The following is a 138274-nucleotide window of genomic DNA, read 5'->3' on the forward strand; positions in this document are numbered from 1 at the left end:
GCCCCAGTTTTCTCTGATTTCTACTCTTGCAAGTGTCTAAAAATTGCCACTTCAGCCCCCAAGGATAAATAAACCTTAGTCCTATTTCCCAGAGAAGCTGTCAGATTTTCAGAGTCTCAAATTTGACATCCCTTGAGTAGAAATCAGATTGGCACGGTTCATTTTTGACTGCCAGACCAAGGACTGCTAATCCTTTGAAAACTCTTTTTTTTTTCCAGCGTTAAAACCATGTTTATATAATTCAGTAGCAGATAAAAGCTGATGCATTCGTCTATCAGTGTACTTATATAACAGTGATTTCAATCTAGTGTCAATACATTAACCTATTCTCTCAGACATGTATAGCTTAACCCATTAATTTGTAAGTGTAGACTGTTTGAAACTTTTGTGTGAAGATATCTCAGGCATCAGTAATTTGTCCTGCAGGATGATGGGAAGTGGTGTATTCAGTAGAAGACAAATCAAACTGTAACACAGCATTGTCTTAAAAGTGACCTGATGTTGTCCTAGTGCATGTCTGGATCCAGAAGAGTCAACTTCGAATCTCTCACCGAAGGTGGGGCTTGCCTAGTCAGGTGCTGGCGTCTTATGCCCACAAGTGTTTAGAGGCTGAGAGGAACCCACCTGTGACTCCTGGGACTCAGCCCTTCCCTCTAGGCAGAGGGCAATTCAGCAAGTTTACACATCTTCCGAGGAAGGTCAGAATCCAATATCAGGTAGGCTGTCTTCTCCAAAATGGCAGTTTCCCTTAGAAGGGGCCATAGACCTCTTTGGTATATAGATTCTCAGGCCACCAGAGTCTGGCACTTAGTCTTCATGTGACAGTGAGATCTTCTTGTCTTTGTAGGCCTAAAACAGATGTAGTTTTATTTCTATTTTCCACCCAGGTGGCTCACATTAACACTCATACTCTTTTTTTTTTTTTTAATGTTTATTATTTTTGAGAGAGACAGACGGAGAGCAAGCAGGGAAGGGGCAGAGAGAGAGAGGGAGACACAGAATCGGAAGCAGGCTCCAGGATTTGAGCTGTCAGCACAGAGCCCGACGCGGGCCTGAACTCACAGACCGCAAGATCAGGACCTGAGCTCGGCCGCCCAACTGACCGAACCACCCAAGCGCCCCAACACTAACATTCTTAAACAACTCCATGCCACACTGTTTGCCCATGTAAGCATAATTAATTAATCTTTTTTTCTCCACATCCTGCACCTATTTTATTGACAATTTTATAACTATTGATAAATTTTGTCTCAGAAATTACTTTAAAATTTTTTTAATTTTTTTTTTTTTTGAGAGAGAAAGAGTGTGAGCACATGTGTGCAAGAGGGGTTGAGGCAGAGAGCGGGAGACAGAGGATCCAAAGCAGATTCTGTGCTGACAGCAAAGAGCTCAATGGGGGGCTCAGACTCACAAACCATGAGATCATGACCTGAGCTGAAGTTGGGCCCTTAACCACCTGAGCCACCCAGGTGCCCCTTATCTCAGAAATTACTTATCAGAGAAAAATGCATTGAGTTATTTATACTCACTGATAATTTATTTAATACATAAATTTTTTCCATGTATTTGTTTTCATTTTTATTTCACTGATATTTTCTTTGGGATGGGGTATTTGTTTTCTTTCTTTAAATCATATTTAATCTGTTCTACTGCCTCATGCTACCAATATGGAAGCACCTGCTGGGAGGCTGTATGAGTCAAGGTTCTGACTGGCGAAATATGGCCCACTCAGCTGGGATATTTTCCTGCTTAGTTTAAGAGACTGCTGACATAGCTTGTATTAAATATTATTCAAAAAAAAAAAAACAAACTAAAGCTATGCATCATTATTTGCATTCCATATGGATTTGACCATTGGTTCATAATCCAATGAGCAACCCTCATATCAAATCACTGTCCTTGAAGAATCCAGGATTAAATTAATAAATCCAGTACTTGTTGCCATTGATGGTGACGGTGGATTTTTGTTTGTGGGAGTTTTGACCATGTTAGGATCCTTACACAAAGAGACATTCAGTAGTGCAGATGTCATGTTACTTTAGTTGAGGTTATTAGATGCTCCTTCTTTTCCTGAAATTACATTTGCTTTCTTAAAGAAGCTGTAATGGAATTTATTTTTCAACACTTGCTACAGGCCGGAATGTTTTCTAATAAAAACAATTTCTTTCTGTTTATTACACTATTCATCTTAGCTATTTGCACAGAAATATTGAGTTTATTTTAGGTGTCAGAATGAATGTGCTACGTACAGTGGAGAAAAGAACTAATGCCGCATTTAATTTTTTTTATTGTAGCAAAATACATATAACATAAAATTTACCATCTTAACCATTTTCAAGTGCACAGTTAGCAGTATTAAATAAATTCACATTGTGCAACCCTCACCACCATCCAATCCCATGACTCGTTTCCTATCGTAAAGCTGAAGTTGTATAACCATTAAACGATAACTCCCCCATTTTTGCCACCTCAGGCAACCATCGTTATGCTTTCTGTCTTTATGATTTTGACTACTCTAAGTAATGCATATAGTGAATGCATTCACTATAGTGAAACTATACAGCATTATTTGTCTTCTTGTGACTGGCTATTTCACTTGGAATAATGCCCTCAAGTACATCCATGTTGTAGTATACTGCAGAATTTTCTTCCTTTTTAAGGCTGAATAGTATTCCATTATACCTATGTACCACACGTTGCTTATCCATTCATCCATCAGTGGAAACTTAGGTTACTTCTCCAATTTAGCTATTGTGAATAATGCTGCTGTGAACATGGGTGTACAAATATTTGAGGCCCTGCTGTCAATGTTTTTGACTATACATCCAGAAGGAGAATTCTTCTATGATAACTCTATTTTTAATTTTTTAATGAAATGCCACAGTGTTTTTCACAGCAACTGTACCATTTTACATTACTAATAACAGGGATCAGGGCTCCAACTTCTCTATATTCTTGCCAACATTTGTTGTTTTGGGGTTTTGTTTTGATAGTAGCCATCCTAGTGGGTGTAGGGATATATCTCATTACAGTTTTCATTTGCATTTTCCTAATGATTAGTGTATCCATGTGTTTACTGGACATTCAGAAGTACCTATGAAAGTCCTTTGCCCATTGTTTTTAGTTGTTTGCTCTGTTGTTTGCTGAGTTTAAGAGTTCTCTATATATTCTGGATATGAATTTCTTATTATATAAATGATTCATAGATTTTGTCTCCTATTTCATGGGTTGCCTTTTTATTCTACTGTCAGTGTCTTCTGATGTACTATTTTTTTCATTTTCATGAAGTCAGTTTTGTCTGTTTTGTTTTTTAATTACCTATGCCTTTTGTCATATCCAAAAAATTATTGACAAATCTAATGTTTTAAAGCCTTTCCCTCTTTTCTTCTCAGAGTTTTATAGTTTTAAGCCTTACATTTGGGTTTTAGATTCATTTTGCATTAATTTTTGTGTATGGTGTTAGGAAAGGATCCAACTTCATTATTTTGAATGGGGATATCCAGTTTTCCCAACAAAATTTGTTGAAAAGACCATCCTTTCCCCATTGAATGGTCTTGGCACCTTTGTCAAAAATCATTTGACCATATACGTAAGGGTTTATTTCTGTGATCTCTATTCCATTACATTAGTTTATATGTCTGCCTTTATGCCAATACCATACTGTTTTAATTACTGTAGCTTTGTAGTAACTTTTGCAATCAGGAAGTGTGAGTCCTCTGACATCTTTTTCAGGATTGTATTGGCTATGCAAGATCTCTTGAGATTCCATATGAATTTTAGGATAGGTTTTTGTATTTCTGCAAAAAATGTCATTGGAATGTTAATAGAGATTTCACTGAATCTGTAGATGAGTTTCTTAGTTTTTTTCTTTTTTAGTTTGACATGTTAACAATATAGTCTTGAACTTGGGATCTGTTTCTATTTATTTATGTCTTCATTCATTTCTTTCAGCCATGTTGTGAATTGTATGTCTTTCATCTCTTTGGTTAAGTTAATTCCTAAGTATTTTATTATTTTTGTTTGTATTATAAATGGAATTGTTTTCTTAATTCTCTTTTCAAATTGCTCATTGTTAGCATATAGAAATACAAGTGATATTTTGCATGTTGACTTTGTATACCGCTAATTTGCTGAATTTATTTATTAGTTCTAACAGGTTTTTTTGGTAGAAACTTCATGATTTTCTGCATATAAGACCATATCTGCAAACATAGATAATTTTACTTCTTCTCTTTTTGGATGCCATTATCCTATCTATCCATCTATCTATCCATCCATCCATCTATCATCTATCCACCTATCATTTATCTGTCTGAATATCTATCTATGCATGCCTATGTTGAATACAAATAGTGAAAGCAAACATCCTTGTCTTGCTCCTGAGAAGAGAAGGAAAGTTTTCAGCTTCTCACTTTTGAGTATGATGTTAACTGTATGCTTGTCATATATAGCCTCTATTATGTTTAGGTATGTTCTTTCTATACCCACTTTGCTGAGAGTTTTTAATCACATATGGATGTTAAATTTTGTCAAATGCCTTTCTGCACATATTGCTATAAGATTTTTATCTTTTACTTTCTTAAGGTAGTGTAACATATCAATTAATTTGTAGTTGTTGAATAATCCTTGTATCCCTGAAGTAAATCCCACTTGATTGTAGTGTATTATCCTTAAATGTATTGTTGAATATGGTTTGCTAATTTTTTTTTTTTAAGGATTTCTGCATCTATGTTAATCAGGGGTATTGGCTTCTAATTTTCTTTTCTTAGGGCATCTTTGTCTGGTTTTGGAAGAATTTGAGAAAGATTGGTAATAGTTTTTCTTTAAATGTTTGGTAGAATTCATCTGGATAGTCATTTTTCCTGGACTTTTTTTTTTCTTAAAAAGTTTTTTTTACTGATTCAATCTCCCTTCAAATTATTAGTCTTTCAGATTTTCTCTTTGTGATTCAGTCTTGGCAGTTGTATGTTATCAGTAATTTATGTTTCTTCTAGGTTGTCCATTTTGTGACATATGATTGTTTATAATAGTCTCTTATGATCCTTTGTAGTTCTGTGGTATCAGTTTAATGTTTCACTTTTCATTTCTGATTTTATTTATTTGAATTCTCTCTTTTTCTTGGTGAGTCTAGCGAAAGATTTGTCAATTTTTCAAAAAAAAATTTTTTAACAACTCTAAGGGCATCTGGGTGGCTCAACTGAGTGTCTGGCTCTTGATTTCGACTCAGGTCATGATCCCAGTGTCATGGGATTGAGCCCCACATCAGGCTCTGCAGTGAGCAGGGAGCCTGCTTGAGATTCTCTCTCTTTCCCTCTAAAAATAAAAATAAAAATAAATAACTTTAAGGATTTTTTAAAATGTTTATTTATTTTGAGAGGGAGAGAGAGCAAGCAGGGGAGGGGCAGAGAGAGAATCCCAAGTAGGCTATGTGTTGTCAGCACAGAGCCTGATTCAGGGCTTGAACTCACCAACCATGAGATCATGACCTGAGCTGAAATCAAAAGTCGTACACTTAACTGACTGAGCCACCCAGGCACCCCGTATATAAACAATTTTTAAAAAGCTTTAGTTTCACTGATCTTTTCTTTTGACCTTTTAGTCTCTATTTCATTTGTTTCTACATTAATCTTTGTAATTCCATTCCTTCTACTAAATTTGATCTTCATTTGTTCTTCTCTTTTCTAATTCCTCAGATGTAAGTATTTGAGATTTTTCTTGTTTCTGGTGTAAGGATTTATTGCAATAAACTTCCTTCTTAGAACTGCTTGTGCTGCATCTCATAAGTTCTGGCATGTTCTACTTCCATTTTCACTTGTCTCAAGGTATTTTTAAATTTCTTTTGATTTCTTTTGATTTTTTCTTTGATCCATTGATTATTCAGTAGCATGTTATTAATCACCACATATTTCTAAATTTTCCAGTTTTCTTCCATTAATTGGTCTCTAGCTTCATACTCTTGTGGTCAGAAGAAATGCTTGATATGATATCAATTTTCTTAAATTTATTAAGACTTATTTCGTGCCCTAACATATAATCTATCTTGGAGAATTTTCCATGTTTCCTTGAGAAGAATGTGTATTCTGTTACTTTTGAATGGAATGTTCTGTATGTATCTGTTAGGTCCCTGTAGTCTAATGTGTTATTTAAGACTGATTTTTCCATATTGGTTTTTTGTCTAGATGATATATCTATTGTTGAAAGTGTTGTATTAAAGCCACCTACTGTTACTGTATTATCTATTTCTTCCTTTAGGTCTTTTAATATTTGCTTTATAATATTTGTCTTAATGCACATTTTATCTGATAAAATGATAGATACCCCAGCTTTCTTTTCCATTTGCATGGAATATCTTTTTCCATCCCTGTACTTTCAGTCTGTGTGTGTCCTTAATCTGAAGTGAGTTCTTTGTAGGAAATATATAGATTAGTCTCTTTTTTTATTCACTCAGCCACTTTCTTTCTCTCTTGCTCTCTTTCTTTTTAAAAAAAAAAAATGTGTATTTATTTTTGAGAGAGATGGTGTGTGTGCAAGGGAGTGGGGGAGGGGCAGAGAGAGAGAAGGAGTTGCAGAATCAGTAGCAGGCTACAGGCTCTGAGCTGTTTGCACAGAACTTGACATGGGGCCCGAACTCACAAACAGTGAGATCATGACCTGAGCCGAAGTCAGACTCTTAACTCACTGAGCCATCCAGGTGCCCCTCTTGCTCTCTTTCCTCATGATTTGATGATTTACTGTATTGGGATGCTTAGATTACTGTCTCTTTAACTTTTGTATACCTACTATAGGTTTTTGCTTTATGGTTGCCATGAGTCTTACATAAAACATCATATATTTATTACAGTCCATTTTAAGTTGATGACAATTTAAGTTTGAACACATTCTAAAGTGTTGAACAAGTTATTATTTCCCTACCACCATGTTTTATGTCTTTGATGCCACATTTTACATCTTTTTATCCTGTATATTCCTAACAAACTATTGTAGTTACGTTTTTTACTACTTTTGTCTTTTGACCTTCACACTAGTATTTTAAGTGATTCACCCACCACCAACATTAGATTATTCTGTATTGAACTACATATTTACATTTACCAGTGAGATTTATACTTTCCTGTGGTTTTCTGTTACTACTTTGCACCCTTTTGTTCAGCTTTAAAAAGTCCCTTTAACATTTCTCATAGGGTCAGTTTGGTGGTAATAAACTCCTTTAACTTTTGTTTGTCTAGAAAACTCTTTATCTCTTCTTAAATTTTGAGGGACAGTATTTCCTGGTAGAGTATTCTTTACTGGCAGGGGATTTTTTCTTTCAGCACTTTGGATATTGTCCCACTCCCTTCTGGCCTACAAGGTTTCTTCTGAAAAATGTGCTGATGGTTCTTATGGGCATTGCCCTATATGTAACAAGTTATTTTTTTCTTCCTGTGTTTAAGAATGTCTCCTTATTTTAATTTTTGACACTTTATTGGTATGGCTTTTTCTGGGTCCATGTTTTTTAGAACTCTTTGGGCTTCCTGGATCTGGATGTCTGTTTCCTATCCCAGGTTAAGGAATTTTCCTGTCATTATTTCTTCAAATAAGTTTCTGTCCCTCTCTCTTTTCCTTCTGGGACTCTTATAATGCAAATATTGTCCCATAATTTTCTTATATTATCTTCACTCTTTTTACTCTTTTTTTTTTTCTGCCCTGATGGAGTGAGTTTTACTGCTCTGTATTCAAGTTTATTGATCCTTTTCTCTGTTTCATTTAGATCCTTCCTCTGCTGTTGAACCCTTCTCTCTTATTTTTCAGTTTTGTTATTATATGCATCAACTGTGGAACTTCTGTTACTTTTTAATATTTTCTATAGTCCTCACTATGTTTGTTATCTTCTCCCTAGCTCAGTGAGTGTCTTTATGACCATTATTTGGAAATCTTTATCAGGTAAATGACTTACCTGCATTTCATTAAGGTCTTTTTCTGAGTTTTCACCTTATTCTTTTGCTTGAAACATATTGCTATGTTTTTTGTTAAATTTTTCTTGACTCTCTGTGTTGGGTTTTAAGCAGTACATAAAATAGCCTCCTCATCCAATCTTGAGGGAGTGGCCTTGTTTAGAAGATGAACTTTATTGCTCAACCCTGCCCTAATTTGTGGTTGTACAAACCTTTGTGATTGTACAAACAGCCTACTTTACTTATTTACCTTTAAATGTTTATGTATTTATTTTGAGAGGGAGAGAGAACATGCAGGGAAGCAGCAGAGAGAGAGGGAGAATGAGAATCCCAAACAGGCTCCACACTGCCAGTGCAGAGCCCAATGCAGGGCTCAAACTCAAACCACGAGACCATGACCTGAGCTGAAATCAAGAGTCGGATGCTTAACCAACTGAGCCACCCAACTGCAGCCTACTTTAGTTTTTTTATTTTATTCATTTTTGAGAGACAGAGACAGAGTGTGAGTGGGGGAGGGACAGAGAGAGAGGGAGACACAGAATCCAAAGCAGGCTTCAGACTCTGAGCTGTCAGCACAGACCCTGATGCAGGACTCGAACTCACGAACCATGAGATCATGACCTGAGCTGAAGTCAGACTCTTAACCAACTGAGCCACTCAGGCACCCCTAGCCTACTTTATTTTTAATGAACCCCAGTAGATAAGGGTATGCAAGATTTGTGAGTATCTCAAAACAGAGGATTTCAGTCAGCATCTAGACTCAGGCTGATTGGAAGCTAGATTCTCACACAGTGGTTTTTTTAAGCATGCAAATATATAGAGTCCTATGGGACAGCAAGCATAAGTTCTACTGGCCATTAGAGCCACGTGATCTAGAGATGTACGCTTCACATCAGCACAAAGATCAAGGTGACAGATGAGTATACAAACTGCTTTCTGGGACATAATAGCAACCTGGAGTGAGGTAGAGGCCAAGTACAAAGATGGCCTGCACTGGCCTGTGGCCCCAGAGAGCCCATCTATCCTCCTAGATGTGGGCTAAACTGGAAGACTTTTGTTCTTCTGCCAAAGATCCAGGACAAGAAAATAATCCCTTTTTCACAGAACGACTGGGGTTGTTTTTTGGTCTGTGCACCGTCTCAATGGTAATGGTTTCTCAGGAACTGCCTCCCAAAGTGGGACAGTCGCATGGGATCCAGAAACGCAAGCCCTGTTGATCACCGAAGCCAGCCATAGTGCCCCCTAGGTGTCAGCTACAAAAATTGGTGCACTGGACATAAAAAAAGAACATAGTACCAGATGCATGTAGAGCTCCTACGGAAGATACAAATGCTCTGGAGCACAGCAGAGGGAGAGTATGAAGATAACACTCATTAGCCAAGGTCTCTGGAGAGGATCACAGTCAATTCCTAGATGTGTGTTAAAGAGAAGCCTGGTTCTAAAACCCATAGCCATGAAGATGAGCTAGGAAGCTCCTTTCACAGAAGGACTGGGCTCTTTTGTCTGTTGCCTCCTGTGTGTCCTGGGAGTGGTAGCCAATTAAAGAACTCTTTCTCCATATGTTACAGCCTTGCTGGACAGCAGAGCCAGGTGATCCAGAGATGACTGCTGGGTGGCAGCTGCAAAATTCAGGGTGTCAAAGAAGGGTACAAGTTCCTTCTTGGGAGATATCAGCAAACTAGAGTGAGGCAGGGAGAGAGCACAAAGATGGTAATGACCAACCCCCACCTCCGAGAGTATTTCAGTAGGCCCCTAGGTGTGTGTTAAATTAAATGCCTGCCCCTCGGGTTGATGCTTTAAGCTAAGCAAATAAGCGTCTCTCACAATTTCCTCTTCCCTGGGGGTGGTGGAGTCTGTGTGCACAGGCCCCGTGAGAACTGTCACTCAGTTTTATATGGCCTTATGGGTCTCATGAACACAAGCCCTCTGGATTTCAAAGCTAGTTGTTTGGGGCCCTGTCTCTCAATTGCAGGTCTTAGATTTTGGAGTGCTCAGTATGGGGTTCAAACCCTTCACTCCTCACTTGGAGTTTTGAGTTCCCTGCCGGTTGTGAGTTGTTGCAGCAGGCATGAGGTTTACGGCAAGATTTTGCCTCAGTTTCTCCTACCCACTAGTATGTGCATTTTTCTCTCATTTGCCTGATGTGTAGGAGTTGTTCAGCTAGTTTTTGTTGGTGTTGTTATTTTTCTTGACCTTTTTCAGAGAATTTTTTTTTACATGTAACTGTAGATTCAGGCTGTCTGTGGCAGGAAGTGAGTCCAGGATCCTTTTACATTTCTATCTTGACCCAGACCATTCTTGTTTTTTCATCTAAGTAATTTAATCTAATCTAATTTCCCCCTTAGCACCAATTTTTCTATGTCCCTAGGTTCTGATGTGTTGTCTTTTTGTGTTCATTCATCTCTAAGTGTTTTCTGACTTCCCTTGTGACTTGTTCATTGATCCATTTGTTGTTTAAAAGTGTATTGCTTGAAGGAGTTAAGATGGTGAAGGAGTGGGAGGACCCTAAGCTTGCCTCCCACCTGGAACACAGCTATATACACATCAAATCATTCTGAACACCCAATAAATCAATCTGAGGATGGAGAGAATAAAACTGCAAGTCTTCAAGTAGAATCGTGAAAGGTAGGAGCAGCAGAGAGTTGATTTTGGAGAAAATAAGAACTGCAGGTACTGCAGGTGCTGTGGAGGAGAGGGAACCTGCTTATGGAGACTACTACAAGGTATCATAAGCAGCAGATCACAAAATCTGAAGTCAGACAAGTGCACCACCACTTGTCATTCCTGGCTTAGCGGTGTTCCTGTGGGGAAGGAGGGTGCAGACCCAAGATTAGACAGTGTGGTCTGAGGATCCCCTGGGTCCTAGTTGGAGAAACCGTTCCCCTGCTTGGAGTGCATTTGGGAGGGGCACCAAGGCCTCTCCAGGGACAAAAGAACAGGGATGACAATATGTTTCAGTGTTTCCAGGCATAGGAGTATGGAGGCTGGTGGAGGGCAGTGAGACTTGGTACCAGATTTCTGCTCCATTTTGCCATAAACTCCAAACTGCTACATTGGTTGTGTGAACACTTTTCTGGGACTGGCCAACAAACGGCAAATGTGTGGCAAGACCATCCCCCAGACGACCAGTATGGGGCCATGCCCAGTGAGTCCCTAAAATTTGGAGTTTAAAAACCCAACCACACACCTGAGATATGCCACCTGGCAGGTGGACAGCTTGGACACAGACAGGGTGAAGGCAGGAATCTGATGGAAGCTGGGGACACAAGAGGAGTGACTGTTTACCTTTCCGTGAGGGCTCCCTAAAGAGTGCCAGTCGCAGGCTCTTGGCTCCAGGGACAAGAGAGCAGGGCAAAGCCATTTTGACCCTGCCCATCAGCACTGACCATCCTCAGTGAGCTAAACAGCACCACCAAGTGGAGACTAGAGCCGCTTATACCAAGTGGAGATGAGAGCCGCTTACACCAAGCACCACCCCCTCTGCCCCCTACAGGTACATTTCTATGGGGGCAAGACAGCCCAAGAATCAGCACAACAGGCCCTCCCCCCCCCAGAAGACCAGTATAAATCTCTCACACACACTAAGTCTACTGATCATAGAGTGCTACACAACTCCAACTCCAAGGGAAAAAGGATCTAGACTCCTGTTTGTTGTTTTAATTGTATATATATATGTGTGTGTGTGTGTGTGTGTGTGTGTGTGTGTGTGTATTTTATTTTGGATCTACCTTCTTTTAGCAAGCAGACCAAAACACACCTAGGAGGTCTAGCTTTTTCTTTCTTTCTTCCTTCCTTCCTTCCTTCCTTTCTTTCTTTCTTTCTTCTTTCTTTCTTTCTTTCTTTCTTTCTTTCTTTCTTTCTTTTCGACAATATGACAAATGGAGGAATTCACCCCAAAAGAAAGAACAGGAAGTAGAAGTAATGGCAGGGAATTAATCAATACAGATATAAGTAACATGTCTGAACTAGAGTTTAAAACAACAACTATAAGGATACTAGCTGGACTTGAAAAAGCATAGAAGACACTACAAAATCCCTTCCTGCAGAGATAAAATAACTGAAATCTAGTCAGGCTGAAATTAAAAATGCAAACCCCGAATGGTTGCCATGACAACGAAGATGAATGAATCAGGGGAACTAATCAGTGATACAGAAGATAAAATTATGGAAAATAATAAATTGAAAAGAAGAGGAAAAAGAAAGGTATTGGATCATGAAGGTAAACTTAGAGCACTCAGTGACTTCTTAAAATGTAGTAACATTTGTAACTCCTATTATAGGAGTCCCAGAAGATGAAGAAAGAGAAAAAGGGGAGGAAGGTTTATTTGAGCAATCATAGCTGAAAACTTTCCTAACCTGGGGAAGGATGCAGACATTGAAATCCTAAGAGCACAGACAACTCACATTAAATTGAACAAAATCAGGCCCTGACGTAGACATATAGTAAAATTCACAAAATACACAGACAAGGAAAGAATCCTGAAAACACCAAGGGAAAAGAAAGTCCTTAACCTACAAGGGAAGACAGATCAGGTTTAAAGCAGCTCTGTCCATAGAAACATAGCAGGCTAGAAGAGAATGGCAGGATATATTCAACATGCTGAATAGGGAAAATATGCAGCCAAAAAGGCTTTATCCAACAAGGCTGCCATTCAGAATAGAAGGAGAAACAAAAAGTTTCCCACACAAACAAAAATTAAAGGAGTTCATGACCACTAAATCAGCCCTGCAAGAAATATTAAAGGGAATACTTAATAGGGAATAAAACTTAGTAGGGAATAAAATGCCAAAAGCAACAAACACTAGACAAGAATAGAGAGTATCATCAGAAACATCAGCTTTACAGGTAACACAATGGCACAGAATTCATATTTTTAAATAATCACTCTGAATGTAAATGGACTAAATGCTCCAATCAAAAGATATAGTGTATCAGAATGGATAAAAAAACAAGATCCATCTACATGCTGTCTACAAGAGATTCACTTTAGACCTAAAGACACCTGAAGATTGAAAGTGAGGGAATGTAGAAATATCTATCATGCTAATAGACTTCAAAACAAAGCTGGAGGCACCTGGGTGGCTCAGCCAGTTTAGCTGACTCTAGATTTCAGCTCAGGTCATGATCTCACAGTTGTGTGATTGGGTCCCACGGTGGGCTCTGCAATGGGCATGAAGCCTGCCTAAGATTCTCTCTCACCCTCTCTCTCTCCCTCTGCTCCCCTCTAGCTTGTGCACTTGCTCCTTCTTTCTCTCTCTCTCAAAAAAAAAAAAAAAAAAAAACCTTCAAATTCTAAAAAAAGAAAGAAAACAAAGCCAGGGTAGCCATGCTTATATAAGACAAACTAGATTTTAAACCAAAGACTGTAACAAGAGATGAAGAAGTGCATTATATCATAATTAAGGGGTCTAACGATTCTACCATGAAACTCATTGGTAATAATACAATAATAATAGGGAATTTTTAACACCCCACTTACAGCAAGCATCTAAGCTTACATATAAGCAGAAAAATCAACACGGAAACAGGTGGCTTTGAAGAACACACTGGACCAGATGGACATAACAGATGTATTCAGAACACATGGAACATTGTCCAGAATAGATCACATACTGGGTCACAAAACAGGCCTCAACTACTACAAAAATATTGAGATCATACTATGCATATTTTAAGACCATAATGCTATGAAACAGGAAGTCAACCACAAGAGAAATTTGGAAAGACCACGAATACTTGGAGGTTAAAGAACCTTCTACTAAAGAATGAATGGGTTAACCAGGAATTTAAAAAAGAAATTAAAAAATACATGGAAGCAAATGAAAATGAGAACATGATAGTCCACAACCTTTGGGATGCAGCAAAGGCAGTCCTAAGAAGGAAGGATATTGCAATATAGGACTATCTCAAGAAGCAATAAAAGTTTCAAATATACAATCTAACCTTACACCTAAAGGAGCTAGAAAAGGAACAGCCAATAAAACCTAAAGCCAGCAGTGGAAAGGAAATAACAAAGATTACAGCTGAAATAAATAACACAGAAATAAAAAAAAAGAGAAAAGATCAAGAAATTACGAGGTGGTTTTTGAAAGAATTAATAAAATTGATAAATCCCTAGCCAGAGTTATCAAAAAGAAAAAAGAAAGGATGCAAATAAATAAAATCATAAATGGAAGAGGAGATATCACAACCAACACCACAGAAATACAAACATTTGTGAGAGAATTTTATGAAAAATTATATACCAACAAACTGGGAAATCTGGAAGGAATGAATAAATTCCTAGAAATATACAAACTGCCAAACTGAAACAAGAAGGAATAGAAAATTTGAACAGACCTATAACCAGTAAAGAAATTGAATCAGTCATCAAAAATCTCCCAACAAACAAGAGTCCTGGGCCAGATGGCTTCCCAGGGGAATTTTATCAGACATTTAAAGAAGAGTTAATCCCTATTCTTTTCAAATTGTTCCATAAAACAGAAATGGAAGGAAAACATCCAAGCTCCTTCTACAAGGCTAACATGACTTTAATTCCAAAACCAAAGACCCCATTAAAAAGGAGACTCACAGGCCAATATCCCTGATGAACATCAATGCAAAAATTCTCAACAAGATACTAGCAAATTGAATCCAACTATATATTGAAAGAATCATCCACCACAATCAAGTGGGACTTATTCCTGGGCTGCAAGGCTAGTTCAATATTCACAAATCAATCAACATGATACACCACATTAATAAAAGAAAGGATAAGAATCAAATGATCCTCTTAATAGATGCAGAAAAATCATCTGACAAAATACAGCGTCTATTCTTGATAAAAATTCTCAACAAAATAGGGGCGAATGGAACATAGCTCAACATCATAAAGGCCTATATGAAAGACCCACAGCTAATATCCTCAATGGGGAAAAACTGAGAACTTTTTCTCTACAGTCAGGAACCAGGCAAGAATGTCCACTCTCACCATTACTACTTAGCATGGTACTGGAAGTCCTAGACTCAGCAATCAGGCAACAACAAAGAAAGAAAGGTATCCAAATCAGCAAGGAAGAAGCCAAACTTTCTCTATTTGCACATGACATGACACTGTATGTAGAAAATCTGAAAGACTCCACCAAAAAATTGCTAGAACTGATACATGAATTCAGCAAAACCACAAGACACAAAATCAACGTACAGGAATCTATTGCCTTTCTATACACCAATAATGAAGCAGCAGAAAAAGAAATCAAGGAATTGATCCATTTACAATTACACCAAAACCCATAAGATATCTAGGAATAAATCTAACCAAAGAAGTACAAAGATCTATACTCTGAAAACTATATAAAGCTTACAAAGGAAATTGAAGAGGACACAAAGAAATGGAAAAACCAAAAAAACAAACAAAAAGAAATGGAAAACATCTCATGCTCATGGAGTGGAAGAGCAAACGTTGTGAAAATGTCTACACTACTCAAAGCAATCTACACATTAAATGCAATATCTATCAAAATACCACCAGCATTTTTCATAGAGCTAGAACAAACAACCCTAAAATTTGTATGGAACCACAGAAGACCCCAAATAGCCAAAACAATCCTGAAAAAGAAAACCAAAGCTGGAGGCATCACAATTCTGACTTCAAGCTATATTACAAAACTGTAGTCATCAAGACAGTATGGTACTGGGAAAAAAAACAGACACATAGATCAATGGAACAGAAGAGAAACCCAGAAATGGACACACGACTGTATTGCCAACTAATCTTTGATAAACTAGAAAAGAATATCCAATGGGAAAAAACACAGTGTCTTCAACAAATGGTGTTGGGAAAGCTGGACAGTAACATGCAGAAAAATGAGGCTGGGCCACTCTTTTGCACCATACCCAAAAATAAATTCAAAATGAATGAAAAACCTAAATGTAGATACAGGAAGTCATCAAAATCCTAGAGAACACAGGCAGCAACCTCTTTGGCCAGAACAACTTCTTACTAGGCATGTTTCTAGAGGCAAGGGAAGCAAAAGCAAACATGAACTATTAGGACTTCCTCAAACCTCTGCACAGTGAAGGAAACAATCAACAATTTGATATTTGCAAATGATATATCTGATAAAAGGTTAGTATTCAAAATCTATAATGAACTTATCAAATTCAACATCCAAAAACCAAATAATCCAGTGAAGAAATGGGCAGAAGACATGAATAAATACTTTTCAAAGGAAGACATCTAGATGGTTAATAGACACATGAAAAGATGCTCAACATCACTTGTCATCAGGGAAATACGAATCAACCTGTCAGAATGGCTAAAATTAACAACACAAGAAACAATTGGTGTTGGCAAGGAGGCAGAGAAAAGGGAACCCTCTCACACGGTTGGTGGGAATGCCATGGGGCAGTCACTCTGGAAAACAGTATGGAGATTCCTCAAAAAGTTACAAATAGAACTACCCTATGATCCAGAAATTGCATTACTAGGTATTTACCCAAGGAATACAAAATCATAGGTTCAAAGGGTACATGTATCCCAATGTTATAGCAGCATTACTAATGATACCTTATAGAAAGAGCTCAAATGTCCATTGACTGATGAATGGATAAAGAAGATGTGGTACACACACACACACACACACACACACACACACACACTCACTGGAATATTACTTACTCATCAAGAAGAATGAAATTTTGGGGTGTGTCAGTTGTTTAAGCATCCAACTCTTGATTTTGGCTCAGGTCACGATCTCATTGTTCATGGGTTCGAGCCCCTCCTCAGGCTCTGCCTGTCACTGAGGTGCCTGCTTGGGATTCTTTCTCTCCTCTCTCTCTACCTCACCACTCCCCCAACATAAATAAACAAACAAACAAAAAAGAATGAAATCTTGCCATTTGCAAAGACATGGATGGAAGTAGAAGGTATTATGCAAGCTAAAGAAGTCAGTAAGAAAAAGACAAATACCTTATGACTTCACTCATATTTGGAATTTAACAAACCAATAGAGGAACATAAGGGAAGGGGGGAAGAGCGAGAGAAACAGACCATAAGAGATTCTTTATGATAGAGAACAAACTGAGGGTTGATGGAAGGAAAGGGTAGGGAATGGGCTAGATGGATGATGGGTACTAAGAAGGGCACTTGTTTTCATGAGCACTGGGTGGCATATGTAAGTGATGAATCACCGAATTCTACTTATGAAACCAACATTGCACTGTATGTTAACTAACTAGAATTTAAATAAAAATTTTGGGAGCAAAAGTCCATTGTTTAATTTGCACAATTGTGTGAATTTTTCAGTTCTTCTGTTGATTTCTATCTTGATATTGTTGTAATCAGAGCATACACTTTGTATAATACCTACTTTTTAAAAATATATTAAGGCTTGGGGCACTTGGATATCTCAGTCAGTTGAGCTTCTGACTTTGGCCTAGGTCATGATCTCACAGTTCACGAGTTCAAGTCCCACATCAGGCTCTGTGCTGACAGCTCAGAGCCTGGACCCTGCTTCAGATTCTGTGTATTCTTCTCTCTCTGCCCCTCCCCAGCTCATTCTCTCTCTCTCAAAAATAAATAAAAACATTAATATATATGTATTAAGGCTTCACTTGGGACCTGACATATGGTGGATCCTGGAAAATATCCTATATGCCCTTGGGAAGAATGTTTATGCTATTGTTGTTGAGTCTGTGTTCTACTACAAACACTGGTTTATCATGTTGTTCAAGTTCTCCATTTCCTCACTTATATCTCTATGGTTATTCTATTCATTATTGTAAGTAGAGTATTAAATCTTACACTATTATTGTAGAACTATTATTTTTTCCTTTTTATTCTGTCAGTTTTTGCTTCATATATTTTCATGGTCTGTCATTGAGCACATAACTGTTTATAATGGTTATATCCTCTTGCTGTATTAAACCTTTTATTAATATGTAATGTCTTTCTTTGTCTCATAAACTTTTAAAATTTAAATTCTATTTTGTCTGATATCAGCAGAACTACCCCTGCCTTCCTTTGGTTACTATTTATGTGGAATATTTCTTTTCATTCTTTCATTTTCAAACTGTTTATGCCTTTGGAGAAAAAGTAAATAAATCTCTTGTAGACGACTTGTAGTTGAATTGTGTTTTTACCCACAAAAACACAATTAGAAAGTTTAGTCCATTTACATACAAAGAATTTCTGGTAGAGACGTATTTAATTTCTGTCATTTTGCTCATTGTTTTCTTTTCTTTTTTAATTTTTTTTTAACGTTTATTTATTTTTGAGACAGAGAGAGACAGAGCATGAGCAAGGGAGGGTCAGAGAGAGAGGGAGACACAGAATCTGAAACGGGCTCCAGGCCCTGAGCTGTCAGCACAGAGCCCGACGCGGGGCTCGAACTCACGGACCGTGAGATCATGACCTGAGCCGAAGTCGGCCGCTTAACAGACTGAGCCACCCAGGCGCCCCTGCTCATTGTTTTCTATGTGCCTTACAGCTTTTTTTGTCTCTCATTTCCTACCTTACTATCTTCTTTTGTGTTCAGTTGATTTTTTTGTTGTGAAATGTTTAAATTTCTTTTTCACTTTCTTTTATGAATATTCTACAGCTATTTTCTTTGTGGTTACCATGGAAACTACATTTAATAGCCTAACATTACAGCACTGATTGAAATCATACCAGCTTAACTCCAAAAACAAAAAATCTGCTCCTTTACAGCTCTGTTTCCACTTATTTTGGTTGCTGATGTCACAAAATCATGTCTTTATACATTGTGTGCCCCAAAACATAAGCTAATAATTCTTTCAAATGCATTAGTCTCTTAAAGTATGTAGAAAACAAGATTAGTTGTTGTAAACAAATGTTACAGTAATGCTAGCTTTTATACTGTTTTTTTCTAATGTATGAGTCTCTTAAATCGTGTAGAAAACAAAAAGTAAAGTTATAAACCGTTGTTACAATAATGTTAGCTTTATAATTGCCATGGCATTTACCTTTGTTGAGAGGTTTATTCCTCTATATGGCTTCAGGTTACTGTCTAGTGTGCTTTCACTTCACCTTGCAGGACTCCTTTGAGCACTTCCTGTAGGGCAATTCTACTGGTGATGGACTCCTTCAGCTTCTGTTTATCTGGGAATGCCTTAATTTCTCCCTCACCTCTAATGGATAGTTTTGTCAGATATAGAATTCGTGGTTAATAGTTCTTCTCTTTTAGCACTTTGAATATATTGGCCCACTGAGTTCTGGCCTCCAAAGTTTCTGATGAGAAATCCGCTTTTGATCTTTTTGAGGGACACTTGTATGTGATGACTCACTTTTCTCATGCTGTTTTCAAGATTTATCCCACAAAACTGTTAGACCCTGTTTACCTTTTAAAAATCTTTTTTTAAATTATCTGTTCCTCAATGTGAGAAGTAAGAGAGATGATTCATTTTCAGAAATACCAAATAAAAGCTGTGCTGTCCCCTTAATAGTAGGTTTACAGCCTACTGGAATATGTTTGAACCCTTCCCACAATGGAGTCCCAAACCCTTAGACACTTCACTTCCTGGTTCTTCTTCCTCTCTCTGTTTCATGGGCTTATTTTTGCAGACTTAGTTTCACAGGCTTAGTTTCATGGGCTTTGCAATAGGCATGTCCCATAGAATAAAGGGAGGGACTGAAAGTCTTGGTGTCACCTCAGGGAATGTATGTTTGCTCCATCCAGACCACTTTTTGCCTTATGTGGACTTAGGCGACGTCTGGGTAAGGCTGTAACCTCGGTAGTACTTAGCCAATGAGGAACCAGGGGAGAAAATTGCATGCTAGGAGATAAATTGCCTGCTGTGACTGCCCTGGGCGTGCCTGTCCATCAGACACCTGCTCTTGAATGAACGTCGATTAAAGCTTCTCTTCACTGTGCTCCAGTCTCCAAGTCCCTCCTTTGATTGGGTCAGTGGACTCATTTCTCACACTCAGACTAGATAATCTCCATTGTTTTATCTTCAAGTTTGCCGATCCTTTTTTCAAATGCTCAAATCTACCTTTGAATCCATGAAGTGAACTTTTCATTTCAGCTATTGTACTTCCTAGCTCCAGAATTCTTTTGTTTCCTTTAAAGTTTCCTAATCCTTGGGGCGCCTGCGTGGCTCGGTCAGTTGCATGTCCAACGCTTGATTTCGGCTTGGGTCATGATCCCAGGGTTGTGGACTGAGCCTCAGCATGGAACCTACTTAGGATTCTTTCTCTCTCTCCCTCTGCCCCTCCCTCACGCAAGCTCCCTCTCTATCAAATAAAAAAAAATAATTAAAATTTTCCATTCCTTTATTGATATTTCCCATTTTTTCACACTGTTTTTTGTTTTTGTTTGTTTACTTTCCCCATTTTATTTCTCTGAGCATGTTAAAGACAACTATTTTTATATCTTTGTCTAGTGTGTTCATCATTAGATATTTTTCAGGGACAATTTCTATGGATTTAGTTTTTCCTTTGAGTGGCCCATACATTCCTGTTTCTTCATGTGTCTTGTGATATTTTTGTTGAACAGTGGGCATTTTACTCTAACAATGTGGTAACTCTTAAAATCATATTCTTCCTATTCCCCTGGTTTGCTGTTTTTTGTTATCATTCATTGTTTTGTTTATATATTTATTATAAGCTTTCTCTGTACCAACTATGGTCTTAAACATACACTTAACATCTCAGATCTTTTCTGAACTAATTAATTTTATCTACATTTCTTTTTGCCTTTGTTCTCCACATCATATCCCATTACATATCTGTTCTTAAGATAAATGATAACTAGTCTTCAAGTAAGAGGACTTACAGAATCATTTGTCACACACAGTTCATCCTACTTTCACCTGGTAATTTGTGGTGGCCACCTGTGTTTGCAAATTGCTTTTATCCAAAGGAAAAATAACACTTCTCATATTTTTACAACAGGAGATAGGTTTATAACTTGGAGCAGGTGGCCTCCCACAAAATCTTTCTTAACATTTAGGTTTCAAGGAGCTCCTAAGCCTTTGACAAAAACATCCCTGGGTTGTAAAACTGGCAAAAAGATTATTTAAATTTTGTTTACATATATCTTAAAGGGACAGAGAAAGAAATCACAAGTTTCCTAAAGTAAATGTTCTAAGGGAAGTGGAGGTAGGGGGAGTCTTCACTTCTTTCACAAAGAAAAATTCCTTTTTTTTTTGTTAAGATTTGTATTTATCCTTATGCCAGCATCCAAGTAGGCTCCCTCTGGCTCTGTTTTGGGGAGCCTATCACCACTCACTGATTACATGTTTCTCTGCAAGGACTCAACTGACTCAAATATTCATAGCTGAAGTTTATTATAGCAAAAGTCCCAGTGCAAGAAATCTAGAGGTCAGGCACAGGCTTCCCAATCCTCTCTTTGCTGCTTGCTCTCCAGCTGCAGACCACAGACACAGGACTCCTTTACTGCCCAGGCAACCTTACTTGAATTTTGCAGTCTGGAGTCCTTAATAGGAAGCTAGTCACATGGACACGTGCCTGCTACATGACCAACTGTGATAGAAACTGAGGGGCTCAGACCAGATACCAGAAGCTGTCAGGGAGGAAGATCTTCCTCTGCCCATGGTCCTCCTAGCTGGACTTAGAATCAAATTGACAGGAGACAGATTAGCAGGAGAAAATCAAATTCAGTAGGTGTACCTACTGAGAATGCACACAGATACGAGATCCCAAAGATAATGAGGCAACACAAAAGCTTATATGAGAGTAGAGGAGTAGATTTGAGGGTACAAAGGGGAGAACGTTCATTAGCAAGAAGGTGAAAGAAGATATTTGGAAAAACAAGGTTGCCCTATCATGCAGATGAATTCTTCAGGTAAAGGAGGGTCCCCGTTAATGCTCTCCTCCTGTTACAGGATCTCCTTTCCAATGAAAATTTAGGCAGTTGGGAGGGAGGCAGAGAAATTTTCCTGCATCTGCTGGGTTTTCATTACTTTTAACTCAAAATCATCTTTTTGCCAAAGTGGTCCATCTTGGGGCAGCCCGCCCTGGACCCCTACAGTGCACCCCATGAAACGTGGTGTTTATGTTACACACTACTGACAGCTGGAACATTCTTCCCTCACTGCCTTCGGCATACAAGATGACATCACTAAGCAGTGATTGTTGTGACCATTCCAGAAGCTTGATTTTGGCCAAGGCCCATTATCAGGATTCAAGGTGTCCTCAGAGAGAAGAACTGAGTGCAGAAGACCTGCTGTGTCCCATCTCCTCACACCCTGACATGCAAAAACCTCCAGAGGGAATTACTCCTCTAGCCTCTAGCAGAATTTCTTTGACTTATTTTGAAGTCATGTTTACCAGTATTTTATTTCTTCTTTTTGCTGAGTAGTGTTCTATTGTGTGTATAAACCACAACTTATTGACTCATTCTCCTGTTGATGGATATTTGGGTTGTTTCCAGTCTTGAGGTCATATGAATGCAGCTGCTATACACATTCTTGTGTTGGCACTGTAAGTCTGACTCCTAATTCCTGTTTAAGTGCTCTGGATAGCCATTCTTCAGCTTCCTCGTGTGAGAGGCAGTGGGACAACAGCAGCAGGAGGAGGGGCTTCCTTATGGCATAGCCTTAGTGATAGTCTATGAAGTAACATCCTTCATAGTGGTAAGGACTCATATTTCCTGCCATCATTCCGGGAGGCCTTGAATCTGCTTCTTCCCAACAACCTTCCAAGTACCTAATTCCTGAATTAAATCTATGACTCATTAAAGTACTTGGAGTGATTTCTGTCTCCTGTTCCAAATCCTGAATGATACAAGCAGTAATTTCAAATTTGCCCTTCAATGGGCAAAATGTTCGGTTATTTAAATATTTCTAGTAATTAGCCCTGCTTCTTAGGACTGAGTCTAGTCTGAAAGCAGGAGGATGGTTGAAAGCACTGATGGTTTGCAAAATTGTGGGTGTGGATCTTTGCAGATTGTTTTGTATTTAGGAAATTATTATCTTCTCTAATATCAATAAAGTCTCTGAAAATTAATGTTTATCCTCAGAAGATTATGTAATGTGTGTGTGTGTGTGTGTGCGCGCGCGCGCGCGTGCGTGTGTGTGTGTGTGTGTGTGTGTGTATTTAAGCAAATTGATGTAGAGATGTTGGGGTTCAGAGTGAATGGACAAGAAGGAATTTTTGAGATGTCTTTGGTCCCAAAAGGTGTTTTTATTAAAGTACAGGGACAAGACCAGTGGACAGAAAGAGCTGCACTGGGGTTGTGACAGGTGACTGATTATATACTTTCAAGTTGGGAGGGGGTTAGGGATAGCATACGTTTCTAAGGAATTTTGAAAGCAAAGTTTCCAGGTCCTCGAGAGGGCTAGCTCTTGTTAGGAAAGGGTCATTTACTACTGTCTAGTAAAACCTTAGTCATGAGACCCTGCAGATGTACATCAGTGGGCCATATGCTTGGAGAATGATTGCTAATATATATTTGGGGCGGGGAGATAAAGGAAGTTTCCAAAGGAATTTTTATATGTTAAAGAAGATTTACAGGATCTTGGAGGCTGGGATAATGTTAAGATTGCCTTTTGCCCATAGTAAAGTATTAACATCGAGGCAGTTGAGTTCCTAGAAGAAGGTCACTCTACCTGTCTCAAGGAATTGTCAATAGGTTGTAAGTTGTAAGGAGATTTAGTTTTTTTTTCTTTTGCCTTTGTTCTCCACATCACACACCATTTTGTATTAGTTGACTGAGCAATGTTCTGCTGAAAGTTCCTCCCTTACAACTTGATATTGCTATAGTTTGATTAAATCAGATTTAGGAAGCATACTGATGTGGTTATCACACTATAGGAATATACTTGTGGGTGAGGAAATAGATCCCAGGGTGACATTAATTCCTGGAGTAGATAACTTAGTCTGGATTCCCCCACATACATTAGATGCAGTTAGTTTATTTGGAAAGAGGATCTCAGGAAACAGTAGAAACAGGAAAGGGAGAAAAGTCAATAAAGGGTGTATTTTTGAGCTGTAATTACTGTAGGCAAGTGGGGCTCAACCCATCTGGCAGGTCTTTGAGAAACTAAGTAGTAGACATGTCTAAAAAATGCCTCAGGATGACTGGGGCATGTGTCCATGGGTTTCCATCTTTCGTGAGCTGAGGGTCACCCCCAGGGGCTTTAAATCTTTTGCTCGGGAGCATGGGCTGAGTGTCCTTCTAGGCCTTCACAGAAAGCCATGAGGCAGAAAGCCTGTGAGACACTGCTGGTGGAAATCTGATGAGCCCAAGACATAAGCAAATTGTAGAGTTAGGGATGGAGTTTCCCTAGAAGTGGAGATTCATGCTGAAGATGTTTTGGGGAAGGAAGCCAAGTCCTCAGGACAAGGAGCTAGGCTGGGAACTGGGAAGTATCCTAAGAGAATCTCTTATAAAAGTTTATCATATACTTTATTTTCCCAAGAACAAGAGACTAATTGTATTTCCCAGTAGTGCTCAACATTTAAATATTCTCTAGATAGCATGAAACATCTACATAACAGTTATCTAAATTCATCTACTGTTCATATTTTGTCACATTTTCATTAGCTGTATGTATTATATCTATTTGTATGTGTGCAAAGTGTATGTTTTATATAACATAAATATATTAATAACAGAAATATATTTTTATATAGTTTATATATAATTTTTATAATTTATATAATAAAATATATAGAGATATAAAACGGATGACTTAAAAGTAAGCTATAGACATTATGTCATTTCAGTCAGCATGCTTCTCTTAAGAATGACATTCTCCTACAAAACCGTTCCCATAGCTACAAAGATAATTCAAGAATATCATCTAAGAGAGAAACTATATTCAAATTACCCAATTGTCTCAAAAATGTCATTTAAAGCTTTTGTTTTCCTGGATCCAATTAAGTTCACACATTGTAACCTATTAAATGTTAGTTTCTGGGGTGCCTGGGTGGCTCAGTAGGTTAAGCCTCCAACTCTTGATTTCAGCTCAGGTCATGATCTCAGTTTGTGAGTTCAAACGCCACGACATGTGGGGATTCTCTTGAGCTTAAGATTCTCTTTCCCTTTCCCTCTGTCCCTCCCCCACTCTTGCTCACTTTCTCTCTCAAAATAAATAATTTTTTTTTTAAATGTTAGTTTCTTCTAGTCTAGAACTTTCCCCATGATTTTCCTTTTTTTTTTTTAAATGAAATTGACTGTTTTCAAAGAATTCAGGTCAGCTGTCAAGTAAATTTGTCTGACAGTTTCCTTATAAGGTTCAAGCTAAATACTTTGGAGGACAGTACTACCCAGAAGATATTATATATTTTTTATTACATCACATCATGAATTCCTCCAAGTTAGATTTTCCCACTATTGGTAGTATTAAATTGGATCATTTGGGTAAGGAACCAACCAATTCCTCAATTCTGAAATTACATTTTCCCTGTTATAATTAGTAATTAATTTATATATCTGTGGGATGATTTTTTTGTGTATAATATCCTGTCCCCACAACATTTTTTCCTATAGTTTTATCGTCTAGCTAATAATTATTGTTTAACTCAATTACCACTTTTCAGTGTTGCTTAAGATTCTATCATTCTTTTGCTGGTATTTGTTAATAAGAGTTTTCCCTCTTCTACTTTTTCTCCTTCTTTCTCTATTTGAATATTATATGTATGCATGTAATATTGTACTTTGTTATAACTCATTATTGTCATTATTCTTTTTGACAAACTGACCAATGTTTGGACAGTGGGAGCCTCTTCCAGACCATTTAAAAAAATTTTTAATGTTTATTTATTTTTGAGAGATAGAGACAGAGCCTGAGCAGAGAAGGGGCAGAGTGAGTGGAAGACACAGAATCCGAAGCAGGCTCCAGGCTCTGAGCCATCAGCACAGAGCCTGACGCAGGACTTGAACTCACAAAACATGAGATCATGACCTGAGCCAAAGTAGGACGCTTAACCGACTGAGCCACCCAGGTACCCCAACCAATTTTTTTTTATTTATTAAAAAAAAAATGTTTAACATTTATTTATTATTGAGAGACAGATAGAGACAGAGCATGAGCAGGGGAGGGGCCGAGAGACGGGGAGACACAGAATCCAAAGCAGGCTCCAGGCTCTGAGCTGTCAGCACAGCCCAACGCGAGGCTCAAAACTTACAAACCGCGAGATCATGACCTGAGCCGAAGTTGGACGCTCAACCGACGGAGCCACCCAGGCACCCCCCCCAACCATTTTTTTTAATTATTGTAAATGTTATTGAGAAATACAATAAAAACAGAAAAGTAAATCCTGTGTCCTTTTGGCCTGATCCATCCGTCTTTGAAAATTTGCTTGATTTCTGATAAAACAAGATGATATCTAGGCTTCAGATCAGACTCCCTAGACCCACTGTCAGACATCTCTTCAAGGAGTCTTGCTTCCCTTTTGGGAGAAATGGGATTTAGGAACTAAGATCAGGGTCTTACATGTGCTCATTGCTTCTAGGCCATTTCATTGTATATACCTTAAAAAGGGAATATATAGTATTTTTAAATGGTGACATGGCATTAGAGAAAAAAATAAAATCAGAAACAGAGGGCAAGGATAACAATTTTAAAAGAAAATAAAGGAATAGGGAATAGGGAATGAGAACAAATGGAAGAGTAGAGCATGAAGGTGAGCACAGTCTTCCCCATGGCCACCCTCCAGATGAGGCTGGAAAGAGGGCAGAGGTAGTGTTGAGTTTGGAGGAAACCAGCAGATTGGCAGGAAGTAGTGGGAGGAGCATGTTGCATGGAGAGGCCATGACAGCTGAGAGGACAACTCAGGAACAAACTCAGAACTAACCCTTTCTCCCAACCATACTGGAGAGAAGTGGGGACCTGTGCTGAAGGAGTGGGGTGAACAAGGTATGGCGTGAGAATCTGAAAGGATTACATAACCACGGCCATTTTGAAGAGGGATGATCATTTTGCATCACAGATACATTCATTTGTTCACCTAGAACATAGGCCAGTTTTTCACCAATATACTACAACAAGGCAGATTTTGGCATAGCTACTCACTTCACTGTTGAAAGTGTCTTAATCTTTGATCATTTCTTCAGGAAAATCTTTAGGAATAAAGTTATCTTAAGGGTTTTTTGATACATCTTGGGGCTTTGATTCTGTGAACAGGAATTGGTTATGGAGTAAGTCACCCTGTTTCAAATTCTATTAAAGGACCTACATTTCTATTTTACTGAGAAATTCAAGATATAAAGCAATGGTCTTCTGATAGATCATATAATTTTCTTTGATGAAAATCATATTTTTTTAAATTTAATTCACACTAAAATGATTCTATACAATTGTTTTCTTGCCCATTTAAGTGCCAAGCTCATTAAGTTTGAGATTTTCTTCTATTTAAATGTGTATAATTTTCCTCTAAACATTGCTTTAGCTGCGTTTCACAAGTTTTTATATGTGGTATTTTCATTACCATTCAGGTCAAGCTATCATCTAATTTTCATTATGATTTTAGACCTACGAGATTTTGGAGTTATCTTTTTGTTATTAATTTATTGACTGTTTTTGACCACATTGTGGTCAGATAATGAAATCTGTTTTATTCCAATTGTTTGAAATCACACACACACGCGCACACACACACACACACACACACACACACACACAAACTTTATATATATATACTTTACACTAAGAGTGGAGGCATTGGAAGTCCAGCATTGTGGGAAAGGATCAGGCTCTGGGCTTTCTTTTTTCCTTTCTATGATGTGACTGAAGTTGTATGGTGTGTGGATGAAAAACAAACCTCAAGCTCTCCAGGTTTGGCAAATACTCTTGCTACGTAAACAGGGTACAGTGATGCCTGTCCTTAATCTAGAAACTGGCCTGACAATGCCTACCTCTCCATCATGTCAAAAAAAGTTTTTAAGGAGGGTAAACACAAATTTATACAGGAGTTTTAGTGGTTTTCAAGCAAACGGGTTCATGTGCGTATCTAGCTTATGATTTTACTAAAAATGGATGCCCTTGAAGCTGTGTTTTGCAGTGACCTTGAGGCTCTTAATTATAGATAAATGAGCAGAGAAACCACGAGGTTCAGGGTTCAGTGGAGGACGAAGGAAAACTTGGTCGAGAAAGTAGTTTAAAGGAGTGGAAGGACTCTAAAATAAAGCCATTTTATGGAGAATGGCTCTGTTTGATGTAATGTTTACATTGGTTTTTATTTTAATGGTTCAATTGAGCCTTTCCTTGTACCAGCTGTAAACATTTTTCAGGGTACAAATATTGTATTACCTACTATTCTATGATGTACCAGATTCAATGTTTTTTACTTCTTTTCTCTGTGTTTGAGCAAAACCACAATCCAAATCATTTCTTGGAAAAAAATGTTTTGGGAAAATAATTCAAGAGGTTTTAAATTTCTTAAAATTTCATTTGATCCACTGATTGTACTTCCAGGAATAGTTATGGTGAAATAATTCAATATATGAAGAGATACAAATAAAAGTATTTCCCAAATGTTAGTAATAACATAGAGAAACTGAATATACATTAGAGTTCAAAAATAGGGGACTACTTAAAAAGTTAGGGTGTTTGGGGGCACCTGGCTAACTTAGTCACGTTAGCCTCTGACTCTTGATTTTGGCTCAGGTCATGAATTTATGGTTGGTGGGTCAAGCCCTGCATCAGGATCCATGCTAACAGTGCAGAGCCTGCTTAGGATTCTCTCTCTCTCCCTCTCTCTCTGCTCCTCCCTACTCTCTCTTTCTCAAAATAAATAAATAGACTTTAAAAAAAGTCAGGATATTTTCATTAGATGAAACATTACACAACCACTAAGATTATATTTTGGCAAACTGCAGCATAGCTTGGGAAAATGCTAATGACAAAATGTTTATGGTAAAAGTCAGGATATATATCTATATGTAGCTATATATTTATTTGAAAAGTATATAAATATATTTATATATTTATATGGCTCAGTCAGTTAAGCATTGGACTTCAGCTCAGGTCATGATCTCACACTTCATGAGTTCGAGGGTCATGATCTCACAGTTTGTGGGTTTGAGCCCTGCGTGGGGCTCTGTGCCGACAGCTGGGAGCCTGGAGCCTGCTTCACATTCTGTGCCTCCCTCTTTCTCTGCCCCTCCCCCATTTGCGCACACGCTCTCTCTCTCTCAAAAGTAAACATTAAAAAAAAGATAACAGCAGATAAATGATGGTGAAAGCTTTCACATAATTGCTAAACATTTGATGATGGAACAAAAGATATATTTGATGAAACAGTTAAGCATTTAGGCCCCTGACATGTTTTTGGATGGATAATTAGAATATTACCAGAAAAAGGGAGGGATGAGAACATGTAAAAACTGAATTAGTAAAATATTAGACTAATCATCAAAAATATTGCAGTACTGAAATTCTTTTTTTTAATGTTTATTTTTGAGAGAGAAAGAGACAGCTCAAGTGCCCGCTCACAAGTGGGGGAGGGGCAGCGAAGGGGGACAGAGGATCTGAAATGGGCTCCACGCTGAGAGCAGCAAGTCTGATGTGGGGCTCAAAGTCACAAACCTTGAGATCATGACCTGAGCCAAGGTTGGACGCTCAACCAACTGAGCCACCCAGGTGCCCCTGCAGTTCTGAAATTCTTGGGCAAAATTGTACACCTTTCTTACAGATTATTAAATAAATGCAAAGTCTCAGTCTTTCATCCAAATTATAATTAATATCACCAGCAGAAACAATCAATACAAAATACTGGCAACAATATACTGCACACAGAAAAATGTTTGTTAGATATTTTATAAACCTGACAGAAGAATCATGTTAAAATCTAGAACTCTTGACTTGGTAGAATTAACAACAAAAAAATAAACTCTGAATTTCTAGATTTTTGTCACGAGAAATCAATTGCTTTAAAAGTGTAGTAAATAAATTTTCCATGATCAATTTTATTGAAAGTTTATTCCCAGACTAACTGAGAAGGATAGATAGTTTCATTTAATTTGTAGACCCTCAAATAGCAGGACCAGTCTTCCTGGAAAGTCAGCAGGAGCTCAGAAAGGAGCAGTCATAGGGTGAAGGTGGGGAGAATGGAACGGGCGTCACTGTTGAGGTGGTCAAGAACCTATGCGAGAACCCCACAGCACAGAATGAAGCAGAGGAAAGCCCCACCTGCAAGGAACCAAAAGACCTTGAACAAAGGGCAAATTGACAGTGACTAGTGTGATCTACAAAATGATGGGCTTTTCTTCAGTGATCTGGATCCTTTGTGCTATTCTTGTAGAAGAGACAACATCTGTGCTGGTTATATTCTGTTCTTCTCTAGCCCTAACCCCTTAATTCTACACCTTCTTCTATTCTGCTTTGTGCTTACCCTCTGGCTTTCTGAATGGTTTAGCCAATGAGAGGCGCTGACTGAAGTTCAGAAAGGGAGGAGAGAGAGAGGCCAAAGACACATTTTCTTTCTCCTTGCTTTGTCATGTTCCTGGAAGGGAATGCATCATTCTATGAATAGATTTTCTTCCAAAACTCTAGTTTTCATGCAGGCTCTCATAACACCATTCCCATTGCCACTTTGGATGTTGGCCTGATAGTTTCCCATTAGTATTAGTCTCTGGGTACCTCAGCACACAGTATGTGTCCCTTAATCCTGCTTAATCTCTATAAATGTTTCCTCCATTTAAAAGTCTCTTGAAACATTCCAGCCAACTGTGAACTATTGCCATAAACTCCATATGGGTTCTATCTCAAAAGCACAAGAGGATACCAAACCCAAGTGGACTAATCAGGACTGTTGGTACAACTACCATATTAGAAAGGAAGTCAAGGTCACTTGCTCAGGGGAGAGAACAAATTCTTCAAATCATAATCATTTTCTATATGCTTAGCTGTACCTGCCTTTTTTTGATTCAAAATTGAAGGAGGCTCTGGGTATCTGTGGGAACTGTAAATACAAGACAACTCATTCTAAATTGCCACCCTCTTGTGCATTCTTTAGAAACCAGCACACACACCACCTCCCTTTTTCATCTAGAGGTAATAGAACTTCCCCATAACATAATGTGTTCTTCTCAACTGAAGAATAATGAAAGTAATGTTCTCAAACATAGGGCATTTTGACAGGATTCTAGGAAGATGGTAGAATAGGGACCACCAGAAAATGCCTAGAATAGTCAAAAGTATAGAGACAGAAAGCAGAATTGTAGTTTCCAGCAGATAGGGAGGGGGGATGGAGAAAGGGAGAATTTATTGTTTAATGAGTTTCAGTTTTGTAAGATAAAGAGTTCTGGTGATGGGTGGTGGTGATTGATGGTTGCACATCGATATCAATGTACATAATACCTCTGAACTGTACACTTAAGAATAGTTAAGATAGGGGCGCCTGGGTGGCTCAGTCGGTTAAGCGACCAACTTCGGCTCAGGTCACGATCTCGCGGTCTGTGAGTTCGAGCCCCGCGTCGGGCTCTGGGTTGATGGCTCAGAGCCTGGAGCCTGCTTCCGATTCTGTGTGTCTCTCTCTCTCTGCCCCTCCCCCGTTCATGCTCTGTCTCTCTCTGTCTCAAAAATAATAAAATAAACATTAAAAATAATAATAATAATAATAAAAGAATAGTTAAGATAGTAAACTTTGTTATATGTATTTTACAACCATAAAAGTTTGGGGAAAAAAGAAAAAGTGCCGGTTCAGTGACCACCTTTAGTCTTCTCAAAAGCTCAAGGAGGAAAACAGGGATGTGGCTGCCCAGAAACCTCACATTTCCAATCTTGTTTGCCAGTAGCAATGGCCAAGACCTGAAAAAGGGGGGGGGGGGGAGGTCTCCACCAAATTTCCTTCCATCCAAATCTCATGCTACTGTATCACATTGGCATAATTCAATTCTTATCCAGAAGAGTTTGAAAAATGTAATTTTAGCTTTGCAATTATTTCAAATAGAAGGAAGATCCAACAGAGGTTGAGAAAATTAATCCAAGTATCTTCTGCAATGATTTTCTATATCTTAGGATAAATAACAATGTTAAGCAGCATGTTGAGTTGAGTGAATTCCAGCAAACCATAGAATTAGTGGATAATGATGGGGCATCATATACTTGATTAGAGACAAGGAAGTTTTGGCATAAAAAAAATCACTGGAAAAATGGCAGAGCAGGAGGATCCTAAGTTCACCTCATGTTAGGGACACATCTAGATAATAGCCACATCAGTGCACCCAACCTGAAAAATGACCCAAAGACTAGCAGGCAATTATAGAAAGGAGGTCCCATCAAAAATGGCAAGAGTGGTGGAGATGTGATCTGGAATCAAACTACCAATGAGACAAACCACAAACGGGAGTGACATCACAAGCACAAAGAAAGGGAGAAGCAGACCTCACACCAGACATCCCAGGCACAGGTGTTCTGCACCGGGAAGATGAATCCCCATAACATTAGGCTTTGAAAACCAGAGGGGTTTAACTTTGTGTGTTTTTATAACCATCAGGGCTTATCTCCAAATACTTTAAAAATCAGGAGGCTTGGCTCTGGAAGATGGGGACCTGAGTCCCCACCCTTTAAAGAGAAAGCATAACAAATAACCCGCTGAGATACAGCATACACGCAGCAGTTTGAAAAGTGTGTGGAGTATACTTGAAGGAGATATATTTATTAATCTCAGAATAGGGGTTGGAGATACAAGGATCTTTAGGAGACTTCAAGAATAAAATATCTAGTGGGCACCATTTCCCTCCTCCTGTCCCCATCCTAGACAACAGGACACCTGTGGGGACCAGTGCAAACACTCTCCACCTGTCTTGTTAACACATATGGCCCAGTACTGCTTTGTCCTGTGGATCCACCCTATCCAACCAGCCCCACCCAGCTCTGGAGTACCTCCAGAGCAGCTCCTTCCCTTCTCATCCCACAAGTAGTAATAGTAGGGACCAGCACCACTCCAAAGCGACTTCTTCTCTGGGGAGAGAAAGATAACTACACACACTAATTTGATTGCATCCCTTCAGGAAAACCCTACAACTGGCAGTACAGAGAGTGCCCTACTGATCAGTATGTCTGAAGCAGCAGACTGCAGGGGCAGGTATCTGATCTGACTGTCAGCCTTGCCCATCAACAAAAACCTCTCAGGGGTAGCACAGGGAGGGAACTCTGAAGTTCAGGGTCACCGCAGTCTGGGCAGATGGATTGGAGGCAATTATCTGGTTTGTGTGCAGACTTTAACCACCAACTAAAGCTTCTCAGGGGACCACACAGGGAGAGTGACCTCAGCAAAGGGACTGAGGACAGGAATCTGGTCTGACTGCTGAAAATGCTCAACTACAAGCCCATGATGGCTCCAGACTGGCCCCTTCACAGCATAGGAAGCAAAACTTTCCTACAACAGGCAAAATGGGTCATTGTAGCTGACTGAACTAAAAACAAATGAGGCCCAGCCACAACATTATGTAACCTACACAGGAGACACCCCTGAAATGTCTAGTTCTGGAGAACAGGGGACACTGTGCTACAGGGAACAAGCCTCTTCATAAGGTCGCTACTTTCAAGATTAGGAAACATAAGTGACTTTCTGAATACATAACAACAAACACAAAGAGTTATACAAAATAAGGAGACAGAGGAGTAAGTCTCAAATGAAAGAAAAGGACAAGGCCCCAGCAAATGGGCTAAATGAAATGGAGAAAAGCAATATGTCTTATAGATCATAAATCTATCTGTGCCTTATAGTATAGATCCATACTTACTGAACTTGAGAAAAAATGGAGAATCCCAGTGAGACCTTGAAAAGAGAGATAGAAAATATTTTAAAAGAACCAATCAGAGATGAAGAACTCAACATCTGAAATTAAAAATACACTAGAAGCGTGGTGCCTGGGTGGTTCAGTCGGTTAAGTATCCGACCTCAGCTCAGGTCATGATCTCACGGTTCGTGAGTTTGAGCCCCGCATTGGGCTCTGTGCTGACAGCTCAGAGCCTGGAGCCTGCTTCCAATTCTGTGTCTCCCTCTTTCTCAGTCCCTCTCCCCCTCATGCTCTGTCTCTTTCTCTCAAAAATAAAAATAAAACGTTAAAAAAAACTTAAAAAAATATACTAGAAGGAATCATTAATAGACTAGAGAAGGCAAAAGAATGGATCAGAAAACTGAAGACTGAGTAATGGGAAACAACCAAGACCTCCTCCCCACAAAAAAAGAACAGCAAAAACAAAAAAAAGAATAAAAATAATTGAGGATAGGTTAAGGAAACTCAGCAACATCATCAAGCATAATAACATTCACATCATAGGAATCCCAGAAGGAGAAGGAGGAGTAAAGGGAGAGAAAAAAATTATTTGAAGAAATAATAGCTGCAAACTTCCTTAATTTGGGCAAGAAAACAGACTTCTAGATCCAAGAGGCACAGAGAGCGTCCAACAAAATCAACCTAAGGAGGTCCACACCAACACACATAATAATTAAAATGGCAAAAGATAGTGATAAAGAGTAAAATTTTTAAGCAGCTAGAGAAAAGAAAACAGTTCCATACAAGAGAAAAAACCATAAAGCTATCTGCTGGTATTTCAACAGAAACTTTGCAAGCCAGAGGGGAGTGGCATGACATATTCAAAGCTGAAAGACAAAAACCGGCAACCAAGAATACTCTATCCAGCAAAGTTATCATTAAGAATAGAGAGAGAGAAAAGCATTCCTAGGCAAACAAAAGTTAAGAGTTCATCTCTCCTAAACCAGCCTTACAAGAAATGCTAAAGGAAATTCACTGAGTGAAAAGGAGGGCCCATAATCAGGAATAAGAAAATTAGGAAAGAAAAAAATTTCACAGGTAAATATGAATATAACAAAAGTAGTCGATTATTCACTTAAAACTAGTATGGAGGTTAAAGCACAGAAAGAGTAAAATCAATTTTATCTTTAAATCAGCCAAGGGATTCACAAAATAAAAGGATTTAAAGTGTGACATTATATGCACACACACAAAAAAGGGATTAAGATTTAGTGCTTTTAGAATGGGTTCAAACTTATATGACCACCAATTTAATATAGACTGCCATGTGCATAAGATGTTATATACGAGCCTAATGGTAACTACAAATCAAAAACTTCTAACAGATATGCAATAAATACAGAGAAAGAAATTCAAGCATATTACTTAGGCAAGCCATAAAACCATAAAAGAAGTGAACAAGAGAAGAAAGAAACAAAGGCCTACAAAAGCACCATAGATGAAGTAACAAAATGTCAATAAGTACACACCAACAACAATTACTTCAAATGTAAGTAGACTAAATGGTCCATTCAAAAGACATAGAATGAATAAATGTATAAAAATAACAATGACAACAACAACATCCATCTACATGTTGCATACAGGAGACTCACTTCAGACATGCAGGTTAAAAGCAAAGGGATGGAGAAACATTTACTATGAAATGGAAGCAAAAAGAAAACTGGGATATCAATACTTAAGTAGGACAAAATAGACTTTAAAACAAGACTGTAACAGAGACAAAGAAGGGCATTACATAATCATAAAGGGAATAATTGAACAAGAAGATATAACAATTTAAATATTTATGCACCCAACATTGTAGGATCTAAATACATAAAGCAACTATTAACAGACATTAAGGAAGAAGCTGACAGTAATACAATAATAGTAGGGGACCTTAACAACCCACTTATATCAATGGCTAGATCATCCAAATAGAAAATCAACAAGGAAACCATGGCTTTGTATGACACATTGGACCAAATGAACCGAACACATATATTCAGAACACTCCATCCAAAAAGAGCAGAATATAAATTCTTTTTAAGTGTACGTGAAACATTCTCAAAAACATATCATGTTAGGCCGCAAAACAAGTCTCAATAAGTGCAAAAGGATTGAAATCATGTCATGCATCTTTTATAGCCACAATGGTATGAAACTAAAAATCAATCACAAGAAAAAATCTGGAAAGAACAAAAATCTGTGGAGGCCAAATAATATGCTACTAAACAATGAATGAGTCAACTAATAAATCAAAGAGGAAATTAAAAAATAGAGAGAGACAAATGAAAATTAAAACAACTCAAAATACTTGGGATGCAGCAAAAACTATTCTGAGAAAAAAGATTATAGCAATATAGGCCTACTCAAGAAGCAGAAAAAGATCTTAAATAAACAACCTAACTTTACTGCTAAAGGAGCTAGAAAAAGAAGAATAAACAAAGCCCAAAGCCAGTAGAAGGAAGAAAATAATATATAGTAGAAATAAATGAAACCAAAGACTAAAATAATAATAGAACAGATCGATGAAACCAGAAGCTGGTTTTTTGAAAAGATCAACAAAATGGATAAATGTTTAGTTAAACTCATCAAAAAAGAAGAGAGAGGACTTAAATAAAATCAGAAATGAAGGAGGAGATATAACAACTTACACCACAGAAATACAAAGGATAATGAGAATATTATAAAAAATTGTATGCCCAAAAGTTGGACAACCAAGAAGAAATGGATAAATTCCTATAAACATATCACCTTCCAAGAATGAGTCAGAGGGCTTCCTGAGTGGTTCAGTTGGTTAAACTTCTGACTTTGGCTCAGTTCGTGATCTCACAACTCATTAATTCAAGCCCTGCGTTGGGTTCTGTGCTGACACCTTGGAGCCCAATTTGGATTCTGTGTCCCCCTCTCTCTTTGCCCCTCCCTGCTTGCACTCTGTCTCTCTCTGTCCCTCAAAAATAAACAAATATTTAAAAAAATAAACAACAAAAAACAGAAAACAAAAAACAAAAAAAATGAGTCGGAAATAAATAGAAAACTTGAAGAGACTGATTATTAGCAATGATACTGAGTGAGTAATCAAACTTCTAAAAAACAGAGATCCAGGAAAAAATGGCTTCATGGGTAAATTTTATGAAACATTTAAAGATGAGTTACAACCCATTCTCCTCAAACAATTCCAGAAAATAGAAGAGGGAAGAAAACTTCCAAATTTATTCTACCAGGTCAGCATCATCTTGATGTCAAAACCAAATAAAGACACTCCAAAAAGAAAACTACAGGCCAATGTATTTTATGAACATAGATGCAAAAATCCTCAACAAAACATCAGCAAACAGAATCTAACAATATATTAAAAAATCATTCACCACAATCAAGTGAGATTTATTCCAGGGATGCAAAGGTGGTTCAATATTCACAACTCAATCAACATGATGCATTGCATCAATAAGAGAAAGGATAAAAACCATATGATCATCTCAATAGATGCATAAAAAGCAATGGACAAAGTACAACATCCATTTGCAATAAAAAATTCTCAACAAAGTAGGTTTATAGGGAATATACCTTAACATAATAAAGGCCATATATGAAAAACCAACAGTGAGCATCATATTCAGGTGGTGAAAAGCTGAGAACTTTTCTCATAAGATCAAGAACAAGAAAATGATGTCCACTCTCACCATTTTTATTCAACATAGTACTAGAAGTCCTAGCCAAAGTAATCAGACATGAAAAAGAAATGAGGCATCCAAATTTGTAAACAAGAAGAAAAACTTTCATGATTTGCAGATAGCATAATACTATATGTAGAAAACCTTAAAGACTACCAAAAAATTAATAGAACTGATAAATTCTGTAAAGTTCCAGGATACAAAATCAATATACAGAAATCTGTTGCATTTTCTATACATTGATAATGACGTAGCAGGGAGAGAAATTAAGAAAGCAACCCCATTTATAATTGCACCCAAATAATAAAATATCCAGGAAAAACATTAACCAAAGACCTGTAGCCTAAAAATGGTAAAACATTAACAAAAGAAATTGTTGCACTATTAGTGGGAAAAAATTGAAGATGACAAAAACAAATGGAAAGATATTTCATGTTCATGAATTAGAAGAACCAAGCAATTTACAAATTTAATGCAATCCTTATCCAAATACCAACAACAATTTTTACAGACCTAGAACAAATAATACTAAAATTTATATGAAGCCATGAAATACCGTGAATAGCAAAAGAAATCTTGAGAAATAAGAAAAAAGCTAGAGGTATCACTATTCCAGATTTCACGATATAGTACAAAGCTGAAGTGATCAAAGATGTGTGGCACTGGCACAAAAATAGACACATAGATTAGTGGAACAGAACCGAAGTCCAGAAATAAAACCAGGATAATATGGTCAGTTAGTCTATGCCAAAGGAGGCAAGAATGTGCAATGAGAAGAAGGCAGTCTCTTTAACAAAAGGTGTTGGGAAAACTGGACAGCTACATGTGAAAGAATGAAATTGGACCATTTTCTTACACCATACTCAAAAATAAACTCAAAATAAAGACCTAAATGTGAAACCTGAAACCATAAAATTCCTAGAATAAAACTTAGGCAGTAATTCCTTTGACATCAACTGTAGCAACATTTTCCTGGATACATCTCCTGAGGCAAGGTAATCAAAAGCAAAAATAAACAATTGGAACTCCATCTAATTAAAAAGTGTTTGCACAGTGCACAGTGCACGAAAAAGTAGTACACTGAGTGGGAGATGATATTTGTAGATGATAGACAAATGAGGGATTAATATCCAAAATATATAAAGAACTCATGCAATGCACACACACACATAATGATGATGATGATGATGATGATGATGATGATAATAATAACACTTTAAAAATGGGCAGAGGACTTAAACAGACATTTTTCAAAGAGATATAAATGGCCAGCAAACACATGAAAAGATGCTTAGGATCACTAACCATCAGGAATATAAAAAGTAAATTTACAATGAGATATCATCTTATACCTGTCAGAATGGCTAATATCAAAAATACAAGAAATAAAAAAGATTGGTGAGGATGTGGAGATAAAGAAAACTTCATGTACTATTAGTGGGAATATGAATAGGTATAGTGACTGCAGAAAACAATATGGAGGTTCTTAAAATATTAAAGGTAGAATTACCATATGATCCAGTAATTCCACAACTGGGTATTTACCCAAAGAAAATGAAAATACTAATACAAAAAGATAAATGCATCACTATGTTTATTATAGCATGATTTACAATAACCAAAATATGGAAGCAACTCAAGTGCTTAATGATAGATGAATAAACAAAGAAGATATGGTGTATATATAGTATGGATGTTACCCAGTAATAAAAAAGAATGAAATCTTGCCATTTGCAACAACATGGATGGACCTAGAAGGTATAAAGCTAAGTGAAATAAGTCAGCCACAGAAAGACAAATAGATAATGATTTCACTCAGGTGTGAAATTTAAGAGACAAAATAAATGAACAAAAACCAAAAAAAAAAAAAAAAGACAAACAAAACACCACACTTTTTTTTTTTCCAATATATGAAATTTATTGTCAAATTGGTTTCCATACAATACACAGTGCTCATCCCAAAAGGTGCCCTCCTCAATACCCATCCCCCACCCTCCCCTCCCTCCCACCCCCCATCAACCCTCAGTTTGTTCTCAGTTTTTAACAGTCTCTTATGCTTTGGCTCTCTCCTACTCTAACCTCTTTTTTTTTTTTTCCTTCCCCTCCCCCATGGGTTTCTGTTAAGTTTCTCAGGATCCACATAAGAGTGAAACCATATGGTATCTGTCTTTCTCTGTATGGCTTATTTCACTTAGCATCACACTCTCCAGTTCCATCCATTTTGCTACAAAAGGCCATATTTCATTCTTTCTCATTGCCACGTAGTATTCCATTGTGTATATAAACCACAATTTCTTTATCCATTCATCAATTGATGGACATTTAGGCTCTTTCCATAATTTGGCTATTGTTGAGAGTGCTGCTGTAAACATTGGGGTACAAGTGCCCCTATGCATCAGTACTCCTGTATCCCTTGGATAAATTCCTAGCAGTGCTATTGCTGGGTCATAGGGTAGGTCTATTTTTAATTTTCTGAGGAACCTCCACACTGCTTTCCAGAGCGGCTGCAGCAGTTTGCATTCCCACCAACAGTGCAAGAGGGTTCCTGTTTCTCCACATCCTCTCCAGCATCTATAGTCTCCTGATTTGTTCATTTTGGCCACTCTGACTGGCGTGACGTGATATCTGAGTGTGGTTTTGATTTGTATTTCCCTGATGAGGAGCGACGTTGAACATCTTTTCATGTGCCTGTTGGCCATCCGGATGTCTTCTTTAGAGAAGTGTCTATTCATGTTTTCTGCCCATTTCTTCACTGGGTTATTTGTTTTTCGGGTGTGGAGTTTGGTGAGCTCTTTATAGATTTTGGATACTAGCCCTTTGTCCGATATGTCATTTGCAAATATCTTTTCCCATTCCGTTGGTTGCTTTTTAGTTTTGTTGGTTGTTTCCTTTGCTGTGCAGAAGCTTTTTATCTTCATAAGGTCCCAGTAATTCATTTTTGCTTTTAATTCCCTTGCCTTTGGGGATGTGTCGAGTAAGAGATTGCTACGGCTGAGGTCAGAGAGGTCTTTTCCTGCTTTCTCCTCTAGGGTTTTGATGGTTTCCTGTCTCACATTCAGGTCCTTTATCCATTTTGAGTTTATTTTTGTGAATGGTGTGAGAAAGTGGTCTAGTTTCAACCTTCTGCATGTTGCTGTCCAGTCCTCCCAAAAGACCACACTCTTAAATATAGAGAACAAACTGGTGGTTGCCAGAAAGGAGATAGGTAGGAGGATAGGGGAAATAGATAAAGCAGATTAAGGGTACACTTATCTTGAGGAGCACTGAGAAATGTATAGAATTGTTGAATCATTATATTGTATACATGAAACTAATACAACGTTCTATGTTAATTATACTCGAATAAAAAAAGAAATGCAGATGGTACATAAGCATATGAAAAGATGCTCCACATTATATGTCATTCAGGAAATGCAAATTAAAACAACCAGTTACAATTACACACCCTCTGGTGGGAATGTAAAATGTGCAGCTACTTTGGGCAATTTCTTAAAAAACTAAATATACTCTTACCATATGATTCAGCAGTCACATTGCTTGGCATTTACCCAAAGAACTTGAAAACTATCTCCACACAAAACCTGCACGCAGATGTTTATAGCAGCTTTTTTCATAATGGTCAAACTTTGGAATCTAATCTACTTCAGTAGATTAATGGTTAAATAAACTGTGGTCCATCTAGACAATGAAATATTAGTAGTAAAGAAAAATTAGCTATCAAGCCATGTAAAGTCATGGAGGCATCTTAAATGTATATTGCTAAATAAAAAAGCCAATCTGAAAAGGTTACATACTGTGTGATTCGAACTCTATAACATTCTGAAAAAGGCATGACCATGGAGACACTAACTAGATCAGTGGTTGCCAGCGTTCGGAAGGAGAGAGCAGAAGAGAGATGAAGACATGGCATGAAGAGGATTTTAGGGCAGTGCAACTATTATTCTGTATGATACCTTATGATGAATATACGTTATTACACTTTTTCAAAACCATAGAATGTGCAACACCAAGAGTAATCCTAAAGTAAATTATGGATTTTGGTTAATAATAATGTACAACATTGGTTCATCAACTGCAACAAATGTACCACATTAGTGTGAGATGCTAGAAATACGGGAAATTGTAGGGCTGATGAGTTAAGGGATTATACAAGTATCCTGGATACTTCTCATTTAATTTTTTCTGCAACCTAAAACTGCTAAAAATCCATTAATCAAAAAAATAAAGGTTTTATCTTCTTAGTGTAAGAATATAGATGAAGGCAGACAAAACCAGGGTTTTAAATTTTTTTTTTTTTAATTTTCATTTGTAGTTGACATATAATATTAAATTTAGTTTCAGGTGTACAACACAGTGATTCAAAAGTTACATACATTACAAAATGTTCGCCACAATAAGTGTATCACAATATGATTTACTATATTCCCTATGCTATACTTATCCCAGTGACTTATTTATTTTATAACTGAAAGGTTGTATCTTTTAACCCCCTTCACTCATTTTGTCCACCATCCCCAACCCACTCCACTTTGGCAACCATCAGTTTTTTCTCTATGAGTCTATTTCTCCTTTTTTGTTGTTGTTGTTTGTTTCTTTCTTTTATTTTCTAGATTCCAAGTATAGATTAAATCATATGGTAATTTATCTTTTTCTGTCTGGTTTATTTCACATAGCAAAATACTTTCTAGGTCCATCCATATTTTAAATGACAAGATTTCCTGCTTCTTATGGTTTAGTAATGTTACATTATGTATATATACACATCTTTTTTTCCCCTTTGAGTATAGTTGGCACACAATATTACATTAGTTTAAGGTATACAACATAGTGATTTAACAACTTTATACGTTATGATATGCTTACTACAAGTGTAGGTACCATGTGTCACCATACAACACTGTTACAGTATCATTGACTATATTCCCTATGCTGTGCCTTTTATTCCCATGACTTAATTATTCCATAACTGGAAGCCTGGATCTCCTACTTCTCTTCACCTATTTTGCCCATCCCTCTCATCCCTCTTCTCTCGCAACCACCACTTTTTTCCCTGTATTTACAGGTCTGATTCTGATTTTTGTTTATTTATTTATTCATTTTGTTTTTCTTAATTCCACATATAAGTGAAATCATATGGCATTTGTTATTCTTAGTCTGACTTATTTCATTTAGCAGAATATCCTCTAGGTCCATCCATGTTGTCGCAAATGGCATGACCTCATCCTTTTACATGGCTGACTAATATTGCAGTGTGTGTGTATGTGTGTGTGTGTGTGTGTACCATATCTTCTTTATCCATTCATCTATCAATGGACACTGGGGTTGCTTCCCTATTTTGGCTATAGAAAATAATGCTGCAATGAACATAGGGGTGCATATATCTTTTTGAGTTAGTGTTTTCATTTTCTTTGGGTAAAAACCCAGAAGTAGAATTACAAGAACATATGGTATTTCTAGTTTTAATTTTTTGAGGAACCTCCCTACTATTTTCTATAGTGGCTGTACCAACTTATATTCCCACCAACAGCGGATAAGAGTTTCCTTTTCTCTACACCCTTACCAATAAATGCCATATATGACAAACTCACAGCTAACATCATCATCAATGGTGAAAAATTGAGAGCTTTTCCTCTAAGATCAGGAATAAGACAAGGATGTCCACTCTCACTACTTTTATTCAACATAGTACTGGAAGTCCTAGCCATAGCAAACAGACAAGAAAAAGAAATAAAGAGAATCCAAGTTAGTAAGGAAGAAGTAAAAGTCACTATTTGCAGATGACATACTATATATAGAAAACCCTAAAGTCTCCACCAAAAAAAACTATTATATTTAATAGATGAATTCAGTAAAGTTGCAGGATACAAAATCAATATACAGAAATCTGTTGCATTTCTATACACTAATAACAAAAAAGCAGAAAGGGAAGTAAAGAAAACAATCCTATTTACAATAGCATCAAAGAGAATATAATGCTTATGAATAATTTTTTTGTTATTTATTTCTAACTTATTTAAATTCAAGTTAGTAAACATACAGAGAAGTATTTGTTTCAGGAGTAGAACCCAGTGATTCATCACTTACATATAACACCCAACGCTCATCCCAAAAAGTTCGCTTCTTAATGCCCATCACCCCTTCCACCTCCCTTCCAGAAACCCTCAGTTTGTTCTATTTAAGAGTCTCTTATGGTTTGCCTCCCTCTCTGTTTTATCTTATTTTTCCTTTCCTTCCCATATGTTCATCTGTTTTGTTTCTTAAATTCCACATATGAGTGAAATCATATGATATTTTTCTTTCTCTGACTGATTTATTTCACTTAGCATAAATACACTCTAGTTCCATCCACGTATTCTTTTTGATTGCCAAGTACACACACACACACACACACACACACACACACACACACCACATCTTCTTTATCCATTCATCAGTTGATGGACATTTGGGCGTAGGAATGGTTTCAACCAAAGGGGTAAAGACTTGTACTCTGAGAACTGAGGCATTGCTAAAAGAAAGTAAACATCCAAAGAGAAGGAATGGTATACAATGCTTATGGATTGGAAGAACCAATATTGTTAACATGTCTATACTGCCCAAAGCATTCTACATACTCAGTGAAATCCCTATCATGTTACCAACAGCATTTTTCAAAGAACTAGAACAAATAATCCTAAAATTCTATGAAACTACAAAAGATCCCAAAGAGCCAAAACAATCCTAACAAAAAAGAACAAAGCTGGAAGTATCACATTCCCAGATTTCAAGATATACTACAATGGTATAACAATCAAAACATCATGGTACCTGCACAAAGACAAACACAGAGATTAGTAGAACAGAACTGATAGCCCAGAAATAAACCCATGCATATATGGTCAGTTAATTTATGATAAAGGAGGCAAAAGTATACAATGAGGTAAAAACATTCTTCAATAAATGATACTGGGAAAACTAGACAGCTACCTGCAAAAAAATAAAAACTGGACCACTTTCTTAACACTATACACAAAAATAAACTTAAAATGGAAGAAAGACCTAAATATCAAACCTGAAACCATAAAATTCTTAGAAGAAAGCATAGGCAATAATTATTTTAATGAATTTATTTCTTTTGAGAGAGAGAGAAAGAGAAAGCATGAGGAGGGGAGGAGCAGAGAGAGAGAAAGGGAGAGAGAGAACCCTAAACAGGCTCCACACTCTCAGCATGGAGCCCAACGCAGGGTTTGAACTCACAAACTGTGAGATCATGACCTGAGCTGAAACCAAGAGAGAGACGCTCAACTAACTGAGCCACCTAGGTGCCCGGCAATAATTTCTTTGACATCAGCTGTAGCAACATTTTCCAAGATACATTTCCTGAGATGAGGTAAGCAAAACAAAAATAAACAATTGGAATTACATCTAATTAAAAAGTGTTTGTACAGTGTAGAAAACCACCAAGACGACGAAAAGGCAGTATACTGAGTGGGAGAAGATATTTGTAGATGATATATACGATAAGGGGTTAATATCTAAAACATATAAAGAATTCATATGACCCACATCAAAAAATACCCAAATAACATGATTTAAAAATGAACAGAGGACCTGAATAGACATTTTCCCAAAGACAACATACAGATGGCCCGGGGACACATGAAAAGATACTTAACATCTCCAATCATTAAGGAAATGCAACTTTAAAACTACAATGAAATATCACTTTATAACAGTCATAAAGGCTAGAATCAAAAATACTACAATGAAAGTTTATTACTCTCAGTTACAAGTAAACTTCCAAGGATCAAGGAATATAAATGTAGCTTGTTTCTCCAGTTACAACTATAGTTGGGGTCCAAGCAGACAAAAATATACGAGTTTATAAAAGTACAGGTTACCAAGGATTGGAGCCAATCTTCTAAGTATCCTTAGATCCTTCAGGAGAAAAAAATATTGCCTGAATTCTTTGCTTGGCTCTAGTTTTTGAGCTTGGCTCTAGTTTCATATCTGCAAAGATTGGTAGAGTGGACCTTGGTATAACAAACCAAGTGGGACTTTTCTATTTGTCCCAGAATTAATGACTAAGGTTTAATGCCAAGGATAGGAAGATGCTGAGTATACCCACCACAGTCCAGCTCAGATATTGAACCCTGCCCCCAGGACTGAAAAAGGACACTGTCTCTCAACTGCATCTCTCCACCAGCCTCACCCGAAGGAGTAGCCTGAGGAAGAGTTGGGGTGGATTGGTTAGTGAGTTACCTGAGTTCCAGCATTAATGGTGAGAGAACTTCTCCTTTCTCCTTCTACAGAAAAGAAGAAAGTGCTTCTCTTGCCAATCTATTCCCGTCCAAAGCCAAGAGAGGAGAGAAGTATTAGAAGAATCATTTATGGGAATTATAATCACCTGAAGAAATATTGGTCTCTCTCTTCCTGGTTGATGCTTTCTTTGGTATGAAGTTTGCCAAAGTAATCCAGGCCAACAAGGTGAGAAGGGCCCACTGTGGAATGTGCCTGAGAACAGGACAAAGTTACTTCTCCATCTATCCTGGATCTCTGAAGATCTTGGAGACATAAAGGGAAGCTAAGGCATTCCATTGGATGCCAGAGGAGAGCAGGAGCCCTAGAGTCACCCAGGCAAAGGGTCAAATAGGGCAAGTGCCACCCTGAACAGATGTTGGAGACCTGGATTTGTTGGTGTGGCTATCAGAAGAACAGCAGCCCCCCTTTGAAGGAATACTCTGTGATAAAGGGTAGTCCTGAGTGAAGTTGAATGCTGGCCCCTCCCAAGTAAAGTACACATCCCATTTATATAGAGAACAGCATAGCAGAGAAGCCACCAGAGTCAGATTGAAACAATCCAAAGCAGGGTAGGTCCAAAGGGAAGGGGCAGGTTAAGGTACAGATGCGGCCACACAGCACCCCCCTGCCCCCGAGCCCTTGAGCCACAGTCCCTGAGGGGATGACAGGGAAGTCTCATATCAGGTACAACTGGATCAGATTTCATTTAGGTGGGGTTTTTTTCTTAATAAATTTTTGTTTGAATGAAACACACATATATAAAGTGCATAAGTGATAAGAGTACAGCTTCATGAATCATCACAAGGTGTATACACCCCTACATATAAAAGGACTGAACATTTCCCAGACCCCAGAAACCCACTCCTGCTCCTCCCAGTTACTGTTCCCTCCACAAAGGCATTCTCCATCCTGACTGCTAACATCACAGATGAGTACTGACTACTTTCTAACTTTATGTAAGTGGAATCATAAGTATGTTGTCTTTCCTTCAGAATTACGTTTTTGAGATTCATCCATGTTGGTGTGTGTAGAGAAGCTCATTTATTTCTCTTGCTTTATAGTATTTCATGTTATGGTGTATTCCTTTCCTCTGCTGCTGTAACGAATTACCAGAAAAAAGTGGCTTAAAATGCCAGAAATTTATTCTCTTATAGTTCTGGAGGCTAGGAATCCAAAGTCAATATCACTGAGCCTTAACCAAGGTGTCAGCAGAAATGCATTTCTTTCTGAGACTGAGGGAGAATCCATTCTTTGCCTCTCCCAACATTTGGTGGCTATAAGCATTTGTTGGCTTGTGACCACATCACTCTGTCTCTCCTTCCTGGGTCACTCTGCATTCTCCTTTACTGTGTATATTAAATTTCTTTCTGTTTACCTCTTATAAGGTACTAGTCGCATTTACAGCCTCCCTGAATAGTCTCCCCATCTCATGAGCTTCAGCTTAATCACAAGGTAACATTTACGGTTCCAGGGATTAAAACCTAATATCTTTGGGAGGCCATTTTTCAGCTGTATCACATACAACTATACCACAATTTATCCATTCTAAAATTGATGGCTATTTTGGTTGTTTTCAGTTTGGAGCTTTACAAATAATGCTAATAGGAACGTTCCTATATATGTCTTTCATGCCGGCATTATATATATATATATATATATATATATGTCTTTTCATGCCGGCATTTGTGTGGGCTAAGCCTACTAGTGGAATGGTGGATCATAGGATGCGTGCAAATTCAACTCTAGCTGTTACTGCCAAACAGTTTTCCAATGAAATCCAACCCATATTGCATGAGAGTTCCTTGTTACTCCACATTCTTGCCTACACTTAGTATGGAAATTCTTTTTAATTTTACCTTTCTGCTAGGTGTGCAATGGAATCTCATTGTGCAACTTTAAAAAATTTTTTTTTCAACGTTTTTTTAATTTATTTTTGGGACAGAGAGAGACATAGCATGAACGGGGGAGGGGCAGAGAGAGAGGGAGACACAGAATCGGAAACAGGCTCCAGGCTCCGAGCCATCAGCCCAGAGCCTGACGCGGGGCTCGAACTCACGGACCGTGAGATCGTGACCTGGCTGAAGTCGGACGCTTAACCGACTGCGCCACCCAGGCGCCCCTCATTGTGCAACTTTAATTTGCATTTGTGATGTTGAGCACTTGTCTATTAATTAGTCACTTCAATATCCTTTTTTTGTGAAGTGTCACTTTGGGATGCTTGAATATCTGGTCTACTGTATTGTCTTTTTCAAAAAATAAAATTTCTTTATATATTCTAGATATAAGTTATTTGTCAGTTTAATGTACTACAAATATCTTCTCCTAGCCTATGGCTTAACCTTACACTCTTAGTGATGTCTTATAAGTTTTCATCACAAGGAAAAAAATTTATAATGTGTATAGTAACAGATGATAACTAGACTTCTTGTAATGATCATTTCACAATATATATAAATATTGAATCATTATGTTGTACACCAGAAACTAATATAATGTTGTATGTCAATTATACCTCAAAAAAAACAAAAATCATATCGTCAAAATTTAAAGCCTGGGAATGAATCCAATGAAATATATGTAAGATCTCTATACAGAAAACCATAGAGTAGTATTAAGAGAAAATTTAAAAGATCTAAATAAGCATATAGATGTATGTGAGGGATTTGAGACTCAGAATTATAAAAATGTCAGAATTCCAGAAGTTCATTTTTTTAATTGACAAGCAGATTCTGAAAGGTGTATGAAATTGCAAATCACCTAGAATACCAAGACAATCTTGAAGAAGAACCAAGTGGTAGAACTTTTCTACCTGACTTTAAGACTTAATACAAAGTAACAATAGTTAAAATAGTATTGGGAAAAGGATAGACAAATAGACCTAAGGAAACAAGAGAGACCAAGAACAGACTCACACATGCATGCATACTTGACTTCTGACAAAGTTGGCAGGATAGAATAATGAGTAAAGGTTAGAATAGAATAATGAGTAAATGTTGGGTCAGTTGGATATCCAATGGGGAAAAACTTAAAAATTGTCCCTACTGATGCTATACACATAAATAATTCCAGATGGGTTATATATATGAATATTAAAGGTTTAAGAATAAAGCTGCCAGATGATAACATGAAAATAGCCTCATGGCCTTGAGTTGGCAACAGTTTCTTAAACAGAGCCCAAACAGCAACATAATAGGACTACATTAACATCTGGATTGCTTTAACGTCTGAAGGTGATCAAAGAGTTTGAAAAAATAGGCTACCAAGTAATATATTAATAATGCCAATAATTGCTATTTATTGAGCATTTACTGTGTATACAGTAAGCAGCCTACCAGGCTTCAAAAGCCTTATCTCATTTAACCCTTACTATTATTATCATTATTAATAGTAATTATTAATAATATGAGAACACTAAGGCACAGAAGGTTTAAGTATCTTGCCCAAAGTTATTTTCACTGCTAGTAAGGAACAGAGTTGCAGTGAGACTCTGGAGCCTACACTCTTAATGATTCACCTGGTGCCTATTTAAGTTATTGGATTTTATATGTTGTAGGCATTTAACTGACATACTGATGCTGAACCTGAAGAGGACGTGTAGGATGCAAATATGTCAGGAGCCCCCAGATCCATCTGGATACATCTCAGTGTTACATACTAAAAGACGCTGAAAGATAACAAAAATATTATAAGCGTATGAGCTGAAGAGTCTATAGATAAATATCTCAGAAATCAGGTCAAGATCATACTAGTAGGTTCAATTTTCCTATCTTCCTAATCATGTTTCCACAAAGGTACATGTGGATTGTTATGTTGATGGGAAAATATTTTTAAGACTTAATGGAAACTAGTTTTCAGACTTAAATAACCCCTTGTCAGAATGTACAACTTTCAGCCAGCCTTGGGGCTTTGCACTGCCTGCTTTCATTATATCACCAGGTTATCATGTCACTATCCACCAATAAAATATCTGAAGGATCTGTGAACCCAAGAAAGCCATAGGTAGCCATGTATTGGTAGTGGTAATGACAAACTTTACATTAATGAGATCCATGATAGCCAATCTACAATTTTTCTTTTTCATTAATCTGGCTGTGGTGTATTGGGCTATCTCTCTATCTTTGTTAACCAGGTACTAGGAGATGGATGAATCCCACAGTTGATGGGACACAGTATAGATGGAACCAATCTTAGTTAATACTCAATCGTTTTTAAGAACTGAAACCTCCTGATATGAATTCTGGGTATATACTGTTTACTAAAAATAATAATAAAAAAAAGAGCATAGGGAGACTTTCTACTCAAGCAGATAGAATGCCCATGATATTCATATTGCCAGGGAAATAATATAAGACTAGAAGAAGTTACCATCATGTGAGTCAGCCCTACCCTTGCCAATTCTTTTCATGACAGATGGACAGATAAAAGATCCCAAACTGTGTCTGTAGATTAACATTCTAAAATTTAGTCACTTGTAGGAATATAATATTAACACTCATTTGACAAGATTTGGCTTATGGGACCCCAACTGACTTCATCCAGAAGGAGCTTAGTCATTTGAGACACCCACACGAGGTACTTTCTTTCCATTCCTTCCCTCCGTCCTTTTTTTTCTTCTTCAAGTTTTTATTTAAATTCCAGTTAGTTAACACGCAGTGTAATATCAGTTTCAGGTGTAGAATTCAGTGATTTATCACCTACACACAACACCCAGTGCTCATCATTTCCTTTCATCTTTTTTTTGTCTTTATCTCTTCTTCTTTCCCTCACTCTCTCACCCCTTCTTCCCTCTCTTCCTCCCTCCCTCATCCTTCTCTCCCTTCCTCCCTCCCTTCTGTTCCTTCCTTTGCAATAGATGTTTTATTGTCTTACTTGTATAGCCTTATATATAAATTGTCAATCAAGATATTATTCTAGAAAGGAATAAAAGAAAAGTAAATGTAATTTTTAAACTCTCATTATATCCAAAGTTCTCTCAATCAAAATTAGAATCTTTAAAATACCCAGTTCAGCAAAGAAACTATAATTATGTCATTTTCCATGAAGATGCTTTCTCTTTTAAGCCAAGAACTATCCAGCAAGAGAGTTCCTAAATGTAAATCAGCAATAAAGAACATTCTCTTTGGGGTGCCTGTGTGACTCAGTCTGTTAAGCTCAGGTCACGATCTAAGGTTTGTGAGTTCAAGCCCTCCCCACCCCCCGCGTTGGGGTCTGTGCTGAGCACAGGGCCTGCTTGGGATACTCTCTCTCCCTCTGTCTCTGTCCCTCCCCTGCTTTCGTGAGAACGCGCTCTCTCAAAAATAATAAATAAATTAATTAATAAATTAATTAATTAAAAAAAATAAATTTTAAAAAACAACAACATTCTCATCTCTTCTTTGTTACGCAAGTCTTCGAACATGCCCTGTGGTCAAGGTGCCACTCTCTGCACTTACACAGATCTATGCTAATTCCTGGAGCTGATTATTGGGAACAACAAAGAAGGAATAAGCTGAAGGGTCAGAGAAGGTGAAAGAGATTCAGATAGACCAAAGAACCTAAGCACAAAGCAGGTATGAGTGTAAGAAAACATCCTGTGAATTTAATACCATATGCAATCCATGCTTTCCACAGCAACACAAGATGTAGACAGCCCAATAAGGGCATGCCTAGTAATTTCAGGATTAACAACAAAGATGTTATTTAGTTCCAAGGCTTCAACTCATAATTTTACTGGCATCCTCAAGTGCTTCATACCCTCCTTTTCCCTGACAGGACCCCAGGGGCTCCTAGACGTGGCCATGGCACAGCACAGCTCTTCAGGTTGCTAAACACATCCTCAATTCTGCTCCGGGACGTTTCAAAGACAACAGTGTGAATGGCCCCACCCAAAGTTGGACAATGCAGTGCTACTGTCACATGATCGTGTTGGTGGCCATTAGTATCTTCTTTTTTATTTTTAAGTTTATTTATTTTGAGAGAGGGAGAGACAGACAGAGAGAGAGAGAGAGAGAAAGTATGAGCAGGGGGAAAGACAGACAGACACAGAGAGAGAGAGAGAGAGAGAGAGAGAGAGAGAGAGAGAGAGAATCCCAGACAGGCTTTGCACTGCCAATGCGGGGCTCAAACTCCCAAACTGTGAGATCATGACTTGAGCCGAAACCGAGTCAGACGCTTAACCAACTGAGCCACATTAATATCTTCTTGTTATTTTTTTCTTCAAAAGCAAACAGAAACAACTAAATGTCTAATAGTGGACTGGTAAAATAAATTCTGTATAAAATCTTGCTACAGAATCATATTTAAGAGGAATTCTGGCTGCTACAGTGGAATGATTTTGCCAGACTGTAACTCTTTAACTATTATAAAATCTGAAGAAAAAAACTTAAAAAGACAAAAGTGTACAGGCTCTGGAGTATGACGCAAAGCAGGCAGAAACTGGAGTGCAATAGTTCTTTGAAAATCAGAAAGCCCATTAAGCAAGAGATTTGCAGTTATGCAGCTTCTGGTCTGAAGGTTCTCCTCAGTCCACAGGCAGTTCAAGGCAGCCAAAAGCCTCAGCCTTACTTACTTAAAATGTCAGATGACAAAATTCGGGGGCTGGCAGAGCCAGCAGATAGAAAGTTAAGGAAGAAATCCTAGACAAGATGGAGACATAGAGGGGATAAACCCCCAAATCTGATTGTAAATTCTGCCCATTTCTTGGCTGATTTGCTACGCTACACGTGCATGGGGAGACTCCAGGGAACCCAGCAAAAAAGTAACAGCTGAAAATGAAAATAATAGAGATTTCGGCTGCTGTTCCCAGCAGGGGAAAGAGTTTGATTTTTTCTAATTATATTTATTAATATTTTAAGACATATGTTAAAGATGAACACCGTATTGTGTTTATAACATATATAGATGATATAAACATGTTAACAATAACACAAATTATAGGGTGATGTAACTGAACCATATACCTTTTGTTTGTTTGTTGTTGTTTTATTTTATGGTGGGAAAAAAAAAACACCTAACAAGATCTACCCTCTTGACCAAATTTTAAGTGCACAATATATTACTGTTGACTATAGGTGCAAAGCAGTACAGCAGATCTCCAAAGCTTATTCATTTTGCTTGACTACAGCGTTATGCCTGTTGGTTAGTAAGTCCCATTTCCCTCTTCCCTCAGTCCCTGGCAACCACCATTCCACTTTTTGATTCTACAAATTTGACTATTTTATTCAAGTTCTTAGTCCATTTTTTAATCAGGTTATTAGTTTTTTCCTACTGAGTTGTAGGAGTTCCTTGTATATTTTGGAGATTAACCCCTTATCAGATACACGATTTGCAAATATTTTCTCCCATTCCATAAACTGCCTTTTTTACTCTGCTGATTGTTTCTTTTGCTGTACAAAAGCTTTTTAGTTTGATATAGCCCTAGTTGCTTATGTTTGGTTTTGTTACCTTGGTTTTTGGTGTCACACTGGTGAAACCATTGCCAAGATCAATGTCATGGAGGTTTTTCCGTGTTTTAGGAGTTTCACAGTTTGGGGTCTTATGTTTAAGTCTTTGATCATTTTGAGTTGATTTTTGTGTGTGGTGGGTGACAAGGATCTAATTTTGTTCTTTTGCACGTAGATATCATTTTCCACCACCATTTCTGGAAGAGAAATTGTGTATTCTTGTGTATTTTTGGCACCCCTGTTGAAGATCAGTTAACTGCATGTATTGTCTGTGACAGAGTCACATGACATTCCTCCTCTACTAACCTTATTTCTGAGGTTGGAGAAGGCATACCTTAGCCCTGGGAAGATGACAGGGCCACTATTTACATAAATCACCTCAAATATATCAGCCTCATTCTTGTGGCCTGATCACTCTCCAGGCCACTCTCTTAGAATCTGGGTCAGGCACAGAGACCCTAGGAAAACCCCAGAGATACTACTCCTGGAGCTCCTGGCGTATCTGGTTTGTACCCTGCCGGGGCAAGTGCTCTGAAGGAAAGACATGGTAAGAGGCCCTTGTGTGTTTTTTCAGGGCTTGGGGCTCCCTACCCTGATGGCACTGCCAGACTTCCCCAATCCTAGGATAAAAGAGGAACTTAGAAAATTCTGAGGAAGGGCCTAGAGAGGTATTATGTTATCTCTGTCTTTTCTCTTTCTTTTTCCCTCTCTTCCTCTGGTCACCTTGCCAGGTCTCATGGGGGCCATATCAGAGCCCATTTGAATGATGCCATGCAATACCCACTCCCAGAGCCCTCTTTCTGTACAATAACCAATAGTAAATCTGTGTCCCAACATGGAGCCCAGGTGTCTTGAGTCTCTCTACCTCACATAGTGCAAGTCAGAACAGTCCTTTCTTTCACCTATATTTTTAGAAAGTAGAATCAGAGCTGCTCTCCAGCACTTGGCTATCAGTCTCTCCATTGTTTTTTTGTGTATAACAGCTTTATTCATTTATCATATAATTACAATTTGCTGGGATTTAGTATATCACAAAGTTTTGCAACTATCACCGCAACCAATTTTAGAACATTTTCAACACCACACAAAGAAACCTCATACCTCCTAATCATCACTTCCCAATCTCCATTCTCCTAAACCCCACACAACCACTAGTCTATTTTCTGTCTTTATAGATTAGTCTATTCTGGGCAGTTCAAATAAATGGAATTGTACAATGCGTAGAGTAGGAGGGGAATCTTTCCATGTCATTATTTGCTTAGGAAGTCAGAGAGTTAACTAGTCAGTCAACTCTTTCTTCATAAATTAAGGGTAGTGGGGGGTGGGGGGCTGATGGGGGACACTGTTCTAAATGAAGTTCAGCTTGCAATCAGGAGAGGCCTGTTTCTTGCATGGAGAAGAGCTCAGGAAATAATCAACTAGATGGAGGCAGAGCAGCCATCTGAGTATAGAAGATATCTTATAGTTTACTCATTTCCAAAAAATACCGTATTTTTTCCCAGAAAGACCTTATCTCTGCAATTGCTCTGAGTACCGTGGGGCAGATCCCCCTAGCTTATGAATAAGGTCACATGAATAGGTCACTGGCTCATTACCTGCAAATTGATCCCCACCGGAACATATGGGAGTCTTCATGGTACATCTCCTATGTTCATGAATAATTCTGCTCCCTGGGTGTTGCCTCTATTTTGCACTATCTCTGCTGTCTGACAGGCTGTGCCTGGTCTGTAGTAAGAAGGGGGAAATGCACAGGCTCCACAAAACCCATCTTTCCTTCCGTGTGCCTTTCTCTTTTCCTACCACCCATCGCAGGTTGAGCTGAGGACAAACTCCAATCCCACATTGTTCTCAGAATCACACCATGCCTGCACACAACTGAGGCTTTGTTCCTGGGCCAGATGGTTATATCAGGCTCCCAGGGCATAAAGAGAAGAACAACTCTTGTAAATAGCCTGGTTTGGGGGCTGCCCACAATTCCCCAGACCTTCTCAGAGATATCTGAACCCCAGCAGTGAGATCCCTGCTGTACCTTTAATTTCCTGAGTAAATACCTATGTCTCTTATATTCTGGGGTGCTCAAGATGAGCTTGTCCCTGAGCATGCTGCTCTCAGTGTGGCCTTTCTCCTAAGGCCAGGTTCCAGAAGCACAGCTGAGGAATGGTTTCAACAAGAGACTAGGGTGGAGACGGCAATGTTACCACAACCTTGGGTCTAAATCTCCCATATGAAGTCCAGTTACTAGCTTTTCATAAGCACAGTGTTGGTGTTGCTGTTGTTGTTTTAATTTTTTTAACGTGTAGTTATTTTTGAGAGAGACAGAGACAGAGCGTGAGCAGGGGTGGGGCAGAGAAAGAGGGAGACACGGAATCTGAAGCAGGCTCCAAGCTCTGAGCTGCCAGCACAGAGCCCGATGCGGGGCTCGAACTCACATGAAGTGAGTGAGATCATGACCTGAGCTGAAGTCAGATGCTTAACCGACTGAGCCACCCAGGTGCCCCCATAAGCACAGTGTTTTAAGTTCAGCTCCTCCTTCCACCTTAGGTCTTGACCTCATGTTCCTCAGGAGCCTGTGTGAGGTGTGGTGCCCAGACTGAGTCCTGCAGTGATTCCTCAGCGATGCTTCTTGCTCCTTCCTAACCTTCCCTGTGATCTAACCAATTTCTGGGTTCCTTTTTGCCTTGCTGTCTATCCCTTAGTCTGGAACAAGTTAAGCCCTCACTAATTCCTAAGCCTAGAAACCAAACTAGATATTTTGAACAGTCATGATCGATTTTGATCCTACCGAGGAAAGGAGTATGGAAGAGTATGGAACTGTCTGTTTTGACTCAGAGATTTCCAAGGATGACCACGCCCTCCTCTGGTAAGAACCTTTTTAACAGTCCCCACCAAGTCTGAGGAGAACAGTGGCCCTGTGCTTGGCCACCAGGGGCCGTGCCACAGATACCCCACGCTGACAGCTGTCACAGGGACAAAAACAGCAAAAGATGCTCTCCAATGTGCCATCTTTTCTTCCCGGGAATGCCTACAGAACCCAAACTTGGTAAAAATCGAAAATGCTTTTGGATTCTACAACGATAAGCATAAAAAGTGTAAACATAGCATCCCACTTACATTCTGAATTCCAGCAGAAGCCTTAAATCTCTTGAAATATCCATGACTAGGCACAACATTCGGGCATCTTCTAACTCTCCTTTGGCATGTTTGAAGAGATGCCTAGCCTTTCTTTGATCATCACCTTTCAGTCATAAATTGAGTCCCACAAAGCAAGAAAGTATATGAATGATGTCAAAATATGGGAGCTGTCACAGGGAGGCCTAGTAAAAAAAGACAACAGGAAATAGGAAACATTAGCGGGTGATGTAAACGCTCTCGGCCAGGCACACTTTGCAGCATTCATCTACATGTTGGACTGCTATGAACTTTCCGTATCTCTGAAATGAAATATCCCTAATGGAACAGCTTGCTGAAGGCAGCAGCTCTTATACTGTAGTTCTCAGGGGGTGCCTGGGTGGCTCAGTTGGTTAAGTCTCTAACTTTGGCTCGGGCCATGATCTCACTGTTCGTGGGTTCGAGCCCCATGTCAGGCTCTGTGCTGGCAGCTCAGAGCCTGGGACCTGCTTTGGATTCTGTGTCTCCCTCTCTCGCTCATGCTCTCTCTCTCTTTCTCTCAAAAATAAGTAATAAACATTTTAAAATTTGAAAAAAAATTATTGGTCTCAGAATCCCTTTACACTCTTAAAATTTATTGAGAATCCCAAAGAATTTTTGTATGGATGATATCTATTAATAGGTACCAATTTAGAAATTAATCCTGAACATTTTTAATTCTTTGTTAGTTTGGCAACATAATAAATGACATACTATAGGTTAATGTAGGCAACACATTTTTATGAAAGGTAACTACTTTCAAAACCAAAATAATATACACGAGGGAAGTGGCCTCATTTTACATTTTTACAAATTTCTTTACACCTGACTGAGAGAGATTAACTGAACTCTCATACTTGCTTCTCTATTAAATCTGCTATGACGTCTTATATCACGTTGCCTCTAGAAAACCCCATTGTACACTCAGGAGAAAATGGTAGTGAAAAAGGCGAATAATAGAAGAGAGTTCTTCTTGCCGGACTCCACTGTCTACCTAAGTGCTCAGGGCGCTCAGTGTCCGGTCACACACCTTGCAAGCGATGAGTCTGACTCGCAGAGTACCAGCTGGATGGGTTTCAGCAGTCCCCGTTGCTGCTCAAACAGCTGCCATGGTTTACCTAGTTTACAAAAGATTTTATGTTCAAGATCATCACAGCAAAGCCACCGCACACCTTCACATCCAGAAAGACAAGCCCAATGGGTACTGCCATTGTCGGTGGTCCACGAATTTCCCATCCTGTGAGGTATTGCACCCAAAACACAACAAAGAACTGGGGACAATATGAAACCTCTAATCATGAAGAGATAAGACATTTAAATGGATAGTTTTGAGACCGCAAAACAATTTCTCATGATGTTACCTAATTGGTTTTTGGGGTTTTTTGTTTGTTTGTTTGTTTGTTTGTTTTTTTAGTTTTTATTATTTAAGCATAGCTGACACACGTTATATTGGTTGCAGGTGCACAACATAGTGATTTGACAATAGTATACGTTATGCAGTGCTCATCATGATAAGTATAGTTACCATCTCTGGCCATACAAATTTATTATGTTATCGACTGTGTTCTTTATGCTACAGGGGCCACCACCAGTTCTGTGCAATGCACCTGCCCTGGTCTAATACCCTCCCAGGGTTATATTGCAAACTGCAGCTTTCCTATTCATGACATTTACCTTATTTGCTACATCATGGTACAAAGTTGTTTAAATTTTTTTAAAAAGGAGAAAAACCTCATGGCTTGTGAATTATTTTAGTTCTGTGAGGATCTGTTTCTTTATGTTTCAAATAATGACATTAGAAGATAGTTGTAGGTTGAAGTTAACATGTTAAATTGCTCTCAAAATTTTAAAAAAGAGAAAAAAGAACATTTTTGGCCTCACAGCTGCCCCACAAGATTCCTGATCATACTTTGAGAACCAGTTGCCGGCTTAAGGGATCAAATTTATCCTAAATTAGAGGTATAAAGCACATGTAGTGTCTGTATATGGCTTGCAGCTGGAAGGAACCATCTTCTGTATCAAGAATGGGGGTAACAAACAAATCCCTCTTCTGTACCCCCTGGGCTAGCCTGTTTCTTCCCCAACAAGCCAACAACCCAGACCCTGATGGATGGACAGAGTGGAGGGCAATCTTGAGAGGGATTTGCAGGGTAGAAGAAGGGAATTTGGTGGCCTGCTTACTGGGACTTCCTCTTGTACCACCCAGAGGAAAGGCCTTCATCATGGAGGCCTGGGTGGCTCTGGCAGGGACTGGAGGACTCAGGGGCTTAGGAACATGGACAAGTCTAAAAGCCTGTCATATGACATGCACATGAAGAATAAATAAAATAAAAATATAAGTACTTAATAAATCAAAACACGAACAAACAAAACCTCAGGCCTTCACATGTATTCAGTAGATGCTCCTTCACCTGCTCCCCCAGCCCCCCGGCCAACATGCACACTATCTAGAAGTTTCCATCATGTAGCCCCACTCACCGTCTCAGGGCAACCTATCTCCTACAGTTGGAAGACTCACACCTTCTGCGTTTAAAAGCCTCGAAGAACTGTTACTTCTCCGCAAAACAGCGTAAATGAAATTTCCACTTACAGCAAAGTTGCAGGTCAGACAGCGTTTAGAAAAAGATGCCAATTCCTTAAACTGGGTGTAAATTTTTTAGTCTTTGAAAATATTGGTGGTCCTTCAGATACATTTGTGTCCTTGGCAACAATTGTTCACAGGTTCCCACCAGCTTTTAAGAAGGAGAAAAACTACTTTCACTTCATAGCAGGTGGGAGAGAGACAGCAAGGTCACCAGATTTAATGAACAGCGCAAAGCCTGCAGTGGCTGTTTCGGCAACACCTGCCTGTGATGTCCTAGTCTAAACAACCCAGGCTTTGGTGAACATCTGTCTAGTGAAGATGTTATTTTGTCTAGTGAAGCCTCCTCTGAGGTGGGAGAAGGATGAGCATCAGTGGTTAGGGGATTAAATTTCCTTCAAGGGAAGGCATGAAAGTATGGGAGCAGTAAGAAAATTTCTTCTGCTGAGGGTGGGACCCCAGGACAGAGACGAAGCAGAAAGTGGAAGAGTCCCTCAAAGGATGCAGCTGTACAGTCATACTTTCATACCAGTTGTTTCCTTGAACTCTGAGGATAGTTATGCTGACTAATCCCTTTAAAATTATTTCCTCCTACATGTCATCGCCCATGGACATCCTATCAGTAGGGGGTGTTTCACATGTACAATCCTGTGCAGTTGGGGGAGACAATAGTACAGTCAGTAGTGAAAAGCCAGGCCACAGAGGCAGGAGGACTTGTCCTTTACTGTAGGGTACTGTGTTTTCCTCTATGTCACTTTTCGTTATACTAAAGCATAAGCATACTGCTTGGTTCCAGAAAAGAAAAAAAAAAAATTCTTACCTTTCTCACCCACTAACTTGGAGCTGGAAGGGCAGAAAGCATCTTTTTAATATCTGTCATCACCTAGCTTCATCTGGCATTCAATCAATGTTTAAATGCGGGGGGGGGGGGGACTGAAATAAGATATTTTCTTCAAGGAGAAATTATTAGATCTATATGGTCCCAAATAATGAAAGTAACAAGAACAATGAGAACCAACAGACTGTTTTTAATCATATTTGGATTATATAAATGGCAACATATATTCGCTTGTGTCCTTTTATTATATTCTGTTCCTGGGCAATTAATATTGGAGGAATCTTTCGGGCCAATTAAATATTTAGATGATTAAGTATGCTTCCACATTACTTCTTGTTACCAAAGATATGTTTATTCAAAACAGTGGGACTGAAATAAAACGTGAAAAGGAAAAAAAAAAAAAAAAAAAAAAAAAGGCCTGTGGCTCCTCCTCCAGACACCCCCCTCCCAACTGTGATGAATAGGAGGGACTGTTTCCCCCCCTGCCCCTGGGAGACACTATCCTTGCAGTGTTTTAGGCTGTTTTGAAATTCTTTTCTTTGGAACAATTTTTTCCCCCTTAATATCAAAGAGCTGCTGCTGCTCGCGAGGCTGGCTGGCGCACCAGGGGCCGAAAACACCAGAGGCACCGCTCGGCTGGTGAAAATGCAGATTGATGATGGCGCGTCCAGGGACGCGCCTTCCCTGTTCTGCAACCCGCACACACCTTGAATGACAGCGAATTATTCTCTACAGGTTTTTCCTGCGGGAAAGTACCCCGCGCGGCCGTTCGGCTTTCTCTAGAAAATCGTGAGACGGGCTCGGCCGCAGAAGAGGAGCCGGAGCGGCGATCCCGGGAGCGCTTCCAGAGAGCCCGGGGGCTCCGGCCTCTGCCGCGAGCGTCTCCTCGGACCGGCTGTGCGGGCCGCGGGCTGGGAGCGGACGGCGGCGGCGAAGGGACCGCGCGGTCAGACGTGAGCGGACTCGGCCGCCTGGCGCAGCGGAGGGCCCGGCTTTAGTGCTCCCCGCCGGGCAACTTTCACCGGAGCCCGCGCCGCCGGGGCTCGGCGGCCGGGTCGGCGTCTAGGCGGGGCGGGGGCACCACGTGGAGCACACCGGCTGCCGCCAGATGTGCCAACCACCCGCTCCGAGGCAGGCCCCTCGGAGAGGCTCCAGCCCGCCCCGAAGCCCCGCCGGTGCTCGCAGCTGGCGGCCTTCGTAAAGAAAGCCCTCGCCTTCCGCCGCGCAAGGTCCCGGGGAGAGGCGGCGGCGCGAGCACTCCCGGCTCCCAGAGCGTGGCTCGAAGCGAAGCGCCTCGGCAGGAGGTTTGTCCCCGCCCGCACGCCGTGCCGCGCGGCCCCAGTGGTGGGGCACCGGGCGCGCGGCGGAGATGGGCGAGACCATGTCAAAGAGACTGAAGTTCCATCTGGGCGGGGAAGCGGAGATGGAGGAGCGGGCGTTCACCAACCCCTTCCCGGACTACGAGGCCGCGGCCTCGGCGGTGTTCGCCGCCGGAGCGGCCGAGGACACAGGCTGCGCTCGCCCCCAGCCCACCACCGACGAGCTCGGCCTCCCTTTTCACAACGATGGAAAGGTGAGTCGGCAGCTGGCCTCGCCCGGGCCTTGGGCCGCGCCAGGTAGGGGGGGAATCCCGCCGATGGTAGAGTCCATCCGCCCCTCCCCGCCCCCGTGTGACGTCACCGGTCCGCGCCCGCGCGAGAGTCTCAACCTGGGAGGGCGCAGAGATCGGAGGCGACTGTCTCGTGGGCGCTTTCTGTGTTACGAAGCTGCGCTGTTTCCGGGTGGGAGGGCTGTGCGTTTTGTTTTGTTAGCCACGTTCCCTTTGATAGGCACCACTTTTGATATTAAGACTCATGCTTCAAAACTGAAAAGTCTTGCCAGCCTTAGCCAGCTTGCCCACACAGAAAACCAAGAATACTTTTTCACAACTTTCTGTCCACTCAGCTTTTATCTCTTATTCTGGAACAACCAGTCCTTTTACTTGAGGACACAGTTGCACTTTTTTTTTCTTTAACAAAAGACATGTTCTTCATATTTTTCCTTATCCAAAGAAATACATTGTGTTTTTTCTTAGCCCACTTTTAATACGCTGTTGTTTCCTTTTAACCTTGTTATTTCTATTAGTTTTAAGGACATGTATTGACTAGAATTCTTAATCCTTGGAAACCTTAATTTCTAGTAAAAACTAAGAAGTAAACAATTACGGATTGCCTGTTCCACAGGCATTCTGTGAATTGGCTATTCTATGAATTTCACGATTTCTAGAAGTATATTCATCCTTACAGTAAATTTTTCAGTGTGGCACACCTGTTTACCAATGAACTTAAATAGCTTTAGGTCCTTTAATAAGAAGCCAAAAGTAGCTGAACGTATGTTCCGTAATCAGTGCCTCAGAATTTTATCTTATTTAGAAATGATCTAGACATGATGTGGGAAACAAAGGCAAAGGAACTGTAGATAAAATTAAATTTCCAGATAACCTGCAGCCCATTGACAGATACTTGAGAAAGGCAGAGTCTGACATTCTTCCAGGAACTCCCACCTGTCTTAATGCTAGGTAGAGGGAAAAACAACTTTAGCTTGACAATAGCTAGGCCTCCAGGATCCTGTGATTCTTCTTTAGCAGGGGAAAGTCCTTTTGGAAACTTGCTTTACCTCCCCCAACTCCCAAGCATATAATCAGTCACCCCTCACAAGCACAGTGCAGCTCTTTCTGCCCAAGGGTCCTGTCCCCGTGCTTCAGTAAAACCACCTTTTTGTACTGAAGGCATCTAAGAATTCTTTCTTAGCTGTCAGCTCCGAATCCCAACACTCCAAACCACATCAGAGATTTTAATTTACCTGTTGTTAATAATTATGTGTAACTTATTCATGAGAATTTCATGAGACATTAAATAGGTAGCCTTCATATGAAGTTGTTTTTCTGGCTGACAAATTTTATAAGAGATAACATGACCTTATGACTAGTGCACCCAGATAGAATAAAAGCTTTATGTCTGCATTATATTTAATGCTGAGAATGTCGAGAACTGACCTCTGTGCTGTGGAGCCGTAATATGTAACACGAAGACAGAGTTGGAGAATAAAGAAGGAAAATAGTTTGTTACATTGCTGGGCAAATGAGGCTGCAACAGGCTAAGGCCTTTAAAAACTGCAAGCCCCCCACAGAAAAGGGCTGGGGTGGGGGAGGTTTATAGGAAAATACAGGATCTAGCAGGTTTTGACTGGAATTGGGTGCTGCCAGCCTCCTACCTCTTGCCTTTAGGGTGGTACCAGGTTCCGGAAACAAAAGTCTTTAAGAATGGAGGAAGGGAGCTTTGCAGAAGAGACGAAAAAGGTTACTTTAAAATCGAGCTTTACTGAAGCATGAGTGCAGCCATTTTGATTTTTGTTCAACTTTATGCTTTTAACTGGTTTCAGTAACCCTTAAGACATGCCTATTTTAATTAAACCAACAAAGTTTAACTGGCTTCTGTTCACCAAAGACTATCATAGATCATGTGAACTTGAAAACCATTTGGATTCATTTCTGTGTTTCTGAGAGTATACTTACTTTATGTAAGCACTTATTTTTCGTTATGCTAATTAAATATAGCTCTTTTCAAATTAGTTTTGGCTGTACCATTTGTAGCTTAAAAAAAAAAAAACACCCCATCATTAACATACATGTATAGACATACATAAAAATACAGAAAGGCAAAACAGATCTTATGGTTCGGGGTTCCTAAAGATCTTGTAGAACATTTACATCTCAAAGGCACAGAGAAAGGATATAAATGTCTGCAAAGGGCATATGTTTCCTAAGTCCAGATCTTTTACTGTATCTGCAAGACTTTTGAGATGAATAAGGTGAGTTCTGGGATTGGTAAAAAGGATAGATGGACTTTGAATGGGTTCGAGAGCTACGTTGCTTTTCTGTAAAGCCTTATTTTGTAAGAGAAGTACAGTCGTTTTTAATTCCCCAAAGAATTGGATTGCAACCTGAATGATATCAAGAGGCTGACCTAGCCATCCAGCTATATTATCTTCAGTTTGCTTCTTCTGGTTCACTAGGTAGAGGGTAGAATCTGCATTTTTAACAAGCTTCTAGGGAATGCAGATGTTCGGGTTCACAGATCCCACTTTGAGGAGAAAAGCTCTAGAGTATACTCCCTCCCTAACCCCCACTTTAGTCCATTTAGAATCAAGAAAAAAGCATTATATTTCTCTGGACAATTGAGAAGTGCTGATTTCCTTGTTTTTCCCTAATACGCTATGAGGTTAAACAAATTTCGGAAGTAAAAAAGCATACACTTTTAAACAAAAACAGAAAATTGTATAAAGAATTATAAAATAAAGCATTTCCAACAGCTCAAGACTATGCCAAATTATAGATACCATGTAAGAGTGTTCTTTATCTTCCTTTTTTCTCTGCTGAGAAAGCTTTCAAATTCTTAGGATCTGTCAAATCCTTCAGAATTGGCTCCAGTCTACCTCTTCAGCCTCATTACCACCCAGGGTTATTCAGGCTCCCTCCTCTCTAGTCATATTTAACCCTTCACCAGTCTCTTAACGTAGTTTCTTGTAAGTCCCTGTGCATGCAGCTCTCTCCTTAATCTGTCAAATCTGTGCTGTTAAATTAAACAAGGAGGCCATTACACACTGGGGTGGCTCTCATGCCCTGGTGGTCTACATAAGCAAACCAAGATCTAAGTCAATAAATACCCCACGGTTACAAAATCAAAACGCTAAGGATAACCAATCACAGACAGCAAACGGCTTAAGCTACAGCCAGTCGAATAATTTCCGTCCTTTGCTTCTTCTGTCTCTCCCCTGGCTCCTGTCAGCAGAGAGCTCCTAACCACTTCCAGTTTGGTGCTGTCCAATTCAAACTGATTTGTCCTTAAATAAATTTTTAATATGCCTCAGTTTATCTTTTTATGAGTTCTGGTGTCAGAAGAGGGACCTAAAGGTCCCTCCCCCCACCCATGGGTCCCAGGTGCAGTGAACTACCAACCAGGCAAAAGTACCTGTTGAGCCCCTGTGGCTGCTTTCTCATTGCCTCTGGAGGTCGCCGCTGAGTCCCTCCTTGGATCCTAGCTCTGCAGCTTTTGCATTATGAAGCTTCTGACTTTACTTAAACATTTCTTTTTCCAGACTCAATCCAATTCAACAACCAGACTGGGTCTGGGGTTGGGTGGGGTCTGACTTAAAACTGAACTGGGTCCCATGTGAGAGTTCAGGTGAGTAAAATTTTGTTTTAAGGCTCAGGCTTAAAACCTTAACCTTATCAAAAACAATCTTGAATTACAGTGGCCACAATCGAGAACTTTTAACCATCCTAGATAAGCTTATCCATTTATAAGTTGCCATAGAGAAAAAGGATGTCAGCCAAGCACATGCCTTAGAGGGTACAGGGAAAATTATTTCTCCTCCAAAGTCTGAGGACTAGGATGAGACCCACTAGGGTATCCTCTCCAGAGCCTACAGATCCTGAGAAAACCGTCAGAAGCTGGCAAAGCGTGAGATTCTTACTAGTCAGCTCTCCCAGATCTCTACCTGTGGTTCCGGGTCCGGAGAGGAAGGTCAATTTTATGTTGTCCCTTCCTTTCCCAATTCAAGTTGACAGGAAAAAACATTTGTCAAAATTATATCCCTGAATGTGAGTCGTGAATTGGCTTTCAGGTACCCACTGGCTATTGATCCTTTCTCTCCAAGGGACAGCTATTGCCTTCTTATTTTTCTCTTTTTGTGTCCTGAGAACTTGGCTTGGGTATCTGCCTGCCTGGAGCACACATGTCCTTGTGTGTGTAGGCGGTTCAGCTGTCAGGTGGGGTGCTCCAAAAATACGGCTGCACAGAAATGTGTGCTGAACTCCATTTGTGGCCGGGGTCCCACCACGTGTTGCTGGCTTTCAGAGAAGTTGTCTGAGTTCTTCCTTGGGCTATCTTTGGGAGTGGCTCCAGATCTTGGGAGGTTGGTGTCCTTTGCACCCAATTTGGGATGCTTCTTGCATCCAAGGGGTTTCTCAATACAATCAGAAATATTTACTTTCAGAATCCGACTGAAACCTGACAAGATATCTGAAAGGATTTTTTTTTTTTTTTAAGTAGCTCCATGGTCAGCAGTTGGCCAAATGGAAGCTGATATTCAGAACCTGAAACTTTTTTTTTTTTTTTTGAGACCTCCCCTAAGCTAAAATGAAACTATGTACCCAGAGGGAAAGAAAAATATTTTGGAGCCACTGTGGAAGAATTTACTAAACATTCCAAAGACACAGCTCTAAGTCTAGAACATAAGACTCTTCTGATTTCCATCTTAGTTGATAATCTTCTCCCTGATATAAAGAAGCAAACTGAAGATAATATAGTTGGATGGCTAGGTCAGTCTCTTGATATCTATCATTCAGGTTGCCATCCAATGATCCAGAAACTGCATGTAACAGGTCCCCAGGCTAGAGCATTAGTATGCCTTTTGCTTGGGAGGAGCACTGCTCTACAGTTTGGTTGAATTTTTTAAAATATGAACTTGGGGCACCTGGGTGGCTCAGTCAGGCATCCGACTTCTGCTCAGGTCATGATCTCATGGTTCCTGTTCTCAGCACAGAGCCCACTTTGGATCCTCTGTCCCACCCTCTCTCTCTACCCGTCCCCCGCTTGTGCTCTCTCTCTCTCAAAAATAAACAAACATTAAAAAAAAATTTAATAAAAAAAGTCGGATGCTTAGCCAACTGCCAGGCACCCCACTCCGCTGTATTTAAAGCCTTATTCATATTCAGCAGTTTGGTTCATGCATAACTTGAAAGCTTACCTTATGTTTTTAGGATTCCTTTATATGTGCATGGTGTTTGTTTGTTTGTTTGTTTGTTTTAGAGAGAGAGAGCATGCAGAGCAGGGGAGAGGCAGAGAGAGAAGAGAATCTCAAGCAGATTCCAAGAGTTCAATCCGGAGCTCAATCCCAGGACCCTGGGATCATGATCTGATGTGAAATCAAGACATTTTACCAACTGAGCCACCCAAGTGCCCCATTTAAACACCTATTTACATTTCACTTTTTTATTTAAAGATCATGATTTCTTTACAGATTTCTGTTATTTCCTCAAACACAACTTTCATCAGAAAGTACAGAAAAGGGCCGCGTGGGTGGCTCAGGCAGTTGAGTGTCTGACTTCAGCTCAGGTCATGATCTCGGGGCTCCTGGGTTCAAGCCCCACATTGGGCTCTGTGCTGACAGTGTGGAGACTGCTTGGGATTCTCTCTCTCTCCCTTTCTCTCTGCCCCTCCCTCACTTGCCTTCTCTTGCTCTCAAAATAAATAAACTTTTTTAAAAAATATAGAAAAAACAAATATTTTAGAAAGAAAATTATTGCATATTCCTTACTTTTCATACAGGACCATTTGTTTTTTTCGGAAAATACCGTGTCTTTCACCTAAACATCTTTTTTGTTTCCTCTTTATACTGCAGCATAGAGTGCCTTCCCCTGTACTTTTCACATGGCAAACTCATCCTTCTAGAAGACTCATGGTAGATGCTACCTTCTCTGTGAAGCTTTATTCCATTTGTCATAGGAATCTTTGTTACTTGGCCACACCCAAGCCATTCAAAGGGTTAACTAAGTAAGTTGTGTTATTTCTCTATTGCTGCCATAAATTATTGCAAGTTTAGCATCTTAAAACACCACCTATTTATTTGCTCACAGTTGTGAGGCAGAACTGGGAACAGTGTGGCTCAGCTGGTTACCTGCTTCGAGTTTCACGAGGCCAAAATCAAGGTGTCAGCACGGCCGCCTCCCTTTCCGGCAGCTCTGGGGATGAAATGCTTCTCGTCTTGTTCAGGCTGTGAGCCCAAATGAAGAACTTGTGGGGGTAGCACTCTGGTCCCTATTTCCCTGCTCTTGCCTTCCAGGGGCTGCTCTTTGCTCCTTGATGCTGCCTGATTCTTTCTCATGCTCTCCTTGTGGCCCCTTGTCACCTCTCACATGTCAGGTCTCCCCTGTCTTCTTCACCTTCTCCCACATCCTTCCGACTCTACACAGAGAAAGTTCTTGCTTTTAAACGTTTATTTATTTTTGAGACAGAGACAGAGCATGAACGGGGGAGGGTCAGAGAGAGAGGGAGACACAGAATCTGAAACAGGCTCCAGGCTCTGAGCGGTCAGCACAGAGCCTGACGCGGGGCTCGAACTCACGGACCGCGAGATCACGACCTGAGCCGAAGTCGGCCGCTTAACCGACTGAGCCACCCAAGCGCCCCAAAAGTTCTTGCTTTTAGAGGTTTGTGTGATTAGACTGGCTCTACCTGGATACTCTCCCTAAAGTCTTTGACTTGTTTCAGGTTCCAGGGATTGGGGCATAGATGTCTTTGGGGCTGTTTTGCCTACCATAAAAGTCCTTAGCATATTGGTTAAAAGTTTGGAATCTAGAGCTGGCTACCTGGGTTCAGATTCCAATTCTACCACTTATTGTTTGTATCACTTTTGGCAAATTACTTTACCTCTCTCCCTGTGCCTCATATTTGTCATCTGCAAAGTAGGGGTAATAATTATATCTTACCTGTAGGGTTATGTCGATGACAGTGACAATGACTGATGAAAGGGTACTAACGGACTTAGAGGACGTACATTCTTTTAATGGAGCTTAGGAAACTTTCTGCACACAGCTATGCAAAGGAGGCTCAGCAGTGGTTTTTGTTTTTGTTTTCCATTGGAGGAACAAGCTTTCATGGGCTTCTACCCTACAAAGTGCCCCACTGATGATACCCCCTAACCAAGAAAGGTCTCCTCCAGTCTCACAGGAGTTGTTAATGCCTTTCCATCTCCTCTTCACCCTTCTGAACACTCTGGCTATACACTTGCCCACCTTCAGAAGCAAGGATTTAAGAATAGCCATAGTGAATTCCTGAAGGGTGTGTTGAAGATGGTTTTCTAAGATGTATCATTTTCCTAGAAGCTCCAGGCTGTAACCATGTATGAAATCTCTCTTCTTCTCTCTCTCTCTCTCTCTTTGTCTCTGTCTCTACACACACACACACACACACACACACACACACACAGACATTTATTATGTAGTATCATAATTATCTTTATGTCTGTCTCATTAGACCAAGAGCTCTGGAGAGTAGGAACCCAGTCTTATTCACCTTTTGGCCCAGTAACAGTGCCTGGCACACGGAAAACAATGATTATTTATTTTTCAGAAGAATAACTGAATAATACTAAGCTCAACATTTGCTAATAATCCATATCGTGTTTCTGCTTCTTTTTCTCAACTTCACTTTTTATTTAAATTTTAGTTAACATGCATTGCAATATTGGTTTTAGGAGTAGAATTCTCATCACGCACGCAGTGTTCATCACAAGTGCCCTCCTGAGTACCCATCCCCCATCAACCCCCCCATCTTCTACCCACCTCCCTCCATCAACCCATAGTTTGTTCTCTATAGTTAAGAGTCTTTTGTGGTTTATTTCCCTCTCTTCTCTTTTGTTCCCCCTTCCCATTATGTGCATCTGGTTCGTTTCTGAAATACCACATGTGAGTAAAATCATGGTATTGATCTTTCTCTTATTGACTTACTTCACTTAGCATAATACATTCCAGCTCCATCCACATCATTACAAGTGGCAAGACTTCATTCTTTTTGATGGCTGAGTAATGTTCCATTGTGTATACCACATCTTCCTTATCCGTTCATCAGTCGATGGACATTAGGGCTCTCTCCATAGTTTGGCTATTGTTGATAATGCTGCTATGAACATTAGGGTGCATCTACCTCTTTGAATCTGTATTTTTGTGTCCTTTGGTAAATACCTAATAGTGCAATTGCTGGATTGTAGGGGGATTTCTATTTTCTTATGGAACCTCTATAATGTTTCCTAGAGTGGCTACACCAGTTTGCATTCCCACCAACAGTGCAAAAAGGTTCCTCTTTCTCTGCATCCTTACCAACATCTGTTGTTTCTTGAGTTGTTATTTTAGCCATTCTGACAGGTGTGAGGTGGTATCTGATCATGGTTTTGATTTGTATTTCCTGGATGATGAGTGATGTTGAGTATCTTTTCATGTGTTTGTTGGCCATCTGGATGTCTTCTTTGGAAAAGTGTCTATTCATATCTTTTGCCCATTTCTTCACCGGGTTATTTGGTTTTTGTGTGTTGAGTTCGATAAGTTCTTTATAGATTTTGGATACTATCCTTTATCAGAATTGTCATTTGCAAATATCTTCTCCAATTCCATCAGTTGCCTTTTAGTTTTATTGATTGTTTCCTTCGCTGTGCAGAAGGTTTTTATCTTGATGAGGCCCCAATAGTTCATGTTTGCTTTGATTTCCCTTGCCTTTGGGGATGTGTCTAGTAAGAAGTTGCTTTGGCCAGAGTCAAAGAGGTTGCTGCCTGTGTTCTCCTCTAGGACTTTGATGGTTTCCTGTCTCACATTTAGGTCTTTCATCCATTTTGAATTTATTTTTGGGTATGGTGTAAGAAAGTGGTCCAGTTTCGTTCTTATTGCCATCTAGTTTTCACAGCACCATTGTTGAAGTCTGCCTTTTTTCCATTGGATGCTCTTTCCTGCATCCAACTTGTTGAAGATTAGTTGGCCATACATTTGCGGGTCCATTCATCGAACTCTGTTGTGTTCCATTGATCTATGTGTCTGTTTTTGTGTCAGTATCATATATCTTGATGATTACAGCTTTGTAATATACCTTGAAGTCTTGCGTTGTGAAGCTTTGAGTTTTGGTTTTCTTTTTCAAAATTACTTTGTCAATTTGGGGTCTTTTCTGGTTCCATACAAATTTTAGGATTGTTTTTGTAGCACCGTGAAGGATGCTGGTGTTATTTTGATGATGATTGCATTGAGTGTGTCGATTGCTTTGGGTAGTATAGACATTTTAACAATGTTTGTTCTTCTAAAACATGAGCATGGAATGTTTTTCCATTTCTTTGTGTCCTCTTCAGTTTGCTTCATAAGCTTTCTGTAGTTTTCAGTGTGTAGGTTGTTTACCTCTTTGGTTACTTTTATTCCTAGGTATCTTATGTTTTTGGTGCAATTGTGAATGGGATTGATTCCTTGATTACTCTTTTCTGCTGCTTCATTATTGGTGTGTAGAAATGCAACCAATTTTTGTACGTTGATTTTATATCCTGCGACTTTGCTGAAGTCCTTGGTGGAGTTTTGGGGGTTTTCCATGTCGTCTGTGAATGGTGAAAGTTTGACTTTTCCTTGCTGATTTGTATGCCTTTTATTTCTTTTTTATTGTCTCATTGCTGAGGCTAGGATTTCCAGTAGTGTGTTGAATCACAGTGCTGAGAGTGGACATCTCTATTGTGTTCCTCACCTTAGGGGAAAGCTCTCACTTACTTCCCATTGAAGATGACATTAGCTGTGGGCCTTTCATATATGGCTTTTATGATGTTGAGGTACGTTACTTCTGTCCCTACTTTCTTGAGGGTTTTTATCAAGAAAGGATGCTGTATTTTGTCAAATACTTTATCTGCATCTATTGAGAGGTTCATATGGTTCTTACCATTTCTTTTATTAAAGTGGTGTATCACCTTGATTGATTTGTGAATACTGAACCAGCCATGCAGCCCAGGAATAAATCTCACTTGATTATGGTGAAGAATTCCTTTAAAGTACTGTTGAATTCTGTTTTCTAGTATCTTGTTGAGAATTTTTGCATCTAGGTTTATCATGGATATTGGCCTGTATTTCTCCATTTTAGTGGGGTCTTTGTCTGGTTTTGGAATTAAGGTAATAATGCTGGCTTCGTAGAATGAGTTTAGAAGTTTTCCTTCCATTTCTATTCTTTGGAACAGTTTGAGAAGTATAGGAATTAACTCTTCTTTAAATGCCTGGTGGAATCCCCCCCTGGGAAGCCATCTGGCCCAAGAGTCTTGTTTTTTGGGAGATTTTTGGTTATTGATTTAATTTCTATACTGGTTATGGGTCTGTTCAAATTTTCTTTTTCTTCCTGTTTGAGTTTTGGGAGTTAGGGAACTTCTAGGAATTTGTCCATTTCTTCCAGATTTCCCAGTTTTTTGACATATAATTTTCATAGTATTCTCTAAGTGTTCGCATTTCTCTGGTATTAGTTGTGATCTCTCTTCTTTCATTTGTAATTTTATCTATTTGGGTCCTTTCTCTCGCTCTTTTTTTTTTTTTTTTTTTTTAATAATTTCGGGGGGGGTTTATTTTTTTTTTTTTTTTTTTTAAAACACGGTTTTGTTTTTTTGGTTTGTTTTTTCTTTTTGTTGTTTTTTTTTTTTTTTTTTTTTTTTTAATAAGTCTGGCTGGGGGTTTATAGATTTTTTTAATTCTTTCAAAGAACCAGGTCTAGATTCTATGGTCTGTTCTAGCATTTTGTTGTTGTTGTTTCTTTATCATTTAATTCTGTATTCTTTATTATTTCCCCACTTCTGCTGGCTTTAGTCTTTATTTGCTGCTCCTTTTCTAGATCCTTTAGCTTTAAGGTTAGGTTGCTTATTTGGGATGTATCTTGATTCTTGAGATAGGCCCGAATTGCAATGTACTTTCCTCTTAGGACTGCCTTTGCTGCATCCCAAAGGTTTTGGACTGTCGTGTTTTCATTTCCTTTCCTTCATGTATTTTTTTTTTTTTTTTTTAATTTATTTTTGGGACAGAGAGAGACAGAGCATGAATGGGGGAGGGGCAGAGAGAGAGGGAGACACAGAATCGGAAACAGGCTCCAGGCTCCGAGCCATCAGCCCAGAGCCTGACGCGGGGCTCGAACTCACGGACCGTGAGATCATGACCTGGCTGAAGTCGGACGCTTAACCGACTGCGCCACCCAGGCGCCCCTCCTTCATGTATTTTTTAATTTCTTCTTTAATTTCCTGCATAGCCCATTCATTCTTTAGTAGGTAGTGCTTTAACCTCCATGTATTTGAGGATTTCCAAAATTTTTCCTGTGGTTGACTTCAAGTTTCATAGCATTGTGGTCTGAAAATATGCATATTATGATCTGAATCTTTTTGTACTTGTTGATGGCTGATTTGTGACCCAGTATGTGATCAGTTGTGGAGAATGTTCCATGTGCACTCAAGATGATGTGTATTCTGCTTTAAGATGAAATGTTCTGAATATATCTGTTAAGTCCATCTGGTCTACTGTGTCATTTAAAGCCACTGTTTCCTTGTTGTTCTTCTGCTCAGATGACCTTTCCATCACTATAAGAGGGGTATTGAAGTGTCCTACTATTATGGTATTGTTATCAATGAATTTCTTTATGTTTGGGATTAATTGATATATATATTTGGGTGCTTCCAAGTTGGGTCATAAATGCTTACAATTTTTAGTTCTTCCCTTTGAATAGACCCCTTAATTATGATATAATGCCCTTCTTCATCTCTTATTTCAGTGTTTGTTTTAAAATCTAGTTTGTCTGGGGGCGCCTGGGTGGCTCAGTAGCTTAAGCGTCCAACTTTGGCTCAGGTCATAATCTCATGGTTTGTGGGTTCAAGCCCCATGTTGGTCTCTGTGCTGAACGCTCAGAGCCTGCCTGTAGCCTGCTTTGGATTCTGTGTCTCCCTCTCTCTCTGCCCCTCGCCCACTCACAGTCTGTCTCTCAAAAATGAATAAACGTTAAAAAAAATTAAAAATAAAATAAAATCTAGTTTGTCTGATGTAAGGATTGCCACCCCAGCTTTCTTTTGGTTTCCATTAGCATGATAGATGGTTCTTCATCCCTTCATTTTCCATCTATAGGTATATTTTGGTCTAAAATGAGTCTCTTGTAGGCAATATATAGATGGATCTTTTTTTTTTTTTTTTATCCTTTCTGATACCCAATGTCTTTTGATTGGAGCATTTAGTCCATTTACCTTCAGAGTGATTATTGAAGGTAAGAAGTTTAGTGCCATTGTATTTTGTTACCTGTAGAGTTGGTGTCTCTGGTGGTGCTGCTCTCTGGTCCTTTCTCGCTTTTGTTACTTCTGGTTTTGTTTTTTTCTTTTTGCTTTTGTTTTTTCCTCTACTTAAGAGTCCCACTTAAAATTTCTTGCAGCGCTGGCTTAGTGGTCAGAAACTCTTTTAGTTTTTGTGTATGTGTGTGGGGGGGAGGCAGGGGGAACTCTTTACGTCTCCTTCTGTTTTGAATGACAACATTGCTGGATAGAGTATTCTTTGCTGCATATTTTTCCCATTCAGCACTTTGAATATATGTTGCCACTCCTTTCTGGCCTGCCAAGTTTCTGTGGACAGACCTGCTGGGAACCTGATTGTTTTCCCTTATGGGTTAACAATGGGTTCTTGCAATGGGGAACTTTTGGGTTCCCTTTGCTGCTTTCATGATTCTTTTTGCATTTTGTGAATTTAATTATGATATGTCTTCGTTATGGCCAATTTTTGTATAATTTAACGGGAGTTCTCTGTGCTTCTGGGATTTTGATGTCTGTGTCTTTCCCCATTTTCAGCTATAATTTGCTCACATAAACATTCTGCCCTTTTTTCTCTTTCTTCATACTTTGGGGCTTTAATGATATGAATATTAATACATTTTAATAATTGCCGAGTTCCCTAAGTCTGTCTTCATGATTCCTGACCTTTGTTTCTCTCTTCTCTTCAGCTTCATTGCTTTCCATCATTTTATCTTCTCTGTCACTAATTTGCTCCTCTGCCTTGTGCATTCTTATTTTTATGGACTCCATTTGGGTTTACATCTCATTTATAGCATTGTTAATTCTGCCCTGACTAGATTTTACTTCTTTTATCTGTGCAGAAAGGGATTCCCTGGTGTCTTCTATGCTTTTTTTCATGCCCAGCTAGTATCCTTATAATTGTTGTTTTAAATTCTAGTTCAGATGTCTTATTTATGAAATCCCTCACCACCATTTCTTCTGTTCTTTCTTTTGAGGTGAATTCCTCTGTCTTGTCATTTTAGAAGAAGAAAAAACAAGAATAATAGTATTAATAATAGAATGAAATAAAAATTAAAATGTTAAAAAAAAATCAAATAAAGGAAGCTAGATCCTAGGTGTGTTTTTGTCTGCTTGTTAATTAAGAGAAGCTTGATAGGAAATAGAGAGAAAAATTTAACAATTACGATATAAAAATAAAAAGCAATAAAATAATATAAAAAGAAAATTAAGTAAAAAATCTTGCTCTTTCTGAATTCAAGAAACAAAAGAAAAACAACAAAAACAAAAACAGAGGCAACAACCACAAAAAAAACAAACAAAGGAAAAGATCCAAATGAAGCTAGATCCAGTTTCTCCTAGAGCTGAAACTTTGCAGCAGTCTATTATCAGTAGACTAAGCACATGGAAGGGATTTGTGCTGATTTCTGGGAGAGGAGAGATTCTCTGGGAGAATCTGCTGCTCTGATTCTCAGACCAACTTGCCCTAGTGGAGGTGTGTTTTGAAGGCACAAGGGGCAGGGCTTGGTGAAATGGTTCCATTCTCCACTTGATGGTGCTGTTTAGCTCCCTGGGGTTGATCAGTGTCGGTGGGCCAATGGTGAAAATGGTTTCAACCCACTGTGTAGTCTCCAGAGTGGGAAGTTCTTGCTGTCACAGGCACGTGACCAATTACTCCCCTGTGTCCCTTACTTCCATCAGCTCCCTGCCTCTCCCTCTCTGTGAGCTATCTGCCTACCATGTGGCGCCTCTCTCCGGAGTTTTATATCAGGCACAGCTGTGTTTCAAAACCCCACACTTCAGAGACCCCCCCCCGAGGTAGGAATGCACACTGATCTTCTGGGGGGAGCATCTTGCCCTGGCCAGGACCAGATTGTTCTCAAGAAAGGGTTGCGCCACCACACAGTGGCAGCAGCTCAGAGTTTATGGGAAATCACAACACACAGTTGGTGCCAGTGTTTGTTGCCTTCAGCTGGCATCTCTCTATTCCTATAGAGTTGAGTGTGGTGGCTTGATGGTGCCCCACGTCTTTTGCCCATGGAAAGGCTGGGTCACCTGTACCAACTGCACTCCGAATAGGTGAATCACTTCTTCCTGGCAACCCTGGGAATCCTTAGACCACGCTGTTTGCTCCAAGGGCTCTGCCCTCATTCCTCGATGGAGCACCACCAGGGGCTGACCTCTGAAACTTCAGACTCTGCGCTCCGCTGTGTATAAAATGCTGGCAGGACTGAAACTCTCTCCTTTTTCCCCTATCCATAGTTTTGGGGAACAGTTTTCTTGTGCAATCCCCTGTGTGTCTTCACTCTTTCTAGCTGCTTTCAGGGGGTGTGCTTTCTTGCACCAACCCAATGTGCTGCTCTCTCTCCCCCTCTGTCTTTTTCTTCTTTATGACAGCGGCTCCCTCCCTTCTGTGGCACCTTGGCTCTTCTGTCCCCCAGTTTACCTCTCCACATCATGTACCTGCCATGTTCTCTCCCTCAAATTATGCAGATTGGTCTGTTAATCCTCAGATTGAATTCCTAGGTGTTCAGAATGGTTTGATGTTGATCTAGCTGTGTTCAAGGGACCAGACAAACCCAGGGACCCTTACTACTCCATTTTAACTGCTCCCTCAAATGTTTTATAGGTATCTGACCATTACAGAAAGAGACACAATGTTGGGTATTTTATCATATGTTTAGTTAACACATCAGTTATGCTTTATACCAAGATTCAAGAAAATCTGGGCCTTTATCTTCAGTAAGAGGTTTTTTTTTTTAATGTTAATCCATTCTAATCACCTATAATATTTGTAAAATTTATATCTACTTTTTTTCCCCCAAATTCAACACAGAACATAGCTTATGAACTTTCTGAACTGAACCCACAGGTTGTGTAAAATCTAGAGTAGAGACAGAGAGGTGCAGAATATGTGCATATGTTCATGTTTTAGGGAATGACATAATAGAACAGAAATTATTCCCCTTAATTCTTGTGAGGTAATGTAAAAAATATCATGCCTAAAAAGGAGTTTAATTTCCTTAAACTTTTATCAAGCCTGTATCTGGGGTAATTTGCATGCTGAAATACCACACAGTGTCTTTATGTTTACCTGTCTTATTCTTTTCTTTCTCTGAATAGAGCTCTCTTATCCTAATTCCAAGATTTATTACCATGAAAAACATTGTGAAGAAGAAAAATAAATCTCATTATAACATGCATTGCACACGGGTGCAGTGACACCTGACAAGTTCTGTTATAGCCAGTGATTAATACCTCTTCCAATATAGTTTTGCTTTATAACATTTTGGAGCATCCTTGTTGGGGAACATTGCCTATTTATGTAGCAAAAGAACATTTTCTTCTGATTGCAATGCAATTACTAAAAAGCAGTCTCTGATCAGAGGTAAAACCTCCAAAATTCTTCAATTACTCCTGCTTTTTCTGTATTATGTAGCCGATATGTATTGTATTTATATGGTGTGTTTGAGTGAAGGCTGTTAAGTCTTTTGAAAATCTAATGGTAAACTGTAAATATAGAATCAAAGATTTCACAATAATTACACAGCATGGGGAAGCCCAGGAACTTTGAAATTAGACCGTAGAGTCAGAGCCCCAAGAGTCTTGTGACTTTGGGTAAGCCTCAGTTTTCTCACCTAAAAACAGAAAAGCATTTGGTGATGTGAAGAGTAATTGAAATATCATGTAAAGCACTTAGTGCCAGTCATGTTATAAGTGCTCAGTAATTGTTAATTATCTTTATATAATACTGCTATTAACTGAAATGAGCCAGTTAGAAATTCTCCTGGTATGGTAATCTTTATCACATGCAAACAGAATTCTGGCATAATAAATTTTCTTCTTTGTTTATAAGAGTGTGGTTCTCATATAAACAAATTAGAAGTTTCTTTTATGAGGGAGAGAAAATAAAGAACTAGAAAAGCCACCTCAAAGCAGAGGCAGACAAATTTTTACAGTGAAATTTTGGCAAGTATTAGTAGGGATTAAATAATCATAAGTCTTAGAGCTACATTCCAGTGGCATTTATGAGGAATAAAGCATATACTTTGGGATAAGGGTATTATAGCAGAGCCAAGACTGTATATAAATATGAGTTCGGCCTGCATTCAGCTACAATAAACAGAAGTCTCAATTTTGGAAGTATCTTAATCAGCTTATTTTTCCCATATAGCAAGTCTGGAAGTACACAACTATTGGTGTTGACTTATTTCGACAAGATCAGGGCCTGGATTTATGAGATCATTTTGGTGTTTCTTTCATCTTCTTTGTGTTTAGTAGAAGATGGCTGCTACAGCTCCAGACTGCATGTCTAATTTTATAGCAGGGAAAAGGGAAAAAAAAAGAAGGGAGTGCCAGCTGTATCCTTCTCTTTCATCAGGAAAGAGAAGAACCTTCTAAGAGGTCCTAGAAGACTTGTACTTATGCCTCATTGGTCAGAACTGTGTCATATGTCTGCCCCTGGTCCTAAGGCAGCCTGGAAAAGCAAGTAGCTCTTCTGGGGCTGGATGCATCGCTGCCCTGAATATAATCAGAATTCTGATGGTAGGGAAGAAGAGTATGGGAAATAGACATGGACTGGGTACCATCTTATGGGTAGTGCCGTACCGGGTATCAAACAGGTGCTTCTCCAGTCTTTTTCTTGTCATGCAAATTATTCTGTATCCCTTTGATTCACAGTAAAAGCCAAAGCACAAGTCTCAGGAAGTTCAAGCTAATAACTTGTAGTCACAGGTCTTCAGACAGTTAGATGGATAATCAGCCATTCTTGTTGGCATATTCATTAACAGCAGTAACATATTAATTCTTCTGGTTCATGAACACAGGATTTCTTTGCATTTGTTTGTCTTCAGTTTCTTTCATTTCAGAGTCATATAGTCTCATAGTCTTATAGTCCACCTCCTTAGCAAAATTTATTCCTAAGTATTTTATTGTATTTGGTGCTATTGTGATAGAATTGTTTTCTTTGCTTCTTTTTAAGCTATTTTGTTAGTATATATAAGCACAGTTGATTTCTGTATGTTGGTTTTATATCCTGCAACTTTACTGAATTTGTTGATTACTTCCCTCAATTTTTTGGCTATGTTTTTAGGATTTTCTGTATATAAGATGATGTCGTCTGGAAATGTAGACAGTTTTACTTTCTCCTTTCTGATTTGGATGCCTTTTAATTCTTTATCTTGCCCTAACTGCCCTAGCTAGGACTTCCAGTACTATCTTGATTAAGAGTGGTTAGAGTGTGCACCCTTGTCTTGGTCCTGATCTTAGAGGAAAAGCTTTCAACCTTTCATCTTTAAGTGTGATGTTAGCTATAGCCTTGTTGTATACACCTTTATTATGTTAAGGTGTGTTCCTTCTATTTCCAATTTGTTGAGAGTTTAATCATGAAATCAAGGAAGGGTCAATTGTATTTTTTTAAATCTGTTGAGGGAATCATGTAGTTTTTTATCTTTTGTTCTATTAATGTGGTGTATCACATTTATTGATGAATCATCCTTGCATCCCAGGAATAAAGCTCACCTGATCCTGGTATAGTGTCCTTTTAATGTGTTTTTGAATTCAGTTTGCTAATATTTTACTGAAAAGTTTTGCATCCATGTTCATCAGGGATATTGATGTGTAGTTTTCTTACAGTGTTCCTTATCTGGCTTTGGCAGTGTTGGTCTTGTACAATGCATTTGGAGTATTCCCTCCTCTTTAATTTTAGAAGATTTTGAAAAAAAAAAAAGAATGGTTAATTTTGCTTGAAGTGTTTGGTAGAATTCATCATCTCATTTGAGGAATTCTTCTTGGGAAGGCTTTTGATTGCACATTGAATCTCCTTGCCCCTGTATTGCTCTGCTCATATTTTCCATTTCTTTCTGATTTGGCCTTAGCTGTATGTTTCTAGGAATTTATCTGTTGCTTCTAGGTTATCAATTCTGTTGGCATATAACTGTTCATAGAAGTCTCCCATGATTCTTTACATTCTTTGGTATCACTTGTAATGTCTCATCTTTCATTCCTGTTTTTATTTTATTTTTTTTAAGTTTACTTATTTTGAGAGAGAGAGAGAGAGGGGGAGGGAGCACACACGTGTGTGAGAGAGGGGCAGAGAGAGAGAGAGAATCCCAAGCAGGCTCTGCACTGTCGGCACAAATGCCAATGCATGGCTTGAACCCAGGAACTGTGAGATCATGACCTGAGCCAAAATCAAGAGTTGGATGCTTAACCGACTGAACCACCCAGGTGCCCCTCATTTTGTTTTTATTTATTTGAGTCTTCCTTTTTTTTCAGACTGGCTAAAGGTTTGTAAATTTTTTCTTCTTTCTGCAATACGAGGTCTTAGTTTTGTTAATTTTTTTCTACTTTTCCTCTGGTCTCTATTTCATGTACTTTTGCTTTGATATTTATTATTTTTCTCCTTCTGCCAATGTTGGGCTTGGTTTATTCTTTTTCTGGTTCTTGAGATGTAGAGTTAGGTTATTTATTTAAGATCTTAATTTTTTCTGGGATGCCTGGGTGGCTCAGTCGGTAAAGTACTTGACTCTTGATTTAGGCTCAGGTCATGGCTCTCACAGTTGGTGAGTTCAAACACCCCACTGGGCTCCACACTGACATCGCGGAGTCTGCTTGGATCCTCTCTCTCTCTTCTCCTACCCTGCTCATGCTCTTTCTCAACATAAATAAATAAACTTTCTAAAAAATCATTTTTTTCTTAATATAGAAATTATCTATATAAATATTATCCATATAAACCTCCCTTTTAGAATTGCTTTTGCAGCATCCCATAATTTAAGTATGTGTGTTTCCATTTTCATTTGTTTCAAGTTACTTTTTTAATGTCCTTTCGATTTCTTCTTTGACCCTTTGATTATTGAGGGGTGCATTGTTTAATTTTCACATATATGTAGATTTTCCAGTTTCTTCTTATTGATCTCCACTTTTATAACTTTGCCAGTAAAGATAATTGGTATGATTTCAGTCTTCTAGATTTGGTAACACTTGTTTGTGATTGTATGAAGATATGATCTGTCCTTGAAGAATGATATGTGTGCACTTGAGAAGAATGTGTATTTGGTTATTGTCTAATGGAATGTCTTCTATATGTCAGGTCCATTTGGTTTAACATATTGTCTAAATCCAATGTTTGCTTGTTGATTTTCTGTTGGGATGATCTATTCATTCTTAAAAAGTGTATATTAAACTCCACTTTTTTCTTGTATTGTTTACTTCTCCCTGCGGATCTGATTATATTTGCTTAATGTATTAGGTGCTCTCATGTTGAGTGTGTATATATTTTCAATTATTATGTCTCCTTGAAGAACTGGTCCCTTTATGTTTATACAATGACCTTTGTTTCATGTTACTGTTTTTTACTTAGTCTGTTCTTTTCTTATTTTTTTCTGATATAGCCACCCTTGTCCTTTGGTTTCCACTTGCATGGAATATCTTTTTCCATCCCTTCACTTTGAGCCTATGTGTGTCCTTAATGCTGAAGTGAGTCTCTTTCAGGTTTGGTCTTGTTGTTTGGTTTGTTTGTTTTTTTTACCCATCAAGATACTCTTTGCCTTTTGGTTTAAAAAGTTCAGTCCAGGGGCGCCTGGGTGGCGCAGTCGGTTAAGCCTCCGACTTCAGCCAGGTCACGATCTCGCGGTCCGTGAGTTCGAGCCCCGCGTCAGGCTCTGGGCCGATGGCTCGGAGCCTGGAGCCTGTTTCCGATTCTGTGTCTCCCTCTCTCTCTGCCCCTCCCCCGTTCATGCTCTGTCTCTCTCTGTCTCAAAAATAAAAAAAAAATAAAAAAAAAGTTCAGTCCACTTACATGTACAGTAATTATTGACACATAAGGACTTACTGGCACCATCTTTTTAATAGCTTTCTGCCTGTTTTGTAGTTGTCTTTTTCCTTTTTGCCTCTCTTGCTGCATTCCTTTGTCGGTTTGTGATTTGTCACTGTTGTATGCTCTGATTCCTTCGTCTTTAACTTTTGTGAATCCACTATAATTTTTTGTTTTGTGGTTACTATGAGACTTACCTAAAACATCTTATAGATCTAATAGTCTCTTTTACACTGATAACAGCTTAACCTCAATCTCACATGAAATCGCCACCCTTTTACTCTCCTCCTTTTATGCTTTTTAATGATGATTTGTCTCTTTTTATATTGTGTATTCATTAGCAAATTTTAATAGTAATACTTATTTTTGCTACTCTTGTTCTGACCTTTATAGTAAAATGGGTAACACACTATCATATTATAGTATTACAGCTTTCTGAATTTGACTGCATGTCTGCCTTTATCAGTGTGTTTTATATTTTCGTATTTTTTTTTTATTTTTGGTTTTTAAATATTTAATTGAGAGAGAGAGCAAGTGGGGGAGGAGCAGAGAGAGAGGGAGACAGAGAATCCAAAGCAGGCTCCATGAGGTCAGTGCAGAGTCTAACGTGGGGCCCGAATCACAAACTGTGAGATCATGACCTGAGCCAAAATCAAGAATTGGACACTTAACCGACTGAGCCACCCAGGCAGCCCTATATTTTCATGTTACTAGTTAGCTTCCCTTCATTCCAGCTGGATGAACTCCTTTTAGCCCTTCTCATTAGGCAGGTCTAGTGGTGATGAATTCCCTCAGCTTTTGTTTGTTTGGGAAAGTCTTTATTTTCCTTCATTCTTGAAGGATAATTTTGCCAGAAAGTTTTTTTTTTTGGGGGGGGGGGGGTTTGTTTGTTTGTTTTTTTGGTTTTGGTTTGCAGTTATTTTTTCTTTTGGCACTTTGAATATATCATCCTAGTCTTAGCCTGTACAATTTCTGCTGAGAAATTCACTGATACCCCCATTGAAGTTCCTTTGTAGGTTATATATAATCTCTACTCTTGCTACCTTTAGGTTTCTCTCTTTTTTTGTTGTTGTGTTAGAAGGTGGGAGAGGGACAATAAAGTATCCTCCAAATGGAGAAGGCACTTTGAGACTGAGAAACAAAGAAGGCAACTTCTTTTGGTTTACACAGTGTTTTATTCAGGGGAACTTACTGATGGGGGGATCAGGCAGTAGATGATCCAGTTGCTTTGTAGTTATTCTATGCAAAGTCAAGACATTAATCCACAGATTTTATAGAATGAGAGGACACACAAGAGGGCATTGTAGTGAGATTGAAGGGTTTACATGCATCTCAAAGGGGTTTGCATGTATCTAATTTGCAGATAATCTTTAATTAGATATTATGGCACCCCCTGTGCCACCAGGAAGGGGCAAGACTATGTTATCTCTAACAGATTCATGGGAGGCCAAAGCAAGCCTCTCCCCATCCTGGCCTTGGTGGTCTTTTCTAAGGTATGCATATTAATCTTCAAGGGGTCTAGATATGTAGCCCCCAAGAGAGGTCATCAAGTGAATATGAACAAGATGGAGGGCCAAAGATGGAGTCAGTGTTGTCAGCACTCTACAGTTTGATTTTTGATGTTTCTATTGTGATGTGTCTTAGACAGGACATTTTGAATGAAAATAATGGGGTGATCTATTTATTATGTTTAAATCTTTTCCCAGAATCTGGAAGTTCTCTGCCATCATTTCTTTAAGCTTTCTGTTCCCTCATCTCTTCTCTTTGTGGAACTGATTCAGAAATTTGTTTTTGTTTTGTTTTGTTTTATAAGTGTCCTATAGATCACATAGGCTTTCTTCACTCTCTAATTTGTTTTTCTTTTTTGTCTTCAGACTGGGTGTTTCAAAGTGCCTGTCCTCTAACTCATTCTATCTTCTGTTTGGTCTACTCTGCTTTTGATTCTCTCTGTTGTGATTCTATTCCATTAAATTCTTCAACTCCAGAGTTTATCATTGATTCTTTTCTATGATTTCTATCTCTTTGTTAAATTTCTCATTTTGGTCATGTGTTCTTTTCCTGATTTCCTTAAATTTTCTTTCTGTATTTTCTTGTATTCATTGAGTTTCATTTAAACAGCTTTTTTGAATTCTTTATCGGGTAAATCATACATTTTCATGTCTTTGTTTGGGTTTGGTTTTTGGAAGATGATTGTGATCTTTTGGGTATGTCATGTTTCCTTGATTTTTCATGAACCTGATGGAATCTGGAACACATACATCAGCAGGAACTATATCCCTTTTATGCTGTCTGAGAATCTTATATACTACAGCCCTGATTTGCCTCTTCTCCCCATTCATGGAGCTCTCTAAGTGATGCTCTGGATGCCGTGAGAGAAAAATGAGTCTCTTCAGCAGAGTCCTGCACAAATTTGAAAACTGGGCATTCATTCATGCCCAGGCTCTCCCTTTTCCCTGTGGGAGAAAATACAGGCCATCTATTTAGCCCTGTGCTATACCACCTTCGAGAAGGGGTGTCTTACCCAATCTAGTGCCTACAAACTTGTTTTTTTTCCTCTAGTGGATGTTGGAACTTTTCCTCTGGAAATCAGGACTTCCCCCAAAGGCTTTATGATCTGAAAGTGATTGCTTAACTCACTGTTCTGCATGCACTCCCAGATCACATCTGAGAGGGGTGGGAACCAATTCACAGTCTCATGTAGGTTCTACAGCCAGTACTGATATCTGGTAGACCGGTGAGCTAAACCCACCGTGGGTCCCTTGGTGCAAGGCGCTGGGTTCTACAACTCACACAGAAGTGCTTATGTTTGTGGATTTATTTTTATTATTGCAGGACAGAAAATAAGGTATGCCCAATGCTGCAGTGATGCCTATCTCACCCTCATTTAGATTTTTACTATTTATCAATTAATTTTTTCCTCAATGTACACAAGAGGTTTCTGGATCAGAGATTTATTATTTATCAGACAGACTATAGCCAGTGAGTGGTTCCACGTGTCTCAGGTCTTGCCTATGGGACAACACAATGAAGCCAGGTCAGATATCCTCCACACACAGTCTATGTATTGTAGGCAAATATTTAAAAAAGAAATAATTTTTCTCTGCTTTTTACAAATGGAATAGAGGAAACTTCTTCCCTTCTTCTGAGAGAGTTTCATTGCAAATATCTAAGTCTTTGGGGGGGGGGGTGTAAATAAATCTCTCAATGAAAAGATAAGCCCACTGGTCTTCAGTTTTACTACTCAGAAATACATACAGCCCCCAGAAATGTAAACACATACCTCTGGGATTAAGTAAACCTCTCTGGAGTCCTCACAATGTATTCAATTGTAACTTAATTCCTAAAGTTTACTTTCGGTTCAGAACCCCAAATTTCAGTAAAATTTGCCCTGAAAGCCCTAACTGTGCAATAACACAAAAACATTTTCTCTATAGTCCCAGAGAGGGACATTTCATTAGGATAACAAGTCACTCTGTCAGGAGGACATACAGTCATAAATTTGTCTATGTCTAACAACAGAACTACAAAATACATGAAAGCAATAAATAAATAAAGGAATAAATAGAAAACCCCATGACCATAATCACGTATCTTAATATACCTCAGCAATTTGTGTAGCAGTAGATTTTTCAAAAATCATCAGAGACATAAAAATCTGAACACTATCAGCTACCTATTTAAGAATATTTCTGGGGCTCCCGGGTGGCTCAGCCCATTGGGCATCAGACTTCGGCTCGGTCCTGATCTCTGTCATGATCTCTTAGTCCGTGGGTTCAGGCCCCATGTCGGGCTCTGTGTGAACAGCTCAGAGCCTGCAGCCTGCTTCAGATTCTGTGTCTCCCTCTCTCTCTCCCCTCCCCCACTCGTGCTTGCTCTCTCAAAAATAAATGTTAAAAAATCTTTGAAAAAAAAAGAAGAATATTGCTGTTTCTCTTGAGAAAGACTACCAGCAGTGAAAAAGGATACTTGTTTCTGTAGCTCCTAGCAGCATGGGGACTTCATATTTTTCAGTGTTATTATTTGTTAATCTGATAAGGCAAACCATGGTACTTGTATTTATTTTCTTTTCGATAATTTCTAAGTGATTGAATATTTTTGATTTTTTCTTTTTAAAAAGTACATCAATAATTTTATATCTATTTCTGTATTATTGTAGTCTTTTTTTATTATATTGTTTTCTATTACAGTTATTTCCCCCTGGTCATTAATTTTTGAATCATCTTTTTCTTATATTCTTTAACTTGTAGAAGTTAACATTTAGTCGAATCCATCTTTTTTTGTTTAGTCTAATCCATCTTTTTAAAAATTTTTATTTTAGAGAGCACAAGCAGGGGAGAGGGGTAGAGAGAGAGAGAGAGAGAAAGAATCTTAAATAGGCTCCATGTTCAGTATGGACTGGATGCAAGACTTAATCCCACGACTCCGGGATCATGACCTGAGCCAAAATCAAGAGTTGGATGCTCAACCGACTGAGTCCCCCAGGTGCCCCAAATCCGTCTTTTTTAAGAAATAGTTTTTCCTTTGGTTTCTATAACTTATTTTTTATAATTTTACCAATGACTTATAGTCCATATAGGGCATTATCTCATTTAACAATTTTCCTTATAAAATCAAAGTAGAGACCCTATAACCAATGAAACATTGAAATGGGCCAAGTAATATGATTACTGTCTCATGTTCTGACAAGTTAGACTACTAAAGTATTTATTACAATATTACCCTACTCTTATGCAATTTAAATTTATGTCTTCTTTTTGGTTCTCAGATCATTCATAATTTCACAAGGCGAATCCAGACCAAAATCAAAGATCTTCTACAGCAAATGGAAGAGGGGCTCAAGACAGCTGATCCACATGATTGCTCTGCTTATACTGGTTGGACAGGTGAGAATATAGGGTGTAGTTAATTGATGTTCTGTTTGGGGATTACAATTGTAACACTTGAATTTAAAATTTTTCTTCTTTTAAAGTGGCAAAGTTTTATACCCTTTAAACAAAATCTTGAACTTCTTCAGTGATGAGATACTTTGGAATTTTATTTCTAAAGAAATCTTTTCTGCCTGAAATTTGAACTTTGATATGTAGTATGTCATATTTTTATAGCATTATTTATTTGACCTAATATATGGGTATCTATGAAAATGTATAATAAGAGATAACTTGCTGTAGGTTCAGTTTTTTATTTGCCTTTACACTTTGATCTTTGTGACAAGTTGTGGTATGTGATTTCTCCATTGTACCTAAACTAACCTATTGCTTGTACCCATTTGACTCATTTGGACACATAAAGATTTTGCTTTTGAATTTAGTGATAATAATTGAATAAGCAACCAGTAATACACTTTACATCCAAAAACTTAATTTCAAAATTAGCTTGCCTTAACTAATCTTTATATTCTTATTATTTTATCGTGTAGCCAGAACATTATGATAACTACTTAGGGAGTATAAGGAAATAAAGACCTTCTTCTGAGGGATTAGACTACAGTATGATTAGTGCCAATAATAATTTTCATATTGATTTATAGCCTTTGCTAAACTTTTATACTTTAGTCAATGAACAGCATAGACATAAGTATACATGTTAGAATACTGAGAACCGATACGATACCTGCTTTTGCAATACACAACCGAAAAGGCCCTAATTTTTTTTATTTGTGTTTATTTTTATATTTATTTCTGTGGTGCTTTATTTATATTTGCCTATTATGAATACAACATTTACATAAATGACATTACAATTAAATTTTTCAAACTTTTAAACCCAGGAAGACATGGAGTTAGTTCAACTTATACAGCCAAAGAAATTTATCTTAATACAACTTTAGATAATTTTGGCTAACTTGAAGTAAATTCAAAGAAGGATATTTTGAAAGGAAAAACAACATAGTTACTCTTAGCACAGATATTCCCTAAAACACCTTTTTCTTTTTTCTTTTCTTTTATTTCAAAGTTTTATTTAAATTTTACTTAGTTAACATATAGTGTAATAATGGTTTCAGAAGTATAATTTAGTGATTCATCACTTACATATAACACCCAGTGCTTATCACAAGTGCTCTCCTTAATGCCCATCACCCATTTACCCTACCCACCCCAACCCCCCTGCCCATCAACCCTCAGTTTATTCTCTATAGTTAAGAGTCTCTTATGGTTTCCTTTACTCTCTCTTTTTTTTTCTCTTTCCCCTATGTTCATCTGTATTATTTCTTAAATCCCACATATGAGTGAAATCATACAGTATTTAATCTTTCTCTGACTTATTTTGCTTAGCATAATACATTCTAGCTCCATCCATCTCATTGCAAATGGCAAGATTTCATTCTTTTTAGGCTAATGTCCCATTGTGTGTGTGTGTGTGTGTGTGTGTGTGTGTGTGTATCACATCTTTTTTTTTGTTTTAAACATATGTTTTGAAGTAGTTTTTGTTGTTTAGTTCAAAATTTTATTTAAATTCTAGTTAGTTAACATATAATATAATATTGGTTTTAAGAGTAGAATTTAGTGGTTCATCACTTACATATAACACCCAGTGCTCATCCCAACATGAGATGCCTTCCTTAATACCCATCACCCATTTAACCCATTTCCCCACCCACCTCCCCTCCAACAAACCCTCAGTTTGTTCTTTATAGTTGAGTCCCTTATGGTTTGTTTCCCTCTCCCTTTTTATTTTCTCTTTCCCCTATGTTCATCTGTTTTGTTTCTTAAATTCCACATATAAGTAATAAATCTTTTACTTAAAATATTTCCTCTTGTTGAAATAAGAGTTTTAATTTTATTAGGTCCTAAATGCTAATTTTAACATCCAATTTTAGGTCCTAATTTTATTAGGTCCTAAAATGCTATGCATCAGAAACACTCAGAGGGCTTTATAATAAACAAAATATTATGAGCCTTCATCCCAAAATGACAAAATGAGGCTCTTAGGTGGAGGAGTCCAAGAATCAATATTTCTTAAAAATCCTCATTTATTGCCATCTTTTAGAATCACTGATAGAGCTATGATAGAAGTATTTGGTGTGAATGATTAAAAGTAATATTTAGGACTCTGGGATTCAGGTAGCACTATGGAATGTATTTATACCCATGCTTCTCCTATCTTGTCTCCTAAAACTGTATAATCAAGAAGAATGAATGAAGTACCCACAATTTAATTTTTAGGCAAAATTGTGAGATAGAGAATACACCAAATAATGATGAAAAATAAATCGAACCCAAAATGACTGTGGAAAACCACAATGGTGTCCAGGTGAAGAAAGCCAAAGGACCCATGGGTGGCAAGTTGTATTCTGCAATTCCCCGTCTCCCAAATCAAGAAATAATTATTCTCAGAAGGATGAGACACCCAGAGAGGGAGTTTTTGCAGGCATATCTGAGTATGAAGTGGGCAAGGAAGAGAGGCAAAAAAAAAAAAAAAGGTATGGAGAGTATATAGGGAACAGAGGTTATAGAATTTAAAATAATTTTTAATGTTTATTTGTAAGAGAGAGACAGATTGTGAGCGGGGGAGGGGAAGAGAGAGAAGGAGACACAGAATCTGAAGCAGGCTCCAGGCCCTGAGCTGTCAGCACAGAGCCCGGCGCGGGGCTCAAACCCATGAACCACAAGATCGTGACCTGAGCCAAAGTTGGACGCTTAACCAACTGAGTCACCCAGGTGTCCCAAGGTTACAGAATTTTTTAAAAACCATTCCAAAAAGGGGGATTGTTGTATAAGGCAGGAACTGCATCCCTGGTGGCACTGCTAATTGTGTAGGTAAGGAAGGAAACATCAGTGATAGGAGCCCTTGTGAAACCAGAATGGGTATGCGAATCAAAGGAAATGTGGTCACCCCAATTCACCATATACGAATAAAGTTTGTCACTTAATAAGAAGAGGATGCCCTTGAGATGAAGACTTTTTTAGCTGGGAAAGATATCCTCATCCTTTCCCTCTTTTAGAGAATCTTCCTGTTAATAGTTGATTGAGAAAAATTCATCTAATTCAAACTTAAGGAAAAAATTCAATTGTATACATAATATTAGAAAAAGCAGGAATATCACATGTTGTTAATAGAAGACAAAACATCGGGAAGATACCATTACAATGTGGAGAAAATTTGCAGCATTTTCAACATTGATTTTGGAACTTACTTAAGCAATTGGGTCACAAAGCAGAACCAAGGGAACTCAAAAAAGAGATGGAAAGACAATAAAATAATGTGAGGCTGAATAGTGATACTACAGAAAGCACAGCAATACCATAAAAATGAAAAAAAAAAAAACCATAAAATGAAGAGAGAGTTCTAGTTTCTGGTCTGGGATGCAATGACTTTAGAAGTTGCCACTGCACCCTAACAAGTAAAAATCTGAACAAACTGAGAGTAACAGTTCTTACAGCCGTCAATGAGGTGAGGTCATAGAACAAATGGCTACACCAAAAATAGAAGAGATAAACGGAGAGAGAGAAAAATCACAGTTTACCGGAGAACAGATCCACAAGAAGAAACCTCCATGAGAAGCTGTGTGGGGAAAAGAAATTTAAACTTTAACTGATGAATTTCTAGAGGTCGAGTCTGAACGAATATGAGAGTACAAAAGCCTCTAGGTAGACCCAGTTATGAGGAGGCTTCCACACTTTTTTGTTAGGTCAACTCCGGGAGACCTCTCAGGTCCTCACTGTGGATACTGGAGAACAATCCCTTTGTGCTTCTGGAAAGGGGAGGGAAAAGGAACCATTCTGAAATATGCCAGAGCAATCTTTTTCATAACAAGACCAGCCCTCAGGAGAAAAGTTTTTACCAGAGCCTTACCCACTGGAGTTTTATTGAACCCAGACTTCCCTGGGGGAAGGGAAATACCCAACTCCAGCCCCCTTCTAACTATCCTGTCCAGCCTACAGAGAAGAAAACACCGAGAAGCTCTAGTGAAGTTCATAGTCCAGGGGCATAGATGCACAAAAAGACTAAGACCTAATCATAGAACCATAGAAAGCTCCCACTCCCCTATTCCTTACTACCACATCACTAAAGGACTAGATACTGCAGTTTTTTTACCCAGTACATTATATCTACCTTGCATAAAAAATGACAAGGAATGGGGCACTTGGGTGGCTCAGTGGGTTAAGCATCAGACTCTTGAATTTGGCTCAGGTCATGATCTCATGGTTTGTGAGTTAAAGCCCAACATCAGGCTCCATGCTGACAGTGTGGAACCTGCTTGGGATTCTCTCTCCCCCCCCCCTCACTGCTCCTTCCCCACTTGTACACTCTCTCTCTCTATCAAAATAGAAGAATAAACTTAAAAAAAATTACCAGGAATACTAAAAGGCAAAAAAATAAAACATTTTGAAGTGAGTAAATAAATATCAGACCTAAAATCAGATATAGCAGGAATGTTAGAATTATCAAACCAGGAATTTTCAAATACTATGATTAATATGTTAAGGATTTTAGTGAAAAAAGTAAACATGAAAGAATAATAATGTAAGTAGAGAGATGGAAATTCTTTTTTTTTAAGTTCTTATGTAAATTCCTGTTACCAGAAGTCCTAACTAATGCAATGAAACAATAAAAGGAAATAAAAAAGTATACAGATTGGGAAGGAAGAAATAAATCTGTCCCTGCAGATGGCATTATCATTCTATATAGAAAATTAGAAATAACCCAGGGGCTCCTGGGTGGATCAGTTGGTCAACTCTTGATTTTGGCTCATGTTATGATCCCAGGCCCAGGGTCATGAGATCAAGCCCCACATCAGGCTCTGTGCTGGGCATGGAGCCTGCTTGAGTTGCTCTTCTCTCTCCCTCTCTGTCTTTCCCTCACCTACTTTCACTCTCTTGCTCTCTCTAAAAAAATAATAATAAAATAATAATAAAATAAAAAAATAACAAAAAATCAATAAGCACTTATTGCAAAGTTGCAGGATATGAGGTTAATATACAAAAACGAGTTCACTTTATAACAACAATGAATAAGTGGAATTTGAAATTAAAACCCAATATCATATATATTAACACACCCCCCCAAATGAAATAGGTATAAATTTAACAAAGTATGTACAAAGCCTACATGAGGTAAACTATAAGTGTTCTATGGATGATATCAAAGGAGAACTAAATAAATAGAAAGATAGTCCATGTTCATGGATAGGAAGACTCAATATTGTCATTTTTTTTCACCTTGATATATAGATTCAATGCAATGCCAGTTAAAATTGGAGCAAGTTATTTTGTGGATATTGACAAGCTGATTCTAATGTTTATATGGAAAGGCAAAATATCCAGAATAGCCAACTCAGTATTAAAAGAACAAAGTTGGAGGAGTGTTACTACCTGAAAGCAGGACTTGCTATAAAGCTACAATGATCAAAACAGTGTGGGACTGGTGCAAGAACAGACAAACAGGGGTGTCTGTTTGGGTGGCTCAGTCAATTAAGCGTCTGACTCTCGATTTTGACCTCAGGGTCGTGAAATCGAGCCCCACATGTCACAGGCTCCATGCTGAGTGTGGAGCCTGCTTGGGATTTTTTCTCTCTCTCTCTCCCTCTGTCCCTGTACTCTGCTCATGCTCTTTCATAAAATAAACTTTTTTTTTTTTTTAAGAACAATAGACAAGTAGATGGATAGAGTAGAATAGAGAGCCTAGAAATGGACTTGCTTAAGTGTAGTTTAGCAAATATAGTCCACTGGTCTTTGACAAAGAGGTAAAAGTAATACAGTGGAGCAAAGATAGTCATTTTAACCAGTGATGCTGGCACAATTGGGCATGCACATGCAACAAATTACTTTAGACACCTTTCAAAAAACAGAATTCACTCAAAATGGATCATAGGCCTAGATGGAAAATGGAAAATGATAAAGCTAGATGATAACATAGATGAACACCTAGATGGCCTTTTTATATATGACGCCAAAGGCATGATTCATGAAAGAAATAAATGATAAACTGGCCTTTGTTAAAATTAAAAACTGCTCTGAGAAAGATAATGTCAAGAGAATGGGAAGACAAGCCACAGACAAGGAGAAAGTATTTGCAAAAGACATTTTTGGATTTTTATGGAATATATACAAAGAGCTCTTACTACTCAATAAGAAACAAAGAAACAACCCTATTACAAAATGTGCAAAAAAACTGAAAGGACCTCACCAAAGAAGATAATACAGATGGGAAATAAGTATATGAAAAGATGTTTAACATCTTATGTTATTAAGTGTCAAAATCCAAAACGCTGACGATACCAATTCCTGGTCATAATGTGGAACAGAACTCTTATTGCTAGTATATATTTAGTTCCCCTTTCTCCACATCCTCTCCAACATCTGTTTGTTTCCTGAGTTGTTAATCATAGCCATTCTGACAGGTGTGAGGTGGTATCTCATTGTGGTTTTGATTTGTATTTCCCTGATGATGAGTAATGATGAGCATCTTTTCATGTGTCTGTTGGCCATCTGGATGTCTTCTTTGGAAAAATGTTTGTTCATGTCTTCTGCCCATTTCTTCACCGGGTTATTTGTTGAGTGTTGAGTTTGATAAATTCTTCATAGATTTTGGATACTAACCCTTTATCTGATATGTCGTTTGCACATATCTTCTCACATTCTGTCAGTTGCCTTTTAGTTTTGTTGATTGTTTCCTTCAGTGTGCAGAAGCTTTTTATCTTGATGAGGTCCCAATAGTTCATTTTTGCTTTTATTTTTCTTGCCTCCGGAGACCTGCCAAGTAAGAAGTTGCTGCAGCTTGGTGGGAATGCAAACTGGTGCAGCCACTCTGGAAAACAGTATGGACGTTTCTCAAAAAATTAAAAATAGAACTACCCTATTACCCAGCAATTACACTACTACGTATTTACCCAAAGGATACAAAATGCTGATTTGAAGGGGCATATGCACCCCAATGTTTATAGTAGCACTATCAACAATAGCCAAATTATGGAAAGAGCCCAAGTGTCCATCGACTGATGAATGGATAAAGAAGATGTGTGTGTGTGTGTGTGTGTGTGTGTATGTATACACACACACACACACACACACACACACACAATGGAATACTACTTGGTGATGAAAAAGAACGAAATCTTGCCATTTGCAACAACATGGGTAGAACTAGAAAATATGCTAGGCGAAATAAGTCAGTCAGAGAAAGAACAAACTGAGGGTTGCTGGAGGGATGGTTGGTGGGGGAATGGGTAAAACAGGTGATAGGCATTAAGGAGGGCACTCTTTGGGATGAGCACTGGGTGTCATATATAAGAGATGAATCGCCAGGTTCTATTCCTAAAGCCAAGACTACACTTTATGTTAACTAATTTGAATTTAAATTTAAAAAAAAAGAAAAAAAAGAATTTTGAAATAAACAGAAGAATATGCATCAGAGACTGAATAAGCAACTCTAAGCCTAACATAAAGTTGCTATCTGGCCATTTAAAAAAAAAAAAAAAAAAAAAGGTCCCAACCCTATAGTGGAGAACTAGCTAAAATATTGAGGAAACACAGGCATAAGCTTATAGTAACGTTGATTACTTATAATTATAGACTTAAGATTCAAACAAGTTACAGATGGGGAAAGAAGACACAGAAACATGATAAATGAAATGGGGAAACAATTGAAACCAAGGAAATTTTAGAAACCACGTTTCTTTTCACTGTCTATAAATTTATTTCACAATCTGTGTGAAATGGATAATTCTCATGAATATATAATCTACTAAATCTCAGCTTAGAAGAGGTAGAACATCTAAAAAGACAACTTCCAAACAAAAATTTGAGACACATTGCTTGCTTGATAAGGAATTCAAATTAATTGTTTTGAAGATGCTCAATAAGCTGCCAGAAAACACAGAATGAAATCAGGTAAACAATACATAAAAAGTTTAACAGAGAGATAGAAACCATAAAAAAAAAATCAAAGAGGAATTGGGGAGCTGAAGAATACAATGAATGAAATGGAAAAATGCAATTGAAAGCACCAACAGCAGAATGAGGCAAGTGGAACAAAAGAATCTGTGAACTTAAAGGCAGGATCATTTATACTTATCCAGTCAGAGGAGAAAAAAGTAAAAAGAATGAAAAAAGAGTGAGAAAGCCTCTGTGAATTATGGGATATCATCAGGTGAAACAGTGTATGCATTAGAGCAAGGAATTAGCAGCAAGGAATTAAGCCAGAGTTATCATTCTGATTTCATAATATATTGCAACGTTATAGTAATCAAAGCAATATAATACTGGCATGAAAACAGACACAATAGCTGAATGGAACAGAATCGAGAAGACAGAAATAAACCTATGCGTAAATGGCTGATAATCCTTGACAAAGGCAACAAGAAAATCATCTCTTCAATAAATTGTATTGGGAAAACTGGAGAGCCACATGCAACAGAATGAAACTGGACCCCTGTCTTTCACCACTCTCAAAAATTAGCTCACAATGGATTAAAGGCTTTAAATATAATGCCTGAAAACTCCTAGAAAAATATGTAGGGGAAAAGCTCCTTGACGTGGATCTTAACAATGATTATTTGTATATGACACCAAAAGCATAGGCAACAAAAGAAAAAATAAACAGGTGGTACTACATCAAACTAAAAGGCTTCTGCACAGCAAGGGAAGCAGTCAACAAAAACATAACTCACAGATAGGGAGAAAATATTTGCAAACCATGTTTATGCTAAGATGTGAGTATCCAGAATATATAAGAAACTTATACAACTCAACAGCAAAAATTATAATGGTAATAAATAATAACAATAATGATGGTGATGATGATGATAATAGTAATGATTTAATTAAAATGGGCCAAGGACCTGGGTGGATAGTTTCTCAAAGAAGGCTTATACAACTGGCCGACACATACCCAAAAAAGTATTCAACTTCACTAATTATCAGGAAATGCAAATCAAGACCTTAATAAGATATCACCTCACACCTATTAAGATGGCTTTTATCAAAAATAGAAGAGATGACAAATGTTGCCAAGGACGTGGTGTAAGGGGAACCCTAGTACACTGTTGGTGAGAATGTAAATCGGTGCCGTCATGAAAAACGCAGGATGGAGGTTCCTCAAAAAATTAAAAATAGAACTACCAGATGATCCAGCAATTCCACTTCTGGGTATTTTCCAAAGGAAAAACTTAAAAAGATGTATGTATCCCTATAGTCATTGCAGCATTATTCACAATAGCCACAAGATGGAAACAACCTTAGTACATATCGATGGTTAAATGGGTAAAGAAGTTGTGATACCTACCTATATCTACATCTACATCTATACCTACATCTGCATGGATGTAATGGAACATTATTAAGTCATGAGAAAGAACGAAATCCCATCATTTGTGGCAACATGGGTGGTCCTAGAGGACATTATATGAAGTGAAATAAACGAGATAGAAAGAAAAAAATTCAGTGATCTCACATATATGTAAATTCTAAAAAAAAAAAAGAAATTGAGCTCATAGAGACAGAGTTCAGTGGTGATTACCAGGGCTGGGGTGGGGAAAATGGGAGAGGTGGTGGTCAAAGACTACAAACCTTCAGTTATAAGACACATCAGTTCTTTAGATGTAATGTACAGCATTGTAACTATAGTTCATAATACCGTATTATATAATTGTAATTTGCTAAGAGTAGATCATAAGTGTTCTCATCACACACTTTAAATAAATGGTATGCGAGGTGGTAGATGTACTAACCTGGTTGTGGTAATATTTTCACAATGCATAAGTATATCAAATCACTCTGTTGTACACTTACATATACACAATTTTGTCAGTTTTATCTTAGTAAAACTAGGGGAAAACAAACAACAAACAAAAAAAGACAATTTCCTTAAAAGAACAGGAAATCCCAGTGCTACTTTTTTTGTGGGACTACATCAAAACAAAAAGCTTTTGCATAGCAAAGGAAACAGTCAACAAAACTAAAAGACAGCCTATTGAATGGGAGGAGATATTTACAAATGACATATCTGATAAAGGGTTACTATCAGAAGTATATCAAGAACTTAAACAGCTCAACACCAAATAAACAAATAATCCAATTAAAAATGGGCAGAAGACAGGAACAGACATTTCTCCAAAGAAGACATCCAGATGGTCAGATGATCAACAGACACATGAAAAAATGCTCAACATCACTAATTATCAGGGAAATGCAAATCTTAACAGCAAAGAGACATCACCTCACACCTGTCAGAATGGCTAAAATCAAAAACACAAGAAACTAGAGTTGGCAAAGATGTGGAGAAAAAGGAACCCTCTTGCACTGTTGATAGTACAAACTGGTGCAGCCACTCTGGAAAATGGTATGAAGTTTCCTCAAAAAATTAAAAATAGAATTACCATATGATGCAAAAATTTCACTGCTTGAGTATTATCCAAAGAAAACAGAAACACTAATTTGAAAAGATAACATGCATGCCTATGTTTATTGCAGCACCATTTACAATAGTTAAATTATGAAGCAGCCCAAGTGTCCATCAATAGATGAGTGGATAAAGAAGATGTGGTGTGTATATATATATATATATATATATATATATATGTGTGTGTGTGTGTGTGTGTACACATATATATATTTGTATATATATATGTGTGTGTGTATACACATATATATATTTGTATATATATATGTGTGTGTGTACACATATATATATTTGTATATATACATGTACACATACGTACAATGGAATATTAGCCATAAAACAGAATGAGATCTTGCCATTTGCAACAACATGGATAGATCTAGAAGGTATAATGCTAAGTGAAATAAATCAGAGAAAGACAAATACCATATGATTTCATTCATATGTGCAATTTAAGAAACTAAACAAAGGAAATCAAGACAAACCAAAAAAAAAAAAAAAAAGAAGAAGAAGAAAAAGAACCAGACTCTTAACTACAGAGATGGAGATGGTTACCAGAGGGGAGGTGGTGGGGGAGGGGCATGAAATAGGTAATGGAGATTAAGGAGTGCATTTGTGATGAGCAGTGAGTAATGTATGGAATTGTTGAATCACTATATTGTACACCTGAAACTAATATAACACTGTACCTTAACTGTACTGGAATTAAAAATAAATTAAAATAATAAAAAAAGAACAGGAAGTCTCAGTGTTCCTTTTTTTTTTCCCTTTGCTCCTTTTAAATGTTTCAAAAGATAGGAAAATAAGGAATACTTCCTGTTATTTTATGAAGCAAGGATAATACTGGTACCAAAACTGACATAAATATTTACCAAAAAAATAGCCACAGCTCAGTCTCCCTTACTAATTATTAATTTGATAGTTATAATGCTACTTTGGCTTATAAAATAGGTTTATATATTTTAGATATTTATACTGAAGTTTTCAAGGGCAGAAAGTTAGGATGTCTTTTAAAAAAAAAATAGTTTGCCTGTCATTTACTTTAAAATGTTTAAGCAGTGGAGTGCCTTGGTGTGTCAGTCAACTGAGTGGCCAACTCTTGATTTTGGCTCAGGTCACGATCTCAGGGTTGTGAGATTGAGCCCTGTGTCGGGCTCCGTGCTGAGCATGGAGCCTGCTTAAGATTCTCCCTCTCCTTCTCCCTCCCTCCCTCCCTCTCTCACTCTCTCCCTCTCTCCATCTGCCACGTTCCCCTGCTTGCTTGTTCTTGCTCATAACTAACTAACTAACTAACTAAATAAATAAATAAATAAATAAATAAAATATTTAAGCATTGAATACACATAACTATAGGTTTTTAGGGTCACAAGCTGACCACATCATCATTCTATTTTTATGGATTTCTCAGTCAATCATGAAGTACTTATTTGTAAACCTTCTATAGTGATTATGTTTGAAATTTGTAACTTTTAACTTGCTTTCTATGTTTATAATGTCAATTTTTTGAATACAAAAAACCCTTAACTCTAGGAGTTTATAAGCAATTCATATGGAAGGCTATTTTTTCTAGGCTTACAAATATGGTACTTTTATAGCTGTTCGACTTAAAAGCTTTAAAGAAATGAGTAATGAGAAAAGGTCTTTTCAAATATATGTAGAGAGAGAGATGTTAAGAATTTGAAAGGGAAGTAGGATACCCTGAAATGGAGAGTTAAAGAAAAAAGAAACTACCTATTTAGAGAAATGTAAAAAGCAAAATGCATAGTGTACCATACAGAGATGTTGAATGACCATGCTGTGTCGTGCACGTGAAACTGCTGTGACATTGTGTGCCAGCTATACTCAAGTGAAAAAATTAAAGCAAAATGAAAAATAATAGAAATGAGAGTGGATATTAGACAAAGAACATAATATTAGAGAATCCCAGTTGAAACATGAATAAATATTTATTGTGTCCTTTTCACCATCATATCATTTCTATCAATACTTTTTCTGCAATATATTTCAGTAAGTATATATTTATACAGATTCATTTCTTTTACTTAGCTGTCATAGTGACTGGGGTCCAGGAATAATAGCAGGCTTTCAGAAGCCGAACAGGTCATCCTCTATAGGTTTCCAGAAAAAGGCCCCTCTCTGGTTCACTTGAGTGCCTGGATTTGTTCCTTAATCTAAAATAGGAAGGTTGTTGGGGCACCTGGGTGGCTCAGTTGGTTGAACATCTGACCTCAGCACAGATCATGATCTCATGGTTCGTGGGTTCAAGCCCCGCGTGGAGCTCTGTGCTGACAGCGCAGAGCCTGGAGCCTTCTTTGGATTCTGTGTTCCCTTCTCTCTCTGCCCCTCCCCCCGGCTCACCTCTGTCTCTCTCAAAAATAAAAACATTAAAAAATATTTTTTTAAATAGGAAGGTTACATACGTGATAAACTCTGTCTTCTGTGTTCGTTACCTTACTCTGCATCAGATAGCTAGTCCGTAAACAGTGAGTTGATCACTGGTTGGTTGGTCATTTGGATATGTTGGTCACTAAAGAAATTGAAAAATTGTGAGAAATAGGAAAATTGGAAAGGAGGGTGTAAAATTTAGAAAGTGATAATTTAATTTAGGATGGGATAGGAGGAAACGATTATATGAGAAGTAAAAAGGATCCAAGTTAGCTTAAAATACAGAGGAGAAGGGATAAGATCTTAAAATGAATGTACAGAAAATGGGAATGCGTGGGAAGTCATACATTTTACCTTGTCTAGGAGGTATTGAATCACTATCAGAGCAATTAGTAGGATAATGGATTTAAACTTGGTTTAGCCTTTTCTACCCTGAGGGGTTTTTTTCTGTTTTTATTTTCCTTTTTTTTTTTTAAACTTGAGAGAGAGAACGAGAGAGAAAGCATGAGTGGAGGAGGGGCAGGTAGAGAGAGAAAGAGAGAGAGAATCCCAAGCAGGCTCCACTCTGTCAACGTGGAGCCCAATGTGGGGCTCGATCCCACGAACCATGAGATGATGGCCTGAGCTGAAATCCTGCGTCAGACACACAACTGACTGAGCCACCCAGCACCCCATCTTTCTGTTTTTAAAAGATGTATCATGTGTAATTTGTTGGACGAGGCTCCTTCAGAAACAGGTTTTATGTAGTTTTTCGTGTAATCATAAAATAACATCCTGAAGGTGAAAAAGAAAGGTAATAATGCTTTTCTTTGGGGGTGGGGCATTATTCTAGGCATAGCCCTTTTATACCTGCAGCTGTACCGGGTCACCTGTGACCAGACCTACCTGCTCCGATCCCTGGATTATGTAAAGAGAACACTTCGGAATCTAAATGGCCGCAGGGTCACTTTCCTGTGTGGAGATGCTGGACCCCTTGCAGTAGGAGCTGTGGTGTATCATAAACTCAAAAGTGATTGTGAGTCCCAGGAATGCATCACAAAGTGAGTTTTTAAAACTGGAAGTATTTTCTCTAAATTCTCAATTCAAGGTGTTGCTGTACAAAGATATTCAAAAAGGAAATTATTTTTTAATTCATCTCTTGTTGCAAACAGGCCTTTCCAAGAAGTGAAGAGGTTATATATTAATTGGAACATAACGATAAGATCACATGTCTCCTTTCTATCCAAGCCTGTGTCTGCCTTCATTTGGGGAGCAATAAACATGTTCCTTCATGTTACTTTAATCTTTTCCTAAGTAATTGGTTGCCTTCATTGCATGAAAATTAGCGTCTATGCCTTAGGTTCGCTATCATAACTAAGTTATTTTTAGGTTCAATTGTTTTGGAACAATTAGTGTAAAACTTTTATTGCACCTAAAATAACTGGTTTATATTCTCTTTTGAAGAGGGAGAAATCAGGGCTCACGCCCGTGGTCTGGTGGAGTGTGTGGCACATGCTAGTTGGTTGATGTTTTTTGAAAGACAGAATGACTCAAGCTAGTTCCCAAGCATTGACTACATTTTAGTACTCTTTTCTTTTAAATTTTAAATCATTCTGGATTTCAAAATTGAATATCATCTCTTATATCGTTTAGACTAGATATAAAGGTAGATTTTTTTTTTTTATTTTATTTATTCTGAGAGAGAGCAGGAGAGGAGCAGAGAGACAGGGGGAGAGAGAGTCCCAAGCATGGTCTGCAGGGTTAGCACAGAGCCTGATGCGGGGCTTGAACTCAGGAACTGTGATATCGTGACCTGGGCCAAAGTCGGGCGCTTAACTGACTGAGCCCCCCCAGGCGTCCCTAAAGGTAGATATTTTGAACCGAAGAGTGTTTTGTTATTAATTTGATATCTGAGAGAGAAATTAGTGTAGTGGAAAAGTTTTGGTTGTTTGGGTGGGGTGGGTTTGTTTTTTTTTTTTTTTTCAGTATGTTGTAAACTCGGTTTTAAATTTAAAGTAACAGGTAATTCCTAAAGTGATGGGGTTATTGACAGTTTCAGGAAGAGGTATCTCAGACACTGTCTGGGAAAACAGAATTTTTCTTGTTGGGTAGACTTCTGCAGCTCCAGAAGACGATTGTGTGCCGAGATTCGGACCTTCCCGATGAGCTGCTCTATGGACGGGCAGGTTATCTGTACGCCTTACTCTACCTGAACACGGAGATCGGCCCGGGCACCGTGTGTGAGTCAGCTATTAAAGAGGTACAGTGGGGCTGCCGGCAACGGTGGGTGCGCGCTCTGTCTACCATCCCAGCCTGTCAGCACAGAGCAGCATTAGTGGCTGGACTCTGCTTCTGGGTAGCAGTAATTTCTTAAGGGATGTCATAAAATCACCGAATAGCTCCTCTTTTTCCTTTCTAGGTACGTTTTGTAAAAATCTGTCCTCTTAGGCCACTATTAATTCACCTGTTTTTACTAGAACCAAACAACAGCATCTCTCAAAAGATAGGATGTTTATTTCTGGTCATGAGGTATCTGAACTGGTTAGGCAGTCCTGGGAATATGGCTAAGGATCCAGGTTCTTCTGTCCTGTTCTGCTATGTCCCAGGGGCATGCCCTTATCTGCAAGACCCAAGCTACTTGAGCAGCAAAGCAGCTTGTTTTTTAAGGCCACAATCTAGAGGTTGTCTGCTTCACTCCTGCTCACACTTCACTGCCAGAACTTGTTCAGAGGACCGTGTCTGTCTGTAGCTCAGAGCCCAGGTGCCCAGTGAAAACTTGGAGCACTGTTACCAAAAGTATGAGGGGAGAGAGGATATGAGGAAACGGTTTGTGTCTTTGCCATGTAGTCATTACAGGTATGATATTCTTTGGATTTAACTAAAACCCTGCATGCTGCGGGCATTTCATTAGCCGTTCATAAATAAGGCCAGTTCCTCCAGCCTTTCCTGGAAGATGTAGGGCCGGTCTTTTGGAGCAAACATTGCAGTTACAAGGCAACTAAGCAGTCTGGGAAAGTTCTTTTAGGAAGTTTTTCTAGATTCCAGTGAACTGTTCATGCAAAGAACTTTTAATTTCTTGGTTTGACTCCCTGATGTCTTTTTCTACTCTGAGATTGTCTTCTGATTTCTCTCTGCCTCTATTTATTAATTTATAAAGTAAAGATAACAGTGGTGCTATTCACTGCTTACAGATTTTTGGATTAAGTAATCTATGTAAAGACATGTTGTTAATTAGACAAAAACAAGGTGCTTAACGCTGTCTTCATAATCTCCATAGGTAGTCAATGCCATTATTGAATCAGGCAAGACCCTGTCAAGGGAAGAAAGGAAGGCTGACCGCTGTCCGCTGTTGTATCAGTGGCACAGGAAGCAGTACGTTGGAGCAGCCCACGGCATGGCTGGAATCTACTACATGTTAATGCAGGTAAATAGGAATACTCTGGAATACCAATACAGTGACTACAGTATAAAATATTTGATCGGATGGGAAATGGGGCCTGAAATGTTAGTGTAAATCCAGCAGACTGAAATTAAATAAGGATCCTACACTGAATCATGGATATTTATGCTCTGCTTCATGAACCCCAAGCAGTGAAGTCCAAGAGTGTGCGTCCTGCATGCACTTTTGTACTGGGTTAGTGAGGTGCCTGCTGCCTGCATTTTTCTTCTATGTCTTTCTGCTCATTGTAGTAGGAACCCTTTGAATGGAGGGAAGCAGAAAGAGCCTCCAGCATCCAGACTGGGTAGAGACTTTCTCATGTTCAGATACCCCCAACTTGCTGTCAGTTGTGTTCTAAATTTTCAACTAGTTTACTGTTGTCGTGATGATCTGGTCTCTCAATCATCCGTGACATCTGCTGAATTAAATACTCACTTCCATCAGGCAGGCAGAGACCCCACCCCAAATATTGCTTCAACCTGCTTCCAGCCCCATGGCCTGGACCTCCCTTCCCCACTGTAGACACAGCCTACTTTTTTTTCTTTAATTAAACCTTTTTTTATCTGCCACACCCATAAAAGAGTAGTTAATGCTGAAAATCGCAAAGCTGGTAAGTCAAGGAGTGTGGGTTATTAGAATTTAGATCTTTTTAACCAAAAACCTTTATACTTCTTTTTAAAAATTTTACTTCACATCCTTTTTGAAAGCCTACTCTACCATGGGTCACCTGGTGGCTCAGTCGGTTAAGCGTCCAACTTCGGCTCAGGTCATGATCACACAGTTTGTGAGTTCGAGCCCCATGTCGGGCTCTATGCTGACAGCTTGGAGCCTGGAGCCCTGCTTCGGATTCTGTGTTTCCCTCTCCCTTTGCCCCTCCCCCACTGACACTATTCTCTTTCTCAAAATTTAAAAAATTTTTTTTCAAAAACTTACTCTATCACTAAAGGAAATTCATATTTAAACAGGGCTAAACCCCCATTTTCTGGTAACTAGTTGTCGTTGTTTATTCTAGAAAAATAAAACATATACTCCAATTTGTGGATTTTCTTTATAGTGCAGACACATGTTTCCAAAGTAACTAGAATTGCATTTCATTTAAAAATAGCACTGCTATTCTGGGAAGTTGGTGATTTGTGTGTGTTTTCTGTTTCCCCAGAAAAATATTTTGACACTAGCTTTTGAAACTTTTCTTCTTAAGTGACACCCTTATGGGAATCATAACCATATGAAAACCACACCAATAAGACATCACTTAGTTTAGATTGAAGTGTCTAGGTTAATTTTGTTAGATAATAAGGGTTTCCTTGAGAGAAACACAGGTCACAAAATTGTCCCCTTGTCTGCTTTTAAAGTGAAGAACATGGCACCATTATTTACCCAGAATTCTGTATGGAAATCAGCGTCGGTTTTCTTGTAGCAATCTCTTAAGCAGCTGTGTGCCAAAGCTCACTCACAAGGGCCAGGTACACGCGGCTCTTCCCCCACCACCCCTGCGTTTAGTGCCAGTCTACCGTGCAGCCGTGGGTCAGTGTGGCGGTGGACGGTTCTCCCATGCAGTTTCATTTGGAAGGCTGTCACAACAGTACACACAAAAAACTTTTAAAACATGACTGAAACTCCACTTTCTAGATGGCAGAATAAACACATTTCTCCTCTTGAAAATCATCCCAAAACAGCAAGGACAACAATAAACCAGAAACCTAACTTCTTGATGAGACTAGGACACATCTGGAGCCCCAGACTACAAACGTGTAGACTGAGAGTAGATGAAAGAATGGCAGGTGACCAGGCAGGACAGAGCAAGATCACACATAGGTGTCTGAAAAAGAGGATGCCAGCAAGAAGCAAGCTGGTTTGTCCTGTAAAACCCAGCACTCAGGAACTTAATGTGCCGTTACTATCAAAGACCGAGAGATGCGTGCGTGTGGGGCATGGTGTTTGGGCAGCGAGGGGGCTTCTTTGAAAACTTTATACAGAGCAGTTGGACTTCTGCCAATAAGATCACCCTGCACAGTGACTGGCCCTCCCCTAACTCCTACTGGAGACAAAAGGAAATGTTCTGGAGAAACCGAACCAGATCTTTCAATTCAAGAAAGCTGGTGTAGAGGACAGTTGAAGTGAAGCATAGAACTGAACACAGGGGGCTTGGCTGGATGTCTTCAGGGTGTGAGGGGAGACCTCCCTGTCCCCACGACCAGCATCACGCACTACCGCCTCTCTTACCCGTTGGCATCACTGCCTTCACCTCACGAGGGGGGTTGAAGTGGGATGTTTTGGTTGTTTTTGGAGAAACCGCTCAGGTAAAGGTCTACAGATACAGGTGTTTCAAAGTTCCCACTAAAAATGTTAGATAGCTGTCTCTGATGGTTAATACTGTGTTTCAGTTTGGCTGGGCCAAAGTGTCCAGGTATGTGGTCAGACATTCTTCTGGATGTTTCTATGAGGGTATTTGGGGTGAGATTTACATTTAAATGGTGTAGGGGCGCCTGGGTGGCTCAGTTCGTTAAGCGTCGACTTCGGTTCGGGTCATGATCTCACCGTTTATGAGTTTGAGCCCCACATCTGGCTCAAATTCTGTGTCTCCCTCTCTCTCTGCCCCTCTCCCACTCACTCACTCTCTCTCTCTCTCTCTCTCTCTCTGTCTCTCAAAAATAAATAAACGTTAAAAAAAATTGAATGGTGTTAGAACATAAGGGGAGGGATGGTAAAGTATCCCCCAACTGAGAAGGCAGAAAACAAAGTAGGCCACTCCATGGAGTTTACACAGACTTTTCTTCAGGGTACCTTACTGACGGGGGTCGGGGGGGGGGGGGGGGGGAGTGTCAGTAGGGGATGATCCATGGCACCTGCATAATTATTTTCTGCAAAGTCCAGACCTTAGTCCATAGATTTTGTGGAGGGAGGGGACATGCAGAAGAGTGTTGCAGTGAGATCAGAGGGTTTGCACACACCTCAAAGGGCTTGCACACACCTAATGGGCAGCTACTCTTTAGTGAGATCTCAGGGCCCCACCTGTGCATCAGGAAGGGGAAAGACTGTGTTATCTCTGACAGACTCCTGGGAGGCCAAAACAGGCTTCCCCCATCCTTGCCGCAGCAGTTATTTCTAAGGAATGTATATTAATCTCCAAGTGGCCCAGAATACACGGCCACAAGAGAGGTCCCTGAGCAAATGTGAACAAGAGGGAGTCGGTGTTGTTGGCACTCCTACGAATGCATGGACTTCTTCTAGTAAAGCAGTTTGCCCTCCGCAGTGTGGGTGGGCCTCATTCAGTCAGGTGAAGGCCTACCCTGAGCGAGAGGGAATTCTCCAGCAGATGGCCTTCGGACTGTCTTCAACATCAAAAAAATTTGAAACAAAAGGTCTATCCAAGTCTTAAATAACCAGGTAATTGAATTAATTTTAATTTTAGATGCTCCTCAGTATTCCAGGTAATCGATGCTTTATTATACTAGCTACAGTACAAAGGCTTAAAAAACACATAAGGAAAAAGAAATTAAATGTTCTGTTTTTATTTGTTTAAAGCCAGCAGCAAAAGTGGACCAAGAGACCTTGACAGAAATGGTGAAACCTAGTATTGATTACGTGCGCCACAAGAGATTCCGATCTGGGAATTACCCTTCGTCGTTAAGCAATGAGACCGATCGCTTGGTCCACTGGTGCCACGGTGCCCCGGGTGTCATCCACATGCTTACGCAGGCTTACAAGGTCAGTACTGCCATGTGTACCACAAGCATTTACTGTTCAGAGCTTCGGTTTTTCCACCAGGTTCTCAGTTAGATTTTGGCCAGCACATTTGATTGCAAACTAAAAGCTTTTTAGAATTAATGTTTTTAGAAAATGAAGTCTCCCTGTTTCACTTGGTCACTCCTATGGTCGGAGCTCCAAGTGTGTGTGTGTTGACAGCGATTATATTCACTTGTAAAAGAAAATCTAGCCAACGGCAGAGTAATGATTTTTATCCTGAGTGTGAATATCCAGTAAGGCAATAGGCACTATTATAACCAAATGCTTTTTTGTTTGACTTCCCATCATTTTATTTTCTTGCTTGAATAAGCCTTTATTGCTGGATGATGATGCTTATTCAGGGGCTTTTAAATTTGAGTTTAAAATTGTTATAAAATTATTCATAAGGGATGGGTGTGATGTTCAAAGTTTTACACATATGGAATATTATCTGAAAATAGGCAGTACCTTTACCGATGTCTTCTGGTACTGTCCAGATGCATTTGGGCACAATATTAAGAATACATTTGATTTCTCTCCTGGACTAAGAATTATCTTCTAAGTTGAAAGCAAACAGTGCTGCTGCTTTGTTTTCCGGTGTTTTTTAAATGTGTTTTCTTAATATTTTATTACATAGAAGTTGAAATTACAAACAGCTTACTATATTCTATAACCCTTAAGTGTTTTGTCCTTTCTTGGAAAAAATAATGGATGTTCTCAGAGAAAAAATGTTTCCAAGCACGTTTTTTAGGAGACTTAACACATTTTATTATTTTTTTAATTTTTTATTTGAACATAGTCGACACACAATGTTGTATTCGTTTCAGGTGTACAACATAGTGATTCCACAAGTCTATATGTTCTCCCAGGCTCACCACAAGTGCGCTACCATCTGTCACCATACAACACTTTAATAGTATCTTGGACTCTATTCCTTAGGCTGTGCCTTTTATTCCTGTGACTTACCCCCCAACTGGAAGCCCGTATCTCCTACTCTCTTTCACCCATGTTGCCCGTCGCCCCACCTCCTCCCCCTGGGCAACCATCAGTTCTCTGTATTTGCAGGTCTGATTCTGCTCTTTATTTTATTCATTTTTCTGTTTGGAATCCACATACAAGTGAAATCATATGGTATTTGCCTTTCTCAGTCTTGACTTATTTCACTTAGCACAATACCTTGTTGGTCCATCCATGTTGTCCCAGATGGCATGATTTCATCTTTTTATATGGCTGAGTAATATTCCATTATATATATTTTATATGTATATATAAACACAAACATTGCTTCCATATCTTAGCTATTATAAATTTTTTTAAATGTTTTTATTTATTTTTGAGACAGAGACAGAGCATGAGCAGGAGCAGAGAGAGAGAGACACACACACAGAATCTGAAACAGGCTCCAGGCTCTGAGCTGTCAGCACAGAGCCCGATGCGGGGCTCGAACTCACGGACCGCGAGATCATGACCTGAGCCGGAGTCGGACGCTTAACCGACTTAACCAGGCACCCCTAATCACTCTTTTTTTTTTTATTTTTAATTTTTTTTTCTGTGTAACTTTTTCAGATGGATTTATCTTTTGTCTTAGATTCATGTTTGATTTTGTTTGTTTGTTTGAAGTAGGCTCCATGCACACCCTCTTAGCTATTATAAATAATGCTGCAATAGACATAGAGTACACATACCTTTTTGAATTAGTGTTTTTGTTTTCTTTGGATAAATATTTAATAGTAGAATTATTGGATCATATGGTGTCTCTACTTTAAAATTTTTGAGGAACCACCATACTGTTTTCCGTAGTGGCTAAACCAATTTGCATTCCCATCAGTAGTGTACAAGGTTTTTTCTTCTCTACATCCTCTCCAACATTTGTTATTTCTTGTCTTTTTGATTTTAGCCATTCTCGCTGGTGTGAGGTGATAACTCGTTGTGGTTTTGATTTCTGTTTCCCTGATGATTTGTGATGTTGAGCATCTTTTCATTTGTGTGTTGGTAATCTGTATGTCTTCTTTGGAAGAATGTCTATTCAGATCCTCTGCCCTTTTTTTAATAAGTTTATTTGTTGATTTTGAGAGAGAGAGCACAAGCAAGGAAGAGGCAGAGACAGAGGGAGAGAAGGAATCCCAAGCAGGCTCTGTGCTGTCAGCAGCAGAGCCCAACACAGGACTCAATCTTACAAACCATGAGATCATAACTGACTGAGCCACCCAGTTATGCCCTCTGTGCGTTTTTTAATTGGATTGTAACCAATGCTTTTTTCATAATTTTATTTTTTAAATACATTTTTATTTATAATATTTGATGTTGGAGGTTGTTGCTCATATATCAAAGTATATGACAATAATCACAAAGATTGATTAGTGTTTTGGCAAAGTCCCTTAGTTTTGAGGAAGTAGATGGAATTAATGAAGCAGAATTCACATTTCTACCTGAAAATAACAAGAGAACTGGTCTCTGAATCAGTTTTATTTTCCCCTTGTGACTAACTATGTATCTCTCATAATTTAGGCAAATTTTTCAGAATCTTTTAGTCTCCCTACAATAGTAATAGCTAAAATATTCAAATAATATAAAATTCAGGTATGAGCATTCAAGAAAATAGAAAGTTTAGGATATTTGGTAAGAGCAAGGCACAATGAAATACACTTTGGAAATCAGACGAATTTAATGATTCATCTTCTTAACTATTAATACCTCAGCCTTTAAATTAAAACAGAATTTTGTTCAAGTCACTGCCTCCCTTTATTGGAGCTCTAGAGCAATCGTTGGAACTTCAGTGACATAGAGCTAAGTTTATAATATTATAAATATCCAACCATAATATCTAAGTATATTGTTGACAAACAAGGGCACTCTGATATTCAAAATAGATGTAGGACTTTGTTAAAATATGAAAGCTTTTGTTTGCCAGACTCCCTTTTCTCTTTCACATTAAAGGGGATAAACTGTAGAGGGGGGCACTCCTGGTGGCCCATAGTCTTGGCTTCTGAGGGTCTCCCCCACCCCCACCCCTGAGCCAGTGGGAAGCAGTAATGAGGCGTCAGGGCTTCCAGCGGGGCCGTCATCCTGGGGAGGTCCATGTCTATTAGCCCTGCTGACCGTCACCACCATCCTTTGTCACCACCATCCGTTTGCACCTGTGCTGGTCACACGTAGCAGAGCTCTGCTCCTGGTTGTGCCACAGGTGGCGCAGACCCCCTGCTGCCTGTGCGGCTTTCACTCAGAATATCATTTGAACGCCTGTCCTTGCCCTGCTTATTCCAACACAGAAATTCCTGTCTTCTAGAAAGTGTGGAGCAAAACCCGTTAAGATCCCATTCTTCATCACTGAAACTTAATTTTGTCCATTTACATCGCCAGTCAAACATGAGGAGGGCGAGAAACACCAGAATCTTTTGGGGAAGAGGGCATCAATGGCAATTTGAAAAGGCTTCTAGAACATAGTTTTACAATTAGGGGTAAGAATATATTTTCAGAGTCAGAGAGTAGAGGGTGAGATTTTTGTTTGGCCGAGGCAGAGGGTGGTGTGGGCAGGAGCGGGGTTGGAAGTGCAAAGCTAGAGAAACACAGCTCTAGGCTCCATTTTCTCTTAGGTTTTTGTTAACTCAAGAGGATCTGCATTCATTGAAGGGGTCTCAGAATTAGGAAGTGCTTACATTTTGTGTAATAAGTTTTCAACAGTTTCTCATGCTGGCATGTCAACTCAGAAGTTCTTCAAGAATGCTTATGAAAGCATAAGGCTTTCAAGTATTTGAAAATTTATTAATATCCTTCACACATAAAACTATAGGAGCGCCTGGGTGGTTCAGTTGGTTCTATGTCCAACTCTTGATTTCGGCTCAGGTCATGATCTCATAGTTTCTGAGTTCAAGCCCAGCATCAGTGTCAGCGCTGACAGTGAGATTCTCTCTCTTTTCCTCTCTCTTTCTGTCCCTGCCCTGCTCACCTTTTCTCTCTCTCTCTCTCTCTCTCTCTTTGTCCCCTCCTTTCCTACCCACCCCTCAAAATAAATAAATAAACTTAAAAAAAAACTATAAATTGAGTGGAGGCTCACTTAATTTGTTTTCCCTTCCTATAGATGCTAATCAAGTTGCAGTGGGTAGTTGAGTGTACTCCACTTTGTATGAACATGTATTATTTGTTAATTTAAAATTCTATAGTAGTTTAGATGATCCTTGAAAAAAATGTCAGGGTCTTAACAATATGCTGTATTAGGAATTTTATTAATTGCAAATGACTTTCTAACAAATTATGTTTGTGGACCCTATAGCTGGAAGCTATTTTGCTGAATAGTTATAATCAGTTCTTGATTATCTGACAGTAAATTACAGGTAATGATAACAAATTCTACCTTCTTCTAACTACACATATGGAGCCTCTGGTATTAGCAGTTTGTATGGATTCAGCCACTATAAACAAATGCCAACGTTGGTCAGATGAAAATTGTATTTGGAAAGGTATTTACAAATATGATGCCCACAAAAACCACGTAAATCATACCAAAGTGGTATCAACATAATGTTTCGATTTCACGCTCAAGTGTGAAACCACTGTGCCTTTCCTGCTCCTGCACCTACGTGCTGGCACCGAAAACCCCAGAATAGAATTCTAGCAGAAATGCTCCTTGATGGTCAGCTGTTGACCATGCATCAGAAAATGTTTTCATATAAACTGTGTTCCAGAGGCTCCTTTGTAAGTCGATTATTTGAAATATGGAATACTTAGGGGTGCATATCAAACTCACCTGGAGAGATTCTTTCAAACTCTACTTTCTTTCCTCCTTCCTCAAGATCATGATACCTTCCTAAGTTTAAAAATCACTTCCATAAACATAGCACAGTTTATTAATTGTTTTCCAGTTTCACTTATTTTAATGAATAAGCTGCTATGAACACTTGTACAGGTCTTTGGGGCCAATACCTGGGAGTAGAATTGCTGATCAGAAAGTAGCTGCAGTTTTGTAAGAAACTGCCAAAGCTTTGCACAGAGTAATAGTTGTGCCTTTTATAGTCCCATCAGCAGTGTAAGAGGTTCTCCTCATCTTTGGCAACAGTTGGTATTCTAAGTCATTTTGATTTTATTCTGGTGGCTATTTCATTGTAGTTGTAATTTGCATCTTCCTGAAGATTAATGATGAGCAGATTTGCCTGTTCATGGGTCATTTGTATATCTTCCTTTGTTAAATTATCTCTTCGTTTCTTTTTCCCCTGTTGCTTTATTCTTTTATCTTTTTATTATTGGGCTGTAAGAATTCTCCATATCTTCTGTTACAAGTCTTTGTCAGGTTATATGGTTTGGAAATAATTTTATAGTTGAGCTAATCATCATCTTTATGGTATCTCTTGATGAAGGGAGTTTTCGATTCTGATAAAGTCTGTGTTTTATCAAGTGTTTTTAATGGTAATTTCTTTTTGTGTCTTGTTTAAGAAATTGTTAAGCTAAAAAATAAAACAGCCAGTTATTTTACCAGCAAAATGGGCTTATTCAAGAACAGCAGAGAATTACATCCTGGCATGTGCAGGCTATGGCAAAACCACAGGCAAGTCCAACAAAGGAGAGAACCGTGTTATGGAGAAGGAGGAAGGGGGAGGACTTGTTTTGAATGTAAGTCCATTAGGAAAAAGCAAGAGTTCAGAGTGATGACAGTTTCTCATTGGCTGCGTTGCAGGGGTAGTCGATTTCTTGTAGAAGATGCAATGAACCTTATTCCCTGTTGGGGCCTGTAATGATTCTTTTCTGTTTCCTCTTCTGGTGGGGTCTGGAATTGACAAGCCTTCCTGGAAGGGACTCTAGTGCTGAGGCTTTCCCTTCTAACCTCCCAACTCCACTTTAGTGAGATTTCCCTTTATCAGTTGTCACAAAATTTTACTTACCCCCAGATTATACAGAGAATATTCTCCTACAAACTGCACAGATTTAGATTTTACATTTAGAACTATGAACTATCTCCAGTTAACTTTTGTATGTTACGTGTATATTTTGTATATTAGAATTGTGCATGTGAGGTAAAAAGAGTGGGTCTTTGCTTTTGCTTTTAATTTTTTTAGTGTTTATTTTTGAGAGAGAGACAGAGACAGTGTGAGCAGGGGAGAGGCAGAGAGAGAGGGAGACAAAGAATCTGAAGCAGGCTCCAGGCTCTGAACTGTCAGCACAGAGCCCAATGCAGGGCTCGAACTCACAAACCCAAGATCATGACCTGAGCCGAATGCAGACACTTAAGCGACTGACGCACCCAGGCAGCCCAAGAGAGGTTCTTTGTTTGTTAAGCATCAGGAAATCTGATTCTTTCTACACTGTTTATTGAAAAGACTTTTCCCCCCCATCTGATTGACTTGGTGTCATTAATACACATAAGAAGCCACTGAGGTGAGGAAATAGTATCCTTTTATAGTTGAGAAAACAGACCTAAGAAGTTCAGTGATTTGTCCAAGGCCACACAGAGCTGAGATTCCAATGCAGGCAGTCTGACCCCAGAGCCCACATCTCAAATGGCTTTCATGGGTTAGTCTTGCATCTGACTCTGGTGAACAGACTCTTGATCAGGAGTAGTGAGTAACATGCAAATGACCCTCGCTTTTCCCTCCTCCTACCCTCTACAGATCCTGATTCACACAGTTCACCCTTTTTTTTTTTGAGGTCACTACTAATCACTGACAAGTAGATGAATCCTATTTGCTACCCCTAAAAAGATCAGCTCTAATGCCCCCCTTGCCTCTAATTCGTTGCCCAAAACTCATTTGCAGTAGAATGGAATGAGGTGATAAGCAAGTGGAAATTACAGACAGCAGATTCCGAGGGAAGGACTATAGAAACAAAATTAATGAAATGTGAGGAGAAAGAGAAGACAGTTTAAAAGGGAATATGAGGAGGCAAAAAAAACAGCTTCCTCCTACCAGGCATTTGCCTTGCTGAGCTCATTTGTGTCTGTCCATATAAACCACTAAGTGGAATCAGTGCCGTTAAGTTCTGCAACCCAGGCATGTCTGCTCCAGCAGGAAGCTGTGTGCGGGTTTCCCTGTGATAGATCATGACAGATCTCGCCCGCCCTGATAGTGCCAGGCCATCAGGGTCTTACTGATAATGTGGCTGACCCAGGATGTTGAGTATTCTTCACTGCAGAACATTGTAGATCCTCAGCCCCTCAGGTGCCTTCAACATAAGCGTAAGTTTCAACACTGTAGGTGGTGTACCTTGCTCTAGGCAGTACAGAATGGGCGATGTGTGTCAAAACATCTTACCAAAGAGTTTCTGGTTGCTTTTTTTTTTTTTAAGTTTATTTCTTTTGAGAGAGAGACAGAGAGAGTGGGGAAGGGGCAGAGAGAGGGAGAGAGAGAATCCTAAGCAAACTCCACATGGTCTGCACAGAGCCCGATACGGGGCTCAAACCCACAAACCACGAGACCGTGACCTGAGCTGAGATCAAGAGCCAGGCACTTAACCAACTGAGACACCCAGGTGCCCCATTTTTTTTTCTGACATCTTTTATTCTGATTTTTTAAACTAAATTTTAGAATTACTTTTGCAGAAGCCTGAACTAGGAGCACAAGGGGAAGAGATGGGTAGATTGTGAGGTGCTGCACCATGGTGTTGCTGGGGGTGCTCATTTTACCCCAGGAGCCACTTCAGGTTTCCTAATGTTGTGTAATTTACTAACCAGAAAGGGAAACTATTTTACTAACTTACATTCAAAACATCTTTTTTTTTTTTAATTTTTTTAATGTTTGTTTACTTTTGAGAGAGAGAGAGAGAGAGAGAGAGAGAGCGCGCGCGCACAAGCGGGGGAGGGGCAGAGAGGGAGGGAGACACAGAATCCAAAGCAGGCTCCAAGCTTGGAGCTATCAGCACAGAGCCCAAGACAGGGCTCAAACCCACAGACTGCGAGATCATGACCTGAGCCAAAGTCAAACGCTTAACCCACTGAGCCACCCAGGCGCCCCTCAAAACATCTTTTAACACTGCTTTACTTTTCATTGCCCAGGTCTTTAAGGAGGAGAAATACCTGAAAGAAGCCATGGAGTGTAGTGATGTGATTTGGCAGCGAGGTTTGCTTCGCAAGGGCTATGGTATCTGCCATGGGACGGCTGGGAACGGCTATTCTTTCCTGTCCCTGTACCATCTCACACAGGACAAAAAGTATCTCTACCGAGCTTGCAAAGTAAGGAGTCTTTATGTAAACAACATTTGAACACTCGGGAAAGCGTACGCAAAATCCAAAAATAAAGTTCCTCTCCTTTCTTAACCTGTTTCTCTCAACTCCACGATCTCCCCTGCTTCTCCTGGCATAGCCATGCCCTAGCCTGTCTGTGCCCTGTTGACCCCTCTCTGGTTGCCTGGGAATCTTCTTCATTAGATTCCTGGCGAATCATTGCAATGTCTTGTTTGTTGCCTTTTCACCAAGTGAAAGAAATCTCCACTCTTAAATATGCTTCCTCTTAGTTTGCAGAGTGGTGTCTAGAGTATGGAGCACATGGGTGCCGCATTCCTGACAGACCTTATTCTCTCTTTGAAGGTAAGAGCGAGCAAAAAAGCTAGGTTTAAATATGTGGGTGGGTGAATTTGGTCCCCCTGTCCTTGTGCACTGGTTCTAATCCATTTATTCTTACTTGAATTATACCTCCACAACCATAAAATAACCTGAACCAAGTAGTTTGTTGCTGAAAATTATGAGTCTCTTTGCCTTACCTATTTTGTGTACATGCGAATGTCCTTCAAATATTTCTCGATCTTTTGTCAAGACTACATGCAGACAGAACATGGGATGTTTGCTAGTCAGTAATAGAAGAAATAATAAGTTTGCTCCTCTGCATTTCATCTGTTATATTGTGTACGTATAATATTGATCTACTCACAGGAAACATGTTTAGCATTTAAATACATTTAACTATTTTAGATATTTAAATAAGTATGAATAATTGATATTAGTAACTCGACAATATGAGCAGTTAGAAGTAGTTGGTAAAAAGCGTACAGAAGAAAGTTCTGAAGAATGAGCAATGACAGGAAATCAAATAGAATAATTCTGCTACAAGCACAATATAGAGAATATAATTCAGGAAAACAAAATAGAAATCCTACGAAGAGGACTCCTACAGTTTTTACATTTATATTGTGTGTGTGTGTGTGTGTGTGTGTGTGTGTGTGTGTGAGAATTGGATAATTTATCATTTAAGCCACAGAAATCAAAGGGCAAAGGATAAATTGATGATAACTTTTAATAACTTGTCGCTCTAAAAGGTACATCTTATATTCCAAAGTAAACTTCAGAAGGTATAAATGATTGAATTTTTTTTTTTAATTTTTTTTTCAACGTTTTTTATTTATTTTTGGGACAGAGAGAGACAGAGCATGAACGGGGGAGGGGCAGAGAGAGAGGGAGACACAGAATCGGAAACAGGCTCCAGGCTCCGAGCCATCAGCCCAGAGCCTGACGTGGGGCTCGAACTCACGGACCGCGAGATCATGACCTGGCTGAAGTCGGACGCTTGACCGACTGCGCCACCCAGGCGCCCCTGAATATTTTTTTAAATCAAATAATTGGTGTTGAATTTTGTCAGATGCTTTTTCTGCATCATTTGATACGATTATGTGATTTTTTTTTCCCTTCTTTAGCTTATTAACATCATGGATTATTAAATATTAAGCTAGTTTTGCATCTCTGGGATAAACTTCACTTGGTCTTTTTATATATTGTGGAATTGCATTTGCTAATATTTTGTTGAGGATTTTCACATCTATATTCGTGAGAGATATTGGCTTAGACTTTTCCTTTTTTGCACCATCTTTGTCTGGTTTTTGTATCAGAGTTAATTCCTAATAAACTGGTTTGAGAAATATCCTTTTCTGTTTTCTGGAAAAGACAGTGTATTAATTCGTGGAAGAATTGGTGTTAATTCTAACTTAAATGTTTGGTAGAATTCTCCAATGAAATCATGGCGTAAAGATTTTTTGTTTGGGGAGTTTTTAAACTCTAAGTCCAGTTCATTCAGTAGTTTATAGGGCTGTTCAAGTTATCAATTTCATATTTGGTAAGTTTCAGCAGTTTGTGCTTTTGAGACACTGCTCCACTTTACCTAGGGCATTAAGTTTATGTGTGTAAAGCTGTGATAGTACTTCTTTATTATCCTCTTATGTCTGAATTGTCTGTAGTGAAATGCCCTGTTCTATTTCTGCTATTGGTAGTATTTTTTAATCACATATTAGAAATATGAGCAGAAAAAAAAAAAAAAAAGAAAGAAAGGAATATGAGCAGAAAGTAGAGCATTTGCTCTTATCTTTCACAGGATAATATCCTTTTAATATTCAAAGAAATCAAAATAAAAAAATAATTCTCAGAAAAAAATTTTAGTCTTTTACATCATAAAACGGCAGTGTATTTGCATCAGATACAATAGAGTTGATACCTGAACTCTAAATGGAGTTCATTCAAGTTTATTAATGGCAGCTAAAACCCCAGGAGGTCGAAGTCTGAGTGTACAATTCTGTAAAGGCTGGGAAGGTCTCCGATTCATCTGTTCCCCTGTGTCTCACAAGTGCCTGGCTGTAGGCTCTGCATAGATTCTTGTTGGATGGGTGGTAAATAGTAACAGTGACTACGTGTGTGGAGACTACTAGGCTGAAAGGGATGCTGACATCCATGACCCCTTCTGGAACTTTCTCCATCCCAAGTGTTCCATCTAGGTGAATCTGCTGCTCCCCCTCACCAAAACAAGAGAACAAAGGTCATCTCAGCCTGGCCACTCTAGGACCCCTCCTGAGGGTTCTAATAAGTCAGTGGTTTCCTAGAACCCTTCCTTCAAACAAAAACTTACAGGGAAGTCTGGGAACAACCAAAATGTAGGAAAACAGCCAATGACACACACAAAGCATGAATGAATTGCAAAATCATTGAGGCAAGAAGCCAGACACAACAGGCTATGTACTATGTGACTCCATTCACAGGACATTCTGAAACAGGCCAAACCAGTCCACATCAGGGTTGATGGTAGGGACAGGCACTTCTGAGGGTGGTAATGGAAATTTCCACATCTCTTGATAGGAGTTTAGTTTACACGAGTGTATGCACATTTGTCAAAATTCAGAGTGAGTCCACTGAAGACTTGTGTGTTTCGTTGCATGTACATTTTACATCAAAAGAAGAACTATAAGCAAACAATAATCCAATTAAGGGAGGAATTTTTCTATTGAAAAGGGACCTGAGGGCTCTGGAGACTGGAGCCAGCTAGCAGGCTTCCTCACCCACCCTCCATAGGTCAGTTGAAAGCCCAATGCTGGTGCAGACTGCAGTGATGATTTGGAGTGTGGATTTTGATGAAAATAAAGTTCATTTTCAAGTAGCATACATTTTAAAGTAGTACACACACACACACACACACACACACACACAGGGATATTACTCAGCCATCAAAAAGAATGAAATCTTTTCAATGACATGGATGGAGCTAGAGAGTATTATGCTAAGCAAAATAAGTCTGAGAAAGGCAAATACTGTATGATTTCATATGTGGAATTTGAGAAACAAAACAAAAAGAAAAAGAGAGAAACCAAGAAACAAATCTTCAACTATAGAGAATAAACAGATGGTTACCAGAGCAGAGCTGAGTCCGTGGCAGGGGGGTGAAGTAGGTGAAAGGGTTAAGAATACACTTTACTTTGATGAACACAGAAATGTGTAGAGTTGTTGAATCACTGTATTGTACACCTAAAACTAATATAACACTGTTAACTACACTGGAATTAAAATTAAAAACTTAAAAAAATTAACATTCTTAAAACTTAAAGAAGATATGAAATGCAGCCTTTTGTTTGAAATAAGAATAAAGCTGTGAGAGAGGGAGTTTTATGGTTAAAATAGCACACCGGCAGCACCCATAACTTTTTTGATTTGTTCTGTGCGCTCATCGTAAAGTTTCAAGATACAGGATTAAAACCCAGAACCCAATTTTTAGGAAAGGTAAGGCAGGGAAGAAAACTGGTATCATTGCCTGCTGGGTACTGATATAAGGATTTTTGAGGTAAACTGTTTTCTGGTTTTTTTATGAAGTCATCTGTAAAATCCTCAGCACCTTTTCCGACATCCCTCCAGCCCCTGGTAAAGGAAATGATTAGGGGCCACTTTCTTTCAGACTCTACCCTCATGCCCTTTCCTAAAAGGATCTACATTTTACATTGCAGGCATGGCTGGGGCGATTCACTTTCTCTCCGACATCCTGGTACCAGAGACATCACGGTTTCCAGCATTTGAACTTGCCCCTTCGCAGAGGGATAAAAAGATGCAGTGAGACCGCTAAGACACCTACCTGTTTGGACCAAAAGCCAGATTGCTTAGTGCCTGACACAGAGCCAACTGTGAATCCTGAAGAAGGCAAAACAAAAAAAAAGAGAAGCAAACACCTTCACAGGCACCCCCTTCGTTGCAGAGACCCTCAAGTTAGAGCATGAATGACAGAAACCATCCCTTTGGCGTTTTGTAACAGTGTTTCCCTCACTGGTGTCAAATATGAATTCTTCGCGTCCAGCCTTGTGTAGCATTTGCATGTTTCTGGTGTTTGTTGTCTGCAAATGTAAGTTGTTCTAAACAGAAAGCCCTTCTCTTTCCGTGAGCCTGGAGCTGACCGTACACGAGGATACGGCAGCGGCCACTTCTCTGTATATAATATTTAAAGTGAGGTGTCTTGTGTACTGACAGGCAATAGTCAGGTAGTGCGTCTCTCATCTATCAGAAAGAATCTCTAAGGTGACATCCTAGTGCTACTTCTTCAGCATTTTCCATGAGAACCTTTCAGACAAGCATGAAGGAAAGACCACTCCAAAAATTGAAAAGCAACCAAATAAAAGGGGTTTTGCTGGAATGGTTGGGGGCAGGGGTTGAGCCTTTGCGCAAGGTGCTTGAACGCTCCCTCTTTGTGTTTTGTGTTCACCCTTTGTGCTTTTAAGAGGCCAGAGGGCATGCATTGCTGGCCAGCTGGGGCTCCCTATTCCCAGCAGCAGTTTCCGGCTCCCACGTGAAGTTCCAGAGGCTCCTTACAATCCCAAGCAGCGGACGCCTGGGGAGTGGACTTCATGATAATCAGAGAACATTCAAGGGAAGCCTTTTCGTGACCATGTTGTAAATCAAACAGCAATGACTAAGCATTGGCAATTCTAGATTTGGTTTATATTATTAAAACAGACTGCACCTCAATTTTATCAGCATTATAACTTACTATAAGTTCCGTGGATACAATTCCAGATGGTGATAAGTGGAAAGATACTTAGCTGTTCCCATGTCCCTGCAATTAAACTTATTTCAAAATTCGGTAACTTATCACAGTGTAAATTTGGAAGGAGTAGTCATTTTTTGCACACTTTTGGGTGATTGAAATCTCACATTTGATGAAATATATTAAGCATAAAAAGCCTAGTCTGCATTTATGCATATGGGAGACATAATGTTCTAACCAAGAAAATGACGGTATTTGTCTGACATGTTTTATCTAAAAAAAAAAAAAAATGGGCATTCATTTCGATTACTGTACCCTCAATAATTCTATCATGTGGATTTCAGTTTTTGGAAGACTTTTGTCATCACAATACGAGTAGCCTAGGACTTCTACATACTTCTCGTCTTGTGAGCTGAGGCATGGATTGTAAAAGACTAAAAGCAGGTTTCTCTGGTCATCTGGCCCTGGTCTGTAAGGGACCGTCCAATCATTTATCAGCCCTCATGTCCACTCCTTTCATAAAGGAGCATGAATATCCACGTAGAAGACAAATCTCCTTCATGCATATGCAATTCTTGGAATGTTGCTGAGCCTTGTTTGTGGGGCCGGCACCCTAACATGACCTTCAGTTTCTAGATGATGCCTCATGGGTCCCTTCATTGCAGATACTTGTTTCTAACCCATGACTATTTTCTCTCAAACTAGGTGGATGGCTTCCATGGGTATAAACCCTCATGGTTCTGTTTTCACCAACTTCTTGGGCCTGCTCAGGAACTTCTCAGGCACAGTATGCTGTCCTGAATGAGTTGAGGGGGACTATCTGGTAGGAGAGCTCACCACCGGGTATCACAGCCCAGCCAAACAACCCTCCCTCCCACCCACCTCACCCAAACCGCACACACAGAGCTTACGAGGTCTGGCCTGCCTCGTTCATGGCGGCACTCAGGGCTTCGGCTGTAAGCTCTGTCAGGGGAAGCCAGCGGGACCGCACAGGGGCTGTGCCTGTCTCAGCCAGAGGGAGCGCATGGAAGTCCTGGTTCTGGCCACGTGTCTCCAGACCAGAAACAGCAAGGGTGACTCACCTGGGCATCCCACCAGGTCTGAAAAATAAGCACGAGGCTTCTTTCTGACTAATGTACTGAGGGAAAGATAAAATACTTGTGGAATAAACGGAGATTTTATTTACGGTTTTTTCTTTTTTAACCCAGCTGGGTTGACACCTTCCTACTTACCCACTGGATGTTCACAGATGTGCAGCTCTGTGACTCCACGTCAGCCCGCTTCCTGGCGTCTGGCACGTAGCTGCTGCATGAGGACAGTTCCAGCTCTTGGTCCCTGAAGGTGGAAGAGTGATGGCATCCACGCCAAGGAGCAGAGGACTCACAGAAGTCAGTTTAATAGATGTAGGTCTGAATTTAGATCTCAAAACATCTCACAATGATTTCTTGATTTCTTTGTGTCCTTCAAAATGTGTCTGAGTTGAAACAACTACGTGTATGCACAATACCATTTTAAAATTTGGAAGAAAAAATAGTTGATGTTGGAAAAAGTGTGTGGGGTTCTTTGGTTTTGTTAGTAAAGACAGTTTTGTGATGATGACTGGTGGGATCTTCATTTGTTTTCACCTCTTCTCTGCATTTAAGGGTGACGGTTACGAGCATTGGTCACCAGTCTGAAGATTTCATTGTTCACTTAAAAATGTGGCGGGTGCCCACCTTACGATGTGCTGAATAATTCACTGGGATGATTGCTGAAGGTCTCTACACATGCGTTCTTTTCCTATCCCAAGGCCCTCTGAAACCTGGGCAGTGATGGTAAGAGCAGCATCTGTGTGGCTGGCATAGTGTGACAGGCCTTTGCACTCACGTCCTTAATGGCGACAACACTGCAGGAGGGGGGCACTATTACTATGACTGTTTCACAGGTGAGAAAGCCGACAGCCTTGCCCAGGGTAACAGAATGGATGGCGGGCAGATGGTTGTCACCAGTGGTCACACTCTGACTTGCACTCATCGTCCCTTCCCCTAAGTGCCCCAGGCAGAAAGGAGGAAATTGACACCTGGGGGGAGAGGCCTTGGTCAGGAGCACGTGACTGGGAAATGGAGCAGCCGGGCCTCCTCCGTCCGTCCTCATCATCTGCTTCTCCCTCACCGCCTTCTGGGCCGTGTGGGGGACTCTGACCCTGCCTCCTGCGTACTGCTTTTAACGTCTGTTACTTCATTTGCCGAATTTGTAAAAGCAGTGATCCAGGTTTAAAGCCCAGGTTCCCTAAACATTTTTACGGACTGTCCTTAGGCCCTCCCAGGCTCTTTGCTGCAGCTTGGAGAGGCCCTTCCTTCCAAGGGCCTCAAGTCAGGCATGAGGCCAGGCTTGTTGTGGGGATGGGACTGTGGTGGTTTTGAGGTATCTAGGAGCCCATTAAATTGTGTGCAGAATTTCCTGTGCGTACGCCTATGAATATCTGGAGAGGCAGCTGCTAGTTTTCACCAGGCTTTCAAGGTGGTCTTTGACCCCAAAAGGTAACGGTGTCAGGTTCTGGATTAAAGAATGTGTGCTAGCAAGCTGGGCTTCAAGTAGGGAGCAGGGATGCTGTGGAAGACTGGCGTGGCAGGGGTGTCTGGAATCAGGAGCCACCCCATCCAGTTAGGAAGACCCTGTCGCAGCAGGTGACGCTACCTCCAGTCTCAATTTTTCCATATGTCATAAGGAGAGCCGGATGTCAATTTTCGAAATGGCTGTCACCTCCTGATGCCTGTCAGCCTGCTGTTGAACTGGACCATGGGCCTGGAAGGCTGTGTTGAATCATTGCCTCCTGATCAGCGTGAAGTTACAGCCTCCTTCAAGGACCCATTTTACCAAGACTGGCTTCCTAGAGTTAGATCGCTAGAAGCACCAGTGATCCCAGATGGCTCGGGCTATAATGAGGTCCAGTCTGCTTCACAAATATTACCGCACCCATTTCCTTATCCACTTGGGAGATGGGAGGCTTGAGTCCTTCTTTCAGCACGTGTTTATTATACACCTGCAGTGTGCCAGGCGTTGTGCTAAGTGCTGAGCATGAACTGACAAACAGTCATGGGTCCTGTCGTCATGAGGTTCACAGTCCTGCTTGATGAACACCTATTGGGAGGGAGTAGCCTTGAGCTCAGACTCGGGAGGCCCTCCCTTAGCAGATGTCAGACAGTTCCTCTGCAGTGGGGGGTGGGGGCGATAAGCCTCCTGGGTGAAGAATCCCATGTGCATTTTCCAGGAAATGGCAGGAGGGGACCACAGGTAGATGAGCAACCCTGCCTTGCAATGTGACACCCTCTGGCATGAAGATGAGGCTGATCTGTGCCATCAAGGGGCATATGTAGTGGAGATTAAGAATCTGAATGCCTGTGTTTAGCTCTGAGCTCAACCACTTGTGAACTTGAACGAGAACTTGCCTGAGGCTCAAGGGTTTTTTTGTTTGTTTTGTTTTGTTTTGTTTTCCCAGAAATCCAGGACAATAATCAGGACAGCCTCATTTTGTTGGTGGGAGGATTAAAATGAAATAAGTGAAGAAGGTGTCTAGCTCATGTATGTGCTCTGTTGGGGAAAGTGAAGGTATTGGTGCAGTGCTGTTATGTGAGGACATAGGCTCACCTCCTAAGTAACAGAATGAAAACCCAGATCTGTCCAGTTCCAAAATTCCATACCTCATGACAGCTCAGTGTCACTGCTGTGCCTGGCAATCTGGAGCTTCCAGCCAGCTGAATGTGTGTGCGTGTGTGTGTGTGTGTGTGTGTGCGCGCGCACAAACCTCACTGCCCAAGGTCTATCAAGGGGAGGAAGAACCATAGGAGCAAGAAGGAATGAAGCGACAATTTCAGACTTACGAAAAATCTGAACGTTTAGAGAGGTTGTGTTCTCCATGTCTCTGGTCTATTCTTTATTTAGTGACCCACAGAGATCTTCTGGTTCTATACTAGGTAGACTCGTGTGGCCTTCCTAGGATCATCCACCAGAAGCAGTGCCAGTCACATGTCAGTAGGGACCTCACCCCACTCTTTCAAGTATTGCCCAGGAATAAAACATGTACCAAGTAACATAATCACACTTCCTCCCATAATCATGTAAATACTCCCAACAGTTCCAAGAACTGATGAGGCCAGCTTTGCAAACCATTTCTTTACAGAGGCCATAAGAGAAGTTATCAATGCCCTATCAGCTATTGGGAACTAACAGGGGGATAAGGGCCCAAGGAGCCCTGAGTCTCTCCAGTAGCAGGAAGGAGGGCCACATTCCTTCTTGGCAATTGGGCCAAATGTTCTGGGACCTCACGTGCCTGAAAGTTGCCTTTTTTCTGCACTGACACTTAAATTACAGATTCTTACGGGGCCCCTGGGTGGCTCAGTCGGGGAAGCTTCCGACTTCGGCTCAGGTCATGATCTCACAGTTTGTGAGTTCAAGCCCCGCGTCAGGCTCTGTGCTGACAGCTCAGAACCTGGAGCCTGTTTCAGATTCTGTGTCTCCCTATCTCTCTGACCCTCCCCCATTCATGCTTTGTCTCTCTCTGTCTCAAAAATAAATAAACGTTAAAAAAGTTTTAAAAAATTACAGATTCTTATAGAATTCTGGACTAAAAATCACTTTCCTGCTGAAATTTCAAGGCATGGCTGCACTGTCTTCTAGCTTCCAGTGTTGTGTCTGAGAATTTTGTAGCCATTGTGATCCGTGTTCCTTTATACTTAATTTTGTGTTTTGTATGTAATAATTTTTCAAGTTACAGGTTTTTTTGTTTTTTGTGGTTTTTTTTTCCTCTCTGGCATGATGAGCCAGTCCTGGGTTCTTGATGGGCCCTTCCGGTCTGGAAACTCATGTCTTTCAATTCTAGGAACTTTTCTTGCGTTATTTCTTAATGTTTTTCCCCCTCTCATGTACTTGTCTTTTTCTTGAATACCTGTTATTTGGGCATTAAACCTCCGATGATGATCCCTAACTGTTTTTCTATTTCATACCCCTTTGTATTGTTGTCTTACTTCCCAAGAGATTTCAACTCTGTTTTCCAATTCTTCTATTGAGTCTTTCATTTCTTTATGTCCATGAGTTTGTCTCATTCTTACGGTATATTTTATATATATTGTCTTCCTATTTCTTGGCCACAATATCTTATCTCTCTGAGGATGTTAATTTATTCCACAAATAGTCATTAAGAGCTTCTTCAACACCACACACACTATTCTAGGCACCTGGAATCCAACAGTGAACAAAGATGCTTACCTTCTAGGGTTTGCAGTTCAGCAGAGAGAGATAAGCAATGAACATAAATAGGCAAATCATCTCACATATGAAGGTAATAATACAGAAAAAAGAAAACAGAATAAGAGGGACTGATGGTGGCTGAGAGAAAACAGATTACTGTTTTAAACAGGATGATCAGAGTAAGACTGGAGACAGTGACATTTAAGCCAAGACATGAAGAAAGTAAGGAAGTTGGCCAGATGACTGTGGCAGAGCACCCAGACAGAAGTCCTACTGGTGCAAAGGCCCTCACATGGGTGCATGCCACTCACATTCATGGAGAGGCAGAAAAGCCTGGTTGGAATGGAGTGAATGAGAGGACAGAGGAAGGCTAGGCCTGGAAGGGCATTCTTAGGAGTTCAGCTCTCATTCTGGTTGATGTAGAGAGCCATTGGAGTGTTTTGAGCAAAGGAAGGACATTATCTGGTTTATGTTTTAAAGGGATCATTCTGGGAGAATGCAGCATAGCACGGAAACCAGAAGACTAGCCCAGGAAAGAAATGATGGTGGTAGCTCACCCTGGTACAGTTAAGGGCAGTGGGGTTGGTGAGAAGTGGTCAGAATCTAAATGTACCTTGAAGGGTCAATAGAATTCCCTATCATCAGGAGCGCCTGGGTGGCTCAGTCTGTTGAGCGTCCGACTTCAGCTCAGGTCATGATCTCACGGTTCATGAGTTTGAGCCCCTCATTGGGCTCCCTGCTGTCAGTGCAGAGCCCACTTTGGGTCCTCTGTCTCCCTCTTTCTGTGCTCCTTTCCTACTCACGCTCTCTCTCCCTCTTTCAAAAATAAACATTAAAAAAAAATTCCTATAATCAGGTGAAGAGTAGAAAAGACTAGACAAAGATAGCTCCAAAGTGTTTGTCCCAAGCAACCGGAAGGGGGGAGTTGCTAGAAGCTGAAATGTGGAGGATGTCAGGCAGGAAGATGAGGGCTCAGTCCTATTGAGTTTGAGATGACAAACATGGAACATCTGGAGTTGAGAGAGAAATCTAGGGTGGAACTGTCACTTTGAGACATATCAATGTTACTGAAAGTCATGGGACTGGATGAGCTCACCCAAGAAGTGAGGATAAAGAGAAGAGAGAAGCAGCCAAAGACAGAGCTTTGAGCCACACCAGCACTAAGAAGTTGGGAGAAGAGAAAGAACCAGCCAAAGAGGGAGAGAAGCAGTCACTGGGGTAGGGAGCATGTTTTCCGGGAAGCTGGGGAGGAGAACGGATATGTATGCAGAAGGATGTGAATAGCTGACCCAGATACTTCTGATAAGTAAGAGAAAGACCAAGAATTGACCATTAGATTCAGTAGCTGAGAGGTCATTGGTGAATATGTCAAGAATATAGGCAATCCTTTAAAGCAGTTTTGTTGCAAAAGAGAGGAAAGAAATGGAGCCATAGTTGATGAGAGAGAGAAGATCAAGAAAAAACTTTTTATTTATTTTTTTATGTTTTTGAGAGAAAGTCCACACAAGCAGGGGAGTGGGGCAGAAGGAGAGAAAGAGAATCTTAGGCAGGCTCCACGCTCAGCATGGAACCTGATGCGGGGCTCACTCCCATGATCCTGAGATCATGACCTGAGCCAAAAATAGGAGTCAGACGCTGAACCAACTGAGCCACCGAGGTGTCCCTAAAACTTTTTTTTTAAGTTCAAAAAAATAATAGCATGTTTGTAAATTGATGGGTGTGAACCTGTGGACAGGTTAAAAAAACACACACACACACAATAAAAAGAGACCTACAACAGACAAGAGGCAGCACTAGAGTGATGTCTTTAAGAGGCAGAGGAGGTGGGAGGCAGTGCCTGAGTGTGGGTAAGCTGTGGACAGTGGCTCAGACCCCGCGCTGTGGTCAACAGACAGCACAGACGCTGGTGGGCGAATGGGGGGTGGTGGCAGCTGTGCAAATTCTCTTCTGATTTCTTCAGTTTTCTCGGTGAAGTAGGAAGCCAGGCAACATCTGCTTAGTGAATATGGGGGAGGCGGCAGTGTTGGGATTTGAGGAGAGAAAAGAAAAGGAATTATTTCCCCGGAGGGTGGCAGAAGGAATGAGTGGTCCCCAAACTTCGACATGCTCAGAAAACGCTTGGAGGACCGGTTCAGATACAGACTGCTGGGCTAGTGTCTGATTCACTAGGTCTGGGGAGGGGCCTGAGAGTTTGTTTTCTGACAAGTCCCAGGGCGACACCGATGCTACTGCTCTGGGGACCCCACACTTCAAGACACATCCTCTGGCTCCTGCTGGTTCCTCAGGTCCTGACTCACCATGTGCAAATATGCCCTGATGGCATCACCAGTCCACAGGCTCATGAACATAGGTGAGTCCAGTCAGTGGGCTGGGAATTTTTCTCTAGCCCTGTTCAGCTGGCTTTTTAGTTTAGTCTATCTGAATTGCTTTTTCCTATTTGTTGGCTTTAGTTTTTACCTTTCCTATTTTAGGGTTCCCTGGTGTGTGCTGCAAAAAACTGCCCAGAGTTGTCGGGAGATTTTTGATTACTGATTCAGTTTCTTTGCTGGTTACCGGTCTGTTGAAATTTTCTGTTTCTTCCTGTTTCAGTTTTGGTGGTTTATATGTTTCAAGGAATTTATCCATTTCTTCCAGATTGCCCAATGTTTTGCCATAGAATTTTTTTATAATATTCTGTTTGTATTTCTTTGGTGTCGGTTGAATGATTGATTGATTCATTCTCATTATGATTTTATTTATTTGGGCCCTTTCTATTTTTGATAAGTCTGACCAAGGGTTTATCAATTTTATTAATTCTTTCAAAGAACCAACTCCTAGTTTCATTGACTTGTTCTACTGGGGTTTTGTTTATTTGTTTCTGTATCATTTACTTCTGCCTTAATTTTTATCATTTCCCTTCTTCTGGCTTTAGGCTTCATTTGTTGTTCTTTTTCTAGCTCCTTTAGGTGTAAGGTTAGGTCCCATTTTTGAGATTTTTCTTTCCCCTTGGAGTAGACCTATATTGCAATATACTTCTCTCTCATGACTGCATTTTCTGCATCCCAAAGGTTTTGGACTGTCACGTTTTTGTTTTTCTTTCCTTCCTTGTATTTTTTTTTTCCTTACTTTCCTGGTTAACCCATTCATTATTTAGTAGGATGTTCTTTAACCCCCATGTATTTGTGGTCTTTCCAAATTTTTTCTTGTGGTTGACTTCCTGTATCATAGCATTGTGGTCTTAAAATATGCATAGTATGATCCCAGTCTTTTTGCTGAGGCCTGATTTGTGACCCAGTATGTGATCTATTCTGGAGAATGTTCAATGTGCACTCAAGAATGTGTATTCTGCTGCTTTAGGATGAAATGTTCTGAATATATCTGTTAAGTCCATTCTAGTCCAGTGTGTCATTCAAAGCCATTGTTTACGTGTTGATTTTCTGCTTAGGTGATCTGTCCATTCATGTATGTGGAGTGTTAAAGTCCCCTATTATTATTGTATTATTATCAATGAGTTTCTTTAAGCCTGTTATTAATTTATATATTTGGCTATTCCCAAGTTGAGGCATAAATATTTACAATTATTAGATCTTGTTGAGTAGACCCCTTATTATGGCATAGTGCCCTTCTTCAACTCTTGTTACAGCCTCTGTTTTAAAGTCTAGTTTGTCTAATATTAAGTGTGGCTACTCCAGCTGTCTTTTGATGTCCATTAGCATGATAAATGGTTCAGGTGTCTTTAGGTCTGAAATGAGTCTCATGAAGGCAGTATATAGATGGGTATTGTTTTTTCTAACATTAAAAAAATTTATAATGTTTATTTTTGAGAGAGAGAGAGAAAGAGAGAGAGTGAGAGAAAGAGAGAGAGAGTGGGTGAGGGGCAGAGAGAGAGGAAGACACAGTATCCAAAGCAAGCTCCAGGCTCCAAGCTGTCAGCACAGAGCCCACTGTGGGGCTCAAAATCATGAACCGTGAGATCATGACCTGAGCTGAAGTCTGAAGCTTAACTGACTAAGCCACCCAGATACCCCGAGTATTGTTTTTTTTATTCATTATGATACTCTATATCTCTTGATTAGCATTTAGTCCATTTATGTTCAGAATGATTATTGATAGATATGAATTTAGTGTCATTGTATTACCTGTGAAGGCATGTTGCTGGAGATTTTCTCTGTTTCTTTCTAGTCTTTGTCACTTTTGGTCTATCTTTCCTACTCAAAGAGTCCCCTTTAATATTTTTTGTAGGGCTGGTTTAGTGTTCACAAATTCCTTTAGTTTTTGTTTGCCTGGGAAACTCTATCTCTCCTTCTATTCTGAATGACAGCCTTGCTGGATAGAGTAATCTTGGCTGCGTATTTTTCTCATTCAGCACATTGAATATATCATGCCACTCCTTTCTGGCCTGCCAAGTTTTTGTGGAGATTTCTACTGCTAACCTTAGTTGTCTTTTCTTGTAAATTAGGGATTTCTTTTCCCTTGCTGCTTTTAGGATTTTTCTCTTATCTCTATATTTTGCAAATTTTACTACAACATGTCTTGGTGTTGGCCTGTTTTTCTTTATTTTGATGGAAGTTCTCTGTACCTCCTGGATTTGGATGTCTATTTCCTTCCCCAGATTAGGGAAGTTTTCAGCTATAATTTGCTCAAATAAGCCTTCTGCCCCTTTTCCCCTCTCTTCTTCTTCTGGCACTCTTATGATATGAATGTTATTACACTTTATGAAGTCATTGAGTTCCCCAAGTCTGAATTCACGACCCAAGATTTTTCTTTCCCTCTTCTTTTCAAGTTCACTGTTTTCCATAATTTTATCTTCTATATCACTTATTCGCTCCTCTGCTTCTTCCCTCCTTGTGGTCATTACATCCATCAGGTTTGTGCCTCAGTTATACCATTTATTTTTATTTTGGCCCGACTAGTTTTTAGTCCTTTTATCCCTGTGGTAAGGGACTCTCTGGCATCTTCTGTGCTTTTCTCAAGCCCAGATAGTATCCTTATGATTGTTGTTTTAAATTCTGGATCAGGCATATTACTTATATCTGTTTTGATTAGATCCCTGGCCATGACCTTTACTTGTTCTTTTGGGATAAATTCCTCCATCTTGGCATTTTGTCTAGGTTTCTGTATTCTTCCATGTGTTAGGAAAGCCTGTTGTGTTTCTTACTTCTCAGAGTAATGGCTTTATGAAGAAGAGGTCATATACTGTCCAAGGCCTGTTGCTTCAGGAAGTGTTCTGGTATATACTGTGTGCACTCTGGTGTTGCATTTTGGCTGCTCTTTCCCACAGGTCAGTCCTCTGTAGAATTTCTTCTTGCCTGCAATGGGGATTTTTTGGGCTTTATCCCATGTGTGGTGAATTTTTCACTAGTCGTGCTTTGATCTGCTTATTAAAAGAGGCTAGATCCTACTTCCACTAGAGCAGAACCATGAGCACATATGAGAACATAGTGCACTCTATGATCAGTAGACTTGTGTGGGGGTTGGAGGGGTTGTGCTGGTCTTCTTGGGAAGGGGCCCACTGCTCTGGTTTTCAGGCATACTTTCCCTAGTAAAGAAGCACCTGCAGAGTGCGGGGCAGGGGAGGAGGGCTTGTTATAAGAGGCTCAAGCCTCCACTGTGGGTGCTGTGCTGCTCACTAAAGTTGGTCTGTGCTGGTGGGTAGAGGTAACTATGGCATCATTCAGCTCCCTCATCCCTGGAGAGGGGAGTTCACGTCCACCACTTTCCAGGAAGCCCTCACAGAAGAGCAAACAATCTCCCGTCATGTATCCCAGGCATCCCTCAGAGCCTTGCCTTCACCGTGTCTGTGTCTGCCTGCCTGGCAGCACAGTTCACCTGTGTTTTATCTCAGGTACACCAGCTGAGTTTCAAAACTCCAAATTTTAGGGACCTGGAATGGTACCAACCCACACTGATCCTCTGGGTAGGATCTCACCATGCTGGTGCTGGTGCCAGTTTGTCTCAGAAGGGCAGTTGCACCGACGTGCAGGGGCTTGGAATTTAAGGTGCAGCAAAAAGCCAGTGTCCAGGTTAACTGCCCTCAGCAGGTGTCTCAGTTCCTATGTTAATGAATGTAATTGTGTCCACCAGCTCTTTTGTCCCTGGAGAGGCAGCGTTACCTCTCCCCAATGCACTCCAAGAACGGAAACTGTCTTTCCCAGTATGACCCAAGAGCTCCTCAGCCCACCCTCTCTACTCCCGGGCCTCTGCCCTCCTTCTCCATAGGAGCCCCACTACACACACTGGGCTCCATTCTGGCTCCACTTCTAAAACTTTAGTCTTCGAGCTCCACTGGTTATTAAAAACTCATGATAATCAGCCCCTCTCCTTCCTAGCCAATGGTTTTTCTTGTACAATCCCCTGCACATTGCTCTCTCACTCTCCCTCCCTCTCTCCTTCCCTCTCTCTCTCTGTCTCTCCTCTCTCTCCTCTGTCTCTAATGAGGTCTCCCTCCCCTCCACAGCATCCGTGATTCTTTTCTCCCCAAATCTTTTCTCTGCACCTCCTACCTTCCACAATGTGGCCTTTTTTTTTCTCCCTCTAGTTGTGCAATTTGTCCTCTCAGCATTCAGATTGACTTCTTGGGTGTTCATAATGATTTGAAACTTATCTAGCTGTGTTCAAGGGACAAGGCAGGCAGAGGGTCTCCCTACTACTACTCAAGAACTGCCCAGAATTATGTTGAGGGACTGAAGCTGATAGAAATTCTGGTCCATGTGGTATGATCTCATTTGATCCCTCAGTTGGCGCACTGGTGGAGTCAGTTTCTGGGGCCCCTCAGTCCCTACTAGGCTGACCCCCAGCCTTCTGCCTGCAGGTGGCAGAAGGAAGTGGGGGCAGTGAGCTGGGTGGCTACCTTCACCAGATGGCACTTCAACCTTCAATTAGATCTAGTGTCTTCTGGGCCAAAGACTAGAACTCTTTTCAGAAAAGAAGCTTCCAGTGTTTTGCTGGGGTTGGGGAGATGGTCATGATGCTATTAGATAGGTAAGGGGACATCGGGAGAACTGACTGGTATATAAATCAAACAGACTCAAGCTCCTTTCTGCCACCCAGAGGCTCTGGAGCTGTCAGTCCCACAACTTTGGGTGGGGTCTGAGTAACTGGCCGGGTGTCTCTTGCTCTCCTTGCTGGGGACTCTGGGCTCACTTTGCTCTGCGTTCCTCCTGCTGGGGTGCTGCCTTCTTCTGTTCAGTCCTTAATCACCTATCCACCCATGTTTTGGCTTCCCCAGAAGTATGGGTATTTCCTACCCTTTGGAGGTCATGCTCTTTGTGGGAATATACCTGGGAGGGGGGTGGCAAGGCTGCACTCCAGCAGACCTTGAGAGTGTGCTCCCCAACCCTGCAGTTTCACTCTCCTGAGGCTCCCAATATTTTAGAGCCCATGAAGGTTTTTATCTCCACAATATTCCCGGGACTCTTCCTAAACTGTACTAAGCCACCAGCCACCATAATCACCACAGACTGAAAAGAGTTCAAACATCCCTTTACTCAATTGTCATCATCACTGGTGTGTGTTCAAACAGGGACTAGTGAAGGGTGGGCGCTGTTTGCCACACTGAACACCCCAAAACACTCCGGTTTTCTGAAGTTTTCCTACATTGAATTGTCTTGCTAACATCTTAATTTTCTGATTTTATCCCATATGAAACCCTGCTATTTTTGTCAAATGGGAAAATTTGTAAATGAAATATGTCAAGAGTTTGCAAAACACCATAGTTTCTCTGTTGTTGGCTGGAGCAGGGGGAAAGGGAAGGGAATTGGGAGCCACAGTGGGCCTGCAGGGCAGCTGCAAAACAAGCCACTCTCCTGTCCCACTTAACCTCCCCTGCCTCGAAAAGCATTCAGCATATGCTGACACCTGAAATCCCTGCATTCCACATCCAGAGAGTTGTAAAATTAAAGTGCTTTGGGGAGATGAAGGTACATTTTATACAGTAGCTCATCAACATTTATAGACACTGAGACAAGAATGGTCTCTGACATCAGACTCTCTGGGTTCCAGTCTGGGCTCTACCACATTCAGTACTTCCTTATGGGGTTGTTAGCGGGGGATTAAATAAAACAATCTCAGCAAAGCACCTACCACAGTACGAATGTTCACAAAATCAATGTCACCTTTACAGTTAAATTAGGGATGATTCTCTAGGGAACGGACTTTGTACTAATAGAACTTTGTGGCTTCTGAGCTGGCCCTCTCTCAGAGGTAAGCCAGGTAAGGCAGCTTTTATCAGCCTTTTCCCATTCCAGCTGCTTCTGCTTCTTCTGGTTATTCCATGGCCTTCCTTCAGGGAGCTGCTTGCTCCTCCCACTTAGATGCGGCAGCTTCAGCACACACACACCCCACATATGGCGAGCTCTTGCAGAGATGTGGTATTTAATTTAAAACTAGCACATTCTGAATCATTGGTAATGTTCCCAGTGGCCCACTCAAGGGTAAAGCAATAGGGATTCTTTATTCTGGGCCCTCGTACATTTAATGGGTTTAATCGCTTGAGTGCATTTCATTTCTAATGCGCAGTGATAATATTGACCATTTATGGAGCCGGGCACTGTGTGAAGCATTTGATAAGCATCATTGCATTCGCTTATCCCATTCAGGCCTTACAAAAGTCTCTGAAGAGGCTTCTCAGCCACACTTTATTAGCTCGAGGCAACTCAGGATCAGGATAGCTGCCCAATATAATATAGCTACTGAGTTGTGGGGCAGAGATTCAACCAGACCCAAATTTATGGGGGTAGCATCAGACATTTCAAGGTCAAGGATAAAAATGGAACTAATTTCCATTCTTGTTGAAGGAGTGAGCGTAGTGAAGGAAGATAAACCATTAGTATGAGTGGTACAGTGACAGCTTAACATCTAAAGCTTAGTGGACAGAGGCAGCCAAAAAATGTGCTCAAAGTATAAGCATTAAAATCAGCACCTGGGTGCATGACAGGCACCTGGGTGGCTCGTAGTTTAAGCATCTGACTTCGGTTCAAGTCATGATCTCACGGTTCGTGAGTTTGAGCCCCGCATCGGGCTCTTTGCTGTCAGTGCAGAGCCCACTTCAGATCCTCTGCCCTCCCTCTCTCACTGCCCCTACCTCCCTCACTCTCTCTCAAAATGAGACATTAAAAAAAATCAGGCACATGAGCTTCATATTCTTGTTTTATACCCTCTTCAAACAAGCATGGTTTTCACTGCTTCACCCTATTAGACATTTGAAGGAAAAATAGAATGTAAATGTTTCTGCTTTGCTTCTTAATTAATTAAAGTCTGGGCAATTATCCTCAGTGGCTATCTGGAGACAAGTTGTGCACCTTCTGCTAGAAATATACACCACCACCTCTCAAGTAGATCTTTACAACAAAACAAAAATCTAAATCTGATCAAGCTTCTCTATTTAGCTATCAGTTTAAGAAATACAAATACATGGAAATGCAATTAACAAATTCCAGACTGTGGATATACCTGCAAGATAAACAATCTGGTTTCTTTTACAAAAAGAAAAGAAAGATAAAAAAGAAGAGAGGGAAGGGAAACCTATATATGTAAAGAGATGTAGAAATCAGATTCATGGTATGACTTTATTTGGATCTTGATACAAATAAATTGTTTTTAAAACTTGCAAGACAGTCAAAAAAATGTAAATATTGATTGGATCTTTAAAGATATTAAAGAATTATTATTGATTTTAAGTGTGATAATGCTATATGCTTAAATCAATTACAGATGAAATGTCTGGTATTTGCTTCAAAATAATCTAGGGAAGGGCCACAAGTAATATAGATGGATGAAACAGATGGTCATGAACTTATAATTGTTTATGCTTAATGATGGATACATAAAAGTTCATTATCCTAATATTTCTTTTGATGTATTTTTAAAAACTTCCTCTAATTGGGGTCTAATTGAGATTGGAACCATGGGGATACAATAATTTGGAAAAAGGTGGTGGAAAACCAGGACTCTGAAACAGAAGACTAGTGGTTGATCAAGAAGGGATAAGATAGGGAAGAGAGGAAGAGCCATGTCTCTTGGAAAGAACTGGAAGAAAAAGCAGTGTTCAGAGGAAAATGAAGAGGTATGAAGTGAACAGGATTTACTGCCCTGTGGAATGGAATTATGGTCTTTCAACCACTCTTTTTTTTTTTAATGTTTATTTATTTTGAGAGAGAGAGAAAGAAAATCCCAAGCAGGCTCCATACTGCCAGCGCAGAGCCTGATGTAGGGCTCCATCTCATGAACTGTGAGATCATCGCCTGAGCCAAAATCAGGACTTGGACGCTTAACCAACTGAGCCACCCAGGTACCACTTGTCTTTAAACCACTCTTAAGGCTATGCCATTTTCCCAAACCACTGTTTCAGTCTAATAATCTCTAATTTCAGTTGATTACTCAGGACAAGTGTCCAAACCATCATCAAAGCTCTGGACCAGAGTACATAATTTATCAAATATATAAGTGAATTTATTCATTTATCCATTCAAAGGAATGGCCTTCCCCCAAGATCCTTGCAGTATCACTTATCTATTGCTGTGTAATTAGTTACCTCAAAGTTTATGGGTTAAAATAACAATAAACATATCTGTATCCATGGGACAGAAATTCAAGATCAACTTAGCTGAGCAATTCTGGCTCAGGGCCTCTCATGAGGTTGCAGTTAGATGTTGCCTGGAGCTGGAGGAACATTTCCAAGATGGCTCACCCACTTGGCTGGCAATTTGGTGCTGTTGATGGCAGACAGCCTCAGCCTCAGTTACCATCTGTATTCATTTCCTGGATATGCCACAATCTAGGTGGCTTGAAATAATAGATTTGTTCTCTCACAGTTCTGAGGCTAGAAATCTGAAGTCAAGGTGTCTGTAGGGCCATCCTCCCTCCGAAGGGTCTAGAGGATCTGGTCCCTGCCTTTCTCCTGGCTTCTGCTCTTCCCAGCCATCCTTTGCACTCTTGGCCTGGCAGATACATCACTCCAATCTCTGCCTCTGTCTTCCATGTGTTCTACCCTGTGTGTCTGTTTCCCTGTTTTACTCCTATAAGAATACCAGTCATATTGGATCATGGGCCTGTCCTGCTCCAGTATGACATTATCTTAACTAATGACATTTGCAATGATCCTATTTCCAAATAAGGTCACATCTGGGTCTAGAAAGGACATAAATTTGTGGGGGGAGGACACTATCTAACACAGTGCACTGTCCATGTCGGCCCTCACAGAGCTGCTTGAGACTCCAAAGGAATGACAATTGGATCTCTCAGACAAGGTTCTACGTAAAAGAGCCAATGCCATTCGTTTATGGCCACACATCAGAAGTCACAGACTATCACCTCTACTGTGTTGTATTCAGTGGAGGGATTAGACTAGGGCACAAATATCAGGAGACTGGGATCACTGAGGGCCATCTTGGAGGCTGGACACATGATACACATTTCTCCATTTGACAAATACACTCATCCTCTCCCCAGGCCTCCCAAATGCTCATCCCATTACATCAGCTTCTGTTTGGTGGCTCAACACAATGACCTTCAGGTTCTTAGGAGCTCTTTTGTTGAGCTGAACAATTGTCTGAAGTTTGGCACTAGAAGCTTCTTTTATTTATTTATTTTTTTTAATTTTTTTTTTTAACGTTTATTTATTTTTGAGACAGAGAGAGAGCGAGCATGAATGGGGGAGGGTCAGAGAGAGGGAGACACAGAATCTGAAACAGGCTCCAGGCTCTGAGCTGTCAGCACAGAGCCCGACGCGGGGCTCGAACTCACGGACCGCGAGATCATGACCTGAGCCGAAGTCGGACGCTTAACCGACCGAGCCACCCAGGCGCCCCTAGAAGCTTCTTTTAAAACAAATCTTAACAAAAGATTTTGCAGCTACACTCTTGCCTTCCATTTTATATCATATTTTTTTTAATGTTCATTCATTTTTTGAGAGACAGAGCATGAGTGGGGGAGGGGCAGAGAGAGAGGGAGACACAGAATCTGAAGCAGGCTCCAGGCTCTGAGCTGTCAGCACAGAGCCAGACATGGGGCTTGAACTCACGGACCATGAGATCATGACCTGAGCCGAAGTTGGGTATTTAACCAGCTGAGCCACCCAGGCGCCCCTATATCATATGTTTTTGACAGTATCCTGAGTTTTGTCTTTGCTTGGAAGCCATTTCTTAAGTTTAATATTATTTGCCATCTGAAGGTCTGAGAATTTTCAAAACCAGCAAGTCCTGACTCTTAAGTTCAATAATTCTCTTTTAAGCTTCTTTCTCATCTCCTACATTTTGCAGGCATACATTTTGCAGGCATACCATGGAGATAGTGCAGATTCAGTTCCAGGCCCCTATAATAAAGTAGATGTCCCACTAAAGTGAGTCAAATGAGTGTTTCGATATCCCCATGCATATAAAAATTATGATTACGCTACACTGAAGTCTATTAAGTGTGCAATAACTTTATGATAAAAAAAGATATTGTACATATCTTAATTAAAAATACTTCATTCCCCCCCAAAAATGTTAACCATCATGTGAGCTTACATTAAGTCATAATCACTGATCAAAAGTCACCATAACAAATATAATAATAATGAGAAAGTTTGAAACATTCTGAGCATTACCAAAATATGACACAGAGACATGAACTGAGCAAATACTGCTGGAAAAAATTGTGCTGATAGACTTGCTTGACGTGAGACTGCCACAGATCTCCAATTTGGTTTTTCTTCTTTTTCTTCTAAAGTTTATTTATTTACTTAGAGAGAGAGCAAGTGCAAGTGGGGTAGGAACAGAGAAAAAGAGAAAGAATCCCAAGCAGGCTCTGTGCCATCAGCACAGAGCCTGATGTGGGACTCGAACCCACGAACCATGAGAGCATGACCTGAGCTGAACTTAACTCATAACCTGAGTTAAGAGTTGGACACTTAACTGACTGAACCTGAACCACTCAGACGCCCCCAGACCTTCAACTTATAAAAACTGCAATATCTGCAAATCACAATAAAGCAAGGTACAATAAAAGGAGGTATGCCTGTGTTCTAAAGACTAAGAAGAAGCCAGACAGCATCCTTAAGATTCTGCCTGGAAATCCTGTAAGTCACTCAATTCAGTAGTTACATTTTCTACTCTCTTAGAAGAGATATCATGCATGACAAGACTATTAAAAAAATTGTTGTGTCTGCTTTAGTTTTCTCTCTCTTCACACAGACACATACATCTGTTACGTCATTTGAAAGTGAGTTGTTCGTCGCTCCTTATCAGGGAAATACAAATCAAAACCACACTCAGATACCACCTCACGCCAGGCAGAGTGGCCAAAATGAAGAAATCAGGAGACTATAGATGCTGGAGAGGATGTGGAGAAACAGGAACCCTCTTGCACTGTTGGTGGGAATGCAAATTGGTGCAGTCGCTCTGGAAAGCAGTGTGGAGGTTCCTCAGAAAATTAAAAATAGACCTACCCTATGACCCAGCAATAGCACTGCTAGGAATTTATCCAAGGGATACAGGAGTACTGATGCATAGGGGCACCTGTACCCCAATGTTTATAGCAGCACTCTCAACAATAGCCAAATTATGGAAAGAGCCTAAATGTCCATCAACTGATGAATGGATAAAGAAATTGTGGTTTATATACACAATGGAATACTACGTGGCAATGAGAAAAAATGAAATATGGCCTTTTGTAGCAACATGGATGGAACTGGAGAGTGTGATGCTAAGTGAAATAAGCCATACAGAGAAAGACAGATACCATATGGTTTCACTCTTATGTGGATCCTGAGAAACATAACAGAAACCCATGGGGGAGGGGAAGG

The 138274-nt window shown here is 39.5% G+C and overlaps 1 protein-coding gene and 1 long non-coding RNA gene across 3 annotated transcripts; one reads left to right on the top strand and one right to left on the bottom strand.

The window, feature by feature from the left end:
- Positions 1–33591: 33591 nt before the first annotated feature.
- Positions 33592–60639, bottom strand: LOC125929790 (uncharacterized). Of its 2 annotated transcripts, XR_007459968.1 has the most exons (4): positions 60262–60639; positions 57167–57254; positions 56101–56303; positions 33592–33628 (listed from the first exon to the last, which is right to left on the bottom strand). It is a non-coding gene; the product is annotated as an uncharacterized LOC125929790 (long non-coding RNA). The 2 variants fall into 2 exon arrangements; XR_007459967.1 differs by lacking the exon at positions 33592–33628 and having other exon boundaries at positions 53991–56303.
- A 195-nt stretch (positions 60640–60834) lies between these two features.
- LANCL2 (LanC like glutathione S-transferase 2) lies at positions 60835–120885 on the top strand. The gene is made up of 9 exons (XM_049641282.1): positions 60835–61128; positions 85985–86102; positions 99776–99983; positions 101035–101182; positions 102200–102346; positions 105887–106069; positions 114066–114242; positions 114524–114596; positions 118259–120885. The coding sequence occupies exons 1-9, from the start codon at positions 60925–60927 to the stop codon at positions 118363–118365; spliced, it is 1365 nt and encodes a 454-aa protein (XP_049497239.1). The 5' UTR covers positions 60835–60924; the 3' UTR covers positions 118366–120885.
- Positions 120886–138274: the final 17389 nt, after the last annotated feature.

Source organism: Panthera uncia, chromosome A2 (genome assembly GCF_023721935.1).
Source record: "Panthera uncia isolate 11264 chromosome A2, Puncia_PCG_1.0, whole genome shotgun sequence".
In the NCBI taxonomy this organism is placed as follows: Eukaryota; Metazoa; Chordata; class Mammalia; order Carnivora; family Felidae; genus Panthera; species Panthera uncia.

Bases quoted from the DNA above. Each gene is read 5' to 3' on its own strand.
- LANCL2 (XM_049641282.1), top strand. From the start codon at position 60,925: ATGGGCGAGACCATGTCAAAGAGACTGAAGTTCCATCTGGGCGGGGAA. The intron at 102,347-105,886 runs GTAAATAGGAAT...ATTTGTTTAAAG, and splicing joins TCTACTACATGTTAATGCAG to CCAGCAGCAAAAGTGGACCA. The intron at 106,070-114,065 runs GTCAGTACTGCC...TTCATTGCCCAG, and splicing joins TGCTTACGCAGGCTTACAAG to GTCTTTAAGGAGGAGAAATA.